The sequence below is a fragment of the Argopecten irradians genome, chromosome 16 (genome assembly GCF_041381155.1).
Source record: "Argopecten irradians isolate NY chromosome 16, Ai_NY, whole genome shotgun sequence".
NCBI lineage: Eukaryota > Metazoa > Mollusca > Bivalvia > Pectinida > Pectinidae > Argopecten > Argopecten irradians.
The window spans coordinates 13,548,336-13,665,746 of record NC_091149.1 but is presented as its reverse complement, the minus strand read 5'-3'; the positions used below and the strand labels follow the sequence as shown (position 1 = coordinate 13,665,746).

At 34.8% G+C, this 117,411-nt stretch overlaps 6 protein-coding genes across 13 annotated transcripts; 3 read left to right on the top strand and 3 right to left on the bottom strand.

The window, feature by feature from the left end:
• Positions 1-2,751: 2,751 nt before the first annotated feature.
• Positions 2,752-16,597, top strand: LOC138310257 (uncharacterized methyltransferase YdaC-like). 6 transcript variants are annotated; one of them, XM_069251389.1, is made up of 5 exons: positions 2,752-3,024; positions 5,447-5,527; positions 7,375-7,510; positions 8,058-8,165; positions 12,057-12,134. In XM_069251389.1, exons 1-5 carry the CDS (start codon positions 3,016-3,018, stop codon positions 12,065-12,067), a joined length of 345 nt encoding a protein of 114 aa, XP_069107490.1. In that variant the 5' UTR covers positions 2,752-3,015; the 3' UTR covers positions 12,068-12,134. The 6 variants fall into 6 exon arrangements, with proteins under 6 accessions (XP_069107490.1, XP_069107488.1, XP_069107487.1 ...); XM_069251387.1 differs by lacking the exon at positions 12,057-12,134 and adding an exon at positions 3,479-3,568 and having other exon boundaries at positions 8,058-10,778; XM_069251385.1 differs by lacking the exons at positions 5,447-5,527; positions 7,375-7,510; positions 8,058-8,165 and adding exons at positions 3,479-3,568; positions 13,411-13,546; positions 14,064-16,597 and having other exon boundaries at positions 2,755-3,024.
• Positions 16,598-24,671: 8,074 nt separating this feature from the next.
• Positions 24,672-47,626, top strand: LOC138310572 (catenin beta-like). Of its 3 annotated transcripts, none has more exons than XM_069251844.1 (15): positions 24,672-24,830; positions 36,323-36,399; positions 38,383-38,652; positions 38,955-39,142; positions 39,544-39,848; positions 40,102-40,303; positions 40,748-40,892; positions 41,469-41,572; positions 42,017-42,223; positions 42,583-42,837; positions 43,218-43,379; positions 43,893-44,043; positions 44,351-44,478; positions 44,911-45,037; positions 45,786-47,626. In XM_069251844.1, the coding sequence occupies exons 2-15, from the start codon at positions 36,348-36,350 to the stop codon at positions 45,998-46,000; spliced, it is 2,511 nt and encodes an 836-aa protein (XP_069107945.1). In that variant the 5' UTR covers positions 24,672-24,830; positions 36,323-36,347; the 3' UTR covers positions 46,001-47,626. The 3 variants fall into 3 exon arrangements, with proteins under 3 accessions (XP_069107945.1, XP_069107947.1, XP_069107946.1); XM_069251846.1 differs by lacking the exon at positions 24,672-24,830 and adding an exon at positions 31,460-31,483; XM_069251845.1 differs by lacking the exon at positions 24,672-24,830 and adding an exon at positions 32,328-32,690.
• A 2,245-nt stretch (positions 47,627-49,871) lies between these two features.
• LOC138310436 (WD repeat-containing protein 86-like) lies at positions 49,872-91,081 on the bottom strand. Its single transcript, XM_069251657.1, has 4 exons — positions 89,577-91,081; positions 62,860-62,995; positions 59,291-59,394; positions 49,872-54,497 (listed from the first exon to the last, which is right to left on the bottom strand). The coding sequence occupies exons 1-4, from the start codon at positions 90,339-90,341 to the stop codon at positions 54,297-54,299; spliced, it is 1,206 nt and encodes a 401-aa protein (XP_069107758.1). The 5' UTR covers positions 90,342-91,081; the 3' UTR covers positions 49,872-54,296.
• On the bottom strand, positions 65,653-72,836 carry LOC138310765 (uncharacterized). Its single transcript, XM_069252102.1, has 2 exons — positions 71,519-72,836; positions 65,653-65,727 (listed from the first exon to the last, which is right to left on the bottom strand). The coding sequence occupies exons 1-2, from the start codon at positions 72,833-72,835 to the stop codon at positions 65,653-65,655; spliced, it is 1,392 nt and encodes a 463-aa protein (XP_069108203.1). The 5' UTR covers position 72,836.
• A 13,251-nt stretch (positions 91,082-104,332) lies between the features above and the next one.
• On the top strand, positions 104,333-108,767 carry LOC138310719 (putative nuclease HARBI1). The gene is made up of 4 exons (XM_069252057.1): positions 104,333-104,541; positions 107,238-107,575; positions 107,904-108,161; positions 108,551-108,767. Exons 2-4 carry the CDS (start codon positions 107,490-107,492, stop codon positions 108,765-108,767), a joined length of 561 nt encoding a protein of 186 aa, XP_069108158.1. The 5' UTR covers positions 104,333-104,541; positions 107,238-107,489.
• LOC138310717 (uncharacterized) lies at positions 108,195-112,938 on the bottom strand. The gene is made up of 7 exons (XM_069252056.1): positions 112,796-112,938; positions 111,194-111,359; positions 110,598-110,676; positions 110,264-110,323; positions 109,558-109,635; positions 109,094-109,150; positions 108,195-108,921 (listed from the first exon to the last, which is right to left on the bottom strand). Exons 1-7 carry the CDS (start codon positions 112,906-112,908, stop codon positions 108,764-108,766), a joined length of 711 nt encoding a protein of 236 aa, XP_069108157.1. The 5' UTR covers positions 112,909-112,938; the 3' UTR covers positions 108,195-108,763.
• Between the last annotated feature and the right edge of the window lie 4,473 nt (positions 112,939-117,411).

The following is a 117,411-nucleotide window of genomic DNA, read 5'->3' as shown; positions in this document are numbered from 1 at the left end:
AAATTTTGAACAAACTTGGTCTACTGATAAATAGCACGTGACAGACGGTGAAACATGGCGTAATCTTAAAACATTTATTGTTTCCTTATGTTTTACAGAATGTCAGCATGCATGTATCATTTCAACTGGAAACAGTCTAGGAGAAGAATTGTGTGAACAAAAAGAAGTAATTTTCAACTATGGAAGCTTAACATTGTAATCATTTTCAATCCGAAAATAATTACTATCATCATCTTCAAATTCCTTATTGTGAATTTAACTGTAATATGATTTAAGCATATACCTGATATTTGTAAAACAAATTGTTTATATTCTATGACAAATGAAATGAATAAATAAAAGATTATTTAAAATTTAAAACACAATATGACATTAGCTGTTTATATTTTTTTGTCAAAAACATATTAAGCTTATCGTTCATAACACACTAATCATCACCTTCGAGACAATTTAATGAAAATCAATTAAACATTAATTTGTATAACACAGATCGTCTTATGTCTTCCCCGCCTTGACTATCAATGTTCCCTGATCACTCTGAAAGTATTGATTTTACCTTTTTTTCGGTCACCACATGAACTGCCTTTAAATCAATCAAAAATGTAGCGGCAAGACCGGGATTCGATCCCGGGACTCTCCGAACACTAGCTGAGTGCTCTACCGACTGAACTACCTGGTCATCGATAATCGACCCAGTCCAGTCCCGCTACACTCCTCCCTCCTTTTTTGAATACATACGAGACCCTTTCAAACAGCACAGCCGTTGGTTATTTAGTTGGGTGCCAATTCTGTAACAGGAGAGAAGAAAATGTAGCTCTTCCGACTGAGCTACCTGATCACCGATAATCAACCCAGTCTGATCCCGCTACAAATATTTATCTGGTTATTTTATCTCCATTCCTATTTTCAATCTACCTTTATGACTTAGAATCTTACTTGGTGGAAAAAAATATTTTGTCTTACAAATCTTGACAAATTATGCACACTGTGATTGTTGCAAGCTAAACTACGTATCCGCTAGCAGATTGCTGTTGATTGTTAATGATCTCAAACGCACTAATTACTTATTGTGCCAATTTAAGTAAATATATTCTACTCTTTTCAAATATTCCTGATTACTATTCATGTGTAATATCTTAAAACATTGACATGTGCACGGAGTACTGCGGACCAGACCGCCAATGTTTTGGACATCTGCTAAATATTTCAGTTTCAGGTTACGGTGGCCAATAAAAGAAAACAAACACAATGCGGTTTTCATATGTTATTTCTTCTAAATACAACATTTTTTGTGCAAGTTGTCAAGCATTTATGGGGAACATTTTGCATTGAAATTGTCACCTTCATACATCGCTTTTGGGACTCCCTGGACATTGTTTTTCCCCATTTTTTTGATGCGCTAAATATACTGATAGTAGATTTTTTAAGCATTTTCAGCCCTAAAAAGTACCTGCGCAAATTATACCAGAAATTATCCAGTTTACGGTATATGATATTGGAATTGGAATATTGGGAAAAACCTGCTGAACAAACAATTAAATCGGTGTTTGCTATTTATGAGAAATAAAGGAATGTATCTCTTCCTGTTCATCTTAAACTGAAAATATTTGATTCACTTGTAATGACAGTTTTATTATACTCATCAGAGGTATGGGGATTTGAAAATAAATATCAATCAACTTGCTGTTTTACAAAAGAAATAATTACAAAACTTGTTAAAAGTAGACCAATTGACCAATTTATTCAAAAATCACATGGTGATATTGATAAGTCTTCTAGAGGACAGGCATATTATATATTTAAGACATTTTGACATAGAAAAGTTTGCCTCTTGTCTTTCTCTGCTGCAAAACAATACTTGTTAACTGATACTGTGGTCCCAGGAACTTGATGACAATAGTCATTAAGAATGGATATTTTCATTAACATCAAATTAACAAGGAAAATGCTAAAGGTGCTATAAAATCATTTGACATATAACATCGTAGGAAATATTAGAATGGGCTTCCAAGATTTTAGTATGTGTCTCTTATTTTACACCTTGGTGTCCAAGGAATCCTCAAAAGTCCAGACTGGAAGGAACACCAGCCAAATTTATTTCTTATTGTACAAAACTACAGTAGTATTGACCTTAGAAATATATTCCTCCTATCCTCGAGACCGAGCCATTTAGTACTTTCAGTACTTTGATTTTCTCTACGATGGTATTGTAGTTTGTTATTCATTGTATGGTTATATGTTGTGATGTTATTAAATCTTGGCCAGTTCTCGCTTGTGTTGTTTTTATTACTATCAGAGACAGGATGCAAAGTAACAGGTAATAGTCATCTGCAAAGAGTCGTACTTTTGAACTAACACCATCCGGTAGATTACAATAATGATACTATTTCTATTCTATTTCCTTTTCACTTTTTTGCTTTGTGTTCTTCCTTTCCTTAAAATGGCTATCTCACCTTTTTTTGTTTTGTTAGTACCTTGCACCTATTTTTGTTTGTATTCTTATATGTTCATGTAACTCTTCGTTTACGGAGGAATAAAGATATGAATGAATGAATGAATCAAAACTTCCACACGAGTACTGTTCCCTGGGGAACTCCTGAATCTACAGAGATCGAAATCGTCTGTTGTTGTAATTCATAGAATAACTCAATACATCCACAGCATTAATGACACAACATCATACCACGTAAGTTTATCATTAGTTTTGCGGTACGAAATTATTCCTGTTTTAATCAGATTGGTAGTCACGTGATAGGCCTATCGTTTAGTGTTCAAAATGGCGGATGACGTTACGAGTGTTTACGCAGTGACGCATACATTTTTGTATTCCCTTTATTGACTTCCGATGCATGGTTTGAAACTGCTGTCAGTCCCAGTTGAATTATAACGCTTTGTTTGGCACAGAGGAGGTAGAAAATTCAACTGACAATACGATTTCGGAAGCATTTGGAGGCTCGCATTTTTAATGTCGATCACATTTCATTCAATCATTGTTGAGGAACAGCATTATTCAATATGAATCAGGTAGGCCTAGTGAGCTTTGATACCTAGGTCACTTAGGCCTAACAATGAATCAAGTCGTGGATTGTTTTTAGATAACATTGTTTTGTATGTACATGTTTGTTGTTTCAATTAATATTATTGATAAATATAGCATAAATATTATTTATATTTTGTAAGTTAAAAAAATTAAAAAAAAAAAAAACAAAAAAAAAAAGCACTCGAAATACGTCATATACTTGTATATGTACGGTGTATATCCAACTAACACATACAATATTGTCATGGAAGCACCTTGGTTTCCCGCCTCACCAAAACAGATTCATGAACAGTGTATGCTACCTGATAGCACGTACACTGTGCATGTAGAGAAGCCTTGAGCTCTTGACCTAAATACAAAATAAAATGATAGCCGAGTCTTTTACTGATAAAACACATGAACCCTGGCCACTGTAAACATACCTTCGAATTCCCTAAGTCATTTTGAGGACCATCTTCGACAATTTGGACTGCAGCACTAGGAAATTTGTTTATATCCAGGTTAAAAGAACTAATTAAAATGAACCAGGTATGTACCTTTACATATGAAAAATAAATCTTATGAAGTTGCCATTTGTAGAAAAATTGCAACAAATGTAAAGATAATGTCCACACGGATTTACATGTTTTTGATGTTGTAATGGAAATTAAGTGTACATTGCTTTCATGCTCAGACAGTAATAAATACTGTATTAACCCAGGGAAAGGGGCAGTGGTGTTTGGTGTTGTAATGGAAATTAAGTGTACATTGCTTTCATGCTCAGACAGTAATAAATACTGTATTAACCCAGGGAAAGGGGCAGCGGCACCCTCAATGATCCATGGGTTACTTTCACTGCCGTTATATCAACCCTTGGACTATCTTGTAGTAAAACTGAAGGCAGTTCAGGAGAAAATAGGTTATCAATTATTCATTAAAGGAGATAGGGTTGATATAAAACAACAGTGAAGGTAACCCCTGGAGTGACAAGGATGCAGTTGCAGAGCAAATACAATTAAGGGACATCTTTTCTTCCTTTTCCAAATCGCAACTCTTGAATACACATTTGGACTCTTCTGATTCAAGACTGGAACAATTCATTATGAATTTACAGTTGCGAATGATGTTAAAACCCGTGTGAGGCATAGCACAGTTGCCAGGTACTGATTGAAGGTTGGGGTTTTTCTCTCGGTTCGTCTTGTGATGCCATTCTTATCTCCCTTGAATGTGGATGGGTTTTGATCAATTTTGTCAAATACCCACTGTATTTGGCCCAATAAGAGGCTGGTGCACACCAAATTTGGACTAGTCTTTCATAGAATTATTGCCCAAAGTAAGCCATCACTCAATTTGCAAAAGAAATCAAAATCCACAGTTTACATATTTTTAGTCTGCATTCAATTAAAGTTTTATTAGATCAATTGAGGCGGCTGCTTATAGGGATAGGGGTGCTGATTTGGTAGAATACAGTACTTGATAATCTTAAACAGTCTATATTACATACTACATAAAACTACTGCCATGCTAGGATGTGTCACTGAAGAGAGAAATGGCAGAAATGAAAATGTCTCAATTTAGAATATTTTTGTTACAGGGTACAGTTCTTGTCATTTATTCATGGATAATCTATCCATATTATGCATTCTAAAATGTCTAAAAAAAAAGCAGGTCAACTCGGGAAAATTGCCTCAGTTGGTAAAACTGTATCTTGCTTTACTTCGATGGGACAGTGATAGCTGAGTGATTAAGATGTCCCGACATCTATAACCACTAGCCCGCCACCTCAGGTACTGGCCACTGGTCAGTGGTTTTTTCCCCTTGTAGTCTTATACTCCAGTTTTTCTCCATCAACAAACCTGCCATGTCCTAATATAAATGACCCTTAGCTATTAATTTGATGTTTAACTAAAAAAAACTAAAGTTTTGTACACTACTTTATGATGCCGTTGTTTGTTTGTCTGTATTTTTTTAATTTTTAAAATTTTTTTTGCCATTTTATTTGAATCAGCCGTTGATTTCTCCTGTTTCGGTTATTTTTATTGAGATGATTTGCGAATGCACAGTTGAAAACAGTTGTCAAAATTATACCACTGCAGGAAGGAAATATCTGTAAGTTTATTCTTTTTATTCCGCATATTTATAAGATGTTAAATATAATGTGCTTTTAATGGTATCTTAAATTGATAGTTTCCAGAAGAGAGATCCTCCTTATATGAAATAAATAGTGCTCTCTTATTTCGTTATGCTATGGATCAGCGTGTAGTCCCAGGAAAGCCGAACTCCTTATACCAAAAACTGCATTTATTTGACTCAGTATGTTATCAAGCCTGAATAATGGTCATTAATATTATTGGAGGTATTGTACAGAGCCTTTTGGCCTCTTGTTAATTAATTTTTCTCAATGTTTCATAAAATCTTTCTTTACAGATTATAGATTGGTACAGGGAAAAACTTGCTCGCAACTACAAGGTACCTGAGGACAGTTTCCTTGGCCGAAATGTAGTAATTGTATGTATTCTTCACAGCTATACATGTAAGAATGTATACATAAATGATTTTAGTAGCCTTTACACTGTACCCTATACATGAAGAGTTAGGGGGTAGAGGTATAGGGTAGAGGGTACAATGTAAGGGGTATATGGTAAGGGTTATAGAGTAGAGGGAAGAGGGTATAGGTTAGAGGGTAAGGGTACAAGATATGGGTAGAGAAAGAATGTAGATGGTAATGTTGTAGGGTACGCGGTAGATGGTATGGGTAGAGGGTAGGGGTACAAGCTAGGTGGTTGAGGGTAGAGGATAGGGGTACAGGGTAGAGGGTAAATGGTAGCGGTACAAGCTAGGTGGTTGAGGGTAGAGGATAGGGGGTACAGGGTAGAAGGTAAAGGGTAGAGGGAAGGGATAAAGGGGAGAGGGTAAGGGATATAAGGTAGAGGGTAAAGAGTAGGTGTACAAGCTAGGTGGTTGAGGGTAGAGTATAGGGGGTACAGGGTAGAGGGTAAAGGGTAGGGGTACAAGCTAGGTGGTTGAGGGTAGAGGATAGGGGGTACAGGGTAGAGGGTAGAGGGAAAGGATAAAGGGGAGAGTGTAAGGGATATAAGGTAGAGGGTCAAGAGTAGGTGTACAAGCTAGGTGGTTGAGGGTAGAGGATAGGGTGTACAGGTTGGAGGGTAAAGGGTAGAGGGAAGGGATAAAGGGTAGAGGGTAAGGGATATAGGGTAGAGGGTAAGGGATATAGGGTAGAGGGTGAAGGGTAGAAGATTGAAGATAATGAGGATATGGAGTAGATGGTACAGGATAGGGGTAGAGTGTAGGGGTAGGGAGTAGAGGACACATGGTAAGGGAAATCATTTACATTAAGAATGTTAAGATATCTTTTATCGCATAATTAAATATAACATAAATATTGTAAGACATATTTAAAGATGTTCCACCGTTAACAGAGCATAAATGACACTCATCATTTGAACAGTAATTGGTGTTTAATTGTGTATATATATGTCTAATTTACACAAACAATAACATTAAATAATTCATTTTGTTTTTGGTGCATGCGCAATCAGTACTTCATTCCATATAGGACATAGTGCCATGGAATTTTTTCGGGATGCAATTAATTATTTTTTATATTTTTATCTTGACGTAAAATTAGAAGCTCAAACTTTTAAATGGTGGTAATGGTGTAAAGTAAGTAACTTTTGTAACTGAAGAAAATTACTAAATCGTCTGCTGCTGTTTTTGATAGAGTAAAAATACCATTTGTCAGCGGTGGAGCATCTTTAATTAATAATACTATTGGGATGTCACTTGCATTTACTTATGTCATTAATCAAAATAGTACGACGTAGCACGATTGTCTCTGTAGACAGAAACGTCAAATCCTAGCATCGCCACTCTTATATAATAACAAATGATATTTCAGATGAAATTTTTGTCAATATTTCCACAAATACTTCATGTGATCAATAGATTCTTACACTCATGGCTGAATGCCTACATAATATGAAATTCATTAAACTCATTGAAAAAAATCACAATACATATAGCCACTGTAAGACCCTCAATGTCATTCATATCAAATAAATAAATTTCACGTTGGCCATATGATGTGTAGTGGATTGACTCCAGCGATCATTGATGACTTAGGCTCAGTTTCACGAACATTCTTTTACTAATTCCTGAATTTAAAATTCTCTATAGAAAAATAAATTACAGAATATAAGAAAAGCTCCTTAATTACTATTAGCTGTCTGACTTATGTCTACAACAGACATTGACTATAGACATTAATAATCCAAGATGGCAACATTATTGATTGATGTTGTATTTAATTTCATTCACTTATGTTTATTTTACAGAAACAGTTGGAGAATAACAATGCTTTCCTGGAAACAGAAGCGGTCCGCCTGTCGGACATACATCCGGATCACCATGTCCTGGAGGTCGGTTTCGGACCTGGTATCGGGATAGAGGCGGCTTGTAAAATTATAAAAGGTATTCCTAAGTAATGTGGCATCAAATAATTAATACCAATTTTCACACAAACTGACAGCTTCTGTGATTCACTGTATTCTGTATTTAGCATATTGCAGAGTTATCTGCCCATGCAGTTGGTATCAATTATAGCGCCATGTGTTTGTGAGTGTAACATCATATTTTTTAGAGAAAACAATCTGAATTTAAATCACAAACTAATGTCGTTGCAATCGATACCTATCCAGAAGGGAGGTAACTCTAGAATATTTTTGTTGTTCCCCTGAGGTTCGTTAAAAGCATGTTTTCCTGCAGACATCTTGGTATTCATAGTGTCATTATGCCAGCCTTTATCCATTCCCCCCTGAAATTTTATAATGGACTGTCCCAGGTCTTGAACATGTGCCTTCAGGTGTAAATGGGTTAATAAAAATGTTTTGACTAATTGAGAGTTCAGTAAGAATTTTTCATTTAACAGTATAGCTCATATGTGCCTTTTGTTTTCCAAAGTATAGAAATATCTCTATTAATTTTTAAACTAAAACTTTTTTTTATAATTTTCTTTCAGGTGGTAGTGGAATGGTGCATGGCATTGATATGTCCAGCTTTATGTTGAAAACGGCTTCAGAACGTAACTCGGAATTCCTGAAGACCGGAAAATTAAAACTAGAACAAGGTGACATTACTAAAACACCATTCAATACTAACACCTTTGATCGTGTGTTTCACTGTAATTGTTACTACTTCTGGGGGGATCAGTTGAAAGCTTCTAAAGAACTTCACCGCATTATAAAACCCGGAGGCAAGATGGTCACCACATTGAATTTAAACGCTGTCAAAATCGCTCAGGAAAAGAATTTATTACAATATGGCAAACCTGATCCGGAGAATTACATAAACGTTTTGAAATTAGCTGGATTCCGTGACGTGAAAATGGAAACATTACAGCATGAAGCATCTGGACATAAATATGAAGCAATTTTTGCATTTGTTGGTGATAAAAGTTAAGTAAACTCCGGTGAAGAGGAAAACAAGGGAGACAATTTCTAGCATGGGCATAGACTGGTTCCCTTTCCTTAGTTCTCTACTCTTCGCTAGGCTGTACTCTGCTCACTAGGGACCAGTAGCGGGTAACCATGATTGGTCAATCTACACATCCCGTTTTGCTGGCATCACTTTTTTTAGATGTTGAAAATCCCTTTACACATTAAGCAAAAGATCTTAACGTAAATAATAAATACTGTATTTGGACAATAGTTAAACAAAAGTAAATTAGGTTTTAAAATTTGAAATTATTTCATGCTACCAGAGCTCAGTGTACTTTTTTATAGAAATGATGTTAATGAAGTTGTGTTCTCTGACCAGAAGTAGCCATCTCAATGTTGGCATATCATGTGCAGAAATGATGCGCACTGTGGAGTTGGAATTTCTACTCAGGATGGTTACTCACTACAGTTTCTCAGTGAAGCATATGTTAGGGAGGTAACTGAGGCAAGAACCAGTCAAGCAGGGGCATAAAAAATAACCAAAATCAACATGAAATAATTTGTAACTTACTATGTTTCTTAAACATGTTAGTATAGAATATACATTAATTGTCAAAATTGATCGTTAACTAATCCACTTCGCGATCTATTCCAGTATATAATTTACTTCTTAATTTATAGTATGTAATTGAAACCTGTATAATCTGGAAGCCTGGCTGTTCCGTCCGCCCAAATATGCCAGGTCTTGGTGGCATTCAGTTTAGACAAGTTACATTGTATGTTTTCAAAATATGGATATTTAGATAAAAAAACTGATGATGTTGATGATCTTGGTGGCATTCAGTTTAGACTACATGTAGTTACAATGTATATTTTCAAGAAATGGACATTTAGATAAAAAAAATTGATGATGTTTGCAGACTACAATACCAAATATAAAAGAAAAAGAAAAATATAGGGGGACAAATATGATGAAGGTCTGTAATATTGTTAGCTATAGTAACTTACAGATATTATAAATACTGCAGACAACATATTAACAACTCCAAGAAGGGAAAGAACAGGGGATATAATCTGTAGCTTCTTGGATTAGAATTAAGGGTTAATCATCGAGGAAGAAATCAAAGGGAGATAATTTGTAACTTCTTGTGACTTGTTTGATTGATTTGCTTTGACAAAACTATTTTGTTTTTAAATAATTCTGACATTTTTTAACTACATCATGACATAGTTAACATTATTCAAAAAGCATTGAAAATTATTAAATTAGGTCAATTGATTTATTGTGTACTTTATATTCCTGTTTATTTTGTTAAAGATGCTCCACCGCCGACAGAGCAAAAATGGCATTCATCATTTGAACAATAATTGGTGTTTAATAGTATATATATGCCTCATTAACACAAAAAATAATATAAAATAATTTATTTGCCTTTGGTGCATGCGCAATCAGTACTTCATTCCATATAGGATATAGTATCACGGAATTTTTTCGGGATGCAATTAATTATTTTTCATATTTTTGACTTGAATTAAAAGTAGAAGCTCAAACTTTTCAATGGTGGTAATGATGTAAAGTAAGTAACTTTTGTAACTGAAGAAAATTACTAAATCGTCTGCTCCTGTTTTTTATAGTGAAAAAATACCATTTGTCAGCAGTGGAGCATCTTTAATTTTCAGAGAATTATAAGGTCAAGTAGAATTATTTTCAGACATTTTCTTCTGGTTTGGAATGTTATTTATTACATAACCATATTGTATGTGTGATGTTTCCATGTCTATGATTTTTACACCTGCATTAGACAAATGACTGGGCAGCATATAATTACACAAAAGTGTACAATGTGTTCACTTCGAGATAAAATTTAAAGATACATGTATGTAAAAGTTTAGTATGTGTTTAATTAAGTATTTAAATTGCATTTCAATTCCATTGTATTTTATTGATTTTGCTTTACAATCAGAACATTTTGTTATGTATTAATTTCTTACATTAATTTAAAGATTTTATTATTTTTGAAATAAAGTGTTTTCTTTTTATTAAAAAGAAAAAAAGTTTTGTTTTGTATACATTTTATGTCCAATTAACAGCCAAGTTTATTTAATGGCATTCCTTTTATGGAGATAGAGTACACAGACATACAATCACCGATCCACAGTCATCCTCGATACTCCAGGGGTTACTATCACTGTCTTTATATACACCCCTGCATTATGCCCATCCTAGATACTCCAGGGGTTACTATCACTATAATTATATCTACCCTGCATTATGCCCATCCTTGATACTCCAGGGGTTACTATCACTGACTATATATACAGCCCTGAATTATGGCCATCCCATATACTCCAGGGGTTAATATCACAGACTATATATACACCCCTGCATTATGCCCATCCTTGATACTCCAGGGGTTACTATCACTGACTATATATACACCCCTGAATTATGGCCATCCCATATACTCCAGGGGTTACTATCACTGACTATATATACACCCCTGCATTATGCACATCCTCAATACTCCAGGGGTTACTATCACTGACTATATATACACCCCTGAATTACGGCCATTCCCGATACTCCAGGGGTTACTATCACTGACTATATATACACCCCTTAATTATGGCCATCCCCGATACTCCAGGGGTTACTATCACTGACTATATATACGCCCATGCATTATGCACATCCTCAATACTCCAGGGGTTACTATCACTCTCAGTATATCCACCCTGGATTATGTCATTACAAACCTGAAGGCTGTTTGTGATAATAAATGAGACAGGTAGTTTAGTCATTTGATGTACATCATCATAATTGAATAACAGTATAATGTGGTTGACTTTGTGACTTTGAAGTTGGGCTTCACTGTATCTGTAATCTTCAAAGGAAGTCTCTGCAGCCCTGTGATTGGTCAGTTTTTTTCTCCTGAACTCTTTTAAGTTTTACTATGACATTATTCCAGGGGTGGATATAGCAAGTGATAGTAACCCCCCGGTGTATTGAGGACCGTAATTAAAAACCTAGTTGTAAAATGACTGACCCACACTCAGTTTGTGGAATCAAACCATATTAACATAGGTTAAAAGAAATGCTTCTGAAGTAGAGGCCTTGTCACTATTACGGTAACATGTCTGACACCATAACTAGTTGGTCACCCAAGGTATTCTGCCCATGAACATATTTTGGCATGAATAATTATCGCAATCTACACAAGTGATCATTAGGGGATCACTTTCAGAGCTGGACCTAGTTTCATGAACAATTCTTACCTTTAAGGAATTCTGTAACATTTCCTATTGGAAACCATTATACAACAGTTAAGGAAAAACTAAATATTTAATGCTTTCCTATGGAGAATTTTAAATTCTTAAAGTGAAGGAATGCTCATTAACTAGACCCAGTTTGGCTAACAGATTTCTTGACATTTTTACACTCCCAAACCCTGGCAGGATTTTAATGTCTTCAGACAATAAAACCGGTTAATCGCATAAAAAAAATGTTCTGACACAACTTATTCAGTCAGATTTTATTACGGAAAAAATCTATTTGAATATTTCTGTAAATTTTATTGTAGATGAAGTCTAAATTGATCAATGCCATTGGCCGTAACTTACGGAAGCCAGAGGCAACACTCCTGGGACGATTCGTGAAGGTTGGTTCTAGACTGTATTTATTCTCACCATATGGAATTTAAGCTCACCATAAGCTTGGTCGTTTGGACCAGGTGAGCTAATAAGCAAACGGATAAACTGATGGACGGACGGATAGAATCAAATGGGAGACGGAATACCTGTTTACGGTAATAAGATAGGCACCCACATCATGATGTGGAACCCTAATTAAACACCAAATTGATTTTTAGCTCACCTGGCCCAAAGGGCCGGTGAGCTTATGTCATGGCGCGGCGTCCGTCTCCGTCGTCCGTCCGTCCGTCCGTCCGTCAACATTTCCTTTAAATCGCTACTAGTCATAGAGTTCTGCATGGATTGTAACCAAATTTGGCCACAAACATCCTTGTGGGAGGGGGAACAGAACTTGTATAAATTTTGGCTCTGACCCCCCGGGGGCAGGAGGGGCGGGGCCCAATAGGGGAAATAGAGGTAAATCCTTTAAATCGCTACTTGTCCCAGAGTTTTGCATGGATTGTAACCAAAATTAGCCACAAACATCCTTGGGGGAAGGGGAACAGAACTTGTATAAATTTTGGCTCTGATCCCCCAGGGGCAGGAGGGGGTCCCAATAGGGGAAATAGAGGTAAATCCTTTAAATCGCTACTTGTCATAGAGTTCTGAATGGAATGTAACCAAATTCGGCCACAAACATCCTTTGGGGAAGGGGAACAGAACTTGTATAAATTTTGGCTCTGGTCCCCCGGGGGCAGGAGGGGCGGGGCCCAATAGGGGAAATAGAGGTAAATCCTATAAATCAGCTTTTGTCCTAGAGTTTTGCTTGGATTGTGACCAAATTTGGCCATAAACATCCTTGGGGGAAGGGGAACAGAACTTGTATAAATTTTTGCTCTGACCCCCTGGGTGCAGGAGGGGTGTGGCCCATAAGGGGATTTAGAGGTTAATAATAAAATTCCTTCAGAAAAGAAACAATGAACCTGTATTCAGAACATTACTTGGCATTACAAACCAGGTGAGCGATACAGGCCCTCTGGGCCTCTTGTCAATAATTTGTTTTGAAGTTCTTGAGAGTGTTTTTTATATTAGAAATATTTTATGTTTATTTGATATACTTGATAGTCTGATGTATACAAAATACCTTGCAAAACTGAAACATGTTGAAATAAAAAATAAAGAAAATTAGGACCGTATAATTTTATGCAAATAACCAAATTATTTGATTAACCGTTATATGAACAGCTTTATAATTATTGTTATGCTTTTTTATTTTATTGCCTAAAAAGCTATGACCTTTTTCAGAAAAATTTTGAAAAGAAGAATGGCTTCATTGAACTAGAAGCTGTCCGTCTTTGTGATATACAACCTAATCACCAAGTATTAGAGGTCGGGTTTGGACCAGGTATAGGGGTCCAGGCAGCTTACAACATTGTCAAAGGTATACTCATGTTTAACTTGCATAATCTATATCGAAATACAAAAATACCTCTTGATCATGAGTTTGGCCCTTTTGTCTCAAAACGGTCGACCAACTACACCTGCTCAACTACTGAAGGGATTTCAATGATACTTAATGGCAATAGTCTATGTGAAGTATAGTTGTCAACTTCGCTAGTTAAGGGTATTAGTCCGATACTAGAAGAGAGAGAATCATGTACATTATTTACATTTGACCAGGTACCTTCATTTGTGAAAGTGTTGCCTCTTTAATACAAAAGAGGGAGGGTATAAGTTGGTCTTCTGGATGACTGTTCTAGTTTATAATGGATGTAAACGTTTTTATTGCTGGATCACAAAATTTTAATTATATTAAATCGTACTTTCTCCATTGATCCATAAATTCATCCTCAATACTCCAGGGGTTACCATTATCACAATGGTACATGTAATATCCACCCCTCGCCCCGATTTTTCGAAACAAAATTGTTCTTCAATAATATTTGGTTGCTTTGCAGGTGGTGAAGGAACAATTCATGGCGTAGATTTTTCCGAGGAGATGGTCCGCATTGCAACAAAGAGATTGGAAAAAGGAATAAGTGATGGAAAAGTGAAATTGATACACGGAGATGTATCAAGCATGCCCTTCCTGCAATCAAATACATTTAACAGAATTTTTCATTGTAACTGTTACTATTTCTGGCCAGATATGTCCAAGGCAATGAACGAACTCCATCGTGTAATGAAGCCTGGTGGTGTCATGGTAACCGCAATGAACTACGAACGAGTAAAGCATATCCAGGCTGAAGGGTTCTTCGCAAAAGTCGGAGACCCCACCCTAGATCGGTATTTAAGCGCTTTGGATTCATGTGGTTTTATTGAAGTGGAAACAAAAAAATTCAAACATGAAAAAACTGGAGATAATCTTGTCGCCATATTGGCAAAAAAATCAGAAATATGAAGCCAAACAAATTGATAAATCTCCTTAAAGGAACAGTTTGTTACAAGTCATAACCTTTCCCAGTCTGATTAAACACAGATCCATATATCTCTGTTCAATAATGATTATTAGGATCTGTATTTTAATCAGATTGTAACTTTTTCATAGATTTATTTTTCTAATCAATTAAGCAGTTTTTGAGTTTATCTTACACAAACAAATTGTTGTTTTGAAGAAATATATTTGTTTTTGATGCTATTATTTTTCACTGTCTTAGATTAAGTTCCGAATTTTCAAGCAGAACAAAACTGACCATCACTAGCCTACAAAGTCTTCCTTTGAAGATTACAGAGAGATGGACCCCCAACTTCAAAACCAGTGAAGTACAGGATCAAATAACCTGTGTCGTCTGTTGCCTTTAGTTTTACTATGACATATCCCAGGGGTGTATATAAAGTCAGTGAGAGTATCCCCTTGAGTATTGAGGATGGAGAATGAAGGACAGATGTGTTCTTTCACTCAACTTTACTTTTGATGATTGTAAGCTACATGTAGTTTTATGGTGACCACATTAAATTCTGATGGACCCAGAAGGTCTAGTCCTATAATCAGAAGGCCTGATAGTTGAAAAACAGGTAATATAACTGGAATTTCTGTATATGAGTACTCAAAATATTATGTTCAAGGAAATCGAAAATGATGTGTAAATGCATGTATATCAGTTTTTAGCTCGCCTATTCGAAGAATAGGGGAGCTAATGTTGTCACCCCGGCATCGGCGTCGGCGTCAGCGTTGGTGTCCCATTTCACGTTAAAGATTTTGAGCAAGTTTCTGTTTCGTCAATTGTTTAAGCTTAAGTCATCATAAATGTTTATGATTTTATTTTCCTAATGTGTATGGATGCTGAACGTGATAATACAACCAATTTGGGGCCCTTTAGGGGTTTTTCGAGTCTGTTAATTTGTCATATTTCCATGTTAAAGTTTTTGAGCAAATTTCTATTTTGTCAATTTTTTAAGCATAAGTCATCATAAATGTTTATGATTTTATTTTCCTAATGTGTATGGATGCTGAATGTGATAATACAACCAATTTGGGGCCCTTTAGGGGTTTTTCGAGTCTGTTAATTTGTCATATTTCCATGTTTAAATAGTAAATACTTGAACATCAACTTCTTCTGAATAGGCGAGCTTTGCTGTTCTCCAACAGCTCTTGTTCCAACAAAAGTTTGTGAAGTTAACTTTTTACATGAGGATACATGTACAGCTGTAGTCTTTGGACTTGACACGAAACTGTGGTGAAAATTATCATGTTTTAAATGTCAGAAAAATGAAAAAGAACATTTTGATAGCCAAGGTCTTTTAAAAATAATCTTAAAACATGTGCATGTATCTGATATTAGCATCTATTGCAATTTAGCATTACCCCAGAAACTACCATTTGTGATCCAGTTTTTAACACTTAAAAGTAAAAGTAAACAAGTTCAGTCAAAGAAATGTGAAGTTAATGCAAAAGTAGCATATTTGGTAAAATGTAAAAACAAAAGTGCCTGCATATTTGTTAAGTACGATGTAAACTTGGCTACCAAACCTTGACTTGACCACAGGGATCTGAGAATTAGTTACAGGTTATGTTAATCTGGACCCACCACAGTGCCCCTATATCATTTTAGATGTTTTAAATGTGTCTTGATCTAAAATCATATTTTACATGATACTTGTGAATAATACCATACACAGGGATCTGAGAACTGAGAATTAGTCCCATATTTTATGGTAGAAGGAGTTTTGACGGTTTTTTATCTATACCCCTAAAACTTCTGAAATGGTCTATGGGTACTCTGGTGGGGTCATGATTATATAAACTGTAACTAATTCACAGATCCCTGTGTCTGATGGGGGCCATGATTATATAAACTGTAACTAATTCACAGATCCTTGTGATACCTAAATGCTCTGTTGGGTCAAATTAGGAAAGAATCGGAATGGTAATGGAGATTGGGTCTTCTTACTCATTTCCACCGATTTCCATGGTGATCAGCTGAAAGAACTTAAGTTGAGAAGGAAGTTGAGTTAGTATTGGCAAGAGTAAAACATGTATATAAAAGATATATACAGATCTTTATGTTACTTCATTTTATAGACCTCTAGATAATACATAATCGGAAATCCACAAGTCACCGCCTATCTTTTGTGTCGTTTGTGACAAACAACAGAGCAGTGACTCTTGGGTTTTCAAACACCTGGTAATAGGAATCCATCTTGTTTAGAGATTTTCTACTCTGTTTGTATAATATTCATCAGATGGTTCCCATATCTGTCAACAATACCATAAGATGCTTAGGGAAATGGTTTGATGAATCACTTTCAGATAACAACTCGATAATGATGGCTCTATCACAAGCAATGTCATGTATAAAGGTAGATGGAGCGGACTTCCTGGGAAGTACAAAACTTAGATTTATCAGCATGGGGTATTGGCAAGGCTGATGTGGCTGTTCCTGATCTACAAGGTCCAAGTGACAAAATTTGAGTTCTGCGACGACGGCTTGGAGTCCCACCAGGATTTATTTCCATTGGGTTGTATGGGAAATCCAACCAGCTACAATTACCGCTTTCATCCATAGTAGAGGAGTTCAAGGTAGCAAAGTGACGCCTAGTCATGACATGTGGGACTCCTTAGATGCTAGAGTCAGTGGAGCAGTAGTCGAGACAAGGATAGGAAGAAAGTGGTCATCATGGACATCTGTAGACCAGGCTTAAAGTATGCTGGAACTACGTGATGTGTTTGGAAACACGTGCAGCGTATGGCAAGGACTAGGGTTGCAGCACTTTTAATAGTGAAAGCGTGCATCAATACCAGAGAGGCACAGAATGGTTCAGAGCGAGGTTTGGCGGGTAGAGGAAGATAACAGAAAGTAAAAAACTGTTGAGCTGAGAAAGCAAGGATGTGGATGAAGTTGGACTATCTATGTCAGAAGTGTAGAGGAAGGTCCAGTACAGGACAGCATTCTTGTTAAGAGCGGTATATGAGACACTGCCGTCCCCAGCAAATCTTCACCAGTGGAGACCTACCGATGACTAATCATGTCAGCTCTTTGGGAGCCAGGGATCGATGGCCCACAACTTGTCAGGGTGTCGGATATCTTTGACACAGGGGCGTTACAGATGGCGTCACGATAAGGTCCTACACGTGCTGACAATCAGTAAGAAAGGAGAAAAAAACACCCGAAGTCAATACCTGAAAATCTGAAGATTTTTGTAAGCGAATGTGAGACAGTAGAATGGAAGAAATCAGCTACAAAATCATTGCTGGATAGAGGAAAGGACTGGAAGTTCAAAGTCGATCTGGATGGAAAGCTTGTTTTCCCAACAATAGTGGAGACGACATTACGTCCAGGCATGGTTCTGGTATCGAACCAGTCCAGAACTATCATTGTAGTGGAACTCATAGTGTCTTGGAAGGAAATTGTGAAGAGGCGCATGAAAGGAAGAGTTTGAAGTATGCGGATCTAATAGCTGGCTGCGAAGAGAAAGGATGGAATGCATGGCTGTTCGCGATCGAGGCTGGATGCAGGGGGTTCCCAGCCAAGTCAACGAACAGACCCCTGCAACATTTAGAAGTACAGGGGAAGGCATTGTCATCAGCCTTGAGAAGAATTGGTGAAGTTGCCGAGAAAGCATCATGCTGGTTATTGCACTGTCGAGGCGACTTGGAATGGAAGTCAGGATCAATCGAGTAGTGGATTGGCCACCACTACTGACCAAACAACTGGAGGATGTCGTGGTTTTGGGTTGAAACATCTGATGATAGTTGACGACCATCTGATGATGATGGAAACTGACATGTGGCGCCGAGGGGCAGACAACCAGGCATGTGAACTACATGGATGTCAGGAAGATGATGCAGCATTAGATCAGCTGTAAATGTCATATGGATTGGGATAATTTCAACTTGGTAGATATTGACGGGACAAAGGAAAGTGTCAAGCAAAATGCAGCTACATGTAACTCAAATAACATTCAACTTCTAAATATGGCGGAAGATTCATTGCTGGAACAAGTTGTACAGCACAGACAGTATTGGATCTTGTGCTTACTAACAGCGTAACACTGTGGAATTGAATAAGATAGAGATGATATTCGGATACTCATATCATAATGCAGTCTGTATAGATTCAAGTCCAGTTTCCTTCACTGTAAAGGAGATGTTGACATCATACAAACGGATTCGTTAACAGTTTGACAAGACTTTGATGTTAAAAGTGCTGAAATGACTACAGAAGACCACGGCAAATAATTCACAAGTATACCCCTAGTAAGATTTTAAGGGGTTAGGGGTTCAACATTCTGGGCTATCAAAGTCAATATCCTTCTGTCTGTAATGACGACGGAGTGAAACGAAGGCGAGCAACTGTGGTAGATAGGAATGGGTTCAAAGACTAACAGAATCTTACACGGGTCTGTCAAGTAGACAAGGGTATCTCAACTCGAGTGAAAGATTCTGGCTTGTCACCCGAGGCTTCCGAGGCTTTAACGAGGGTTGAAACATCCCTGTCAACTTGACAGACCCGTGTAACATTATATTTCTCTCATGATTTAACGAACCATTATGAAAGGCAGCTATATAGAAACATTTCCAAAGCGCTGCCGTCATAGGAACGTCGCAATGCGTCAAAGTCAATGACTGACGTCGAGACAATTGTCGCCGCATGTAATGACGACGTGATTCATGGAAATATAAGAATGACAATAAGGCTACCAAAAGGCTAAAGAAGAAACAACAACAGACACAGTAATCAAATGATATCGTGATAAGTTCAAAGCCTCGCGATTTAACACACGAAAAACGCATTCCAAAGCTTGTAAAACATCTTGATAGTAGGGAATGATAATATAAAAAGTCTTAAAAGGCTAGTTGGCGATAAGCAATGAGGAAAGACCTATCTGACGTCCCACCTCTTGAAAAACGATAAATGAAATTAAATACACTCAACCGCAGATGATAAGCCAAACATTCTCAATACCAATCACCTGGGAGGACCGTACATCTGTCCCAGGTATGCCAGGAACACCATACCTCTATGGAGAACAACGTTGTACAAGAGAGAGGAGAAAGAAAACGACTGCAAAACCTTGAAATCGGTAACACAAGTGAGTCCCGGTCAGGGTTCTCGCCTTGGTGAGAATTACCCTTCCTCACCATTACAAACAAAGTGGAAGAAGTAGTCCGGCGACCTTGTCCTTGAATGTGTGAAAGAGGACAGTATAAAAAAATGATCTGAAAAGACAGTTACTAACGGTGCGTTTCCCATACATGTGATTGTTGTAAGAGTCAGCAGGAACACGTGATCGTGTCAAGTGGGTCATTCATGAACCACATTGACATACACAAACTCCTGAACGATTGTCAAAACGTTTTCCAAAGGTCTTGCGCTGGAACCCACACGAACGGTTGCTGAATAAATTAGATATGGCATAAGTAACTGCCTCACTCTTGAAAAATGTTTAACGGAACGAAAACCCCAGCAAGTCATGATAGAGGGAAAGCTGTCAGAGGTATGGGGTCTCCCATTAGAACTGTCCAAGACCTCTACCTATCCTGCCTTTTATCGACGACCCCACCCTCTTCCCTGCACACACCTCCTAAATAATATCAGGTCGCACGTCAGAAGACTAGTTAGAGTAAAAGAAGATACTGAAATGTTGAGGTACAATCTTGTCAAACTGGGATCACGCCCTGTGTACGTATATGGACTTTATCTAGACAAGTGTAGCGTGTTGCGGGTCAGTACAAATCATCATCGAAACTTCATGGGTTACTGTCATTGTCGTTATCTATCCACCCGTAGACAAGTTATTATCTCATAGTAAAACGGGAAGCAGTTCAATAGAAAAAAGTACCAACCACAAGAATGTATGGGACTACCTTTGACAACTACAGAGAGAGCGATGCCCAATTTCAAAACCACATAGTCAACCACAGTGTACCGTTATTCGATTAATTTGATGTGCATCAAAGTACAAAACTATATCTGCTTATTAAAACGACAATGGATGGATGTTACCCGTGAAATACAGAGGAAATGGTTAGGAAGTTACCCATGGAACCAAGGCCTTGTACCATTCCAAACGATGGCAATGCTCACTATATCGTTGTATATATATGAGATCCAATTCAAGCTAGTACCTCGAAGTCAAACTCACTGCAGACCTGTCCTGGAAACATCACATAAACAAGAAAGCAACAACATTATCGGTCTTCAATGATCTCCGAAACAAAAATTAAAAGTTTCCTAAAACCCATGTCTACACATGTAAATTGAAAATCGATAGTCTAAGATATAGGGTTACAACACCAAACAAATACAAGATTCCTTGCATAATCTACGCTAACAGTGAAGTTTTGCCGTCTGGCGCAGTAATTGCTTGTAAGACGGCCCGCGTTATGAAAATAACATGAAATTATTTTAATTTTAAAATTGTTAAGAGGTGATATTAATTCTAGTAACAACAGTAAGCTAATAACTGTTGCGACTCTACAAGTGTATCAATTTCAATTTGCTTTTCCTATTCAGAATTTACTTTTCCTATTCAGAATTTACAAGCAACTTCATCGGCCTAGTAGTTGTATAGATTTGACATTAGATTTGATTTGACCCGTTGTCGCGTAATAATAAATGATAAGGAATATAACAATTGAAATTGCACGAGGATTATTTCACGTGACATGTTGATCAATTGTCCAATATGTCCATGAAAGCATCTAATGATTTTCGCGGTTTTTTTCCTCCTTGAAAAGACGAAATAGCGAGAGACGTACAGGCGTCAAAATATTATGAGACACGAAAAAATACCGAAAAGGCCCCAAAATCTGTCAATTTTTCAAATCTGTTATTTAGTCTTTGAATTGTTGAATTTTAAATACTAAGTACATCATTGCAGATGTAGTTACCATGGTAACTTTCCGAAATATATGTAATTTTATAAACAATTTTGATTTGATATTCTTTGCCTATTTCTGCTATTTTTCTAGAAATCATAGAGCGCATCCTTGAACAAAATTTATATATCGCCTAAATATGCACCTTAGTGTCTGTATATTCAGTAATTGTTGAGGTTTTTTTCAATAACTGCGCTTTAGCTGCTGTTTCCTGTAGAAAAACAGGTCAAAAAGGTCAAAAATTTAAAATTTGCTTAAATGCATATATCTCGCCGGACGGATATCATGGCAACTAGAACTGTAATAATAGAAAAAAATACTATGAATATTCAAATACATTATGAATTACCAAATATTTAGATTTTTTTTTTTAGCCCACCATCATCAGATGGTGGGCTATTCAAATCGCCTTTCGTCCGTGGTCCGTCGTCCGTCCGTCCTTCCGTCCGTCCGTCCGTCCGTCCGTCCGTCCGTCCGTCCGTCCGTCCGTCCGTTAACAATTCTTGTTACCGCTATTTCTCTAAAAGTACTGAAGGGATCTTTCTCAAATTTCATATGTAGTTCCCCTAGGACCCTAGTTGTGCATATTGTATTTTGGGACTGATCGGTCAACAAGATGGCCGCCAGGCAGCCATCTTGGATTTTGATAGTTAAAGTTTGTTACCGCTATTTCTCATAAAGTACTGAAGGGATCTTTCTCAAATTTCATATGTAGGTTCCCCTAGGACCCTAGTTGTGCATATTGCATTTTGGGACTGATCGGTCAACAAGATGGCCGCCAGGTAGCCATCTTGGATTTTGATAGTTAAAGTTTGTTACCGCTATTTCTCATAAAGTACTGAAGGGATCTTTCTCAAATTTCATATGTAGGTTCCCCTAGAACCCTAGTTGTGCATATTGCATTTTGGGACTGATCGGTCAACAAGATGGCCGACCAGCCGCCATCTTGGATTTTGATAGTTAAAGTTTGTTACGGCTGATTCTCAGAAAGTACTGAAGGGATCTTTCTCAAATTTCATATGTAGGTTCCCCTAGGACCCTAGAAGTGCGTATTGCATTTTGGGACTGATCGGTCAACAAGATGGCCGCCAGGTAGCCATCTTGGATTTTGATAGTTAAAGTTTGTTACCGCTATTTCTCAGAAAGCACTGAAGGGATCTTTCTCAAATTTCATATGTAGGTTCCCCTAGGACCCTAGTTGTGCATAATGCATTTTGGGACTGATCGGTCAACAAGATGGCCGACCAGCCGCCATCTTGGATTTTGATAGTTAAAGTTTGTTACGGCTAAATCTCAGAAAGTACTGAAGGGATCTTTCTCAAATTTCATATGTAGGTTCCCCTAGGACCCTAGTAGTGCATATTGAATTTTGGGACTGATCGGTCAACAAGATGGCCGCCAGGTAGCCATCTTGGATTTTGATAGTTAAAGTTTGTTACCGCTATTTCTCAGAAAGTACTGAAGGGATTGTTCTCAAATTTCATATGTAGGTTCCTCTTGGACCCTAGTTCTGCATATTACATTTTGGGACTGATCGGTCAACAAGATGGCCGACAAGCAGCCATCTTGGATTTTGATAGTTAAAGTTTGTTACGGCTATTTCTCAGAAAGTATTGAAGGGATTGTTCTCAAATTTCATATGTAGGTTCCCCTAGGACCCTAGTAGTGCATATTGCATTTTGGGACTGATCAGTCAACAAGATGGCCGCCAGGTAGCCATCTTGGATTTTGATAGTTAAAGTTTGTTACCGCTATTTCTCAAAAAGCACTGAAGGGATCTTTCTCAAATTTCATATGTAGGTTCCCCTAGGACCCCAGTTGTGCATATTGCATTTTGGGACTGATCGGTCAACAAGATGGCCGCCAGGTAGCCATCTTGGATTTTGATAGTTAAAGTTTGTTACCGCTATTTCTCAGAAAGCACTGAAGGGATCTTTCTCAAATTTCATATGTAGGTTCCCCTAGGACCCCAGTTGTGCATATTGCATTTTGGGACTGATCGGTCAACAAGATGGCCGACCGGTGGCCATCTTGGATTTTGATAGTTAAAGTTTGTTACCGCTATTTCTCAGAAAGTATTGAAGGGATTGTTCTCAAATATCATATGTATGTTCCTCTAGGACCCTAGTTCTGCCTATTGCATTTTGCGACCACCATCTTGGATTTTGATAGTTTAAAGTTTGAAAAGCAGAAAAAAGAATTGTAAGTTTGAAAAGCAGAGAAAAGATCCCTCTTTCATTTGTCAGACATAGATCAATCTTTGGTGGGCGCCAAGATCCCTCTGGGATCTCTTGTTTATAGTATAATTTGAAAAAAACGATGGATTTGAGAACAAAAAGTCAAAAAACATTCTGAATTGTGGCTAGTTTTCGATCGTTTCTCAAGATTTTCAACGAAAACGTTCCATTAAAAAATGCTTGGTAGTTATTATTATTTCATAATTATTTGTTATTGGATGAAAAACGGCCATTACATTGTATGTGATAATGTATACCATGAAATCATTGAATTTCTCTGAGATAACTACCGCATGTACAATTAATTGTATCAGAAACGTATATAATATCAGAGATTTAAACATATGTTTTCGATTGTATTATCTACATTTATTGTAAATTATTTGGAATATAGAATCAAGTTCAAATTCAAGTTTAAACAATTTTATTAAAGTCGATACATCAATTTCAACCGATAAAACTATAAAAGAATAAAGGGTAAAGCGTGCTTATATCATCGGAAGTTTATGTTATGCAATTGTTTGATTTCTATTTGTATAGGCCTATCTTTTTAGTATTGTCAAGATGATAATATAGTTTCTGACAGGTTTATATTCATTGAATGATTATTTTTCATCTTTATTTTGTAATTTACGATATTGTGTTGTTTACATATGAAAGACGTGGTTGAATCACGGTAGCAAATATTCAATTGCGTTGAAAAACGCTTATTGATTATTTCACGATCGAATCGTGGGTCAGTGTTATTTCATGGGGTGGGCCGGCGATTGACATTCTTGGTCGATTAGTTGCTTTACGCGTAGTGATTTCGAGACCAATAACATTTCGTCATTTCTCACTATGGGTTTTTATAAATTTCTTCATTTAGACAAAACTAATAACTTATATGAAATCATCACCTAAATTATTCTATTATTGGCATAACAACGTGTATTATCAGTGAAAACGTAGAACTTTTTTCTTCCAATTTAACCTTATCGGTGATGCGGTTTGATGACAGGTGCCCGATCCAATGCGCATGCTCGGTCAGTTCAGAACGCCATCTTGGAATTTGAATGTACTGAATTCGAAAATTAGTTGTGCAGAAAATTGACGAAAAAAACAGCCCTGTAGTTCATAGACGGTTTCGGAGGCCACCTTTGGTTCGAGGAGGCTTTTTACTTTCGGTATGTATCAATTAGATGAACTCAATATGTGTAAATGTCGCAAATTCCGCTTGAACTTGCACATAAGGAGAAGTTCTGTCTGGGATACGAGAGTACCTAATGATAAGGGTTTCTTTGTTTATTTTGAAATTCAAATTATTTCTTGTGCATTTTTTGCGTATATTTACGAGCTGTACAAGTAGTAATTTTACAGTTTATACAGTTATTGACTTGTCAAAACATTGTCTTTGTTGTACTTGACCTGCTTTACTTCAACACGTTGTTTTGTTGTGTATTGTAACGGCTGGGCCAGTGTATATTGCAGCCGGGGTCATTCAGAACGCATGCCGGATTCGATTGTTATAGCGCCCAGGAGTAATGTATTGATGTGAACAAACCATAATATATCACACAATAATAGCATATTTAAGAAACGACTGATTGCTTGCGTGCTTTGGAAACTTTTGCATCTTTGTAAATTAAAAAAAACCGACTTGATTTATGTACGCTCCTATTTAACACCCCCCCGGCCTCCACCTTTCAAACTGTAGGTCTAACCATCATCAGCGCATCCAAACTGGCATATAGGTAAGCCAGCCTGAGAATTTCAATACATTAATCTTCACCTAGATTTTTTTACAATCATAAGTTCAAATAATAATACAAATATCTTTTTCAAATTACGATTTAAGATTTACGTAATTGTAAAAAAAAAATATTTTAAAAAAATACTCAGAAATAGAATAAGATGGTCAAGTAAATATGACAAAATTCAATTCACAAACATACCCAGTGTGGTTTTTGAACTGTGGTAAAATATGGGGTACCATATTAGCCGTTACAAGCGTCCCTCCCTTTTCTGGAGAAGAGTTTTAAGTTGTATAAACACCCCCATTTCTACCACTACATGTGTACAAGGTGTTCTTCCACTCTTATTACATTGGTTGGATAGCGACACTCAAACGAGATATGTATGTCTGCCATGTTGCTGGCAGCGTACGAGTATTTGTCGTCGGGTTAAAACGTATCAAACAATGTTTAAATGGCAAGATATCTAAACAATTACTGATTGACTTACTTGTTGAAAATATATAATATTTTAATCCATTCCTGCAAATAATTTTGTATAACACCACCCATATATTGTTAAATCCATGTTAAATTGTAGTATGGAAGTCGATGTGCTCAATTCTACTGTCACTAAAACATTACGTTTGTTATGGTTTATACAAAACACAAAATTTGAATTTAGCGAAATGCATCTTACTTCGTTCTGTTTGTTTTGTGTACACATTAAGATAAATCCTAATTTTCATAAAACCTCAATATTCCTATTCAAATTAAAAATGGTCATCAATACAAAGGAAAATATTAGGAATATTTTAAGAAATGCAGCTTCTGGACTAATTTGATGGACAATTTTTGCAAATATGTGTATTTATGATACATAAGTCCAAAAAGGTAGGTGACAACATATAAAAATGTGACTTTTGATGCATTTTACACCATTATGTTGAGCTTTGACCAAGCAACAGGAATCGATGGCCGTGCTTCTTAGAGGTTACACAACGCAATGTTAAAAAAGTATCTGGTCGTGTTAACCTCTGACATTGTTGGAGTATCCCATTCCATGAATTTAACATCATTTTACAACATGTTATTTCTCTAACATCCGCGTTGTATCCCATATTACAGGAAGTCACACTTGCAAGTCTTTAACATGTGAATAAAATAACTGGTCCGTTAGGCTTGTTTATATTTGAACCAAAGAGCATCCTAAAAATAGAAATTAAACCCTAACTATCTAATCATTTGTAGATGGTGTTGAAGACTACCGTTTGTAACAGCGTTTTTCATTGGCTTTTATCGTATCAACATTCAGATCACTACGTTTGTTCCCGACTGCAACATATAGAACATGATTTTAAAAAGCCAATAAAGACTAGAGCTGGTTGATACAAATATTTTGCGAATGAATACCTAAAGCTATTTCAGTGTATTCACATAGTAAAATAGTATTCTAATGTTCAACAAATAATTACCTCGGTTCTCATATCCCTCATATGATGCATTATCGCCTCCTGATTTACATGTGAAAATCATAAGTTTTACTTTCGTTTTAATTTCTCACCTGTTTATCAAACTTATATATTGAATAAATCTCAATAAAAGTGATTGAAATGAATATATATTGTAAATGTCGATGTGTTTCCAATTAAATCATCTGCTATCAAATTTATACACTTCAATTACAGGGCATAATTCCGATATTATAATCATCACCTGATGTAAAACACTGTTTATGCTCAATGAACAACGGACAAAGCCCATATTTACTTCCTGTAGCTATATATAGTGAGTGGGAAATTTGAATGGGTATGGAAAGAGTTTGGGAGATCTTTGACATTATGGTCAAAATATTGGAATACCATTTGAATACATCAAACGAATATTCAAATAACAAAATCTGCTATTCGTTTCAGCTCAGTTAAAGACTTTGACAGTTCAAAGCTGTAACAATATAAAATGGTGAGGGTTTATTAAGTTACACAATTGCAATTTAGCCCTTCATTTCTGGGACGAAGGTTAGAATCAGAGGGTTTAATCTGGAACGTCCTTATCATATGTGTATCATGTCTCTGGTTGTTAATAGGATTTAAAGCTAATTAAACCCACAACATACTTTATTTTTGCGTTAACATGCAGAAAAATCAAACTAAACATGCAATTATTGTTATGACGTTTTTTCGTTTTAATTAGTTTTACGCCCTATTAATAGCCAGGGTCATGTAAGGACGTGCAAGGTTTGTTGGTTGAGGAGTACCCAGAGAAAAACCACTGACCAGCGGTCAGTACCTGGCAACTGCCCCACATGGGATTCGAACTAGTGACCCAGAGGTGGAGGGCTTGTGGCAATTTGGAGTCATCTTAACCACTCGGCCACTGCGGTTATGGAATAAAAATTTAGAGCTCTAGATTTTAATATTTTGAATTTTAACAGCACCAACGCATCCTAACAATGTCCTACATTATAGCATAATGAGTCGAGAGATGAGGTTTTGATGGAGAGTGGATTCTTCCTTCAGGTAGGATAGGCATTGGCCAAAAAAACTACATTAATGACCTGAATATATATTTATAGATGGTGGTTCTGTTTGTGTGGATCAGTCCATGTATGTAAAATAGGGAGATCAGGTTTTCTTGTTGGCAATACAGGCCATGGTGGGCACATCAAAGAGAATAGGAAGCATGTAAAACTAGGAATAGAATTACACACCACTTTTCTCCAATGGAGGACCTTTGTATAGGCCTAATGGATATATATGTGAAACAGGCCAACATCAATACGTAATTTACATGGTTAATTGGGTAAAATGAAAGTGTTGTTCAATATAATTTGGACCACATAGATTGGAAGAAGATAACAGACTTCATAGTTCCGTAAAACATGGATTTTTACTTTGATGAAAATTCTTCAGATTAACAAATATCACTGCTAATAATTACTGGCAGGTCAATCTGAACTGTTTTCTAAAAACAACGTGAAACAATTCATAGAATTGGTATTCCAGGTCCTTATTGTAAATAGAATATAAAACTAAATCCAACAAAAAAAGAGAATATAAAACTAAATCCAACAAAGATAGAATATAAAACTAAATCAAACAAAGATAGAATATAAAACTAAATCTTACAAAGATAGAATATTAAACTAAATCCAACAAAAATAGAATATAAAACTAAATCCAACAAAAATAGAATATAAAACTAAATCCAACAAAAACAGAATATAAAACTAAATCCAACAAAAATAGAATATTATAAAACTAAATCCATAAAAAATAGAATATAAAACTAAATCCAACAAAAATAGAATATAAAACTAAATCCAACAAAAATAGAATATAAAACTAAATCCAACAAAAATAGAATATAAAACTAAATCCAACAAAAATAGAATATAAAACTAAATCCAACAAAAATAGAATATAAAACTAAATCCAACAAAAATAGAATATAAAACTAAATCAAACAAAGATAGAATATAAAACTAAATCCAACAAAAATAGAATATAAAACTAAATCAAACAAAGATAGAATATAAAACTAAATCCAACAAAAATAGAATGTAAAACTAAATCAAACAAAGATAGAATATAAAACTAAATCAAACAAAAATAGAATATAAAACTAAATCAAACAAAGATAGAATATAAAACTAAATCAAACAAAGATAGAATATAAAACTAAATCAAACAAAGATAGAATATAAAACTAAATCCAACAAAAAAAGAGAATATAAAACTAAATCCAACAAAGATAGAATATAAAACTAAATCAAACAAAGATAGAATATAAAACTAAATCTTACAAAGATAGAATATTATACAAATATTTCATGGGTTACTGTGCTCTAGTTCATGATATTTAACCTGAGGTGATGGTAATCAACAAATGTTATATTGCACGAGGCCAAAGGCCGAGTGCAATATTACATTTGTTGATTACCGTCATCGAGGGTAAACCTTAATATCCTATTGAAGATTGACATATAGCCCATGTACGTCACGTTGTAACTCCGGTTTGGATGTCTTATTGTCTGTTTTCACATTATTAGACCTGCTTGCAGCCTTTTGATCTAATACATTCATCGTGTCCGTCCTTTACTCGGTACAGTAAACATCTACATGATGTGCTTGATTCGAGATCTATAAATCCAGTGCGAAATTGAGCGTGAACCTTTGTGACGTCATGATAACGTAACTCACTGTTACTCGCAATTCCTCGGAAGTTTTCTACAAAACTAGACAACAACAGCGAGGTGTTCCTAAAGCCGTGCAATATAACATCTCGAACTGTGCAATATAACGTTTCCATGGAAGCGTGCAATATAACTTCGAACCATGCAATATAACAAGGTTTTATTGAACAGTCGGTGTAATAGTTGAAATATTATATTTCTTCATATATAGATTGGTATAAACAAGTTATGTAATAAAAAACTAAATCCAACAATGCAAAAATAGAATATAAAACTAAATCGTACAAAGATAAAATATTATACAAATATTTCATGGGTTACTGTGCTCTAGTTCATAATATTTAACCCGAGGTGATGGTAATCAACAAATGTTATATTGCACGAGGCCAAAGGCCGAGTGCAATATAACATTTGTTGATTACCATCACCGAGGGGTAAATATTATGAACTAGAGCACAGTAACCATGGAATATTTGTTTTATTACATAATCACCAGTTTTTCAGTTGAATATTATTTTTATAAAACGAATACGACAATCACTTAACAAAAAAATCAACACCGTACCGTACGGAAAAAAACCTTAATATTCTATTGAAGATTGACGTATAGCCCACGTACGTCACGTTGTAACTCCGTTTTGGATGTCTTATTGTCTGTTTTCACATTATTAGACCTGCTTGCAGCCTTTTGATCTAATACATTCATCGTGTCCGTCCTTTACTCGCAGTAAACGTCTACATGACGTGCTTGATTCGAGATCTATAAATCCAGCGCGAAATTGAGCGTGAACCTTTGTGACGTCATAATAACGTAACTCACTGTTACTCGCAATTCCTCGGAAGTTTTCTACAAAACTAGACAACAACAGCGAGGTGTTCCTAAAGCCGTGCAATATAACATCTCGAACCGTGCAATATAACGTTTCCATGGAAGCGTGCAATATAACTTCGAACCGTGCAATATAACAAGGTTTTATTGAACGGTCGGTGTAATAGTTGAAAATATTATATTTCTTCATATATAGATTGATGTAAACAAATTATGTAATAAAAAACTATATCCAACAAAAAAGAATATAAAACTAAATCCAACAAAAATAGAATATAAAACTAAATCCAACAAAAACAGAATATAAAACTAAATCCAACAAAAAAAGAATATTATAAAACTAAATCCATAAAAAATAGAATATAAAACAGATGATTAAAAAAAATACACTAATAAATGTTTTTACCTGCACAATTCCTTAGTTGATCAGTTACAAAGACACTTTCCTTACCTCTGTCATACAACAAGTATCTCCTGCTATATGTCAGGTTAAAGAAACCTGATTTCTGACTATCAATTTCAATAGGCTAGCATATGTAAATTAATTGTTTGAATTTAAGAAATCAATTGTTTTGACATGTCCAATTCAAATTCATATGGTTGAATGAGCACAGTGAACAGATTTAGCTACTGATAAGTGTTTGACAGGTCACTATCACTGGGCATGCTTGACTGAATTCCAATCATATTTACCTTGTAAGTCTGGCAAATCAATTGTTGGTCACAGCTGACCAACCTTGAATAGCCAACTACCTGTTCACTGTAAACATTAGTGATTGGTGATTAGGATTTGCCAGCAGGTGACAGAATACATTTCATCTCACCTGAATTATCATAAATACCCAGGTATGCATGGTGTGGGCATCAGATTTGTTTCTACACTTGAACAGGACAGAGGTGCTGGTTTACAGTAGTATATGTTGTGAGGGCTGGGGAATATAGCTTTTTCTGAACTTTTACTGAATGCTCATCTGTCTCAAACCCAACCATCCTGGTGCAAATTGTTTCTGGAGGAAGATAAGGAAGTGGAACTTTCAAATTCATTGAAAATTGTTGACACATTTTGGATTAATCATCTTTGAGGTAATGACTATTCTTTACTTTCAGTATTTAATTTCCTTGTTATATATGTACAACCCATGTTTTAAAAGTACATTTGTATTTATGTAAATTCAAATGTAAACTTTGTTAGTGTAAAATTTTAAAATCAAGCTTATAATTAACTAATTTACCCTAGAAATTTGATAATGGGCTGGTCTATTCTTTGATTTAGGAGAGCCTAATATGTTTCTTCAGGGGTAACATGATAGAGCCATGCTATTTGAAAGTGCTGATTATTGGCCATGGCCTTTTTGATTTAATTATAGTATAATAATACCTTGATAACTTTATAAGTTTATTTTGTTTAACTGTAAATTGGAATACATTTATGACATAATTTTTTCAAGGAATTTTTTTTGTTCATGATTTTATTCTAGAACAATTAAAAAAAATATTCATTATAAAAAAATCTTTTTTAAGATACAAACAAACTCTTCTGAAACAGTTGAAATAAAAAAAAAAAAGAATAAAACCGTCTGCAAAAAAATATAAATATGAAGTGTTGATGCCCTGCAGACTAAATGATATACAGATATGAATCAGTATTACCACCACAACACTTGTAATTCAACATACATCTGGGTGTGTAAAATATACATTTAAATTCCCCGTGGCGTGGCCTCATCCTAGTGACAGCTTCAAGGGTCAAAGGTGAGAACTGACACATGTCAAGTGGATTGATATGCAAATAAGCATATTCTTTACCTCCTCCATTTAACCCATTGAAAATCTACAAGGAAAGTATTTAAACTTTGGAGAAAATCTCCACTTAGTCATCCACATATGCGTTAGATATGTTCAGATAGATTTTGTTGACCCCATGAGGTGTACTATGTTTACAGTTTTGACATTTTTATGGTTTTGAACTTATAGTACAATAACAAGTGGGCTCCTACACAGTATACAGACAAGTGAGACTGTCAGTTTTTCTTGTGTACTTGAGCAAGATGGATGTATATACAACTTGACGTGTGTTTATGTGAAGAAAAAAAGTTTCAGGATATATCATTGTAAAATCTCCTAATAATATAAGGATCATGTGACGTTTGGATTAATCGGTCACAAAATCAATATGTGGAAGGACTGAAAAATACTTTTGCAAACTTTTGTTTAAAATGTCTCAGGATGTTATGCCGACTGATGTTTGATGGAATTTACAGGTGTGATTGTGACAAAGTTAGTTAATCAGGTAAGGCCTGGGGAAAAGTTGCAAAAGATGGACATGTTTTAATGCATAAAGTATTTAAAATATTTGTATATTCAAAAAGTGAAGTAAATATAATTTGAATACCATACAGGTATATAATTTGAATACCATATATATATATATATATATATATATATATATGTCAATATATCAAGTCTATTTTGATATGCAGTACAATAATTAAATTTGAATTTGTCTAAAGGATATATGCCAGATTTTACAGGAAAGTCCAAATACCCTCATGATCAGAAAAACTTGGAACTGCAATGCCCAACATGGTATTAAAACTTTTAGGATGTGGAAGCTTAAGCTAAGTCAATGTAATGGACACGCCCATGAATATAGTACTGTATTCATGGTCGAAAGCATGATGCTGCTGCACTGGTCAAGTGGCTACGGTATATAGTGGCAAGACAATTGCAAAGATGTGTTACAGAAGCTAAAAATTATAGTTAAGGAATCAAGGTCCCAGGACAGTTTTACATGTTAATGACATTGTCTAGTGAACATAAATAAGTATGAATTAGGTTGTATTACAGAGGCAAAAATGTTTAAAGTTAAAGAAATCAATTAAGTTACCTGGCATATAAATGTTCAACTTAAATTTATTTATAATGCATGTTTGATAGTGAATTACCAGTAGAATTTGAAAAGGTATATGATATGTCACACAATGATAAATATGGGCCATCAACTCATTCCGAAATAGGTCTATTTTGAAGTTCAAATATTGTACACATACAGAAATACTGGAAAAAAAATAACAACAAAATATTTTCAGTTACTGAAATTATGAAAATGCCAAAATGCTTGTTGAAATATTTCTATAAAAATGAACAAAAAGTTTTTCCGCGTCATAACCCCTTTTTGAACCTCATGCCACATGGCTGAAAGGTTTGTTATGCATTATAGTGTGGGCATAATACCAGTAGTATTTCATGTTGTAAATGATCTCACCATGACACTAATTGATGAAAGGAAAGAGGCCCACAAAGGGGGATTCCAGACTCAGACTTGTGTTGACACCTCCATTTAACCAAAGAAATCTTTTGATCTGTGGCAGATTTGGCTATAAGCCAGCTCTATTAAAAAGGGGATATGAAGGGTTCTAGACGCATAAATAAAGGGAATATAGATAAGGGGGACAATTAAGTATGGAAATATACCCACAGGAATTAATTCGGGAAGGGTTTGGACCATATTGTAGTCATAAAAATATCCTGGGTCTCAAAAAAGGAAGCAGGAAAGGGCTGGAATCTAATTAGGGAGGTGGAATAGGCCAAATAGATTTCTGAGTCTCAGGCTAATAATGTTTTTTTTATAGTTGTCATGTAATTGGTGTTTGTAGTAAGAAAAGCCACCGCCTGGCAATAGATATTAGGATACAAGACACCCTATTACCCTATATATTTTGGATGTGGGGCCTACCACCTGCTGCCAGTAGCGCCTGTTGTAGTAAATAGACTTCATGAATGAATAGACAGCTCTGTTTGCCCTTTGTACATATGTGTTCAACTCTGTTCAAATGCTGTGCAATAGGGTCGGATTTTCGACATGTATAGCTTTGTAATTGTTCAGGTTTTGACCTTTCGTTTACAAATCCTCATTCTGGATGAGATTATAATTACATGCATGAAAATAGAAATATACCCCAAACCAACCCTAAACTAAGACCTTCTTTTGTATATTCTATAAACTTTGTTTTTAAAAGTGTGTCTGGTGGTGGAGGGGGGGGGGGGTCTTCATTCTCTGGTATTGAAACTAGCTTTATAATATGTGTATGTATATCACTAGCCTTTGAAATAGTATTAACTGCATCTCTAACTCATTTATCCCTTCAAACACAATGAGCCGCTCCTTTATCAAGAAATAGAACAGTTCATTATGAAATTTCATGGGTGAATGAGATTTTCAACAACTGTTTAATATAACAGAAATCAATGTTGTAGCAGCATTTCCAAGTAAATTCAATAATTCCGCAATGCTGAGTGTCTAGACATAGCCACATGACCATGGGATGCTAGCTAGCTATTGCCAGTCAGAGGTTACACACATACATTGTACTAGGTGATCTCGGGTCACTGAAGTGTGTAATTTCCGGAGGTGGTTACCGTTTCAGCCCATAAAGCTTCTGTCCCAGATAGGAGCACGCTGATAAGACTAGAATTACTCACAATGCTCCACTACAGAACACAATCCAGCCCATCCTTACACAATGTACTTGTCATTTATTAATATGAGGTAATTCTTCATATAATGTAATGAAAACTTTGAAGAAACTGTGGAATACATATTTCATTATACAGCTACTGAAATCCACCAGAAGACCTAAGGTAAACATCAAATATTAAGTTTTAGCAAGATTCAACTGTACATTTTCTACAAAACCAAAATTTGACTTATTTGGTATTAGATTAATTTTAACTTTATAACAAATATTTCTCAACTGATTTTTGACCGCTGCCTAACTTATTAGTTGAACTTATTGAATAATATAACAAGGACATTTTATTTTCTTCATTGTTAAAGTAATTTGCAGTAGTCTATAGAAAACCAGCTACGTGGAAACTTGGTATTATCTACATACTGATCAAAGAACAACTGAACTAATACACTCTTCTAGTGTTGCTTTGATCTGCAGTAATTTCACGGTTCAGTTGTAAAATTTAAAATGAGATTGCAAGACTCAAAGTAAGGATAAGGTTTGTGCGATATGTGATAAGCTTTTAAGAGCTGTCCATTTGAAAATTGGTATAAAATGAAGTTTCAGTTATCCACAGGAAATGAAATGACATAAAAATGGAACCATAATTTGTTAACAAATACAGATGAAAAATACAGTACAGAATATCTGTACTGGAAATGCTGGTTGCATTTAATTATACCTATTACAATTTACTGTAAAATGCGTCTTTTTGTAAAACAAATATAATTTCATACCGTGTATTGAGTAATGATTGTCTTTTCAGCTTCACTTAAAATTCCAACTAAAATTTTAATGTTATATTTTTGTGACTTCATAACAACAAGTACAAGCACAGAAATGTTCGGATGAAACAAAAAAATAAACATTACGCCAAGTTACAAAAATAACAGCTGAAGTTGACTTGAGTAAACAGGATAATATCATTTTCATCAGCACTGCACTAATTAATTCTCATTTCCACCCAATTTTGAGAGCCATTAACATACCCTGTTTCTGATGCTGATGTCGATATGGGCAAAGTTCTGAGGAAGGGATCGTGCGAGCCCGTCCAATCGACGCCGAGCCAGTCAAATTTACACCAACTATATCTTGCTCAAATCTCTGGGCTCTTGTATCATGCTATACAGCATGGGAAAACATCAACTGTCTGAAATGATGTTATAACTTGTATCAAAATAAATATATATATATGTACATGTAGTCCAAAATTTTCATTTCAGTTGTGTAATGATTAAATTTACAAATATTGAAATACAGAATGTTTATATTATAGTTCTATTGAGTTCTATTTTTGTAAACTTATGTGTTGTATTGTGTGTATATTTCCAGATTTAAAGAGAAACACAATGTTTATTAGTTTGAGTTTTATTGTTGTATGTTGAAGAGTTGTATTGTTTGTATATTTCAGATTTAAGGAGAACCTGATTTGAACCATGAGTACCTACCAGATGAACTCGGGCGGAGGAGGAACCAACACCAGAATGAGTAAGTTAGCATTTTATTGGACAGAAAAAGAAAAGGAAAAAAAACCACCTTAACAACAAAACAGTTCTAGTAGGGTCCATGCATGATCACCATGAAGTACCAGGTATGTTTCGGTTGGTCTGGAAACTTTTGGTAATCGAATAGCCAGTTATTTATCATTCAAAACAACAAAAGGTATTTACAGCTGCATTTCTATTGGAGATAGGTACACCCTTATGGTGCGTCGTTGTTACCAGTATAGTAGTCCCCTTTTGGTGCCCCACAGTAGGGTTGTCACCAGTATAGTAGTTCCCTTTTGGTGCCCCACAGTAGGGTAGTGATACAGTGTTGTAATAAACAGCAATGTCAGTAGCCCCCCCTGGAGGGATATTAATATGGTGGCACAATTTATAAAAGGTACCTATGACTAGACACAGAGGCAACACCGCCCTGCCTAATTGAATTAGTACAACAACTGTACAGCCTGTGGGAAACCGATTCAGTCAACGATGGAAAGAGGTCAAACAACATGTCTAAATGATTATCTCCCCTTGGGGAAAAAGGTTGTTAATGCAGGACTACCTCCTAAATGAATTATTCTTATTAAGAGTTTTTATCCAATTCATGTGGAAAGATCAGGGAATTTATCCATGCTATTTATACAGCAAATTTCTTTTGAGTTAACATTTAATGAAATAAATGATTTATGGCAGACACGCAACCATAAAATGTGGTTTAGTTTGGTTTGTTGTTGATGCAGTGGCGTTATACTAACTAGGATAGAATTGGTTCCCAGAGGCTCCAGGCATCCATACAATGTAATATAACATACTATTCCTAGTGTCTCATCGATCATTCAAACATTTATTTAAAGCAATCTTTTTACTCTGGCTCAAATTTCTAAAAACAAACTTTTGAGAAATTTTAGCATAAATTACATAAAATATTAATTAATAAAAAAAAAACCAACTTCTGTCTTCACTTTTGTTTCGAGAATTCAGGGCCTGGTAAGAGAACAGACTAAGAAGTATGATATATATTTATGTTTTTGCTTAACAGGATAAAGTTTCTTCATTTAAATGAAATATTTACAATTGTGAACACATTATTTTAATTGCTTGCTCATTTGTGTTATCCAGTTAATTATGGATATATATATATATATATATATAGCTGTATAGTTATTCAGATATTTTTTTAGAATTTTCTGGGTTATAAAATTCTCATGGGTCAGAATATTTACGGTTTGTTTAAATACCTATATAAAGGTTCCATGAATACAACAAAAATAAAAGCAAGCCATTTTAGAAGTATAGCTCACAGTTCAAATTAATGCAGACAACTATTCATGTATGTCCACACTATTCCGGTCATGACCCAGCCATAAAAAAAAACAACAAACAAATTGATTTAAAACATGGTTCGATTATGTGGAGTCCTCTGTATATATAAGTCGCACCATGTAACAAATAATCCAACTAATCCAAAACCCAGACAGTATTAATGATTATGATCAAATATCATCATTGCATCATGTAATTTTAGACTTATCCATTAAGCAATCATTCGGTTGATGCTCTCAACACAAAAAGTCATGCATCAGATTGCACTTTGCTTCATTTGAAAGCCCAGAAATTCAAAATGTTGAATTGGATCCCATTGAAGATCTGACCAAAGGTTTCTGGTAACTGGAAGGGCCTGGAAATGCTCATTAAAAAAAATCAATGTCTGCTGCACATTGACCAAAAATTCACATATCAGCATATTGCTTTATGATATATATTTGAAGGTCAAAATATATATGTCAAATTCAATACTGCAGAGGTTTCTAATAATTTTTCAAATGGCCCAGACCTGAAGTAAAAATACTCGGTTTCACATTTGACCATAGGTTTCTAGTAATTCAAATGGAGCAAAATAAGTACATAAAGTAAAAAATACACTGCATATTTGACCAAAGCATGAATCCAAGCCTATTGAATTGTATCGTTTTGATATTTACAGTGAATCCGGGAAGTGGAAACTACATGGACCTGCCAGACATGCGTGAAAATAAACAACAAGAGACCATGATGTGGTCCCAGAACACGTACATGCAGGATTCTGGAATCCACTCCGGCGCAACCACACAGGCCCCGTCCATCAGCAGTAAGGGTGGAATGAAGGACGAGATGGAAGAACCGACGGCCACTCAGGACAACATGGACACGTCCAGGATGATGTTCGACTGGGACCAGGGATACAACCCTGGTTATACACAGGAACAGGTCGATGGTATGTACATAGATTTGTAATGACGCATTACTTTGTTTAGTGATGTTTATTCTGATAAAAAAATCCGGGAAGTGAATCTTCATCTTTTCAGAGGATTTGAAATGAACAACTAATGTCAAAAATGTGTGAAACATCATCAAATTAATTTTTCAATACTAAGGGAATGAATTCTTCACAAAGTTTGTGATTTCTTCCCTTTGTTGATAGGATCAATTGCATCTCTGACTTGTGTTGGGTATTGTATTTTTCTAATGAAAATATAAGACTTGAAGATGTCTAGTTCTTATGATTTTTTTTTTCAGAGGTGAGCCGTCAGTTGAACCAGACTCGTACCCAGCGCGTGCGAGATGCCATGTTCCCAGAAACTTTGGACGAGAGCATGCAGATTCCATCCACACAGATTCATCCGGATGAGCCGACTGCAGTCCAGAGACTGGCAGAACCATCACAGATGCTGAAACACGCTGTCATCAACCTCATCAATTATCAGGTAATTGTCAAATGTTAATCAATCTGTCAATACTTGGCCCAACTAGAAGACATATGTATTACAATAAAGACCTTGTTAGCATTTATTGTGAATAGCGACATTTTTTCATCCTCTTTAAGTGACATAAATATAGCATATTCAATTTTATCACACTGCTATACAACGTGGGCATTGTAAACTACAGGAATGTTCAGTAAGAAAAAGTTGCAAGTTGGACGATATTGCTCTTATAAAGAATATGTCGATTAATTAAAAAAAAAAAAAAAAAAAAAAGATTTTGTCTGCAATTTTAATAAAATTCATTGTTCCTGTAGTTTTATGTTATTTAAAAATTAAGCTTCCATTTTATATTTAAAAAAAAAATTAAAACGTTATCATTGAATTATAATTCTGTTTTACAGGACGATGCTGATCTTGCTACAAGGGCGATTCCAGAACTGACCAAGCTTCTGAATGACGAAGATCAGGTCGTTGTTAGCCAGGCCGCCATGATGGTCCATCAGTTGTCAAAGAAGGAGGCTAGTCGCCATGCCATCATGAACTCGCCCCAGATGGTTGCCGCTCTTGTCCGCGCCATGAGCAACACCAATGACATGGAGACAACACGCTGCGCTGCTGGAACTCTCCACAATCTCTCGCATCACAGACAGGGACTTCTAGCAATATTTAAGTCGGGTGGAATTCCAGCTCTCGTCAAGTTATTGAGGTAGGTTTTGAATTTTAACACATTGAATCTTACATTGATGAATCTTTCATATCAAGCAAATTAAATAATTAAATAAACACTTATTAAAGTGTGTAATGTACACCAAACTTCTATTTTGAGACTGTACCTGTAAGCTGCAGTGACTACTATAAAGTCTGAATAGTAAATTCAAGTTTTCTTCTTCTTCACTTCATAATTTCCTATTAAAATTGATGTAATCATCGTCTATATATTTTCGTTTCTTGTCTTTCAGTTCACCAATTGAATCTGTCCTGTTCTACGCCATCACAACACTGCACAACCTTCTCCTGCATCAAGATGGCTCCAAGATGGCTGTTCGTCTGGCTGGAGGTCTACAGAAAATGGTGGCACTGCTTCAGAGGAATAATGTGAAGTTTCTGGCCATCACTACAGACTGTCTACAGATCCTGGCCTACGGCAACCAGGAAAGCAAGGTAGGTCAAACTCTTCTCATGTAGGGTCTTAATCACCCCTGAAAATGCAATTAAACTCTTCCTGTTCAAAGACAGGAATATTTTAATCAGAATCTTCAGGGGTGTAGGAGTTAATTTCATGATAGATGAAGACTTGATCTACAATTTAGAGAATTGAGAGTTCAGAAAAAAACAAAGAAATACAGTTGAACCTCTATCTCCCATAAGTCATGCAACACATTCTTTTCAATTCTGATGGTCTTGATTATTTCAAATTAATATGGTGATTTGCTCGAAAATCCTCAAATTCAGTTGATGTTACTGGAATCTTGTGAAGCTTTTCTGATTTATATAAATTTTTGAAAGAAAAAGTTAATTATTTTGAAATGATCATCGCTTGTAATAATGTATAATGATGTATTGCACATGAAATTGATTTTAAAATGATACAATTCAAACTTTTAGCTGATTATCTTGGCCAGTGGAGGACCTGGTGAGCTTGTGAGGATCATGCGTTCATACACATACGAGAAGCTTCTGTGGACCACATCTCGTGTTCTCAAGGTTTTGTCCGTCTGCTCCAGTAACAAGCCTGCTGTTGTAGAAGCTGGTAAGTAACTCACAGTAAACATGCTTATTTTAGCGGTAGTTTCATTTTAGCGCTGCCCTTGAAGTGCTAAATTATGTATAGCACTTACTGCAGGCTCAGATACTAACTTATCGGTCTTCCTAAACAAAGAAAATGAGGGCCCTGGCAAATATATCAGGGCTCAAAATCTGGATACCCAACTAAATTGAATCTAATTGGTAATTATGTTACAAAGATCATTGTTCAAACAAAAGTTTATTTTAACAAATCAATGAAACAAATGATAGTATATTACAGCAAAATCATGAAAATAAAAAAACAGGCTAAAAAATCAGTAGACTAGAGGGCCATTTGCAACACAAAATCAGGGATCCGTTGATATTTTTAGGGGCCTTGGGGCCCTGTCTTACATTAGTGTCTATAGCTGAATTTTGTAAATTCCAGTATTGAGCTATCAAATTGCTCTAATTTATGTCTGCTTAAATACGACCAATATGAATCTTGGTAATATTTTGTTAACCATTAAAAAATTAATTTGTCTTTAGTGATTGCAAGTTAAGAAAGCGACTAAATAGGTTTAATGTTTTCTATCTGTAGGAGGTATGCAGGCTCTGGCCATGAATCTCGGACATCAGAGTCAGCGTCTTGTACAGAACTGCCTGTGGACAATCAGAAACTTGTCAGATGCTGCCACCAAATGTGTAAGTAGTCTGCAGTGTTCATGTAGAAAACTTATAGGAAATTAGTCTTGAGAAATATGATTGATGTTTTTGATAAAAGATTGCTCCAAATTTTATAACTCTAAATATGAAATGGAAATGTTATAAATATCATGCAAAATTTCAACAATTATTCACTTGTTCTGACTCATCATCTGTTTGTTCATTTGAGGTGACTCTGAATTTGGAGTTGTACATTGATTTGTATATTTTAGCATACTGAATCTGGTCTCATGAGTAACTAAAACTTAGTTTCTCTCTGTTCATACAAGATATCAATTTAAAAGTTTTCCATTTGTCCTGATATACAGTTTAAAGGTTTATAATGATCTCCCATTTCGATAAAAAGTTTACCAGCTTTCCTGATTTTAGTTGTAACATACAAATTGACCTCCCATTTTGATGTTGTTTTTTTCCCTGTTGTAGGATAACTTGGAAGGCCTGCTCCAGATGCTGGTACAGCTGCTGTCGTCCAATGATCTGAATGTGGTCACCTGTGCTGCAGGTATCCTGTCCAACTTGACCTGCAACAACCAGAGGAACAAGGTCATTGTTTGCCAGGTCGGCGGAATCGAGGCTCTCGTCCGCACCATTTTACAGGCCGGTGATCGTGAGGACATTACCGAACCAGCGGTAAGTTTACCAATTTTTATGTCCGTCCTGAATTCCTCTGAATGCATTAGATGATTGTATAGATAAAGTACCCTGTGAAATTACCATTGAACCCACTGTCGAAAATAATCAAGTTAAAAAGGCAAATAAAAGTGTTTAAATCAAAATCATAGAAAATAATGAAAGTGATGTTTATCAGTATAAATAACTTGGTTAGATCAACCATAGCATTTTATTTCATTTCTTTGTTAATTTCCATTTGATTTTCGTTACATTTCTCATATCTAAAAATCCATTTTCACAGGTGTGTGCTTTGCGACATTTGACAATTTCCATTTGATTTGCGTTACATTTCTCATATCTAAAATCCATTTTCACAGGTGTGTGCTCTGCGACATTTGACAAGTCGCCACCCCGAGTCGGAGATGGCCCAGAATGCAGTGCGTCTCCACTACGGTCTACCCGTCCTGGTCAAACTTCTCCACCCTCCGAGTCGCTGGCCTCTGATCAAGGCTGTCGTCGGCCTCATCAGGAATCTCGCCCTGTGTCCGGCCAACCATGCCCCACTCAGGGAACACGGAGCATTGCCCCGTATCGTCCACCTACTGATCCGCGCCCATCAGGACACACAAAGGGTAAGCATGGTGTCGCAATTGTATTGAAAGGTTTTGGAATTACTGGAAATCAATTAATGTGTCATATTTGGGTATCTTTGATATTTTAAGGGTTAGAAAAATTTGAAATTGGTAAATTTTTATGTTTTGTGTTTATAAACATTTTTACTTAGATTTTTGTATGTGAACTCCTATACATTTCCATACTCTGATGAATAGCTATAAGTAATGCCTATAGACTAGCTCCACCAACATAGCCTAGATAGTCCTTCAAAGGCTAGTTATCATTTGGGCATCAAACACTAAAAATATATGTAGTTTACCAAGCCCATTTGAAATTTTCACAAATTCAGTATTGATTGTAAAATATTTTATTTATTTATCATCTTGTTTACTTACAGAGAGCGTCAATCAGTTCAAACGGCCAGGGATCCGGGTACGTTGATGGAGTGAGGATGGAGGAAATTGTGGAAGGAACCGTTGGAGCTTTACACATCCTAGCTCGTGAGGCTCACAACCGCGCTGTTATCAGAGGTCTAAACTGTATCCCACTATTTGTACAAGTAAGTTCACTTCATGACTGAAGTTTTGACTCAATCACAAATGTCATAACTTTTTGTAACATCGTCTTTGATTGGCAAACATTAAAATTAAAGACAGTTTCGGACTTAAGCCCGTTTCATTATCCTGGAGTCTGGCCTTACTACTATAAATTATGCTTCACTTCTTCAGTACTGGGATCTGGCAGGTTCATACATGCAAACTTAATTTACTCAAAACTCACATAAAATTTGTAGAATCTGTTTATTTCTGTTAGTCTTAACCTCAGTTTTTGCTGAATTCATGATCTGATAACCATGGTCCCAAACGACTTCATATAAACATTTTTTTTTTTATTGTGTATCCGTGGACATTTTGTTTGAAGTTAAGCATTCTATGGTTATAAAATCTCAGAAATTTTATTGAAACGATTGAAAAAAAATTATCAAATATGTAAAATTGAAACTTCTAGTATGGAGATTTTTGCAATCAATAGAAAATTGAAAATTTGTATTAAATGTGTATTATCTCCACAGTTGCTGTACTCACCAATAGAAAACATCCAGCGTGTGGCAGCCGGTGTACTTTGTGAGCTTGCTGCTGACAAAGAAGGCGCAGAGCTGATCGAACAAGAGGGTGCCACCGCACCTCTTACAGAATTGCTTCATTCCAGGAATGAGGGAGTCGGTAAGTAAAGAAAGAAACTCGGCTTTCATTGAAAACTTCATTACAGTAATAGTGCATTATAATAGAATTAACTTTGATCTTAAGGTTACATAACGTAATCAAAGCTAAGAGGGGGTAACTCAACTTCTCGATAAATTAGAAGTTCAAATGCAATTAATGCTAATTGCTAAAGAAGGGAAATAGATATACTTTGTAACATAAAACACAAAAGTCATGGAGAAAAGAAATTGATTAAGTAAAAAAAATAAAAACAATACTGATAAACTAGCAATAGTAGAGAACTAATAGTTAATTTGTTTATTTCTAGCTACATATGCTGCTGCAGTCCTGTTCCGAATGTCTGAGGATAAACCCCAGGACTACAAGAAGAGATTGTCCGTGGAACTGACCAGCTCTCTATTCAGGGGAGACCAGAACATTGCATCCTGGACTGAGGTAAGACCCATTATCAGAAATAAAAAGCACCAGACACAGAAAAGTGATACAGTGCATTAGACTTTCATCTTGTTAGGATATTTGATGTGTAATTATTATCTTGATAAGACATCAGCAAATTTTTGACAAAACGTCTTGGCCATACAACTATTTATTCAGCTGGTAAATTAATTTTTAGGTTGGAGTCATTCCAGTAAAATTTGTATCCCTTATTGTAGAACTACCTGAAATACCATAGAAAATTATAGGAAGGATGCACTGCCATGGAAAGTAATCATTTAGGTTTTAGTCCTGTAGGCATATAAAATATATTTTGGAATAATAGGTAGTTACTTGGATGGAACTTTGCTTAAAGAAACTGGTTTAATCAAGAAAGTAAAATTATATGTTGGATAATCCATACAAGTCTAACCAATGTTGTTTTGTATACAGCCCCCAGGTTTCGATGACGTCGGCATGATGGGACACGACGACTCGTACAGAGACCAAATGTACCAGCCTCAGCATCATGGTAGTCAGGGCAGTATGCACAGTGGGAGCCAACACGACATGAGCAGAGGTCAGTACCCAGCCTAAAGTCAATATTCTTAGTATAACGTAGTGTTCAAATTAAATCTTCTATAAACCTCATTATAATGAGATGAAAATTGGAAAATGAGATCTTAAAATAAAATTTGTAAACGCTTATGTTAAGTTTGCTCAAGATAATATAATGAAGTGAATAATTAATAACAAATTAACTTAATGTTGTCTGGTCAAATGTTGATAAAGTGTAGACATTGTGTTGTGTTGGTTGTGGCGATGATGAAAACCTCTTCCCATCATTCGCGGTTTCCACAGACGGGCAGCACCGCCCCATGATGTGTAAATCCTTCCTTGGATGTCTGAGTCACAACAGACCAGCAAACAAAACTCAAAACCAAATACAAAATCTTGTTAATAATAGAACTACTCAATGGTTAATCAAAACTGATCTGAACTTCAAATTATTGATTTTGTTTACTGTACAACGTGATATGTTTGTTGTGTAAAAATTTTGGTTGTTTTTGTGGAAACACATATAAAAATAATGAATGATGTTTTAAACATTATCATTATTGTTATTCCTTACTTTAACCACCCTATTTCTATCCAGAAGATGATTTGGAAGCTTTATTATACAGCATCTGGGATGGTAAAATCTCGTGCTTGGTAAACGTACTAGGAGATAAGCATCTCTATATTTTAAGATTAAGTAGAGAAGCAATATTACTAAATTTTCTTTTTACCCGACTTTCATTTAAGTAAATTTTCTTGTACTGTTGCAGGTTACGAGCCCCAGGTGCCCATTGACTCCATGCAGGGACTTGAGATAGGCAGTCACCATGGCAGCCAGTACGGAGGGCCAATGGATAACATCCCCGATCTTGGAGCGCCACCACAATCCGGAGAATTGAATTTCGAAACACTTGAACCGTCGCTGCCCCCTCAGCAGGGTGGTAGTCAAGGTAACATGGACAACTGGTACGACACTGATCTGTGAAGCATGACATGTCCAACGAACCATGAAGGTCATTTTTCTCAAGGTCACCTTGATCAAAAGTTTACATGAACAACTGTGTGATGCCAAAAGCATGGACAACAACAGAAGGATACTTAAATCCAGTGTCCAAGGATGATATTGGAACAATCTCGTGTCTCAAGTCGGTCTATTGTATCATGACATGGTGTGTTTGTATGTTGGACAAGGAACTGCTGCATGCTCGATAATGGATTTAAGATGTATGAATTGGAAAATTTCAATCCCTGGGAATGATATTACAACTGATTTTGTTGAGATCAAGACCAACATCAGTGTTCAGGAAAACATTTTTGAAGTGAATTCCTTAAGCCATTTCAATCAAGGAACTTTTTTGATTTCGGTTAAAAGCATTCATGAGTCTTAAAAGGTTTTAATCTGTAATGGCGGTATGTTTTAAACGAGAGTGATACAAATGTTTGATTCTTATACCGGTACTTGTAATACAGCAAACAAGACCTGTGGAAAACTTGTATTCAGATTTCACAAAACTATGGTTGTCATAACCTTCATAGCCAAGACGATTCATAAGCTGAACGTGTCAAAGAGTCTTTAATTCATGTTCAATGAGGTTGTATTTATACGTTTTACAGACTAACTACTTGGATACTATTTACATTAATCATTAATTATTCATCTTTGGTGATAACCAAATTAAAAAAAACACACCGCATATTTTTTACACAACACTTCATAAATATCTGTGCATTCAGCATGTCTCTCAGAAAGCTGTCTCCTAAAGCTGATTTGTATATTCCTATTTTTTTCCATTCTTGAAAACAAAATTTCAAACCTTTAAACCATAAATATATCAATCAAATGATTGCTGTTTTACAATTTTAGTGGAATCTATTATTAAAAAATTGGATTAAGAATGTCACTGAGAGGTGTGCTGAATCGGCACAACCTGGACCAGAGGTTATTTTATGTACATATTCAGTCATTCCAGAATTGCATCCATCTTAAATGAATATCACAATGTTTCAAATTTCAATTCTAATTAAAAAAATTGGTGTTTTATTCAAATCTTTGTATTCCATTTTGAATTGTTGATATTTGTTGTAGATTCTGTCAAAGGTTTAAAAGTAAAGTGTGTTGTTACCAATTGAATTTTATCTCGGAAAAGTTTTTAAATTAATTGTTGTGATGTGATTTTAATATTGATTTTAATCGCATGTGCCTATTGAACAAAATCATACGAGTCCTACATATCAAATTGTCATAAATTTATCTCGGCGAATCCTGTATCCATCCAAATATTGCATCATTTCGGTAAAAAAATATCATTTTCATCCTTCATATTATTGTAAATATATTTCTGTAATTATTTTCGAAAAATGTTTTTTCTGTCTTTACATTTTAGTTAGACTATATAGACTTTTATTATGTTGTTTTTACAATTTCTTTCTATCTAAAACTCTTTATTCTGATTCGTAGACAATGTTTAGACAGACGAAATCAAGGTTGTTTAATGCAATGTATAAATGCCGTCGATCAGTAATGAATTAGATAACTTGTAGATCAAGTCACATTTAGAAATAGCATATGCATGTTCTATTTAATGAAATAAAGATGGCATTTTTGTAATAATTCATTGTTTGTTAGTTTTCATTATCCAGGGTTTTATTAACCACCATAGTAGATTTTTCATACATTTCTTTCACATGTTGAACATCAATTCTACAGTCTAATTAAAATTTGACTTGTGATTCCGCTCAACTAATTAGATGGTCTCCAATACAAGATCTAACAACTCCCTGTTCAGGGTCACCTCAGCATGACCCCTATGATTAACCAATCAGTGTGTAGTCTATGAATCTTTGGGGTGATTGAATCTCTTGGAAGTATATAAACATCTACCTTATTTGACCCAATAAGTGACCATGTCCTTATTAGCCACCCTCCCCCTTTTGAGGCCTCGATTTCAATATTGCCCGGGCTTAAATAAAGACCTAAACATCAAAACTGTATAGGTCTGCACTTTTCTTTGTAATAATTTCGTTTTTTTAAGCAGCATCTTTTCATTTTTAGCTCACCTGGTCCAAAGGACCGAGGTGAGCTTATGGGATACCGCAGCGTCCGGCGTCCGTCGTCCGTCATCCGTCAACAATCGACTTCTTCTCCATAACCGCTGGTCGGATTTCAACAAAAATTTGACTGGTAGCATCCTTATGGGCTACTAACTGAAAATTGTACTAATGATGGGGCTGACCCCCCAGGGGCCTGAGGGGCGGGGCCAAAAGGGGTCAATTTGGCTATTTCCATATAAACGACTTCTTCTCTGAAACCAAGTATGGGATAGCACCCATAATGCAATGGTAGCATTCTTGTAGGGTGGGGATTCAAAATTGTACAAATGATGGGGCTGACCCCCCGGGGGCCTGAGGGGCGGGGTCAAAAGGGGTCATTTTAGCTATTTCCATATAAATGACTTCTTCTCTGAAACCAAGTATGGGATAGCACCCATAATGCAATCGTAGCATTCTTGTAGGCTGGGGATTCCAAATTGAGCAAATGATAGGGCTGACCGGGCCTGGAAAATGGTTTCCATTAATGAAACGCCCATAGGCGCTTATTGGGTCAAATACTGTGTAGATCCTAGGGTTGGATTTAAATTGTACATGAACCCCTTAAACGCAATAGCGAGTCAAAAATGTAATATCTAAGCAGGGGTATGTTGAGACATGCTGATCTAAGCCAAGGGTCATGCTGAGGTGACATGAAACGGGAATGGTTAGATCTTGTATTTGATTGTATCGTAGTGGAGCTGATTTTAATTTCTAATTAGTTCAATTTATCTATTCTATATCTTGATGTGTTTCATAAGACATGTTTCACATGTACAGGACATAGATGTTTTCAATTCCATCACATGATTACATGACAGTCACTGGTGTCCAGTTGTTCAAACCAAGATTGATTAATATTCAGTCATAAATGCATCAAAGCATTCTGGACCCAGTTTCACGAACTTTTCTGAATGTCCATTACCTTTTCTGGAGTCAAAGTTTTAAGTTTTAAAATTAAAAAAAACCCATTAAAGTGAATAGTCGGGCAAAGAAAACCAGTCTTAATGCGTTCATTTGCCTTCCAAAAGTTCTCACATATTATTACGACGGTCAAGTTCTGCTTAGTTTCCCAGTTCTGACCATTAAAGTAAAGAAAAGTTGAAAGCATTGAAAGCGAGGCTGCGTGGAAATGTAACCACGGACATAGTGAGCGGGAGGACGTTTTAGAATTTCTATACTTTAAATTAATTTCTTCGTATGCAGACAGATTTTGACGAGAGATTTTATTTTTCCATTTCATGAGAAATTATACTGGATACATTCACACCATTTTACGACTTTAGCCATCCTTGCCCGACTGTTCACTTTAACAGACACGAAATATATATTGATGGCCTAAGATGAGGTTACAACATAAATAAATGCAAGATATAGTGTTAATGGTATGCTAATAACTTTTGGGACTCTACAAAATTATCAATATTTTTTTTCTCATTTCCATTTAAATGATTAAAAGCCGCTTCGAAAAGTTAGTGGGCCTTTCAGAATTTTTTGTTGTATATCAATAGTTCCACTCGCTTAATATATTAAACAAAGGGAAGTAACTCTGATAGACCAGAACAAAGTAAAATTAGCAGATGCAATGGAGTTAGGATTTAAATTTACATTTCATTTGATTAATTACGTTAAATAATTAAAGGAAGAAATATGATTTTGTAAACAGTTACTTAGTAAATGACTATTGAAAAGCTAGACCCCAATTTATATCATGCCATCAATTTCATGCAGACTCCAGTTTGTGATAAAAAAAACAAAATGAAAGACGCTTTAAAACAACCAAGTAACGTTTATTATAACAAAATAGATTTATACAAATGTCAGATTATCGCTAGTCAAACAAGCCTGGCAGGTTTCTGCCACAGGCATATAGCTTATTTAAAAAAAGTCAAATATTGAAGTTTCTGAAGCAATGAAATAGAAACAGATCAGTTCCACATAACTCAGTCAAGTAAAATTTCGTCTAAATAATACAGAACATTCTGATTTTGTTCCAATTATATCTGTCGGAAGTTATTGCCCTTTCAGGTTTTCAGCTAGGGCGTTTGCTATCACCAGCACCCTGGATACTCGAGGGATTACTATCGCTGTTGTTATATCTACCCCTGGACTATCTCATATCTGAAGGCAGTTCAGGAGAAAAAACTGTCCAATCATAGGCCCGCAGATATTTCCTTTGAAGATTACAAGAAGAACAACACCCAACTTCAAAGACACACAGTCAACTATAGTGTACTGTTATTCAATTCTTTTGATGTATAACAAAGAACTGAACTACCTGCATATTTGTTGTCACATACAGAACCATCAGTTCTACTATGTGATAGTCCAGGGGTGAATATAACGACAGTGATAGTAACCCCTTTGGTGCTATGGCTAGCTACGTTTCTTGCCAGCAAAACAGAATAAATATAGTTTTATCACATTGAGGGAAACAATCAATCTACATTAGTAAAAATGTAAAATCATTCTACATTCTAGCACTGTATACAATATACTAACATCTGGATTTTCTACAGCATGCAACATTAAAACAAACATCAGCAATGATTAGAACAAATGGGACTTTCTCTGTGAAACTCTGGGAGTTATTTCCCTTTGTATATTTTTGAGGAGTCATTTCCCCTTGTATACTGAACATGGAGTAATTAAGTCAGCTAAACCTGCCTATTTTATTAGGCTTTTTAATTTTTTTGCCTAATATACATCAGACAAAAAAGCCTAAACCTGCCTATATTATTAGGCTTTTTAACCTTTTTGCCTAATATATATATATATATATATATATATATATATATATATATATATAGAAAAAAAACATAGAAAAATGAAATAAAAAAAGCCTAATAGTATAGGCAGGTTTAGTGGACTTGGAGTAATTCCCCTTGTATACTGTACAAAGAAAGTTATTCCCCTTCTATACTGTACAAAATCTTGTAATTGTACTAACATCCCTTCTATACTGTACAAAATCTTGTAATAGTACAATTATGCCAGTGAGGTATAACTATGTTATATATGGTATCATTTATGAATGAATGTTAATAGAAATAACAAAAACACAGTATTCAATGAATAACAAATTAATATCACAAACACCAGGCGAGTAATTTTTTCTATAAATACACATTATACGTATGCTAGGGATTAATCAACTCAGCAATATATCTGGGCTTTGTACTACAACACAATGTTGGACTCTCTTTAGATATGATGGGACACTGGAGAATGTCAACCAATGTTACAATTGATTATTTGAAAAATCACAAAGAAAAAATCTGTTCATATGTAATGTTCAATTTCATAATTATTTACAATAGCCGCTCATGTGTTTAAAACAAATACATTTCAAAATTGCACAAAGACGAAGAGAAAGCAAATCTATATTCAATAAATTAACTTAGGTACTAATAGGGCATTTAAATAACAGTATTTACATTTATTTTCTACTCATTCAATATATAACAGTTTCTTAAAAACATTTACATCAAACTAGACCGATGTACCACGTGATCCAATAGATAAATCGGTTAAATTCCACACAGTATAGAATCTGTTCCAGTTAAAAGAAGTGAGATTGAACAAGATGTTTCAATTAGATCGCACTTTTCCACAGGAAACTTAAATAAACAACACTAATTTTTTTCTTTATAAAAAATCTTTATATAATATTGTACCCGGGATTATGATGGACCAACGTGTATTCGCACACGATAGATCAGTGGGTTAACGTTGTCTCCCTTGAAATCATATGTGCTACAATTTTAGAAACACTAAATACTGAACTTTCATACATATATGAAAAGAAATGTTTATTATGACTTCAGAAAGAAAAAAATGGCCCCTACCCTCACGGCTCTTCAGCTAAAATTTTTATTGTTTCACTAAATTGCACTTGTCTTCTCTCTTACTGCTTTACGTTTTTTCAAGTAGGGAATACATTAAAGGGACTATTCAGTCTAAGAGTACAATAACATTTTCATATATATCGGAAACAAACCAGTTCTAATGGAAATTAGATTAGTTGTTTTTACTGTGATATGCCAGAAAAGCCCACTGTAATGAAATGTATGTGAAATGTTCAAACTCGCTTGCTGTCCGCCATTACACATTGTGGTCGGACGTCTTGTATGCCGAACCCGGGCCCTTGTCAGTGTAGTAAAGAATTTTGTGTCTAGAACTACCCAAATCGCTCTTACAGTCGTGTGTTTACAATATTAGGTGCATGTTCTTGGCTAAATATTATTTCACTAACTCCTCAGTGCTTATGTATTGCATTTGAGTAATGTACGTGACTTTGGCTCGGGCATGGGTACAGCATACATGTTATACCTGCTTAATCGTATTGACCAACGATTTGGAATTTCAACGGTATCAATCAAAATACTTAACAATGTCGTGGAATTTGTAATTTTTTTCTTGTTATATGTTTCATAAGAAACACAGAACAATACATTTATGTCATATTTTGTTTTGTGGTATGTAACAGAATTAGCCTAATTGAATTGTCCCTTTAACCTTGACCACCATAGTACTTTTATTGAAGTTACATAGTTCAACCAAAATGTTTCATCTAACAAATATTGTTATGTTCTATAAAATGTAGTTTAGTGTTGTCTTTTGTGCAGTGTTTTGATTATATGACTTTGTGTGTAGAGTATGTGTGTCTTGTGTGTGTGTGTTTATTTTTTTCTGTTTGTATGTAGATGTATGGTTGATATAATTCTGTCTATCATATGAAAAATTGCAAAAAATAAAAGAAATATAAAAAAAGTTCCAATTGGCGAATCGAAAGTTTTCCAAAAAAAAAAAAAAATAAATAAAAAAATAATATTAATAACATTGCACTTGTCTATAAGCAATCCTTGTAATAAGTTGTAAATTCTTTCGATGAAATGTCTTGAATGATCTGTATTTTGCGTTTTTTTTTAACATTGAGTGAAATTTCTGGAGATTGCTTTTTAAAAGTGTAAACTTCATTTCCATAACCAATGCCCTAATACATGTATGTTATTACCACTTATATGTAGCCACCAGAAAACAAGAAATGAAACGTGTTCTGCAAAAACATTATCAAAAATAACAATCAGAAAAAAACCTCGAGTAAATAGCATGAAAATGCAATGATCAACAACACACGAAAAAAAAATTAAAAGTGAAATACGTTTTAGATACACATCACTAGACTGTTAGGAGAACAGTCGGTCAAATTTAAACCGTCAAAACAAAGACAGGGACTTGGCACGAATTCCCAATCAACAGCCAATATAAATATGCATTATCTAATAGAACGTACATACTATTATATATTGGAAATTCATACCAAGTCTCTGTGTCAACATATATATATATACTAATAGATCGCTAACAATCATTATGACTTAATTATCAACAATGCAATAGGCCGCAAATCAGCAGTGTCCGAAATCTTACTGTCATCTTCTCCAATCAAAGTAGGTCGGATTGTGCGCTAAATGGTCACATATTCTAAGCTACCAGATTGAAAGCTAACTGTGCGTTCCTGTATCGGATTTAAATACAAGTTTTACAGACCTCGGATCTGCTCCGTCAAATCAATTGTTTTCCTAAGGCGCACCACTTCGATCCAAGATGGTGGGTCCCTTTTTTAGTATAGTCATTAACCTCATTTTACGTTTTAAAACAAGACAGAAAATATTAATATTTCATGATTTTTTTGTATTGGAATTTATATGAAAAATATTCCTATCCTACAAAAAAAGAGTCAGTTATCAAAATCGAATTGTGCCGCCATCTTGGACAAACAATCCAAATGCATTTTCTCAATCTCTCCCAGGGTTCATTGCGGTCCCCACATTTCTGCGAAACTGTGGAGACCGCAAAGCACAATGGAAGAGATTTGTGTTTTCTATGCAATGGTAGCTGAGTAATTTGTATCCAATAAAGTAACGCACGTCGAGTCTTTTTCGCTCAGAGACATACATTATTGACACAAGCTTTGTTTATGGACATACTTACTTCAATACTAGTTTTGTTTAGAAAACGACGTATTTTTTCCACAAAAAAAACTGATGACGAAACAAACAACTATTTTCTCAAGAAAAGATAACTCTGCATATATCAACTGTTCAATACATCCTTGGTAACATGTTGGGACTACTTGTTCGGATTTCACAGAAGGGACAGCAGCAACTGTTATTTTATGGAAATACTTTTCATTCAATCATGATTTTGTTGTTGTTCTGGTTGCGGTCGACCTGATTATCCGGAATGCCTCCTTTCGTCTGCCCGTTTTCTTTAATTTCCTTCTCCTTATTTTCCTCCTTGCCGAAAATTGTCTCCTCTTTGATTCCTCGTGCGTCCCAAACCCGTAGACAGCCATCGAAGGATCCAGTGAAGAGTCTGCCGTCTACAACCTAAAACGCCACAACATTGTTTCAATGATTTATTTCAAACGTAACAGCACGAGGTTCTCAGGAAGTATGTCGTTTTTGTAATATTGTACGAATTATCTGAAGAAAAATAAGAATACATTCGAAATATCAAATGTTGCTATCAGAAATGCAATATAAAAGATATGAGACAGTTAGTAATGGCATAACTATGTGAAGTACAGCCGGAAGTTGCACAAGAAAAATCTATGTTACCGGAAACTAGACAGAATAAGACAAGAACAAAAGAAATGATCTGATAGAGGATCTGACAACAGCCCGTAAGAGGTCATGTTCGGATGACCTTTACACCAGATCAAATGCATTTTCTTCACCTTTCTATCTCAATTTCGCCTCAGTATGCATACGCTCGTATACATTTTGCTTTGTTGTTCTCTTTGGGCGAGATGACTACATACACGTAAATTAGTCTGTCAGCTTTTTCAAACTAATTCGTCCCAAGGTATCGGATTCTGGCAGCAGCATTTTGATTGGCCATGTCCAAAGGTCACTAGAACGTGACCCCTAATGGGATGTTGTCGGATCCTTATTTATCAGGTTGTATCAGGTGGTGATAGAAACACGAGGAGTCGTGCAAAGCGGACATGCTGCACACAGGAACCTAACACGTTATAGGAACTTGTCAGGTCCCTGTGTTGATATACAACGAATTGATTGTTCTAAGTCTATCAAGTTCCTGTGTTGATACAGGGAATGGTTCAGAAAAGTATCCACAGGGTAGACAATTCAATTTAATATTCTGGTAATGTTTTCTCCAATTCATTGGTAACAGAAAGAAATCTAGTGAAGTTACATGTATTTGTGACTCACGACAATAACAATAATCTAAGAAAAATAATCTAAATCTTCACAAGAAGCTAATTAAGGATAGCATTTCGACTCCGGAGACATGATAAGAAGGACCTTGACACGACTATATTCAATAAAGGCTTGCTTCAATCACGATAAACTGATGAATATTTGATTCCGGGGGTATTTATACTGATGTAAAGCTATGTGAGTTATGTTGCTTATTTGTGAGGCTCGTTTCAACACATATTTTGTGCTTGTTGCATAGTTATCTGCCCCTAGGTAGATTCAAGTGTGTGACGCCATCATTTTATAACAAATGGCGTTGTTTTCCTTGACGTAACAAGTAATACCTACAAAAAAGGGCAGACAACTGGAACATGTAAAGCCCATAGTAAACGTATTACACATATTTATAGCTGTAGTGAATTTACTAGACTGAGTTACCTGCCTTGTCAGTCAACCCAGCTAACCCATTTACTTATGCCGAGTGCTTTTAGTGAATTTGCATGATTGAAAACTCTTTTTAGATTTGAATTTGAAACACGGCCTTTTATTTCTTTTAGAGTATTAGAAAAATAATAATTGTTTCATATATATAGTGAGCGTGAGACAGCGTGATTTTGAGATATAAAATAACATGTGGTGGTAAATTGAAACCACGGGTGGCAATGATTTTTGTAACATTTTTCACACTTTGTGACAGAAACATTTTATAACACGTATACTATACGTGACACACGTGTACAAAGCTATCCTAACTTGTGCCAATCCCAAAACCATTCTGTGACACATGTGTACGTGTGTTTTTTTGTTTTGTTTTTTTTACACATGTGCCCTACCTCCAGACAGCTAATCGAAGTTTCGATATCCTGGAATATATTCACCAGACAAGCAGTTTTCGTGTCATACTGTCGAACTGTAGAATCCCCAGAAAACTAGACAGAATAATACAAGAACAAAAGAAATGTATAGTGAGAGAATTATCAGGTGAAATCTGATAGAGGATCATGTTCGTGACCTTTACACCAGATCAAATGCATTTTCTTCACCTTTCTATCTCAATTTCGCCTCAGTAGCAAAGGTATACAAGAGTTGTTCTCTACGAATGACTACATACACGTAAATTAGTCTGTCCGGGTATCCCAAGGTATCGGATTCTGGCAGCAGCATTTTGACCATGTCCAAAACTAGAACTACCCCTAATGGGATGTTGTCGGATCCTTATTAATCAGGTTGTATCAGGTGGTGATAGAAACACGAGGAGTCGTGCAAAGCGGACATGCTGCACACAGGAACCTAACACGTTATAGGAACTTGTCAGGTCCCTGTGTTGATATACAACGAATTGATTGTTCTAAGTCTATCAAGTTCCTGTGTTGATACAGGGAATGGTTCAGAAAAGTATCCACAGGGTAGACAATTCAATTTAATATTCTGGTAATGTTTTTCTCCAATTCATTGGTAACAGAAAGAAATCTAGTGAAGTTACATGTATTTGTGACTCACGACAATAACAATAATCTAAGAAAAATAATCTAAATCTTCACAAGAAGCTAATTAAGGATAGCATTTCGACTCCGGAGACATGATAAGAAGGACCTTGACACGACTATATTCAATAAAGGCTTGCTTCAATCACGATAAACTGATGAATATTTGATTCCGGGGGTATTTATACTGATGTAAAGCTATGTGAGTTATGTTGCTTATTTGTGAGGCTCGTTTCAACACATATTTTGTGCTTGTTGCATAGTTATCTGCCCCTAGGTAGATTCAAGTGTGTGACGCCATCATTTTATAACAAATGGCGTTGTTTTCCTTGACGTAACAAGTAATACCTACAAAAAAGGGCAGACAAATGTAACATGTAAAGCCCATAGTAAACGTATTACACATATTTATAGCTGTAGTGAATTTACTAGACTGAGTTACCTGCCTTGTCAGTCAACCCAGCTAACCCATTTACTTATGCCGAGTGCTTTTAGTGAATTTGCATGATATTGAAAACTCTTTTTAGATTTGAATTTGAAACACGGCCTTTTATTTCTTTTAGAGTATTAGAAAAATAATAATTGTTTCATATATATAGTGAGCGTGAGACAGCGTGATTTTGAGATATAAAATAACATGTGGTGGTAAATTGAAACCACGGGTGGCAATGATTTTTGTAACATTTTTCACACTTTGTGACAGAAACATTTTATAACACGTATACTATACGTGACACACGTGTACAAAGCTATCCTAACTTGTGCCAATCCCAAAACCATTCTGTGACACATGTGTACGTGTGTTTTTTTGTTTTGTTTTTTTTACACATGTGCCCTACCTCCAGACAGCTAATCGAAGTTTCGATATCCTGGAATATATTCACCAGACAAGCAGTTTTCGTGTCATACTGTCGAACTGTAGAATCCCCAGAGCCAGTGTAGACTATAGAAGTTAGGAAAGGATAAAAGAGAGCTACAATGAACATCTACATCCGGGTATCCGGTATGGAAGAGGACAACAACAAACAGCTACATCCGGGCAACACCAGGAGGAACATCCGGATAAAGAGCAACCAGGAACAAAAGCATACACATTTGTTTAAAGCCACAAATTCATTTTTTTGTTATTTTTTCAGCAATATTGAACTTTATGATTTCATCAAATGCTTTTCCTTAAATCATTCATTTATAATATAAACTTGTAATCAGCACTTCATGAAGCTCTTGGATTCAATCCCCCCCCCCAAAAAAAAATGGTTCTAGTATTTCAGTTTCTGATGGTACTTAAGTAGTGACAAAGCACACGGACTAGTTTTACAGTTTTTATTTTCTTTTCATTTCAGAATTCTGGCTTAGAACATATGAGTATGCCTTGAAGGAAATCTGCAAGATTAAAACATCTATCTCACAGGAGCATATATAGACATGCGGAGTAGAACGCTGAAAGTTCAAGGCAATTTTGAAACAATCAACATGCAAAAGTTAGATCAGAAGTAAGTCGCGACAGGTTAATCGTAACAGTTACACTTGTTCCAAAAGACTGATACATTTTCACCGATCTGTCGTCGAAAGTTCGCGATTTCTTTCTGGTGTACAACGTGACACTGGGGCTGCGAAATGACGCTTACATGTAAACCATATTGGAAACCTTATGTTTGTTCTACGGACGGTCCTACCAATGTCATTTGGCAGGACAGATGTTCCTGACAGAAACGTCATCACCTTTATACTACACTTCGAAGAGATACCGTATGCCATATTTCCGAAGGGAAAGTAAAGAAGCGGGTGCACGAATTAGAAAAAAACATTGGTGGCAGCGGTGGGATCCCCCCTACCCCCGACGCAGATATATAGTACTTCATGAATGAAATGCACTTATTCGTCTCTCTTATTAACAGATATTAGCCTAACTATATTTTCTTCACGTGAGATAAAGTCAAGTTCATGTATATGAATGATGCCAATTACTGCAGTTTATAACACCAACCAGTGTTAGGTAGCGAGATACCAACAATGGCAATTAAAACATTCCCCTCTAGGGATACGCTGACTGGGTAATTCGTGGCCGTTCACACACTTGCTTCAGTGTATGCTCAAGGTTGAGCAGTGACCAAGCAGAATGGCAATTCACGCGATCTGGTACATTCACGCGATCTGGTACATTCACACGATCTGACCTTGAGCCTTTTTACACGATCTTCATTAGTATACATCTATTCAAGAAACACTCTAGACTAAGATATGAAAGCGGATAACACAATCGGTTAACATATCGCGATAATTCCAACAGAATAGCCAACATCCAACAGCCGCTTTTGTTTACCAAGAAGACAATATGCTAAAAACAGAAAAGAGAATATCATCATGCATTGCAATATATAAGCTAGAAAAGGAATAGGTCAAGAGGTCAAGAGGTTAAGAGGTCACGCTGAAAGAATGAGAAGTAGAGAAGATTCATCTTGATATTCTCTTCACCTGTAACGAACTGACGGAGGACGTACTCCCGTTGAACTCTCGTTTTTGTGATCCGGATTTGGCGTCATAGCAACGGGCAATGCCGTCACCGCAGGCAGTGTACACTGAAAATTTAGATAAAGTGTTCATATGTTAATTACCGTCAATATTTTCTATATAAAGAACATTTTCATTGATTAAAACTATACCTTATCAACCCATAACCTGTAACGTCGCTTCTGATTGGCTGAAACATCGACGTAATGATTTCACAAAAAAAGTCACTCAAAACATTTTGAAGAGATTTTCTATAGTAGATTGAATTATAAGAATTAATTTGAGTACTATGTCATGAAATGGATATTATTTAACAAAAAAATCTGAGTGTACTCTCATCATCATAAACAGCTTCACATTTTATTTAGAAAACACTCGGATTTATTATTAAGTTACCACCTACATAAACGTATACATTTCTGCCTTGTAACGATCAATTTCATTGGTTAAATATTACAATGCCACATAATGTTATGTGAGGTCATGTGGACATACAGTATTGCTCACTTAAAATTTTCAGTCGTAATGCCAGAAAGTTTTGTTAAATAAGCTAATTAAAGGTGCTACATGTTTTACATTTGTAAGCTGCAATAAAATCTGTCTTAGTGGCCACGCATGTTTTCCGACCAACTGCTAAATCATTGAAAAAGTGAATAAGAGATGTATTACGCATATACATTTTTGACAACGCAGCAAACATCAGATTACTTTCATTGAGTTCCAATTGACCTTTTAAAACACAATTCGACATCTTTATAAAGACTTCCTGGCTACAATAATCATTTCTTTCTTTGATACATTGTATTTGGTGGTTCTAGATAACGAATGTCTTCGGGGTCTTCAGAAAAACCTAAGTACTTTACTAAGCCACACGACATGACTATGAGTGTTTCTCCAGCTCATTCCCAAAACTTACGACATTTTGATGATGATTTTTTTTAAAAAGCCTATATTTTTTCCATGGGACCATTCTTAGGCGTTTCAATGTCACCCATTTAAGGATATGTCTTATGCTATTATTATTGTAAAATTCCACTATAAAATATACAGATGATAAAACAATGATATTGACAAAATCATCAAAACCGGATTAATCTATCGGCAAGTGTACTAGTGACGTAGTCTGATGTAAATCTAAAGCAATATATATGCAAATGACTTCACAGACTTCTTCACAAACGAGAAGCTTTAAGCAGTCGAGCTGCACTGGCGTCCGAAGCCCGACTATTAACATTTTTATGACAAGCAATCAACACAATTATGAGATTTCTGTTCCAGTTTTCGAACAATTGTACTTAAACGTGTATGTGACGAAATCGGGACCAAATGAAACAATGGTATACTGTACCATGTCTGTTGTAAATATCTCTGTATCTGTGATATACAAATGTAATTAATTTTTGTTTGTTTTCATTTTAAATCGGACATTTTGATTGGCCGATTTTTTTTCTTACTTCTATGAAGAAAAAATCCGAGACTTTTGCGAAAGTCCGACGTTATCGTGACGTCATAACGTCATAATAGAAACATCGACGTTGCGTATTGATTTGGAAAAAAATAATCCCTTGGAATATAAACGGAATCGTACGTTCAAGAGTATTTAATATCATAAACTAGTCTGAAAAATTAATTACGCGGATTCTTACAAACGTTTGCTGACAAAATTTCTTTCATACCCCGATGGAACTAAAATATCGTGACATCAATGCTTAACTGATGATTACGTTAACGAACTGTGTGAATTCGTGTCTATATCTACATACTACATACTGCAATCTTTACTTAGTTACTGGTTTATCGCCTACACGACTCCATCTGTTACCAGGATTTGCCTATGCAACAGTTAGTGTTGACAGCGACTTATACTCCGATGCGGCTTATATATATACAGTCCCCCGGAAAAGTCTAAAAAAAGGCCTCTGCGGCTTATATTCAGTTGCAGTTTATAATTGCATATTCTCACAAAAGTTTGCAATAATTCTTAAGGGCAGTGGTATAATGTCGGACACTCGAACCATTTATACATCGTGACCTTTATTTTTTATAGATATATCGCAGAGCAATCTATCTGGTAGACATGCATTGTTATTAGAATAATACATACATAACACAAACATATTATTGATATAAGTAAAAGTCCAATAAAGGTCTAGTATTTTACCGACACCTGCAAAAATCAATATCCAACTACAGGTTGAAATTAACTCACGGTGTGTAAACGTGGACAAATTTTACTCTTTGGTTTATTTATTGCTATATTTAGGAATACTAATTAAACTAGAGTATGTTTTGCCTCCAATTAACATTACGGTCATTTAAGGACTTGCCTGGTACGGGATAACAGGAAAGCCAGGAGTATTCGCACAATATCACCATCTTTTTTTTTCTTAAACAAAACCATGCCGCATAGCAAACGACTCACATATGTGGAATAATGAGTGTTGCGTGACGGCCGAGTCCCGACATATTACCACAAGCCATCCAACTTTGGGTCGCGAGTTCGAATTCCATGTGGGACAGTTGTCAGGTACTGGATGCTGGTTAGTGATTTTTTCTCCGGGTTCTCCGAATTTCCACCATCAACAAAGCTGGCACGCCCTTAAATGGCCATGGCTGTGACTTTTCATTGATATATTCATAAAAATGTAGTTTTATAAAATTGACAATTTCCCGAGATGTTGGGATTGCTCAAACATCATAATAGAAACGATTGTTCTTTGGACACTATCATTGTCTGCTACGTTTTCGACAACTTTCTATGAAATTAAGTTTTGATCAAACTGTGCAATTTAATTTTGGCTGCACAGGTTACACCCCGTGAGTAAAGGTTTACACAGAGAAATAAAACATTACCGATCGTGTTAGATGTCGATACAGGGCGATGATTCTCACCTGGAAACGTGAATCTGTCGTCCAGGTGTAAAATCAATGTTTTCCAACACAGTGTAAATTATTCTCAGTATTTCCAGCACTAGGGATTTAATTTTATTCAAAAAACAGATAGAGTAATAAACTGTAAACCAAACAACGGGTCAATTTTTACGGAATGATTAATATTAGCAAATTTAAAAGAATAGTTTAACATTACCTATGATCGTATATGTACAGTAAATTGCTATAAATTGGATGAATTACACAAATATAATTACCAGAGAATTAAAGAAAAAATATTGTAAGAAATACCGCGGCAAATGATTTGTGGAAATCACAAAAGTATCCGGCATTATCGACCCTATCTAAATTTGGTGCCACTGTTAACTTCCGGTTTCATTGAAAAGCATGTGTTTACTATGTATTGAAAAGCATGTGTTTACTATGTATTGTTCAACCTAATTGTGAATTTATCGATAATCTACGAATTTCAAAGACCATTATGAAAATATATATCCTTATTTACTGAAAAAGAAACGATTGTTGCCAAGGAGATTATCAGATATGAAAGAACATCTTAAGTTAATTACCTATTTAAAAGTGTTGTACATTAAATAGCATTTTCAGGTCAAATTGGTTTGTTAATTTCTCTAGATACTGACCTAGTCCATCCCTGACCTTGATGACGCTGACTGTATGTTTGTGACCTTTATATACTCGGGTACAGTCGCCAAACTCCGTTACCCACGCTCTTCCGGTGTGATCGGAACTTCCGGTATACATCATTTTATTCACAACCTGTAAACAAAGTAACGCTCATTAGATACTAATTAGAATCATTACATCAAACTGTACAACAACTAAAGCTTGGAAACGGTTCTGTATATTAAAGATGCTCCACCGCTGACAAATGGTATTTTTTCACTATCAAAAACAGCAGCAGACGATTTAGTATTTTTATTCAGTTACAAAGTTACTTACTTTACACCATTACCGCCATTGAAAAGTTTGAGCTTCTCATTTTACTTCAAGTCAAAAAAAAAAAAAAAAAAAAAATGCATCCAAAAAAATCCGTGGCACTATATCCTATATGGAATGAAGTACTGATTTCTCATGACCAAAGGCAAAATAAATTATTTTAATTATTTCTTTGTGTTAATTAGACCTATATATACAAGATTAAACACACATATATTGTTCAAGTGATGGATATCATTTATGCTCTGTCGGCGGTGGAGCATTTTTAACATAAAAGAAAAAAAAACAGTATCAAAGAGGAACATAGGTATTGTTTTTCGATATTTTAATGATTCCGTGTCAACATGGAGTAAACAGAATCACAATTAATTGCAGAAAGTCAAGCAATATGGAATTAAACCATTCCACCCTGAAGACTGTTCTGATTCTGACGCTTGCACACCTTCTCATAAATTTTCATTAGTGCACGAGTTGAATTATTGTTCCGAAATGATATCAGTATCTACCGACACGCGTTGTATTATCTTTGCCTTTCTTTGCAATAAACAATCACATCAATGTCTATTTTTTTCCTGGTAAAAGTTTTTTATGCGTCCATAACTAATTTGAAACATTTTTTCTCGCTCTAGAAGATTTATGAAATGAAGGCATGGCATAAAATATGACCGTGAGTTTCATTTACGGGTGCTGCATGTATTTGTAATGGTATTTGTATGTATTTGTATGTGGCCACCCAAATATAACCAGTTAAACTAGGAAAATGTTTATTTTGTCATACGTTAAAATTTCTTCCATCTAAGTTCGTTATTATTCGATTTTTAATTTACTATAATCAAACTTAGTTTCGCACCGATTATAATTTCGCGTTTTCAAACCTAACGACTTTTTCAGGGAGATTGAATTACACGATTCAGCTGCATATCGTGCTTACTGTACCCGAGCTTGAAATATTTTCACGGCTATTTATCATCGCGATTTTTAACAACTCGCAATTATGCGAAATTCAATCGAAAATAAGTATTTATGCACATGGCATTGTCTAGATATCCACGTGAGCTCTTCATTTACGCAACACTGTCGTTATATATCTGAATGTTAAGTGGTGAAGTCAACATTCTTTGTTAAAGAGACAATGCCATGAATACAATGAAAGGTCACTTTTATTGAATAGCAATCTAAGCACTCACAGCCAACGATAAACAGTTCAACCAAAGAGAAACACGCAACATTGTTTCTATACAAACTCAATGTAAATTAGTGACACGACTTTTTAGAAATCGAATTTTCGAGACCTGCTTCTGCAAACACGACAACAGTCCAAGGGACTTTGTCTCAGTAGAACACCAGAGCCGATTCCGCAAACAATATCAGTCGTAGTACGGCAATATATATATATATCTATGATACAATTGATTATTCTAGAGCACAAGACCTCACGCGTGGCGAAAATCCTTATTAGGATATCCCCAAGCTTCCTCGTCTCAAGCCTAGTAAACCTTCGTCCCTATGAAGTAGTGTATGGTATTATAAGTGAAGGAATCTAATTCATTCTTAATGCTTTCTGCTTTATCGCTTAATTTTGTTCTCGACCTCCAGCATACCTTTTCACCTACATCTGTGAGAAAAGCCGTTCGTTTTAGTTTGTCTTTAACTTTCTACATTCATAATCGTCTATCTGAAAAGCCCTTCGTTTGGTTTATTTTAAATTTTTACATTCATAATCATCTTTTAAAAAAACAAACTTCGTTTTGGCGTGTCTTTAACTTTCTACACACATAATTATCTATCTGAAAAAACCCGCTTCGTTTTGATTTGTTTACTTTCTACTTTCTACAAAAAAAAACTTCGTTTTGATTTGTTTTAACTTTCTACATTCATACATCTATATGAAAAGCCCACCGTGTGTCATTCAAAATTATAAGTGTGAAAAACATTTCTCATTGGTTTGATATCAATTTTCATTTGTATATGAAAAAATATTTCGTTTTAGTTAAACTTTCATTTTTAAATAAAAGTTAAAGCCAAGCATAAAAGTCGCGAAAATAATTCGCGTGAAAACTTTACCATCAGACAATGCAGACAAATTAACCATAGCGTGCTAACGCGCATTATTCAGTTTGTCTGCAATCCCGGTTGAATTATAGGACTATAAATCCCCCAAGACTTTAATGGTTAATTATCCGAGAATCGTTAAATAAAATAAATCATCGCGAAAAAAACGTAAAAAAAAAAAAAAATAAATAAATAAAAAAATGAAAATAATGACAGTCAATAAGCTTTGATATGTTGGCAAAATTCATATGATCAGGTCGAAGAAAAATCACTGTGTACTATATGAAGCCATTTGCTAATGCTTTGCGGCATGGTAAAAATGGGCTGCGGTGGCCAAGTGAATAACAAGATGTTCAAACATATTTATCACAAGCTTTCTATCTCTCAGTCGCAAATTTGATTCCCATGTGAAGCAGATGGCAGTACTAACCGCTGGTTGGTGGTTTTTCTCCGGAGTTTTCTTCCACCATTAGACCTGGCATGTCTTTAAAAGACCCTGTCTGTTAATAGGATGTAAAACTAAACAAACCATACAAAAATTGGTACATTCCCCATCATCCACCAGGTCGTGCTTCCAGAAATCGGCCAAAGGAATGGGGTCAAGGGCACTTGAGTATCTGATGAGTGACTTAATTCACTAAAATCCTGATTGATAGTAATACATCGCATTATTGGTTTGGTATCCCGCACTTAAATGGTTTTAGTGCCGCTATTACACTATGATACAGTGACGACAACTACTTATTAGTCGAGCAAAAACCGATAGAAATCTTCGATATTGGGCTATCACGGATTCCACCTTAGATCATACGTATTGAAAGAACCGGACGGTATTAGTATTTTTTTTTTTTATTATTTTAGGTAATTTGTATTACAAATACTTATTGTTAATGGGCTCTGTGTGTCATTGGACATCCTGATGCCAGTAGTTTCGATTTTGGACAGTCTAATTGTATTGATGTTATTATCATTTCATCACCCTTTTTACTTCACGATGGATGGTACATTATCATACTGAAAGCGGAGGTGATGAGTAATCCAAACGTCAATATTAAAGTAGATTAGAATGGATCAGGGGGCACAATTTTTTTTTAACTTCACGGAGGTATTTATGATTAAAAGAATATTAATCATTATACATTATAAAACCTTACCCCACCCTCACATAACAAAATCACCGGAGAGGCTTATAGTGACAATATTCGAATCCGTCAGAGTAATTATAGAAAAAGAATTTCAACAATCTTTCATGGATAAGAAATATCTCTGTAGACTTCTCGCGTGGAGTTTTTTTCTCATTTGTTTTTTTATATCTAATTGAAAATAAAAATATATGTTTCATAAGTAATCGCCTTAACTTGGCAAAACTTACGGAGCTTTGCCGATAAAACTTTTTTCGTGAAATTACGGGCAAAGAATATGTAGGACAACCGGAAAAGAATACAACAGAAATAGAATGACCAGAAAAACAATTGTTTTGGAATAATGAGGTCAAACTTGTATGGCGTCAAAATGAACAGGTGAATTAATTCCACAAAAAATCAATATAAATTGTTTAATATCACGAGGTGAAATCTGACGTGAACAGGTCGATTTGACAATCACCCGGACAGCCGCCCACAGAAATTACACTGAATTATATATCTGACCCGAGGCTGAATATTTATCAGCTGCTTTCTACGATATCTGTAAAGTTTTACGTTTTCTGTGGTTGATGATATTTAGATTTACGCGAAAACAAACTGCATTTAGCTTGAGGAAAGGTTGAAGTGCCATTTGTACGAAAAGAACTCTATGTTAGGTTTTGTCGTGGGAGGCTATTGACGTTCTTTCTGCTATTGTTTGATGACGCCGTAGCGATGGCGGAAATAATAATTATTCAGTAGTAAAAATAAAAATTTGAATAACGATTACAACGTGATTTTTTTCGTTTATTACAAACTACTGCACAGATTCGCTGTATGAAACTCTCCAAGTGGCCAACGGTGGACGGGTAATATGTCATTGATCCCCTTAGCCCGAGAGACTCTGCCCTGACACCAGTCTTAGGCCTCACGACAGATAAATGTCTGGCGGAGGCCACAGTCTCTCGTGCTATGATTATTTTTTTTTTCAAAACGTTTTGTATTTTGTTTGTTTGATTAAATTAACGTCCTATAAACAGCCAGAGTCATTTAAGTACGTAATATAGGACAGTTACAGGTAATGGTCCAATAATCTGGGAGTTAAAGTACAGAAACAACAATAGATGACATCACAAATATGTTTTCATTCATATTAAGAGCGTGTTATTTAAGGACGTGCCATGGTTTATGGGCGGTGGAAAGCCAGAGTGCCCGTAGAAAAAAAACCGCACAGGGACCCTAATATGGAATTCGACTCAGGGGTGGCTTGAAGTAATATGTCGGGGGACCTTAACCGCTCGGCCACAGCGGCCCCAAATCAAACGGGCATGTTTTGATAAAAATATGCCATTTAAAGTATAGTTTATACATGTCAGATACAAAGTAAAACATTAAAGTAAAATGGTTAAAATAGTGAAAATTTGGCAATCCAAAAAGTTTGGATTGGAGAAACAAGTATCCGGATAATTGAGGACCCCTGGTACTCATTATTAGCGAAAGCTTAATTGTGTCTGCTTAACGAACATAATTGAACTATACAAATACATGCTCATAAGACACTATGAATAAAATATGCAGCAACCCACTGTTATACTCCTTAAAGCAAAGCGTTGTACATTTACAGACAAGGGTGTAAATAAATAATGAAAGAGGATATTGTTGGGTTACGTGACCCAGATTACATTGATGGACATTGTGTGAGTAGGTCAGTAAAGGGTGATAATGCTGGGACGTGTTGTTATCCACATTCTTACATGACATTATAGAACATATGCGGGTATATCTTTCATATCAGGTTATCAAGGATGTCTTTTCCACATAAGGACAACGAGTAATGAACATTCCACCCAAATCTAGTCAAAATTTCTATGCACTTTTATTATAGCAGAATATTGACGAAGTAATGTTAAGATTATAACAAACACAAGTATAAATCCTCCACTGCATTGGCGTGTATCGTTCATAAAGAAAAAAACCCCAGAAAACTGAATGAAATGCATTTTTAAAGTTGATTTTTACAAATATATCTTATTTGGATTTAAAAGACCTATTATTGCAATGCCATTACCCTAATCACCTTTTGAACCACAAGATTGTCTATTGAAAGGTCTCGAAAGAAATGTTATTTTCAAATCAATAAGCAATAACGACTAACAAATGATTTCGTAATGCTAGTGCAGTTCGTCAACCTCAAATGTCCTCGTGCTTTGTTCCAGGTATAGTGACATTGTTCCCAGAAATGTGCCATGTCACCGGATATGCTGAATACCTTAGTCCATACTTGGAACTGCTTACTTGATGCAGTATTACGTCTCTATTAATCAGACGCTTGATGCTGTCGCTGTATTGTCAGAGCCATCAAGAGTCTGGCAGAATGAGACAAGACACATTCAATTGTTCATGCGGCCTTGGAATCGAAGCTGAAACGTCGGTCAATATCTAAACGATTTGACCAACTACCGGTTACTGTTCAGAAAACGTGCCTGTTCAATGTGTCATGGCCACATTTAATATAAAATTGCAGCCATTCAGATTAATGCTTTTTCTTGTGTCAACTTGGTACCAATAATGATGTCAAGTTGCTTTTTAAATATCATGAAAGCTAGGATCTAGTTTGAAAGACCAGAGAAGGTCTTAAATATGCACCTAATTAATGTACTAATGGGAATGAATAATTGTAAGGCGTATATTCATACATCTTTTTCTACACTGATTTTTTTTTAAGTTTGAGTATTTCCGACGGATTGATTTTGCTATCAGTGTATCAAATGTGCTCGGGAGGGTTTTTTCAACAGTATACTAGGAGCGACAGCATTATGAAATAGAAAGAATATTTCGCGTATGTTAATACGATTATATTCTGGATCGAACACTAATTAAAAACATCCCCTTCCTTTATTCCAAACCTCATATCCCGTCTAGCATTTTTTGGGCCGTGATATTGATGAAGTTTTGTAGCTCTGTGCTAATACTTCAATGATTCTGATTAAAACTCATTGTTGATGCATCTATTACAAAATTGAGGTCGTTTTTAAATGATTTCGAACATACTGGATATTGATTACTAAACGTTGGCATCACAACGTCAACCATAAGGAATCTCATAAACGTTATAACCGAGGTATCCCGAATGGAAACTTGGTATGAAAAGCGTATATATGATCGAGATTCGGATCAATGTCTGTTTCCAGTTTGCGCTAAATATTGACAGGTCCCTGTAGATAGGTATTTGATAAGCTAGACGAAGACCACAGCACAAAAAATGTGTGTATGTAAAAGAACAAAGACACGGTATTCTGCTTATATAATGATAACGAGGATAGATACAGTCGTCAAAACATTACCATACTTATTACAATATGACAGAGGTTGGCCTTAGTACGTTGGTAATGTGAAATAAAAACACACTGCTAAACCCCTATCATCCACAGAAAGCATTCTTAAAATACCTCATGCATAATGGAAAATATTGTCTATAAATTATCTTGCTACATGAGTATGAGAATAGATTACGGTTGCAAAGCAAACTTTGTTTAGTGATCTGTGTTCTGTTTATTACACCGATACTATATAGGGTGGGGTAATATATCAGGTGTCAATTATTGTGGTGGATCACTTTGAACATTAACGAGTTCTTTTTTAAATTAATCAAGTATTGTTGAAGCCAGATGATTGAGCTGAAAGCTACTTCAGTATGATACCATAGATACAAGAACATCAACATTGCTGAACATATTTCTCCAATAACTTTTCATCGAGGAATGTATTCTAACATAATCTGATGTTTAATAGACCTTTTAAAAATATCCTTTTTAAAAAGCCAATTCAGCATCGGAAACTTTCGGAAATATTTTCTATAACTTTTACTATGCGTATGAAAATATATTACAGCTGTAAGTTAGTAAAAAGCATTGGTTAATTACATTTGTTCTGTTTAGATATTTAGTTCACGGATGCTGCACAAGGTTAAGTGATATAGCAAGCGTCATTCATCATGTGAACCACATTTAACATAAAGGAGTTCTTTTTAAAACCAAATCGAGTATTGTTGTTTCCTTGGTATGAGCCCTAATTTTATGGTTGTTTGTTTCCTTGGTATCAGCTCACATTTTGTCTTGGTTGTTTGTTTCCTTGGTATTAGATTTCATTTTGTCATGGTTGTTTGTTTCCTTGGTATCAGCCCTCATTTTACCCATGGTTGTTTGTTTCCTTGGTATCAGCCCTCATTTTACCCATGGTTGTTTGTTTCCTTGGTATCAGCTCTCATTTTGTCATGGTTGTTTGTTTCCGTGGTATCAGCCCTCATTTTGCAATGGTTGTTTGCTTTCTTGGCATCCTGAACCAGCTTGTTACTCTTTCCTTGGAAGCATATGACCCTAGTTGTTGCGTTTCATTTGAAGTACATTGTTTGTGTTTCAATGGCATCAGTCTTCATAAGACCCAGAGTGATTAATTGTAATCTTGGCACCATTCCTCGTCTTTCCTTGGTTCACCAGCCCTATTTTACCCTGGTTGTTGTCTTGGCACCAGCCCTTATTCTATCCCGGTTGTTGTCTTGGCACCATTGCTTATCTTTCCTTGGCCCACCTGCCCTTATTTTATCCTGGTTGTTGTCTTGGCATCAGTCCTCATCTTTCCTTGGTCCACCAGCCCTTATTTTACCCAGGTTGCTGTCTTGGCACCAGTCCTTATCATCCTGACCCAGTTTATTGGTGTTTCTCGATACCAATCTAATCAGACCTCATTCGTTGATATCTGCTTAACAACCGTTCCTTTATTAAACTGGCTTTGGTGTGTCACATAATTTTACATATTTCCAAGATGAAATATCAAGAACTAATGTCATTTTAGGACAAAATGGCGCCAGTCTGCGCGTACTTGACAAAGCAACATTAAACATAAATGATTTGACAAATGCTTAAATGTAAGTAATCTTTTAATTGTTGTCTTGAAATGCAGTATTCAGCGGGTTGAGTAGCTGTTTTCTAGTGGTTGACAGCTAGAGTTTTACAAACAGAATCCGATTTTGTGTACATAAATGGTGAATGGAATTTGATTTTGATTATTCTTATGAATCTAATGCATTTCAAATTTAATTTGATAAATATGATATTATTTTATATTGTGAACGTGATTTTAAAAATTCACAATCGTATTATTGACTTACTTGCATACACACGATGGATCGCTTATGCCCTTCGAAAATTCGCACCAGAGATGCGCTCGATAGTTGCCACATTCGGACGGTATGGTCCGTACTTCCGGTAAACAAATACTTTGCTTCTGAGTCAGTTGCCATGCACGTGATTGGCCCGGCGTGACCCAGAAATATGTTCAGTACAAAAGTTGTATGTATATCCCAGGACCGAGCTGTCCCGTCGAGGGATCCGGTTATTAGAATGTCCTTGTCACTGTCCGGATCCTCATCATCAATATACTCGCTGTCCGCCGGAATAAAGATCACACATACAACTGCCATTCTGTGTCCGTGAAAAACGCGCAAAGGATCACCGGTAGCAAAGTCCCAGCACCTCGCGGTCCTATCGTACGATGTTGAGAATAGCAGACTTCCGGTACACAGCACGCGCTCAACGTGCGCCTCGTGCCCGTTTATGGTGTACACACAACAATCATCGCCTTGCTTCGTCATATCCCATTTCCGGATGGTGCTGTCTGCACTTCCACTGATCATGTATTCGTCCCAAAATACGATACATGTGATATATTTTTCGTGACCTTTGTACACATACAGACATGTATAATCATTCAAGTCATTCTTATCCGGATCCGGGCCATATAGTCGGATGGTACAGTCGTCACTTCCGGTTGCTAAGAGTGTTATAGTTTGATCCATACCATCATAAATTTGATCTGTGTCTCCATCATACCCAGAATTAATGCCACTTCCGCCCGGAAGATCCATATCATGTAGTTCTTTGTCAGCTCTTGGAGAAAAGTCACCTTGGCTCGAAAATGGATTCTTTTCATTTTTTGATAGACTTCTATCAAAAAACGATTCTTTTTCAATGGTTGATTGACCTCTATCAGGAAATGGTTGCTTTTCACTCCTAGATTGACTGCTATCAGGAAAAGGGTCTTTTTCACTTGTATCCTGAATTTGTCCCTCGGCGTATCTTGAGCCACTGCTGTCTGAAAATGGCTGTTTGTAGTTTTCTATATCACTGTCATCCGAGTCCTCGAACAAACGTTCTTGTGCCTTACTAGGAAGTTTAGTCTCGTCCTCGGCGTCAAAATCATCATTTTCAGAAAATGCCTTTTCCTGTTCCGGTGAACGACTTCCGCCTGCCACAGGTTCTTCTGATAGGGGACGTGGTCTAAACTTACCATTAGGATACAGAATGTCTGCGCTGATCTTACACGTGGCCATGCAGTTAATGCTGCCATTATGCTGAGTGATAGCTTTAATTAGAAGACCCTTTTTCTTGGATTTGCTTCCTGATATTTTGGACATAACTTTCCCCATCTTGAATAAGATTTCACTTCCGTTAGCAAACCGGTTAATGAGGTTGTTGAAAGTGATGATCCTTCACACTGTTAGCTCATATATATCTAGTCGTCAGTAATAATAACTTACATAATCCCTAAAATGCGCAAGGTAATGAATCACTAGACACAAAATGGCGTAGGAAGCGATATCTCAACTTGTTGTTGTATCATCCCGTTGTTAATGCACTCCGCAAAGCTCTGCGCATGCACGGGAGAAGACACAAGACGTTCCGCCTGCTTGACTACATTATAGAGATAACTATTTGTACATTTTATCTATATTTCTGCACGCACTGTTGATTTGTCGGCTCCAAACAAAGTCGTTATATTGTCATCCTTATACCACTGGGACGCGATTTGCCCATGCATAAAACAAATGATCGTCATTCAGAAGTCAAATATATAGTAAGTTTGCCGGAATCGATAGGAACCATTCAATAATTTACCGGGAATATTGCTAAAATTGTTAAAAGTCATAATCAATATTTGGTTGACTTTTATCACTGGTGTTGATGAGGATGATGGTTTTATTATAGATTTCCGTTACGTGTGAAATATACCTTGATACGTGATATGTATGAATATATTAATTAGATCTATGATAACTGTGAATGTTTGTCTTGGTAAATGATAACGATGCCTTTATTCCTAATCACAATTAAAAGAGACAGCATTGGCGGAGGTGCTAATTGAGTTATTGATCTATTTGAAAAAAAAAAAAAAAAAAAAAAAAAAAAACCAGAAATCCAAAACAACACCTATTTTTTAAGCCGTCTACTTATGTAAATTAAGTTTGAGCTAGATTTTGACTTTTTCGATTTTTGACTTTGTCTGTTTTTAACTTTTCTGATTTTTACTGTGTCTGTTTCTGACAATGTCTGTTTTTGATTGTCTGCTGTTGACTAGTTCTGTTTTCTGAATCCACATATCCCAACATGTATCGAGAGATCTGCGGCACCTCATACACAAAAATTATACAAACATTTATGCAGATGTCAAAAACAACTTCTAACATCATTTTAGAAATAGATTTTCGATATCATGAAATGTTGTTTATGTTATCATTTTAATTTCAATTTTATCTGCTACTGACAAAAGGTCCTTTCCACTTTTATTAAGTTTGATAATACAATATCAGTATATTAATCAATTAACTTGAAGTATCAATTTGTTTAATTAAGAAATTGATCAAATAAAAGAAGCCGTCAATAATTTTACATAAAACGTTATTCGATATAACAAACAATAATTTTACAAATACTTACGTCACTATTTAAATATCGTGATCATAAATGTTGTTAAAGCTTATAAGATATTGAATTATGATAACTGAACAATGTTGAAATAATTACAAACGGACGCGACATTATCGAATCCATTGAGTGGTTCTTCATGTTTTGTATATTCGTTTGTTGTTTTGTAAGAATTCATTATTGTGTTTTGTGTACTTTGTCAGTATGTCTTGAAAAACCAGCCTGTCTCCCGCTTGGAATTTAATCTGTTATTAATTTCTTTTACAAAAGGTGTTATTAATTCCATTCTAATCAATATTTTAATCCCTAATAAAGACATTTGTTTGAAAAAAGATATACACTGAGAGGGAATCATGAGACTTATTTTTTTATTTCATAATGATCTGTTTTAATTGCGCAATTATTCGCCATCTTTCGAAACTGTGTTAATTATATAAGTTTAAGGGTTAAACGTACCTTCACGATAACTCACTGGTTTTTTTTTACGTACGAGTTTTTTTGAAGTCATAAAGCAAAAGACAGCACATATTAGAAATCAACATGGACGTCTTCTTCTATTTTAATACCTGCACATAATTGTTATTGTTTCCTTATAAAAGTGCAAATAAGTGTTATGTTTTCTTTTGATTAATATGCATATCCTATATAATGGAATACTACATTGGAAATTTTAGTCTTTTCGTCTCGTGCTTCAAAATTTCGCAACATGTTCATTTTCACGTATTTGTCAGTTTTTAACATCAATAAACTGAACAGCATAATGTACTTGTCATGCTTTACATTTAAAACGCGGATTCACACAGTTTGCAAAATCTTAATGTGTTAAATAATTTCTTTTATAAAAAGGTTTTCACACCCAGATAAAGTTAAAAATAGTGACATCAATTTTTTAAGCATTTAAGTGCGCAAAAACTTATTAACCGAGAAAATGACAGTATAACATACGAAAAACTATGTAGTGGTATGTCCATGGAATTATTCTGTAATTAATCGTCGTTTAGATTTTTTTCCCATAACAATCATGAAAACATTTGAAATCTTATAACTTGTCAACAGAAGAAAGTTCTATCAAAGGCCTTGAAGAAAACAAATAGGATAATTTAACTCGTGGCTTCATGGACATGCTCAGTACTGCAGTTTGGTTAAGCTAATTCTAGAACATTCGAATATTTTCTCTCTGATTTTACGTCAATTTTTCACTTTCAAGTAAAATAATCTTCACACTTACATCATTTCTAGATTGTATTTTATGTCTTCATTATTTTGCATTTACTTATAGTATTGTTTTAACGCACTCTATTATCTATGACAAGATTTACGAAAGTATAATGCTATTGTGCTTCGGGATAAACTGATTATTAAAAAATAACAAGGTGCTTGCAACTGGTTGACCGAATTTGAATTTCATGAAATATTAATCGTTATTGCTTTAACAGTTCGTGTGAACCGAATCCAATTTCCAGCCTGATATTCGTAAAAAAATTACAAACTTTGAAGTGACACTTCAGAAATATGTTAGATGAATGTAAATCTTCAGTTCAAACCTTTGAATGCCAATACTGTTGAATTATCTAAAACGGTTCGCTTACATTAGCAAATCGCGTGCTATCTTAAAACTTGGCTTCATCCCAAATATGCAACTGAATGTTGGCTCTGTCTCAAGTTAAGCTTACGTTGCAAAATGTTAAAGGATAGTATGAAACCTGACTATAAGGTATTTACAATATAATACTTTGATGGTCCATGTCATTGACGATTTGTTCACAGTATGTCACCTTTTCACCAGCACAATATTCATTATACATTTATATTAAATGTTATGCAGGTAATATTATCAGATTTTTTCCTGTGTTGATATGAAGGGTATTATTCTACCCAAGGTTCACAGAATGCTGTTAAATCCCGAGGCTTTTCCGCTTATGAAAGATTTTTTTTTTGATTATATTTTTCTGTTATACGTTGACGTTTTTTGTATTTTTACATCTATAATATCCCGCAATATTGAAAAGTTCGAAGAAAACCTCGATTGCAATTCTCCATACATGAAAACTGCGTCATATTTTCAACACAAATCCCGTCGAATGCATCTTTACACTAAAATAAAATTGCTGACGTCGTGACGTCATGAGGCTGTCTGGCATGGTAGCCATGTTATACGGTCATGAGTGTACTACATTCGAGTAGTTAGTATTACACCCATAGGTATGACAGAAAATTTTAGACGATAACAACAACCTTATCATCTCCATTGGAAAGAAAATATTCCTAACATTAAGTTTTCGATGGCTACTGTCCATCTTCGTTACTCTTGAAGGGACACTTCAGTCTAAAAGTACATTAAAATTTGCATATATATATCGGAAACAAACCAGTTCTAATGGAAAATAGTTTAGTTGGTTTTACTTTTTTGAATGTATGTGAAATGTCCAAACTCGTTGGCTGTCTGCCATTACACATTGTGGTCGGACATCTTGTATGCCGAAACCTGCCCCTTTCTAGTGCAGTAAAGATGTTTTTATCTAGAACTACTCAAGTCGCTCGTAAACTAGTGTGTTTACGTTATTAGGGGCATGTTCTTGTCTAAATATCATTTAACTAACTCCTCAGTGGTTATGTATCGCATTTGATTAACTTACATGACTTTGGCTCAATCAACAATTTGAAATTTCAACGGTATTAATCAAAATACTTATCAATGTCGTGGAATTTGTCAATATTTCTTGTTATATGTTTCGTAAGGAATATAGAACAATACATTTATGTTACATTTTGCTTCGTGGTTATGTTATAAAATTAGCCTTATTTATTTATCCCTTTAATGTTGACACTAGGTGGGGCGGAACCTTACATCACATGTGTTGCAACCACGCAAAAGATCACCCGCTTATAATGCAAAACGACAGCGATGTGTAATTACTAACACTTTAATTTGTCTAATTATAAATGTTACCATTACCTGATTTGTAACCTTCGTTTTAAATGAGGTGATATACCATCACTATACTACATGGATAAACTACCTTAAAACAGAATATGAAAAATGATTTGTAACAAAATCATTCTTTCCAACCCGAGTGAAATATTTAGGAATATTTCGTAAAAAATAAAAAAGGAGGTAATGAAAAAGAAATTTGAAAGAATAGAGACAATTTTTAGAACCATTCGCTTCTAAGGTGTCGGCGTTCCATTTTTTATCAGAAAATTTCAAATTGAATAGATTGTGCTGGTAAATGTCGACTGCCACAAGTAAAAGACCAGTACATTACTTAGCCGGCGGAACTGTCAGAGAGTTCTACATCTACATATACAACTCGGTCCTCAATTAGATGACAACATGAGCAACCTGATATAACATTTCGTTACAATATATATAACTAGCATCAAGAATGTTATCAAATCCACCTGCATGTGACTCCCCTCTTCCAACATTATCGATATTTGGTCACATGATTGATTTGTCGATTGTTTTTTTTCTCGGGGACGAGGACACATGTAACCTCCTCCCTTTCCCAGATCCTGACCTGAACTCTTTCACCAGTCACGGTAATAATACTATCGATGTTGGGGCGTGCGCCAATATCGATTTATCGATCTGGTTCAACATTTAAATATATTCAAACAATGAACACATCACTATACACAGTAAGTTAGGGGGAGTGGTTCGGTGCTTTCTCAACGGGTCACTTGGTTTCTCCACAGGAGATATATCTCCACAACAAAACCAAAACAATAATGCTCACAGCTATTTTTAAACTATAGAAATTGTTTATTCTCACATCAGTTTATTTAATAACTTTCCATTTGACAATAATTCAATGATCTGAACCATCATATATAAGCATACATATTCAAACACTGTATGTTTTATGAGAGTTTGTGATGGTGAAAATTACAAGAATTACAACTTTAAAGATGCTCCATCGCTGACAAATAGTACTCTTCTCAAGAAATAACAAGTGCAGACGAACTAGTATTTTTCTTCAGTTACAAAAGTTACTTACTTTCCATCCCTACCACCATTGAAAAGTGTGAGATTCTAAATTAATTTAAAGATAAAAATATCAAAAATAATTAATTGCATCCCGAAAAAAATCCGTGACACTATGTTCCATATGGAATGAAGTACTGATTGCGCATACACTAAAAGCAAAACAAATCATTTTTTATTATTTTTGTGTTCATATGCATATATATATATATGATTAAACATCAATAATGATTTAAATCATGAGTATCAGTTATGCTCTCTCGGCGGTGGAGCATCTTTACTTAAAATAATGCAATAGGAAATCTTCGGCACTTTCCGCAAACACGATTTTAGAGATTCTAGTTTTCGGAAAATACATAAAGTTTAAAGATGCTCCACCGCCGACAGAGTATAAATGATATTCATCATTTGAACAATAATTGGTGTTTAATCGTGTATATGTATGCCTAATTAACACAAAAAATAATTTATTTCGCCTTTGGTGCATGCGCAATCATTACTTCATTCTATATAAGATATAGTGCCACGGAATTTTTTCGGGATGCAATTATTTTTTTTCATATTTTTAACTTGAAGTAAAATTAGAAGCTCAAACTTTTTAACGGTGGCAATGGTGTAAAATAAGTGAGTTTTGTAACTGAAGAAAAATACAAAATTGTCTGCTCCTGTTTTTGATAGTGAAAAAATACCATTTATCAGCGGTGGAGCATCTTTAAATATTCATAATACTCTTATTTTAAAACTTTGTTTTAAGAGTACGAGATTTCATGTTTGTTATCCTCAGCAATGTTTTCTTTATGAAACTTTAATGCTTATTCAGCCGCCAATGCGTCTCCTCTGTTCACATACAATACGCAAAAGGTTTCACATGGACGACTTCTCGCAAACAGGCAAGTTGTTTACAGAGATACATAGTGATACGCTGTTCAATTTGTGGTTTAAAAGGTGCGCCGATACATTTGTGTTTGTCATATTAATACTAATGGGCTCATCAGTTTATTATCGATGAGGCTTATCATGCTCATTTACATATTTGTGAATGAGTGCTTCCATTTATTACTGTAAAAACACGAAATCAATAACTGTGCTTTGTATAGGGATTTGCTATCTTATTTTGTCTTTCATCAAAACATATGTAGCTATCATAACGTTTTAGGCTGAAATAACATAGAGCAGAGCGAAACTCGTGTTAAAACATGGAGTATTTATTTACTGACTTGATATTACTTTACATGCGTCACAGAGTACAAGTGGTACGTCAAACGAACCACCATAAAAGTACTCATGCTAACACATAATATACTATAACCGTTGATATTTTTGCGAGTGGTTTATATCGCGATTTGCGTATGTAACTCTAGTTTAAACAGTATTTCATTCATATATTGATACAAAGACATACAAGACGTGAGCATATTTCGGAATCAGAAAATAAGTTTAGAGCTTATATAAATTCCTTTCCCAGAAATATCAAGGCAAACTAAACCTTCAGTACTAGAAACACCTTTCACGTGATATATATAGAGAAAGTTTAACAAAAAAGAATTAGATATAGAAACAAATACTTGTGCATAGTAACACGCGGTGAATAAAAGATAAATAGAATCATGACGTCGCGGAAGTATTTCACATTAAAATGATAAGATGACAGAAATGTACAACAATGTATAACATAATTAAGCCAACATATTGTGTAATTTGTAATGATTCCATTCTCACCGATTCAATTTCAAGCACATAATAATATTAATAACATAAAATATTTACCGGATAGCCTGTTATCTAGGCGGGATTTATTCTTGTTATGGTCTTTGTTATCATCATGAAGAATTTGTGTCCCTAAATGTTGAATAATGGTTGAATCGTATCTACACCGAAAACCTTATTGCGAAAATTTAATGTCGTTAAATGACATTTTGTGTTTCTACATTGTGCTTCTCCATTTTGAGAGCTTGGCGCTGAATTCTTTGATAATTATACAAAAGAATTTTATTGGTACTTTTGCTGCCGAAATACAGTTAGTGTGTATGCAACCTTTGCAGTTTCTTTTAAAATATAGTATTTCCTTAACTGTGAGTATTTCACTTAAAATCTACTATGACGATTTAAATAAATTCACGTGTTCTAGCATGCGACCTATATGAGTTTTCTATTACCCCATGACGGCAATATACACTCTGGTCACGCCTGATAATGGTAGCCTTATCAATTATAAACGAGAACGGAGTAATGTTTAGAAAACGGTATAAATTAATTATTGGTTGTTTTATATCATAGTTTTCACACTTTCTATGACCGGATGTGTGCCGTTGATACGGACAACAAATAATGCATATTTCATAATGCAAAGGTGACATTTTAGCACACATGTTTTTTGTTTACGATTTTTAAGTGGTCCGCATTGCTGTAGCTAAATGGTCAATGGTACCACAACAATAAAACGCAATGACAATGGCAACTTAAAGTCATACGCGCCATACCTTTTGATATGTTATTGTTTCGTCTGTTATCTATTAAAACCCATCAGATTTAATTAATTAAGATGTACAAATCATTCAAATGGACAGACAAACATTCCTTCATAATTCCTGAAAAAACCATTAGTTAAACACATGATTTAGATACTGTTAATTTCTTATCTTTATGTATGTTTAGATAGAAACATACCTGTATAAATCACCTTACAAATACAAATAACACTGTAACAATGTGAAATAGAATTGTAGACCACAATTTGGCTTCAATATCTGTTCGTATGTACTGGCTCATATCACCAGAATTGAAATATAAATATACTTTTTTTGGCAATAATGTCAAAAATCATTTTCAACTCTAATTTGCGTTTGTAAAATTAAAACTTTTGAATTGTAGCTATTTTACGTATGTATTTTGTAAAATGTTGGTATTTTTATGTATCAAACGCTCGTCTTGATTCATGAGTATGAAGATTTTGGCACGTTTAACGTTAAACTTAAGTACATACTTTAACCGAAACGAATTTGAATTTTGTAACTTAAACTGTAAAAACGAGTATAATGTAAAGTTCCAAATGTATCAGGTTACGGTTATGATCAGTAACCTGTAATTTATCTATTCACATTTGTTCAACAAATAATGATGTGTGTACATGTAGTATTAACGGAAAGATTATAAATTTTGCGAAATCGTTTTACATTTTAAAATTTAAGAGCTGTTTCGGATTAGATAGGCAGCTGTCAGGTCGTGATATTAAATAAAATATTATTTAAATGAAAATTATAAAATACAACTTCAAATGTCAAGACAGATTCTATTGTAAATAAACATAGATAAAATAAGATAGAACATTTTTCAAAAGACTTACAAAGTTGAATTCAAAATAAAAATAATAATGAAAATCGAATGTCAAGAGCATATTCTATTGTAAATAATATGTGTATACATGCGTAGATAAATATATTTCAACATATTACAATTAAAAGTTAAAAATACAAATTAAAATGTCAGAGCAGATTCTATTGTAAATAAAAGTGTAAATATATGCGTAGATGAAAATATTTCAATATTCATTACAAATTAAAAGTTAAAAATACAAATTAAAATATCAGGGCAGATTCTATTGTAAATAACAGTGTAAATACATGCGTAGATGAAGTGTATTTCAACATAATTACAATTTAAAAGTTAAAAATACAAATTATAATGTCATGACAGATTCCATTGTAAATAAGAAGAGTGAATACATCGATAAAACATGATAGATCAAATTTCAGTTTACTGGCAATGATATGAAATATATTGATGATATATCATGCACAGGTATATCTATCATTAGGTTGATATTATGAAATGAACCAAATTTTCAGAGATTACAAAATGTATCTGTGATTGGCTAATAACTCGTTATCATTAAAATCAGTATTTGTTTATTCAGTCTGTCACTATATTACCTGTCCTTGTGTTTCTGTAGACTCATAAATCTGTCTACCTGTTTAATCAATGGACACAACAGTGAATCAGAACAATAGCAAAGTATTTCGTCCTGAGCCTAGTATCGATTAATCTCGAACCCAAAATACTACTGGCATTATTAGCACTTTAAAATCCCCCATGATGCATTGCGATTCTTGACTTAAGCAAAGAATCATGGATAGAATTTAGACGACAATAGTTTATACCTAGATAAGTTTAGTTCAATCAGACGATTGATGCTTCCGTAGCAAGCGTATTCCACAAGCATCGGGTTGAACAAGACTACATCAACATATGAACAGATTGCTGGGAACGGCTGAGGTATATTGAAATAAATAAGAAATGTATTACCTTTTCATTACAACGGTCGGGAATGTCCTAGTATATGAATACATATTTATCCTACTTTTTCAATTTTCGATAATCCTATTGACATCAGTGTGGCAAAAAGGTGCTTACCTACATATACGTATATAATTCCTCTTCACTATATCATACTGTCTTTGTAGCTTTTGTGAACTTGGATCAACGTCAAAAATGGATTCTGCCGAAGGTTACAGAGTGAACAGGAAATATATTCAAAGACTTTCATTTGTGGGTGTGAAGAACATGGATATTTTACCCGACGATCACAAAATGATATAAAATACGTGGTTGTATACCTCCCATGTATCGGCATTTTCATTACAATTTAAGTTTTAGAGGAAGACAAAAATTCCACGGAATGGATGTGTCGTCTGCACAGCAACACAATACATAGTCATTTACAGTTGAAAATATTGAAAATAATTATGTGAAGTTATCAAGTTATCAATAAATATTTAAGTTATTAAGCGGAATTAAACCACGGATTTATCTGTTTTGATATTTTTAAAGTCCCATAACTCTTGCAAATAATGACGGATTTTGACCATTATCAAACTCATCAAAGATCACATTGATATCAAACAATATATAAATTTTAGTTGAAATCGGACAATAAATATTTAAGTTATCGACCAGAAACCATTGATTTGTCTGTTTTAACGATTTTAAAGTCCCGTAACTCTTGCAAATAATGACAGATTTTAACATATCGAACTCATCCGAAACCACTATGATACAAAGCAATATACCAAATTTGGTTGAAAACGGACAATAAATACTAAAGTTATCGAGCGGAAACCATAGATATATCTGTTTTGACGATTTTAAAGTCCCGTTACCCTTGTAAATATTGACGGATTTTGACAATTATCTATTACATCTGGGATCTCACTGATATAAAGCAATATACCAAATTTGGTTGAAATCAGACAATAAGTATTTAAGTTATCACATGGAAACCATTTCCCGGACGCCGCCACCGACATAGTGATACAGGTCTATTTCTTAAAAAAATAAGAATCACAGAGAAAACAGTAATTTTGTTGACGCAGTATCGTCACGAGAATGTATTGCATGGGTATTCATGCAGCCTCAAGCGACACATGTGGATTATGCGGGATAAACCAATATTACACCCGTAGTTATAATAGAAAATCTGTTATAAAACGACAGAGTATGTTAGCACTGGATCAATGCCAATGGTACAGTGGAGCAATGAAAACAATAGGATTTTATCTTAATCTAGTAGGCATGCGCACATTCACCAATAAACGCAGCATAGACTTGGTGTAGTAACATACATATATGCAGCCTATGTAAACAAACCAAACCAATATGGCCGTCATATTCGGAGAAATTGCCCGTGCTTTGCTTAGCAACAGGAAAACTGATTAATGACATTGTAAATCATTGTTCAAGGAAACAACTATATATTTAACAGTAATCAAACTAATTGTAAACGCAATGATGCATGTTGTCATGTAGGCCACGGTTGCCATGTGAGTAATATGAGTATAATCCGAAAAATCAAAAACATTGATTTAAAAACAAGAATGGAGAAATTTTCCCGAACGAAACAACATCCCAATGACACAATACTGCATTACTACGTTGGTCTTCATCGTGGCATAAAATGATACTGGCAGACTTCATATTATTTCTTTGTATAATTTCTTTGTTTATTTCTTTGTCTGGATCTTTGTTTCTTTTTCTTTCTTTTCTGTTTTGTTTCTTTGTTTCTTTCTTTCCATAATTTTTCCTTCTATTTATTTTCCTTCCATAAATAATATATTCATTCTTTGCCACGTAGGTAAAAGACCACACATCTATTTTCACTTATGGTTTATCTTTCTTTCATTCTTTTACTTTTGTTTTTTGTATGTTTTTCTTTTTTAATTAATTTTCCTACCATTTATATTTATTGTTTGCCACATAAGTAAAAGACTACACATGTATTTTCCTACATGGTTTCCCTTTCATTCTTTTACCTTTGTTTATTTGTATGTATGTTTTTTTCATTAATTTTCCTACCATTTTTATTCCTTGTTTACCACGTAAGTAAGACTACACATCTATTTTCACCCATGGTGATATGTTGGTGTATAATCACTCTATATATGGTAATGATATGTAAATATAGTCATACATATCTCAATTAACACGGAGAAGCAATGAAGGGAAACCTAACAATATTGTACTGTGTTATAAATATTTCATCAAATGAGAGTTCAAGCGAAATTCACCATATATATGAAATATTCATAACCCATCTACTTCTGAGGTACCGATCTGACTCGGGCATATTCCGTGATGAGTTAATTATGACCTTGGCGAGACACGCCATTTCACTTACAATCTAGAACAATGGATATGGAAACAGAAACCTATTGTGTCCGTGTACACAATACCAGGCATAGTTTATAATTAAATAGCCTGGTGCATGTATATCATTTCAATTTTAATTCAAAATGGTACAATTTTCATGCTTTTTCGTAAAATCGAGTATTTATTGAAACCGGTGACAAATTACAGGTGCGTTTGACACAGCTACAGATATGCTTCGTAACAGTAACTAAGAAAATACATTTGATTAAATCATTTCTGGAACTAAAACAGCGGACATCACCCTTTTTTATTCATTAATTTATGTCTAAATAACGATATAATATTATAATTCATGTTCACAACATAGGTTCTAATGTATACTAAAAACATCCTCCGGGGTCGTTCTTTATATAATTATAATATGCAGTTTTTCCCAAAGCGTACCTTTCTGATGATTTAGAAATAATGAAATGCAGTATAAGTTGATTGGATATATTTTATACCTTGTTACATCATGATCCATACGACTATGGTCACTGAAAGGTCAATTTTTGTTAGCAGTATAAATTATCAATAAAATATGAAAGAATATTAGAAACAAACTGTCGACCTGTACACAACAACCCAACTAGTACTGAAAGTGGAAAGAAACTAATTCCCAAGGGTGTTTGTACATGTATTCAGATTCCAAACTCCAAACTTTCAAACTTTCAGTCGCCAAAATAATATTCTCTTTCTCTTCAGAGTGTACGAACTGACAACATATAATGAAAGAATGGAAATTTGATAAATATGAATACAGAACTTCCTTCTGATTCATATTTTCAACGCAGACACTGCATCAGAGACGAATTTTGATCTGACAATTGTACATATATGTAACAAGAGACAGGAAAATGTTTAAGACCAATATTATATTTTGAATCTTTTGCAATGAATACTCGCAAAATAAAAGAGACATTCTGATAAACTATTGACTATTATCCAGTTGAAATTACTCATAAAAATGACGTCACTGCTGAAAAAGTTTGTTACATGTAGCATATAAACTGCATGGATTTGAGATTTTAAGTATTAAAGTTTTTGAAACACTCTGTATATGTTCTTTATCCAGCTGACCTTAACAGATAAATAGAATAAGAACAAGAGCTGTCGGAGAACAGCAAAGCTCGCCTATTCAGAAGAAGTTGATGTTCAAGTATTTACTATTTAAACATGGAGATATGACAAATTAACAGACTCAAAAACCCCCTAAAGGGCCCCAAATTGGTTGGTTTATCACGTTCAGCATCCATTCACTTTAGGAAAATAAAATCATAAACATTTATGATGACTTAAGCTTAAACAATTGACAAAATAGAAACTTGCTCAAAAACTTTAACATGGAAATATGACAAATTAACAGACTCAAAAAAAAACCTAAAGGGCCCCAAATTGGTTGTATTATCACGTTCAGCATCCATTCACATTAGGAAAATAAAATCATAAACATTTATGATGACTTAAGCTTAAACAATTGACGAAACAGAAACTTGCTCAAAAACTTTAACGTGAAATTGGACGCCAACGCTGACGCCGACGCCGACGCCGACGCCGACGGGTGACAACATTAGCTCCCCATATTCTTCGAATAGGCGAGCTAAAAATTGATCATGTTTAGTTTGTATCATGTATTTTTAGTCCACTTATTATGTTAGCTTTCTCAAAATGTATGACTAAATTATGTCAGTCAGTTTCATCAAATGTATGACTAAATTATGTCAGTCAGTTTCATCAAATGTATGACTAAGTAATGTCAGTCAGTTTCACTAAATGTATGACTAAATTATGTCAGTCAGTCTCGCCAAATACGTGGCAAATGGACTTGAGAGACGTATACTTGTATGAACTAAGTTAGAAATAGCAAAGTTATTAATTCGATAAAGGCTATCGCCTCTTACTGTTACATACTCTTATTAACAATATCATCTCAAAACACAAAACAAAATGACATCACTGTTTGTAACGCTGTCTCTGATTGGCTGATATAAAAGTGGAATGATTTCATTAAAAAAACGAGTCTTTCAAGAAATTTAGAAGTTAACGGGTTTGGAGAATTAATTTGAATAGATTTTCCTGTTATGGATTTGTACCACAACATTCAGAGGTTTATTGAGAGCACATTCGAATTTTGTGTTACAACTCTATAACATAAATTTCAAGTTAATCCTTAAATTTCTTTTGCAATCGGTTGTGGGTAAAGAATCTCTGTTTATTTTTGAGTCGTTGTTCAGCTCAATCATATCATCTAGATAAGAACAAAGGAAAATCACATAATTGGTCCATCCATCCAATTTAAATATTAGTCTCTGAAGATTTTCGCAGTGTAGGGATGAATCTTACTACCAATCCGGAGTACGCACTACACTCGTTAGTTCAATATGCTTTTTAATTTTTGGTTTCAAGCCAGAGAACTTGGCATGTTGTCAAAGTAGTTTTAACGAAGTTTTAAGTGATCTACCCGATCAATCAATCTAAAAGGAAGTTTGCATCATCGGCAAAAATATCACTTATTTTATCTTTAATGATTTTACCTATCACCATTGTAATTATTTCTGCATATAATGGCCAAGAGCACGAGGAAGTTATTGCCCTCATAATATCTGTGCGGTTTGGTTTGGTTTGTGATATCTACGTCCTATAAACAATAAGGATCATTTAAAGATGCTCCACCGCTGACAAATGGTATTTTTTCACTATCTAAAACAGGAGCAGACAATTTAGTATTTTTCTTCGGTTACAAAAGTTACTTACTTTACATCATTACCACCATTGCAAAGTTTGAGCTTCTAATTTTACTTCAAATTAAAAGTATGAAAAATAATTAATTGCATCCCCAAAAAAATCCGTGGCACTATATCCTTATGGAATGGAGTACTGATTGTGCATGCACCAAAGGCAAAATATATTATTTTATATAATTTTTGTGTTAATAAGATATATATATACACGATTAACATCAATTATTGTTCAAATGATGAATATCATTTATGCTCTGTCGGCGGTGGAGCATCTTTAAGGACGACTCGTGTATGCGAGCGCTACATACAGACTATCAAGAAGTTAAAGAGTGAACACGAAATTATGTTCTTGTTCCATGTATACAATTAACACATTTCGTATGATCCTTACGTAAGGCGGACACGGTAAACCCTTTCTTCTATTTACGCTTTAGCAAGGAAAGTATTTGTATATTTGTTAAAACAAAACATACAGATCAATATTTTTTATATTAAAGATTTTTTTACATTAACGACAATTTTATGCTTCGGACCAAAAGCGACGGCGCATTTACATTCAAATAGAGTTTTTTTCTAGTTGCTCTGTTTGAATGCAATATTTGAAAATTGATTCGAGTCAGATAAATAAGATAAACAAAAGTGTTTTGCTTAGCAGTCCCTATTATATCAAATATGACAACAAATGATGTTGCATCATTATAAAATGATATCACATTATTTAACATAACATTCATGAAGGAATTTGGATACAAACGGTACCATCATGTAAATTGCTCGCACAAGATGCAAAGCATTGCTCCATGATATATTAGTATTAAGAGTTTTGGAGTGATATTGCAACGCACATTATGGATAAATGGGCACATGGATGATTGAATGTATGACTCAATCCATGTACATATGGATAAACAGACATACAAATATGTATATATTAACGAACTGACACATGGGTGAAAAACTTTATCATCATGATGATTTCAGACTAATTTATGGTCCGTATACTGCACTTTATAACATACTGATAATCTACAAATGTCACGTGGGACTAGACAATTTCCATTCACTTTTTTATCGTATTTGAGGATGAAATATTTTATTAAAAATACAAATAAGATGTGCAGTAGACCATGTGGTATGTGTCTAAATTTTACCCATTTTGGACCCTCTGAAGGAAAAAAACGCGTTATATAATGGCGAAATAATTACGACCGCGTTATAAAAATAATGGCACAACATTATTATATGACCAGAAATAGTTATAAAATTATTGTTTATTTTTCAAACTTAAAATAATTTATTCATAAATTCAAACTTAAATTATTCATCAAATCGCGGTGATAAATGCTTGAAGGCTGTAGTATTAAGTTATGAAAATATGATCTGCTTACCGAGACTTTTTTTTAATTGGACTTTTTTGGTGAAACATTCTTTGGAAAATGAAGAAATAACAATAAAAAATAATTGTTCCGATTATCAAATCTTTTTTACATTCCAATTTCAAAATCAAAAGCCGTTTCGGAAAAGTAATGGATTTTTAACAATCACGAACGATCCATTGATGTTATGTGTCACACGATTGCGTTCATGATCAATGAACGTCAGATATGTTGATGACATGTTTTCCATAATATAGAAGGTGTAAAAGTACACTTATATAGTAAACTTTATTAATAACGTATGCAAATTCATACGCTATGTGGCGGTTATAGTATACTTATAGCATCAATACATTTCAGATCTTTTTAATGACGTGTTTTCCATTATATTAAAAGTGTAAAAGTGCATTATTTTTATATTAAACGTTTGCCAGTAACCCTTGCAAACATTATGCTGCATAGCGTTTATAACAGGTTGTTCAGGTATAATTATGTGCTTCAGTTGACGCAATAGAATTTCAACGAAACAAAGCGCAATAATGGATTCTCGCAATCGCAATGTACAATTTGCGTGATTAATGCAATGATATGTTAATCTAAAATATCTGACACATAAAATGCTTATTAAATATGATCATTGATAAAACATTTATGTCTACATAGAGCAAAATATACATACCTGCATGCAAATTACTGATGCTGTATGACCTTCGAATATCTTAATGGGTTCGGCCTTGATGAGGTTCCAACTCCGGATGGAGTTATCTGTACTTCCGGTAAACAGAACACGTCCCACATTGTCGGTCGCCATGCACGTGATGGCCCCTGTATGACCTTTGAACACTTTCATGCACTGTCCAGTCTCGAAATTCCATGACCTGGCCGTAGAGTCTGCTGAACCTGTAATCAGGATGTCTGTTCCGCCGTCTAAATCGACGTGATCGTCGACAGCATCCTCCTCGTCGTCAGCCGGAATGAAAATTAGAGGATACACCCCGCGTTTGTGACCTCGAAAAACTCTCAGACATTCACCATTGTCGAAATCCCAACATCGGGCTGTCCGGTCGTAAGAGCTAGTGAACAGGAAGTCGCCTGTACAGATCATTCGGTAAATAACGGAAGTGTGTCCACGACAGATGAGAACGCATTCACACGTGCTTACATCCCACTTCCGCATAGTTTTATCAGCACTTCCGGTCACCACATAGCAGTCTTCTATAACAATACAGTTAATGTACTCTTCGTGGCCTTTCAATATACCAATACATTCACAATATTCTGTCTTGGCACTCCATAATCGCGCAGTTTTGTCTTCACTTCCGGTTGCAATCACGGACCCATCTTCACTAAGGGCCATGCAGTTGATGCCCATTTCATGACCCTCATGTACGTCAAGAAGGTACGAGTTCTTCTTGTTGTTGCCTTTAGAGGCACATCCACCCATATTTAATAGTTAGCAAAAATCTACTTTTGAAATAAAATTGTCTTGTGTGTTTTTAATAATCACGTGTCACTTTAATGATAACAATTACGAACAAACAGATAGAGGGATTTCACAACAGTACCATCCATATTTCCAAAGAAAAAATAATTATTTTTTTAAAGGAAATTTTCGCTACAGACCTGTAAGTGAGGTTTAATGTCCGAGACGAATTATTTCCCGAAATTCCGTCTTTTTACGTGTTGTGTAATATCGTCAACAACCTGATACACACCTTACTAGCAAGTCATGATCCAAGTCATCGAATGGTAGAAACGGTCCATGTCCGACAGGAGTACTCACTTTGACTGTGGCTCGTGGGTCGATTCTGATGACGTTGTTGTCGTGAAAAGCTGTTTCTATATATATCTATGTTCATATATACAGTGGAAGAGTTCTCCAATGGTATGTGCCGGAATCTAGGTACTCAGTCTCACCACGTCTTTATTCTCGAATAGGCGACTTGACACGGGACAATGTGTGTATGAATAATTAATTCAAATCAATTGTTTCAATCGATAGGTATACGTACTCGATACAGACTTCACCTTTATGTGTTACCTGTAAAAGAAGCCAGGTAGACTGTGTCTACACCTTTTATATAAATCTCTGTTTACCACCTCGACTCGCACGAGTTTTGCTGGGTTTTATTGCATTGGGCTAACTAACAAATACGATCAGGTGCGCTGTTTGAAGCTATGTCATGTATCTCATGTAGAGAAGAATTATTTGTTTGATTGTTTTGGCTTCGTAGTGTCATCGATCCACCCTTGTGCTTAGTGTTGCAGGGGATGTAGTCATGGCGACGGGTAAACAATACCCAATGGCAGCTGATGATGCGGGCCCGCTAAACACGAGGACGAAGCGTCACTACCGTAAAGTAAGCCGACGAGTATGGGACGGAACACACGAAAAATCGATCGGGTGTTTCCGTCGTTGTCAGGAATAGCGGAAAGTAACGATGTGAATAGATGGTACCGACAATCTTGTAACACATTCTGTGTTAACTAATATAACAACAGGAAGCGAACACGATGTCCTTTAAAGCTAAATTTTCTATATACAATTAATTAAAAGGCTTTGTAGATTATTATTAAAGGGAAAGAGAACAATAAATAGCTCATTATTCGGAAAAATAAAATTGAAATAAAAAAATCGATTTATATTTTTGCTTATGATATGTGTTATTTCTGTCTAATTTTTTTTGTGAGTTTTTGCTTCTTTTTGTGTTTTTGATTGTAGTTTTTTCTTTTTTTTTAATTTTTGTTTGTTTCGTCATCCGTTTTTGTTTTTAGTTTACTTTCATACTTACAACGCATGCTAAGCTCTTTTAATTTGTGTCTAACTTAAATCACTTATAACGTGCTAATGCATGTTTGATCAGGCCAATTTGATATGGTACTGTACATGGAGGACTAACTCATGGAACATTAATAATGCATGCACTATTGTGAGACCCTGACCTCTAGCATCTTAATACATTGCCAATGACCTAATTCGTGCCACATTAATCACGCGTGTTGTCCTTGTAGATATGATATTAAAGATCAGGTAAGACGACGTCGCTAACTTCGCTAGCCAAAGGTATTCAGCAGAGGGAGTATCGGGCTGAAAACCCCTGGCTAGCGAACTTGGACACCGCCATGCCCCTCAGAGATTATTCTGGTTTTTGTTGGATTGTGCCCCAATGAGGAAGTCCATGGAATCTTTTCCTTGTCAAAGAAATTCTGGTTTGTTATACCAGTTTTTTGTTAGTTTTCGTCCCTATGAAAAATACTCTGGGTTCTGTGCCTTAACCGCAATTCATCAACAAAGTTGAGACCAGTCGCGATACCCTTATCCCTCTGTTGGAAAGTATGTCTCTTTCGTTTCGGAATCAAACCATCCAATGCCGTGATATCCGCCCCAGGAATAAGTCATAACAAACATGAAAGTTCCGTGCGGTTTGGGCACCAAAATAATCGTTTAACTGTACACTGTAGTTGACTGTGTGACTTTGAATGTTGGGCGTCGCTCTCTCTGTAATCGTAAAAGATGTCTCTATGGGCCTGTAATCTCTCTCCAGTTTTACTATAAGATTGTCCAGGGGTGGAATTCAATTCAAGAAGTATCGAGGATGGAATCAAGCACAACCATCGAATATTTGTTTCTCATTCATTTCCTTTCTATCTTTATTTCTTTCTTTCTTTCTCTCTCTCTCTCTCTTTCTTTCTTTCTTTCTTTCTTTCTTTCTTTTATGACTAAACAAGTTCAGGTGTTCAGGATTCTTTTATGACTAAACAAGTTCAGGTGTTCAGGAATGAAGTAGAAAGCCTTGACCTTTCAAAATAACGATTTACAAAGTAACCGAGTTACTCTCGTCCTTCGGTCATTAACATGTGTAAATATTTTTTCATTCCTGTTTTAAAGACCAAATCGAATTTCTTTCTAAACTGCTTTGTGTGTCTGGCCGACACGTGTATTTACCTGAACATATGTTCGATATGACATGGCCAGTGCAATAATGTGAAGAAGGACTTTCATGACACAAAAAGGGACTAATTTCCTTCCTAATTCCCTGCAACATCTTGGTTTTATTATCGACAAGTTTGCCTTTACATAGGGATGTCTTTGGTTTTATTATCACCAAGTTGGTATTTACATAGGGATGTCTTTGGTTTTATTATCGCCAAGTTTGCCTTTACATAGAGATGTCTTTGGTTTTATTATTATCGCCAAGTTTGTTTTTACAAAGTGATGTCTTTGGTTTTATTATCGCCAAGTTTGTCTTTACATGGAGATGTCTTTGGTTTTATTATCGACAAGTTTGTCTTTACATAGAGATGTCTTTGGTTTTATTATCGACAAGTTTGTCTTTACATAGAGATGTCTTTGGTTTTATTATCGACAAGTTTGTCTTTACATGGAGATGTCTTTGGTTTTATTATCGACAAGTTTGTCTTTACATGGAGATGTCTTTGGTTTTATTATCGACAAGTTTGTCTTTACATGGGGATGTGTTTGGTTTTATTATCACCAAGTTTGTCTTTACATAGAGATGTCTTTGGTTTTATTATCGCCAAGTTTGTCTTTACATGGGGATGTCTTTGGTTTTATTATCGCCAAGTTTGTCTTTACATGGAGATGTCTTTGGTTTTATTATCGACAAGTTTGTCTTTACATAGGGATGTCTTTGGTTTTATTATCGACCAAGTTTGCCTTTACATAGAGATGTCTTTGGTTTTATTATCGCCAAGTTTGTCTTTACATAGAGATGTCTTTGGTTTTATTATCGCAAGTTTGTCTTTACATAGAGATGTCTTTGGTTTTATTATCGACAAGTTTGCCTTTACATAGAGATGTCTTTGGTTTTATTATCGCCAAGTTTGTCTTTACATAGAGATGTCTTTGGTTTTATTATCGACAAGTTTGTCTTTACATAGAGATGTCTTTGGTTTTATTATCGACAAGTTTGTCTTTACATAGAGATGTCTTTGGTTTTATTATCGACAAGTTTGCCTTTACATAGAGATGTCTTTGGTTTTATTATCGCCAAGTTTGTCTTTACATAGAGATGTCTTTGGTTTTATTATCGACAAGTTTGTCTTTACATAGGGATGTCTTTGGTTTTATTATCGACAAGTTTGTCTTTACATAGAGATGTCTTTGGTTTTATTATCGCCAAGTTTGTCTTTACATAGAGATGTCTTTGGTTTTATTATCGACAAGTTTGTCTTTACATAGAGATGTCTTTGGTTTTATTATCACCAAGTTTGTCTTTACATGGGGATGTCTTTGGTTTTATTATCGACAAGTTTGTCTTTACATAGAGATGTCTTTGGTTTTATTATCGCCAAGTTTGTCTTTACATAGAGATGTCTTTGGTTTTATTATCACCAAGTTTGTCTTTACATGGGGATGTCTTTGGTTTTATTATCGCCAAGTTTGTCTTTACATGGGGATGTCTTTGGTTTTATTATCACCAAGTTTGTCTTTACATGGGGATGTCTTTGGTTTTATTATCGACAAGCTTGGGGATGTCTTTGGTTTTATTATCGACAAATTTGTCTTTACATAGAGATGTCTTTGGTTTTATTATCGCCAAGTTTGTCTTTACATGGAGATGTCTTTGGTTTTATTATCGCCAAGTTTGTCTTTACATAGAGATGTCTTTGGTTTTATTATCGACAAGTTTGTCTTTACATAGGGATGTCTTTGGTTTTATTATCGCCAAATTTTCCTTTACATGGGGATGTCTTTGGTTTTATTATCGACAAGTTTGCCTTTACATAGGGATGTCTTTGGTTTTATTATCGACAAGTTTGCCTTTACATAGGGATGTCTTTGGTTTTATTATCGACAAGTTTGTCTTTACATAGAGATGTCTTTGGTTTTATTATCGACAAGTTTGTCTTTACATGGAGATGTCTTTGGTTTTATTATCACCAAGTTTGTCTTTACATAGAGATGTCTTTGGTTTTATTATCGACAAGTTTGTCTTTACATAGAGATGTCTTTGGTTTTATTATCGACAAGTTTGTCTTTACATAGAGATGTCTTTTGGTTTTATTATCGTTACAAGTTTGCCTTTACATAGAGATGTCTTTGGTTTTATTATCGACAAGTTTGCTTTACATGGAGATGTCTTTGGTTTTATTATCGACAAGTTTGCCTTTACATAGAGATGTCTTTGGTTTTATTATCGACAAGTTTGTCTTTACATAGAGATGTCTTTGGTTTTATTATCGACAAGTTTGTCTTTACATGGGGATGTCTTTGGTTTTATTATCGCCAAGTTTGTCTTTACATAGAGATGTCTTTGGTTTTATTATCGACAAGTTTGTCTTTACATAGAGATGTCTTTGGTTTTATTATCACCAAGTTTGTCTTTACATAGGGATGTCTTTGGTTTTATTATCACCAAGTTTGTCTTTACATAGAGATGTCTTTGGTTTTATTATCGACAAGTTTGTCTTTACATAGAGATGTCTTTGGTTTTATTATCGACAAGTTTGTCTTTACATAGAGATGTCTTTGGTTTTATTATCGCCAAGTTTGTCTTTACATAGAGATGTCTTTGGTTTTATTATCGCCAAGTTTGTCTTTACATAGAGATGTCTTTGGTTTTATTATCGCCAAGTTTGCCTTTACATAGAGATGTCTTTGGTTTTATTATCACCAAGTTTGTCTTTACATAGGGATGTCTTTGGTTTTATTATCGCCAAGTTTGTCTTTACATAGAGATGTCTTTGGTTTTATTATCGACAAGTTTGTCTTTACATAGGGATGTCTTTGGTTTTATTATCGACAAGTTTGTCTTTACATAGAGATGTCTTTGGTTTTATTATCGCCAAGTTTGCCTTTACATAGGGATGTCTTTGGTTTTATTATCGACAAGTTTGCCTTTACATAGGGATGTCTTTGGTTTTATTATCGACAAGTTTGCCTTTACATAGGGATGTCTTTGGTTTTATTATCACCAAGTTGGTATTTACATAGGGATGTCTTTGGTTTTATTATCGCCAAGTTTGTCTTTACATGGAGATGTCTTTGGTTTTATTATCGCCAAGTTTGTCTTTACATAGAGATGTCTTTGGTTTTATTATCGACAAGTTTGTCTTTACATAGAGATGTCTTTGGTTTTATTATCGCCAAGTTTGTCTTTACATAGAGATGTCTTTGGTTTTATTATCGACAAGTTTGTCTTTACATAGGGATGTCTTTGGTTTTATTATCGACAAGTTTGTCTTTACATAGAGATGTCTTTGGTTTTATTATCGACAAGTTTGTCTTTACATAGGGATGTCTTTGGTTTTATTATCGACAAGTTTGCCTTTACATAGAGATGTCTTTGGTTTTATTATCGACAAGTTTGTCTTTACATAGAGATGTCTTTGGTTTTATTATCGACAAGTTTGTCTTTACATAGAGATGTCTTTGGTTTTATTATCGACAAGTTTGTCTTTACATAGAGATGTCTTTGGTTTTATTATCGCCAAGTTTGTCTTTACATGGAGATGTCTTTGGTTTTATTATCGACAAGTTTGCCTTTACATAGAGATGTCTTTGGTTTTATTATCGACAAGTTTGCCTTTACATAGAGATGTCTTTGGTTTTATTATCGACCAAGTTTGTCTTTACATAGAGATGTCTTTGGTTTTATTATCGACAAGTTTGTCTTTACATAGAGATGTCTTTGGTTTTATTATCGACAAGTTTGTCTTTACATAGAGATGTCTTTGGTTTTATTATCGCCAAGTTTGTCTTTACATAGGGATGTCTTTGGTTTTATTATCGACAAGTTTGCCTTTACATAGGGATGTCTTTGGTTTTATTATCGACAAGTTTGTCTTTACATAGAGATGTCTTTGGTTTTATTATCGACAAAGTTTGTCTTTACATAGAGATGTCTTTGGTTTTATTATCGACAAGTTTGTCTTTACATAGGGATGTCTTTGGTTTTATTATCGACAAGTTTGTCTTTACATGGAGATGTCTTTGGTTTTATTATCGACCAAGTTTGTCTTTACATAGAGATGTCTTTGGTTTTATTATCGACAAGTTTGTCTTTACATAGAGATGTCTTTGGTTTTATTATCGACAAGTTTGTCTTTACATGGAGATGTCTTTGGTTTTATTATCGCCAAGTTTGTCTTTACATGGAGATGTCTTTGGTTTTATTATCGACAAGTTTGTCTTTACATAGAGATGTCTTTGGTTTTATTATCGACAAGTTTGTCTTTACATAGAGATGTCTTTGGTTTTATTATCGACAAGTTTGTCTTTACATAGAGATGTCTTTGGTTTTATTATCGACAAGTTTGTCTTTACATGGAGATGTCTTTGGTTTTATTATCGCCAAGTTTGTCTTTACATAGAGATGTCTTTGGTTTTATTATCGACAAGTTTGTCTTTACATAGAGATGTCTTTGGTTTTATTATCGACAAGTTTGTCTTTACATAGAGATGTCTTTGGTTTTATTATCGACAAGTTTGTCTTTACATGGAGATGTCTTTGGTTTTATTATCACCAAGTTTGTCTTTACATAGGGATGTCTTTGGTTTTATTATCACCAAGTTTGTCTTTACATAGAGATGTCTTTGGTTTTATTATCGACAAGTTTGTCTTTACATGGGGATGTCTTTGGTTTTATTATCGACAAGTTTGTCTTTACATAGGGATGTCTTTGGTTTTATTATCGCATTTGTCTTTACATGGATGGTTTTATTATCGACCAAGTTTGTCTTTACATAGAGATGTCTTTGGTTTTATTATCGACAAGTTTGTCTTTACATAGAGATGTCTTTGGTTTTATTATCGCCAAGTTTGTCTTTACATAGAGATGTCTTTGGTTTTATTATCGACAAGTTTGTCTTTACATGGGGATGTCTTTGGTTTTATTATCGACAAGTTTGTCTTTACATGGGGATGTCTTTGGTTTTATTATCGACAAGTTTGTCTTTACATAGAGATGTCTTTGGTTTTATTATCGCCAAGTTTGTCTTTACATGGAGATGTCTTTGGTTTTATTATCGACAAGTTTGTCTTTACATAGAGATGTCTTTGGTTTTATTATCGACAAGTTTGTCTTTACATAGAGATGTCTTTGGTTTTATTATCGACAAGTTTGTCTTTACATAGAGATGTCTTTGGTTTTATTATCGACAAGTTTGTCTTTACATAGAGATGTCTTTGGTTTTATTATCGACCAAGTTTGTCTTTACATAGAGATGTCTTTGGTTTTATTATCGCCAAGTTTGTCTTTACATGGGATGTCTTTGGTTTTATTATCGACAAGTTTGTCTTTACATAGAGATGTCTTTGGTTTTATTATCGACAAGTTTGTCTTTACATAGAGATGTCTTTGGTTTTATTATCGACAAGTTTGTCTTTACATAGAGATGTCTTTGGTTTTATTATCGACAAAGTTTGTCTTTACATAGAGAGTGTCTTTGGTTTTATTATCGACAAGTTTGTCTTTACATAGGGATGTCTTTGGTTTTATTATCGCCAAGTTTGTCTTTACATAGAGATGTCTTTGGTTTTATTATCACCAAGTTTGTCTTTACATAGAGATGTCTTTGGTTTTATTATCGACAAGTTTGTCTTTACATAGAGATGTCTTTGGTTTTATTATCACCAAGTTTGTCTTTACATAGGGATGTCTTTGGTTTTATTATCGACAAGTTTGTCTTTACATAGAGATGTCTTTGGTTTTATTATCGACAAGTTTGTCTTTACATAGAGATGTCTTTGGTTTTATTATCGACAAGTTTGTCTTTACATAGAGATGTCTTTGGTTTTATTATCGACAAGTTTGTCTTTACATAGGGATGTCTTTGGTTTTATTATCGCCAAGTTTGTCTTTACATAGGAGATGTCTTTGGTTTTATTATCGCCAAGTTTGTCTTTACATAGAGATGTCTTTGGTTTTATTATCGCCAAGTTTGTCTTTACATAGGTTCTTTGGTTTTATTATCGCCAAGTTTGTCTTTACATAGGGATGTCTTTGGTTTTATTATCGCCAAGTTTGTCTTTACATAGAGATGTCTTTGGTTTTATTATCGACAAGTTTGCCTTTACATAGAGATGTCTTTGGTTTTATTATCGACAAGTTTGCCTTTACATAGAGATGTCTTTGGTTTTATTATCGACCAAGTTTGTCTTTACATAGAGATGTCTTTGGTTTTATTATCGACAAGTTTGTCTTTACATAGGGATGTCTTTGGTTTTATTATCGCCAAGTTTGTCTTTACATAGAGATGTCTTTGGTTTTATTATCGCCAAGTTTGTCTTTACATAGGGATGTCTTTGGTTTTATTATCGCCAAGTTTGTCTTTACATGGAGATGTCTTTGGTTTTATTATCGACAAGTTTGTCTTTACATGGGGATGTCTTTGGTTTTATTATCGACAAGTTTGTCTTTACATAGGGATGTCTTTGGTTTTATTATCGACAAGTTTGTCTTTACATAGGGATGTCTTTGGTTTTATTATCGACCAAGTTTGTCTTTACATGGGATGTCTTTGGTTTTATTATCGACAAGTTTGTCTTTACATAGAGATGTCTTTGGTTTTATTATCGACAAGTTTGTCTTTACATAGAGATGTCTTTGGTTTTATTATCACCAAGTTTGTCTTTACATGGAGATGTCTTTGGTTTTATTATCGACAATTTTGTCCTTTACATAGGAGATGTCTTTGGTTTTATTATCGCCAAGTTTGTCTTTACATAGAGATGTCTTTGGTTTTATTATCGCCAAGTTTGTCTTTACATAGAGATGTCTTTGGTTTTATTATCGCCAAGTTTGTCTTTACATGGGATGTCTTTGGTTTTATTATCGACAAGTTTGTCTTTACATAGAGATGTCTTTGGTTTTATTATCGACAAGTTTGTCCTTTACATAGGGATGTCTTTGGTTTTATTATCACCAAGTTTGTCTTTACATAGAGATGTCTTTGGTTTTATTATCAGCCAAGTTTGTCTTTACATAGAGATGTCTTTGGTTTTATTATCGACAAGTTTGCCTTTACATAGGGATGTCTTTGGTTTTATTATCGACAAGTTTGTCTTTACATGGAGATGTCTTTGGTTTTATTATCACCAAGTTTGTCCTTTACATAGAGATGTCTTTGGTTTTATTATCGACAAAGTTTGTCTTTACATGGAGATGTCTTTGGTTTTATTATCGCCAAGTTTGTCTTTACATGGGGATGTCTTTGGTTTTTTTATCGACAAATTTGCCTTTACATAGAGATGTCTTTGTTTATTATGTTGTCTTTGGATTTTTGGTTATCGACAAGTTTGTCTTTACATAGAGATGTCTTTGGTTTTATTATCGACAAGTTTGTCTTTACATAGAGATGTCTTTGGTTTTATTATCACCAAGTTTGTCTTTACATAGAGATGTCTTTGGTTTTATTATCGCCAAGTTTGTCTTTACATAGAGGATGTCTTTGGTTTTATTATCGACAAGTTTGTCTTTACATAGGGATGTCTTTGGTTTTATTATCGACAAGTTTGTCTTTACATAGGGATGTCTTTGGTTTTATTATCGACAAGTTTGCCTTTACATGGGGATGTCTTTGGTTTTATTATCGACAAGTTTGTCTTTACATAGGGATGTCTTTGGTTTTATTATCGACAAGTTTGTCTTTACATAGAGATGTCTTTGGTTTTATTATCGACAAGTTTGTCTTTACATAGGGATGTCTTTGGTTTTATTATCGACAAGTTTGTCTTTACATGGGAGATGTCTTTGGTTTTATTATCGACCAAGTTTGTCTTTACATAGGGGATGTCTTTGGTTTTATTATCGACCAAGTTTGTCTTTACATGGGGATGTCTTTGGTTTTATTATCGACCAAGTTTGTCTTTACATAGGGATGTCTTTGGTTTTATTATCGACAAGTTTGTCTTTACATAGAGATGTCTTTGGTTTTATTATCGACAAGTTTGTCTTTACATAGAGATGTCTTTGGTTTTATTATCGACAAGTTTGTCTTTACATAGAGATGTCTTTGGTTTTATTATCGACAAGTTTGTCTTTACATAGAGATGTCTTTGGTTTTATTATCGACCAAGTTTGTCTTTACATAGGGATGTCTTTGGTTTTATTATCGACAAGTTTGTCTTTACATGGGGATGTCTTTGGTTTTATTATCACCAAGTTTGTCTTTACATGGGGATGTCTTTGGTTTTATTATCGACCAAGTTTGTCTTTACATAGAGATGTCTTTGGTTTTATTATCGACAAGTTTGTCTTTACATAGAGATGTCTTTGGTTTTATTATCACAAGTTTGTCTTTACACAGAGATGTCTTTGGATTTTAATATCGACAAGTTTGTCTTTACATAGAGATGTCTTTGGTTTTATTATCGACAAATTTGTCTTTACATTAGGGATGTCTTTGGTTTTATTATCACCAAGTTTGTCTTTACATGGAGATGTCTTTGGTTTTATTTATCACCAATTTTGTCTTTACATGGAGATGTCTTTGGTTTTATTATCGACAAGTTTGTCTTTACATAGAGATGTCTTTGGTTTTATTATCGACAAGTTTGTCTTTACATAGAGATGTCTTTGGTTTTATTATCGACAAGTTTGTCTTTACATAGAGATGTCTTTGGTTTTATTATCGACCAAGTTTGTCTTTACATAGGGATGTCTTTGGTTTTATTATCGACAAGTTTTTTCTTTACATGGGGATGTCTTTGGTTTTATTATCGACAATTTTGTCTTTACATGGAGATGTCTTTGGTTTTATTATCGCCAAGTTTGTCTTTACATAGAGATGTCTTTGGTTTTATTATCGACAAGTTTGTCTTTACATGGGATGTCTTTGGTTTTATTATCGACAAGTTTGTCTTTACATAGAGATGTCTTTGGTTTTATTATCGACAAGTTTGTCTTTACATAGGGATGTCTTTGGTTTTATTATCGACAAGTTTGCCTTTACATAGAGGATGTCTTTGGTTTTATTATCGACAAGTTTGCCTTTACATAGGATGTCTTTGGTTTTATTATCGACAAGTTTGTCTTTACATAGGGATGTCTTTGGTTTTATTATCGACAAGTTTGTATTTACATGGAGATGTCTTTGGTTTTATTATCGACAAGTTTGTCTTTACATGGAGATGTCTTTGGTTTTATTATCGACAAGTTTGTCTTTACATAGGAGATGTCTTTGGTTTTATTATCGACAAGTTTGTCTTTACATAGAGATGTCTTTGGTTTTATTATCGACAAGTTTGTCTTTACATAGAGATGTCTTTGGTTTTATTATCACAAATTTTGCCTTTACATAGAGATGTCTTTGGTTTTATTATCGACAAGTTTGTCTTTACATAGAGATGTCTTTGGTTTTATTATCGCCAAGTTTGTCTTTACATGGAGATGTCTTTGGTTTTATTATCGACCAAGTTTGTCTTTACATAGAGATGTCTTTGGTTTTATTATCACCAAGTTTGTCTTTACATAGAGATGTCTCTTGGTTTTATTATCGACAAATTTGTCTTTACATAGAGATGTCTTTGGTTTTATTATCACCAAGTTTGTCTTTACATAGAGATGTCTTTGGTTTTATTATCACCAAGTTTGTCTTTACATAGAGATGTCTTTGGTAAGGAAAAATAGAATTGTTTGTTTCAATGTATTTAAATTTTGCCTATTGATGACTGTGTCCATCTATTATTTCCTTCTTTATTTTCATTTTTATAATTATTATTTTTGTTCCTTTTGACCTCTTTTGCATTTGTACATATGTCATGAGTGAATGAAAAATCTTGAAATCTTGAAATCTTGGTTTTATTATCGCCAAGTTTGTCTTTACAATGGGGATGAATTTGTTTTTTGTGCTATTAAAGCTATGTGTGGTTTTTATTTCTTTTATAAACCGGTTACAAAATCAGACACACTTTTACACAACATAGTGACACCACATAGATAATTTTAGAGATAGTATTTGATATTATATTAAGTCACTCACCCCTGAAAACACATTTCGACTTTTCTAAATGAAAGACCAGACCAGTCCATTGTGTAATTTCATGTGTGAATGAGTTAAACCAAACGTCTTTAAAAATCTTATGATTTTTAAAAGCAGCTACAAAAACAAACTTTTACACACAGGCCTAACAATGAGATGTCCACTACTCTTTTTAGTTGCGTTTTTAATTGACATTAATTAGTTAAGATATACACATTTATTAGTTCCATATAATGTAGTCGCTTGATGTGTATAATTTAATTACATCAAACTGTGATATGAAATGCAAACGAACAAACCATGAACAACTTTAGTGTTCAACTCAAGTTACATGTAGCATGTTGTCACACAAGGTGCTTGTTTAGTAACACCGTCGTCATCACTGACGTCACTTCCGCTACCGTTGAAGTTTGGATTGAGTGTTGTTTTGAAGGACGGCGTGTGTAACTGCTGTTATTTCAATATATGTGAGCTTTTTTGTTTTGAAAACAATATTTTTTCATGCACGATCTTACCTGCTATTGACCCAAACTCTTGTTTGACTGTTGTTGCCGCCCTGCCAGTCGGAAATTTGATGAAATCTTTCACAAGACTGGTCAAAGCTCTTGTGACACGCCACACGCCGCACAATCCTGCTAATGGTGGGCTGGGAAATCCTGTTCAAAGAATCGCCAATCAACTGCTGGAACGCGCCTGTTGCTAAAAATCTTAATGTTACTAGCACCTGCAATAGAGGCGGAAGCGCGAGGCTGCGTTTCGTACGATGTGTTACAACATTTTCTATTAGACCTACAATAAAAATGACCGTTCTTGGTCTAAACCTAAACCGACGGAACACTTCGTCCTCGTTTAAAGTTTCTAAGGGGTTTGTCCTGTCCACGAATACCCTTGGTCTTGGAAGAACACGTTCTCTTAATTCACGTTGCACAAATCTACCTCCTGCCATCTTGCGAACTTATTGTGATCTTGAGCATGGGTAGAACTATACTCAAGGAAAGTTGAGAACGTGCTCAAGATTCTGAGCATAGAATTTTTCATGAATACGACCTGAGCATGAGTACGAAAACGGTGAGTACAATATTTGAATTTTGAGTACAAAATCATGAGTTTGAGCATGAGAACGGTTTCATGAATACGGGCCCAGACCAGTCCATTGTGTAATTTCATGTGTGAATGAGTTAAACCAAACGTCTTTAAAAATCTTATGATTTTTAAAAGCAGCTACAAAAAGGGAAAACAAACTTTTACACACAGGCCTAACAATGAGATGTGTTAAAGGACAGGACTGAGTTTCACTAAAGGTCGTAAGTCTAACACGTAGACGTAGACGTAAACGTAGACGTAAGTTACGTCTAAAATGAGTTTCACTAAAAGTCGTAACTTTACGTGCAGCGAAGTTACGACTAAATGTACACGTAAGTCTACGCCAGCGTTAGGGTACACGTAGAATTAAACGTAACTTATTATTTACAACAAAATGGCGTCACTTTTCTTTTTGAGAGAACGAAACCGAGCTTTGTTGAGGCGTAATAGAATATTTCGGGACAGGAGCCAGCCGTTAGATGTTTTGGAAAATACTGACCTTATAAGCAGGTATAGGTTCCCGAGGCACGTCATTTTGTCATTGATTGAAGGAGTTGATGCCCAGCTGAGACCAGTGACAGCAAGGAGTTTTGCAATTCCAACACAATTGCAAGTAAGTAGATCTCATTTTCGTTTTTGTTTACGGTGCTCAGCAGACAGTTTGAATGTTACGGATGTGACAACTTAGCACTAAAGAAAAATCATGCGACGGGTCATTTTTCCGGATTTCACCATGACTTTTGTGCAACATACTAGACTAATAGTAAATTAGTAACAGAAAAAATCAACACAAACACAGTAAGAGTGATATCTACGATTTCATTTTTTTCAAAATTTGAATATATTTTATTACGTCTACGAAGTGGTTCCATGAATGCGTTGTTAACATTTGACCTTAGAATATTCAATAACCCTCTTGCTGCAAGAACTGTTTGAAATATATGTGACGTCACTGCCCGAAATAATGACGTAACGTCAAGTTGGCGACGTTTTTTATTTGTGCAGCTGCAGGTGCGCTACTACAAAAAAAAATAAGTTTATTATTGACAATCCCAATCATATACGTTATCAACCACGGTGATACTTTATCATGAAATAGAGAGGCGAAATAGAACTGTACAATGTGCATTTCTATTTATTATTCTTGTTAATGCTGCGTCTTTTTAGACCCCTATTACGCAGCATTAAATAAACCACGCATGAAGTTTCACTGAGTGTTATTTCCTAAATATTTTCCCTGAACACACAGAGCACCATGTCTGAATCCTTCTGTGACATATGCCTATTTGACAAACTTTCTCTTGGATCTTAAAATAAACCCCATCAGTATCACTTACATTAGAACGAATATACGTACCCGGCCTACTATGCATTTCGGCCGGGTACGAATTGGTAAGCGATATCAAACAAGTACGATATTTTCCGTCTTAAAAGTCTTTTGAGCTACAATATTGCAGCTACACTTACATGTACATGTACTTTATATTGACATAATGTTCTCCTCTGGCGTTTTATGTTGCAAGCAATACTCATTCCAATTAGCTGGGAGCGAACTGAATAATCTTGTATTCATATTTTCTTTTTTCTCTCTCTCTTTACAATGACACTCGTTTGTCCTAGCACTGCAAGTCACCGTCTTTGTTAATCCCGGGGGTAGTATCATGTGTCAGCATATCGCCAGTTTACACTATTGGCATCATATTTTGTAGATCGATATTTCATGAGTAGGCCTTTATTTTTCGTGATTTCACGGGACATCGATTTGAGTACCCTGAAGATCCAAAACAATTTCCGCTAAACTTTAAATTTTCTGAGGTTTAGTTTTAAATTTTTTTTACCAGTACATGACCAGCTATACGGTAAAGAACAATTATGAAAATTATAAATAGGTGACTACAGAGATAAGCGTAAGAAGTTATGAAAATCCCTACTTGTACTGTATACAGTCCCTAAAATTATTTCTAAGAAACGATAGGTTTTTGCGTAACTTGTTACAAAGACGCGAGAGAAGGGAATACCACGTCTGATTAGTTTAAATTTAAGACTACCATTGAAGCTTAGTAAAACAGTGGCCCGACCCAAAAATCACAATACAGTTTTAAGTCTAAAACAGTCTCTCTGGACTCTTTCCTAGTGGTGAGAGATTTATAGAATTTGTGATGTAAATGGGTAACATCTATTTACATACATTACCGATTACACAATATCTTATATACATGTATGTCATCAGCAGGAACGAGTCCATGTGCTTAGACCTACAATGATTGTTTGGCTTAACTCTAAACTTAGGTCTAAGATTATTTTGATGAAGCTGGAGCCTGGTTTCATATGTAAATTATTGAATTTTCTAGTTCTCCGCCAGTAGACAATACTTTCTGATCTTATTCTCTAAACAGTCAAGGCTGTACATTGAAATCATGACTTCGATTGGTAGTCTCGCATTGTGTTCCAAAGTTTTCGCATAGTAGTTTTTGTGTCTCTGTTGGGGATGTTTTACAATTTGTGACAACGACGAATCACTTTAGTGCACCTGAAGTAGAAGAAATACAAAATGTAGTCTGTTTCGAACCTATAATAAAGATAAACATTTTCTAAAACGGTATACAAACCGGTTCATATGTTGAGCATTTTTTTTATCCGAACCGGATCTATACACAAATTCAAACCGGAGCATCATGTCAAAAACAACAGCAATAAAAATAGTAACATTACTTATCTAGCACATCATTAACACAACACAATGGTCGGAAAAGGATGTTGATAGTCTATAATTTCACAACCATCATTCGAAGAGCCACGATGCCACTCAGGATAAATACAGTACTGTATGAAACATCAAAAAGTACCACTAATTCAATTATATGGCACATGAATTAGTGTTTGTGCTTCAATATTTGGAAAATGAACATGTTTATACGACAACTGATAACTAATATCATATAGTGGCTCTAATGCCACAATACAGTGTCCTCGCAAGCATCTATACACGTCAGTTTCAAAACAATGCACGAGACTATACAGTTTTAACCGACATTCCAACGACACAAGCGCCGTGTATAACTTATGATGACATCAAAGACATATAGAGTAAATAAAATTGGCAAAAACTATCTACTACCCAGTTTTCCGTTTGTCCCACCAAGTGATCGACTACCGCTATACAGTCTCCTGACTACGAATTTAAATAATACTAAAAATACACGATACGTGTAGATGATACCGGAATAATATATCAAGGAGACTTTACCAATTTTAAGATGACACATTAAAGTTTTAAATACTGTTAATGAATTGTATTCTTTCTTTTAGGTACTGGTCACTCTGAGGTACATTGCCAAGGGAGACTTCTTCTCTGAACTTGGAGATATACACGGTATATCCAAGGCGTCCGTGGCCAAAATTGTACATAAAGTCTGTGGAGCACTGTGTGTGCATTTAGATAACATCAAATATCCAGTGTCAGTGCAGGAAACAAGAGCAATTAAGCACAAGTTCCACGAAATTGCAAATTTCCCTAATGTTGTTGGGGCGATCGATGGGACTCTTATCGCAATTCAGGGAATGAAGACGGATGATGAGCCCACATACGTATGCCGTAAAGGATTCCATGCAATAAACATGCAGGGTGTTGTGGATGCAGATATGTTGTAAGTATACATAATAATGAGCATATACACGAAATACTGTGTTGATCGCAAAATCATCTTTCTTCGTCACATATGTGCATTTGAAGCATTGTTGAATTCAGAGATGGCCACCTATTGGACAAGAATGGTTTACTGACCAACCATGTATTACTTGAGTAGCAGATAATGGTGGTTTATAATCTCATTTTAATTCAAAATCGTGAGAACATGAAAGATTAGACCTTAAAATCAATTGTTTGTCATTTTCTGCTTTAAAATTTGTGAGTTAAACTTAGAAATGAACTTGTACATTCCATTAGTAAAACTGAAGATATCATTTCTGTTCAAGTTTTCTCAACATGAACTGCAAATACCCAGGAAGTACACACGACGCATATATATACCAGAACTCCAGCGTCCCAGAAACCATAGACAGTATGTCAGAGAAAGGCCACCTATTGGGCGATTCGGGATATCCTCTTCGTGAAGGGCTGTTAACTCCTTTCAACAACCCTTCTACTCCAAGTGAGATCAATTACAATAAATCTCACTGTAAGACAAGGAACATAGTGGAGCGGTCATTTGGAGTTCTGAAATCTAGATTTCGGTAGGTGCTTACAAATTAAGAAATGCATGTATGTACAGACATGTACTAAATTTTTACTGTTTAGTTTCACAAAGATAGAAGAAGACTTCTACACATATATAATTTTACCTCTGATTATAGCTTCATATTTATGCCATGTACGTACATGTAATAAATATAAAAAAGTGTGTTTTTGTACTAACTGTTCATCAATAACTTTTCAGCTAAGCTATAAAAAGAGAAGCAAGGAAGGGAAATAACTCAGTATAATAACAAAATTTAAATGACTATGGAATGGAAGTTAAAGATGATAAATGTCCAGGGATGAAATAAAAAAAAATTGTCATAATTAGCTCATGAGCAGAAACAATATATTTGCTATACTTAATCTGATGATATGAATGTGACAGGTGTCTACATCCAACTGGTGGAGTGCTACCATTTCGGCCATCAAAATGTGCCAAGGTACTAGAGACATGTGTGCGCTTGCACAATAAGGCAATGTCGGAGAAGCTGCCTCTGCTTGAAGGTGGAGTGGTCCTCAACCAACATGACTATATCTACAGGGGAGAACCTGCCACCCGAACTGCCCAGGAAAAAAGGCTGAGAATTTCCAGCAGATTTTAGATTTTAATTATTGGTGACAAAACTGTCAAGTCATGGTCATGGCTGGCACTAATGTTTTCCAGTGCTGAGGCAATCCTCTCCAGCGCCTTTGCTTTTCTCTCCTCAACAGCCAACCTTCTTTCTTTGAGGGAAATTAAACGTTCATATGTTGGATCTGTTGATAAAAGATAGACTTAATCAGTCAAAATTCATTGTGTTATTAAATCATATAAAACTTTAGCTATCTTAACATCTTAAAGTAAGCCATCCTTAAGCAGTCATTTTAAACTTCTTCATGTTAACCAGATACCAAAAATGTGTGTAAGCAATATTAAGAATGCATGTACCTTCTTCAAAGCTGATGCTTTTCCTTTTTGATTTGCAGCGATGGCCAGTGTTTGATTCTGAAAAAATAACAGAAATACCATACATACAAACACTTCATTGTCTATCTTATATACATATACATGTATATTATAAATTTAAATAATTCAATTATTGTTAGATCAATAATGAACACAAAAATGATATGCTGGTTTCAGTGAACTTTAGAATATTGACATTATTCATCTTATACAACCCAGCCATGTACGAAATTTAGTCACTACACATGTAAGTTGGTCCATTTTGATCCCAAACAATTTTCTTCATAACAAAATATTTATCAGTCATATATAAGATGTAGAGTTTGCGTTTGACATCCGATCTTCATTTATGGTATGACATTGAGTTATCAGACACTTTTATTTTATTCTGACTAGCTGAATGATTCCTACAGTGAAATGGTTTTTTTCAGTTAAAACTAACATACCTTTTAATGGAGTTTCTGCAACAAACATCCTGCAGGTTTCTTCACCATCATCTTCTTCATCAGCATCTGTCTCCAAAACTTCAATGTAAATTATGACAATCAGACACATTAACAACTAGCCCCTACAGGTCTGTAGTCTCTCATGTTAGATCAATATATATATATACTGATACCATGCGACATGTGATAATTAGTGACATAATCATATACTGATAAAATATTCTGTTTTGCTGAATTTAATACATGTACTTCCTCATTTTATTTTTAAATATATAACTTACACAATTAATTGTTCCCCTTTCACTGAATTTCATCCAATTAACAATATGCACATTTGCCTAAAGAGATAATTATTTTATTAGGAGATGTTTTCTTTGTTTTCAGGGTCAATTGCATCCTATCAAAAGGATTTGTTTTTTCAATTTTATTTGTATTAAAGTAAAATTCCTAAACAAACTTGCGTTCAATTTTTTCAAATTTAAAATAATGAAATTTGACATTTTTGCAGAGTCCAAAAATTATACTTTTTTTATTAACAACTTTTAATTTCTATAGTGCTAGTCATTTTACAGTTTTGTTTCTTAGGCCATCAAGATATATATTTCAAAATAATAAATAACTTCTGTAAATATTTTACTTTTGTGTCGGAAATATAGTGGACACTAGAGGTCATTTAACAAAAAAAAAAAAAAAGAAGATATTTCACCTGATAGGATGGAGTTACTGGGACACACATCAGTAGGCTCTGGGCTGCTAATTTCTGTCACTGAAAAAAAGTGCAATACCTGATATAGCTAGTGTCAACTTTACACTAACAAATGCTAATATGCATTGAAGCTGTTTATTTGTTTAAACATATTTCATTAAAATGTTTAATTAAATTAAGTATAAAATGGCAATTTTTAATGATGATTTTGCCTAGTTTTATCAAATGATGGATTGATATGTGTTTTATAGATGAAGTTTGGTACTGGTGTAAATGTGATATCTAATTACAATGTACATGATGTATTAATGAACAAATTTGAACTAGAACATACCTCTCCCACAATCTATTAGTCCAGTGTCCACTGCCCCTTCGATGCCACTTATTGCCACATCCGGGATCCCTTGCAATACCTGTGTATATAAATTATGTAAATATAAAATAATATTCAACTACGCCATTTCTTCATGATTATATAATATGATTTATGTTTTCAAAAGGATATTTTAATCAATTATTTTGCAATTAATACTATGCTATATAAAAAGGGTAATACATGTATTGTATTTTGTCTTTAACTGTGTCAGTGTATAGTTAAGAAGCTTCTGTCTGTCAATTCTTAAAATGATCTGTGATGTCAATATCTATCATCAAATACTCTAAGGGCTTCTATTACTGTCATACATATTGTATATATATTTATAGTGAGAGTAACCCCTGGGTACTGTACATTGTCAATATTATATACATGTACATGCATATCAGATTAATATAATGTACCATGCATCTTTGTTGCATAATAATCACATTTACTCTTGTTGTTCATGTTAGTTTTTTTTTTAAATTGGCTTTAAAAAATAAACATTTGGTAATTGGTATAAATCAGTACATGGTTCTTTTTTAATTAGAAAATGAAAGAAGAAAACTCACCGTTAGCTCCCAAGGCTTCATTGGGACATCCGGGGGTGGACCACCACCTGTCCCATTTGCTACTTTCCGTCTAAATGACTCCTTTTTCTTCACGGCACTTTGCGCGTCCTGCCATCTTTTTTTTGTCTCTTCAACAGTGCGACTACACATGGCCACTGAACTAATTCTTAATAAAAAATAAACATTAATATGATCAATTGGATAACCATACAAGTATTTATTAAATATAAGGAACATCTAATGAATGCATTAGGTGATATATATCCTGAATATCTCATTCCACTAACAAGAAACATATATATACTATGTATATACTATGTATATATATGTTTCTGCACTAATGTGCACCACTGGGTATGCTAAAACACCCAATATACATGTATGTTACATGTATTTACCAATGCATGTCAAAAAATGTCAATGCTTAATAAAATGTTATTTTGAAATAAATATAAATATCATATGATCAAGTTGGAAATATCTATTGACAAAATTTACATTCAGTTGTAATGACACTGGTTTCTAAAACATTAATTAATTTTTTTTTTAAATACCCATTTAAAAAAATGCGCAATTTTGCATTGGATATCACAATGACTAATGTCATATTAAGGAATTAAAAAAAATATAGAATATTTCAGTAAGTTTTAGCGTCGCCTGCGTCACATTTTTTGCCTGTTTTACTGAATTTACTCCTGTCTAGAGGGAAATCCTGTTTTTAGTGAAAACCTATTTTTAGAAACTGCTCGAACGTAGTCGAAGACACCACTACACAGTGCTATATTAAATTTGGAGTTCAAAGGATCCCGAGACCGAGATAATCACGGTTATATGAACTAAAAGATGTTAAAATATTTGCAGGGGTAATTTGTACACGTTCATACATTTCTTAGAGTGGAATTGACAGATTTTCATTGGGTATTTTACTCGTGTTCTCGTATCATCTTAACTGGAGCACCTAGTCTTATATTGGGGTCCGGAACTCGATCATTGTCAACAAGTGCCAAATAGCGGTTAAAATAAATGGAGTTGGTAAAAAGTATGTGATCAAAATTATATAGTCAAAAGACGTTTTCACTGAAGATTATCAATTGCCCATAATCCATGTCGATTCTCAAGTAGATCTAGGCCTAGGCCTAACATGTTAGTTATTAAAAAAAGTCTACGATCTATCCATCATAAACGTGTTTTAGAAGTAAGAACTTGATAAAAATTTCATCAACAGTTTAAAACTTTCCTGAATACAAGCGTGACAGCGTTGATTCTGCTGAGTTGATAGTCTATGAGTTGTGATTCAAGATGAAAAATATCGCTGCCGAAATCAATGGCGGCCTCAACATAAAAAGGATAACGTTAGGCCTAAAGTAACACTAAAAGCCGCAAGTCAGTCACATTTCTCCAATGAACCGGGTTCTCCCATGTAACTAATACTAACTGTTTGATAAATTATTTATCATCACTTATAAAAATATTGAACAAAACAACATTTTCCTGATATTTAAATCTGCTAGTAGATAACATGTTATTTTTTCCAATATTTGACCAGACGATGACAAAGTTAACCCTTCACAGTACATAATAAATATTTGTAAATAAACTCACCTCTCCGATATTTTAAGCCATTCTGCCTTTTTCATATCAGCAGTTAGGTTTGGGGTTAATTTCCCACGGAGAATTTTGGCTGAGTTCAGAAAAGACTCGGCCAAAACCTCCATCTCACCATCGGTCCAATTAGGTTTTCTGGGCTTCTTGCCGGACATTATGCAGACGACAAATCACCGAAACGAAAGTAAGCAATGCGCAGACTCCATTTATTGTAACTATGGGGTTATTTATCTCCTTCTTAAAGAGTTCCAGTCGTAAGATACGTCTACGTCTACGTCTACGTCAACGTTTACGTCGATACTTACGACCTTTAGTGAAACACACCTAAGATAGACGTAAATAAAATCGTAAGTTGACTTACGTCTACGTTTACGTCTACGTCTACGTGTAGACTTACGACTTTTAGTGAAACTCAGTCCAGACTCTGAACCCCATTAGGCGTAATTTACCACATAATTCACATAATTAACCTCTCTATAAAGGACACCTGTCCATAAAGGAAACATGTTCCTTTGGTGTCCGTTATAGGCAGATTTGACTGTAATTAATTTTACTTTGTTTTCATACTAAATCTGGCTTTCTGATTGGCCGATTGGATTTCTTCATTCTTCTATGAATACCCCCACCAACTTGAGAAATTCAAAATGTGTTTTCGGACGAATAACAACACTTTGTTGGGGCAATGTCAGTATCATTTCAGGCAAGTTACAGCAAAATTGCACTGGTAGAACTCGATAAAGATGTTCAAAACATATTTTCAAGATGGCGATTGTGGCCAACATCTTTGAATTTGGATGGACATAAAATATATAACAACACTTGGTCGGGACCATGTCAGGATCATTTCATGCAAGTTTCAGCTAAATTACAACTAAAGAAGAAGTTCAAAATTCAAGATTTAAGAATATTTGACCACCGTGACCTTGAAAGGAGGTCAAGGTAATTCATTTTCTCACAATTTTGTTAGCCCTTTTTCTTCGCATGCTACTGCCTAAAAATGCATACCCGGGCCATTCGGCTAGTAGTAAAAAGATTTTAGCCTAATTGAACCCTGTGACCTTGAAAGGAGATCAAGGTAATTCATTTTAACAACTTTGGTAACCCTTCATGCCAGCATACCACAGACCAAATATGATTACCCTGGGATTTTCGGTTAGTTGGAAGATATCGTTCTAAGAATTTATCAGATTTGACCCCTGTGACCTTGAAAGTCAAGGTCATGCATTTTCACAACTTTGGTAGCCTTTTATCCCAGCATGTTACAGGTTGAATATGAGTACTCTGGTACCCTGGGATCTTTAAAGCAGGTCAAGGTAATTCATTTCCACAACTTTGGTTGCCTTTTATTCCAGCATACCGGAGACCAAATATGAGTACCCTGGACCTTAGTAGTTAGTAGAAATCGTTGAAATATTTTAGCCTATTTGACCCCTGTGACGTTGAAAGTAGGTCAAGGTCATTAATTTTCACAACTTTGGTAGCCCTTCATCCCAGCATGCTACAGGCCAAGTATGAGTTCTTTGTTCCTTATGGTTAATGAGAAGAAGTTGTTTGAATGAAAAGTTTACGCACGGCTCACGGCGCACGGCGGACGACGACGGACTGTGCATGATGACTAAAGGACCCTTTGGGTCAAATGACCTAAACATCCCTTCGGACGTCAATGGACTTATTAATAAGCATTGATTCCATTTTTCGTTAGAGTTAGTTTCCGTCATGTAGTTATTGCTTTCCGAAGGCTCCCGATTGCAGTAGTTGATTAACAAATGTCTAGCTCTAAATAGATTTACAATATCTAGTAGTAGAACTACTCTTTTTTGTATTTAAAGGTGTATCGTATCCATACACGTGACGGCCAGGTGAGTCGGTCAGGTAAGCCCCGTCAGGTACCGCTATCCCGGTTGGTGCGTCATCGATCGGACACGACCAGCCATGTTATTTACATCCGAGGGAAATTATGTCCTTCCGGCCAGGATTATTGACCAATAGAGGCCAGATCGAAGACAAGTTAATAACATTAAAATGGACATAAAATAAAAAAAAATATCTGCTCATACGGAGCAACTCTCAGTTTTATGTGCATCAAACAGCGGCGGATGGCGGAAATTAACGGAAATTCCCGATAAAAATTATCGCGGGCATTTGCAGACTAAAAAATAATCATGTCCTGTTATAATAGATAGTAGAGAAATATTACCAAGGCATATATTTTGATATCCTTACTAAAACAAAAAGCGTGCGCCTGTGCTCAGACAATTGCAAAGATGGAGAAATTTCCGGCAATCTTCGAACATATTTCCGAACGTTTTCCGGATATATGTCCAGGATGTTGCGATTGTCCGAACACAGGCACACGCATTTTGTTTTAATAATGTTGAGATTAGCTAAAATATGAGGCGATTGTCGGAAACCAGTAATTTATGTAAACAGAGATGTTTATCATTGGATAAGAGTTTCGGGGAAAGGGGTGTCTTCTGGTCTTCTCTCACTGAAAAACATTGTGTACGTTGTCGGGTGACAGTTTCTTTGGTTTTTACATAGACGACTTGGGTTCAATTATTCGGATGTTAGCACTTACAAGTTTCGACCCATAAACTCATTTGTAGACACCATTGAAACTGATTTGATTGCCATCTTTAATTAATGTTTCTCTGATAGGTTGCGCCATTTAAAATCAGGGCCATGAGTTTATCTTATTTCTCTTTTTATTTCATACATTTTTATAATAACTTCTCGATATGTTTATCGTCCATTAACTTTGTGCTAAATCTGTCTAAATACTGAAACAGTCGCGATATTGTAATTTAATGGGAAAAGGAGAAATATTTAATAGCTTATATTTTCTTTGGTCTATCTCACTTCGTGAAGAAATATTTTAAAACATTTTGCTGTTAGATGCGGTGAAATGCCACATGTAATCATGCCTATGATGTAGCTATAGGTGGACTTTTTTTTACTGCGATTAAAAAAATCTACAATGTGACTAAAACCACTGGGATCTTAGATTAGTTTACATCAATATGAACACATTAGAATTCCAATACACCATTTTTTATAGAAGTTGTATTTGGTGAGATCCAACCCAAAATCATATTCTACATACAGATATAGTTCTTTGAAAGTAAATTATGCTTTTAACGATTTTTATCTATAGATACTCAGGGGGATCCTTATTGATATAAACTGTAACTTATTCTCATATCCCTGTAATTTAGACGCGCAAATTGATTGCTGTGTTAAATGCCTTACATGCAGGTTTTATGGTCGAATCCCAGTTAAAACGGCCTCACTGTAAAAACGGCCCCACTGCATTAACGGTCCCAGTCCAAACGGCCCCGCGACAAAAAAAAAAAAAAAATAAATAAATAAAAAATAAAGATAAAAAATTAAAAAGGAACTTATGTTCATTTCAACTCTATATTCAGCGTTGATTTTGTTTATTTTATTTTTGAAGAGTTTATATATATATCATCTTTCAACAAAGCAATTTTTCGTATACTTAGTTTTACGATGTATTTTGATAATTTTGCGAGCGCCGAAGGCGCGAGATTTTGGTGATTTAAAGATTTAAAGTTACCTGCATTTAGATATGATAATTGTGAGTTTCGTCATAACATTATGCAACCAAGCTCGATCTGAACATACCGGATTCACACCATCGGCACATTGTTGTGTAACTCAAAATAATAAGGAATTGATTTTTTTGCTAAGACATATAAACAAATTAATCTTTTAAGAAGCATTTTTTGAATAGTATAATCCCTTGATGGACATTTTTAGTCTAGTTCGTGTGTATTGGATTTTCATTATAAAAGGTTTGAACATTACGTGCTTGAACGATTTAGGAAACGCAGAATAAAACAACCTTAGGAAACATTTTTCTAAAATGAAGTACAAAAATGTGAAGGAGGACCCTTTTTTCAAATGTGCACATGTGCGAAAAAAAAAGAAAAAAAAAAAAAAAAAAAAAATCAGAAAAAAAATCAATACGTGAAAAAGCTTACGCATCTAGTGTCATGTATCACGTGTCAAAGTACGGATCCAGATGCGGATTAAATGTAAATGAAAACGGCGTATTGATGAAATATATTTTAATGTTAATTCGACATACATATTCTGAGTATGCGACAATATTGTCCAAATAAAAAATAATAGTTATGCTCTATCGGCGGTGTAACATTTATGAAAAGTTTTTTTTCTTGTTATCTGGTTCTCATGGATCGAATTGACGACATTGTCTGTTTCACGAATTAAAATCTTTCGACTTGTTAGATCAAAGCTAAATATTTGTTAATGTGTGTGAAGGGAGACAATTTATCGTGGAATTTTTCGTAGTTGAAGAGAGACAGAGTTGTTTCCCTTCACACGAGTTTGCACCATTACTGGATGTCAATATCGTTATATCCACCACTGGACTATGTCATCGCTAAGCTGAAGGTTATAATATGTGTGTCACGGTAAATGAGCAGGTATTTTAGTCCTTTGATGTACATAAAACGAATTTTGTTAAAGGTAATCGTATAATCGTCATAGGAAATCCATACAGGCCTTTGATTGGTCATTTTTTTCCCTCTTGAACTGCCTGTTTTGACTATGAGAGGCTATAATGACAA

Coding starts and splice junctions, on each gene's coding strand:
- LOC138310436 (XM_069251657.1), bottom strand. CDS start 90,341: ATGGGTGGATGTGCCTCTAAAGGCAACAACAAGAAGAACTCGTACCTT. Junction 59,395..62,859: donor CAAGGTCAGGGATGGACTAG/GTCAGTATCTAG, acceptor CTAAATTTTCAG/TGTACACTGCCTGCGGTGAC. Junction 54,498..59,290: donor CCTCCGTCAGTTCGTTACAG/GTGAAGAGAATA, acceptor GTGGCGTTTTAG/GTTGTAGACGGCAGACTCTT.
- LOC138310257 (XM_069251385.1), top strand. Junction 12,135..13,410: donor TCCTGGGACGATTCGTGAAG/GTTGGTTCTAGA, acceptor GACCTTTTTCAG/AAAAATTTTGAAAAGAAGAA. Junction 13,547..14,063: donor AGCTTACAACATTGTCAAAG/GTATACTCATGT, acceptor GTTGCTTTGCAG/GTGGTGAAGGAACAATTCAT.
- LOC138310717 (XM_069252056.1), bottom strand. CDS start 112,908: ATGGAGGTTTTGGCCGAGTCTTTTCTGAACTCAGCCAAAATTCTCCGT. Junction 110,324..110,597: donor ACTAATAGATTGTGGGAGAG/GTATGTTCTAGT, acceptor ACTTTTTTTCAG/TGACAGAAATTAGCAGCCCA. Junction 108,922..109,093: donor AAGCATCAGCTTTGAAGAAG/GTACATGCATTC, acceptor TTTTATCAACAG/ATCCAACATATGAACGTTTA.
- LOC138310572 (XM_069251844.1), top strand. CDS start 36,348: ATGAGTACCTACCAGATGAACTCGGGCGGAGGAGGAACCAACACCAGA. Junction 40,893..41,468: donor GCCTGCTGTTGTAGAAGCTG/GTAAGTAACTCA, acceptor TTCTATCTGTAG/GAGGTATGCAGGCTCTGGCC. Junction 42,224..42,582: donor AGGACATTACCGAACCAGCG/GTAAGTTTACCA, acceptor CCATTTTCACAG/GTGTGTGCTCTGCGACATTT.
- LOC138310765 (XM_069252102.1), bottom strand. CDS start 72,835: ATGGGGAAAGTTATGTCCAAAATATCAGGAAGCAAATCCAAGAAAAAG. Junction 65,728..71,518: donor GATCCATCGTGTGTATGCAA/GTAAGTCAATAA, acceptor TCCTATTAACAG/ACAGGGTCTTTTAAAGACAT.
- LOC138310719 (XM_069252057.1), top strand. CDS start 107,490: ATGAAGACGGATGATGAGCCCACATACGTATGCCGTAAAGGATTCCAT. Junction 107,576..107,903: donor GTTGTGGATGCAGATATGTT/GTAAGTATACAT, acceptor TTTCTGTTCAAG/TTTTCTCAACATGAACTGCA. Junction 108,162..108,550: donor GTTCTGAAATCTAGATTTCG/GTAGGTGCTTAC, acceptor TGAATGTGACAG/GTGTCTACATCCAACTGGTG.